This window comes from Hyla sarda, chromosome 11, assembly GCF_029499605.1.
Source record: "Hyla sarda isolate aHylSar1 chromosome 11, aHylSar1.hap1, whole genome shotgun sequence".
NCBI lineage: Eukaryota > Metazoa > Chordata > Amphibia > Anura > Hylidae > Hyla > Hyla sarda.
In genome coordinates this window covers 86,026,725-86,169,588 of record NC_079199.1, presented here as the reverse complement: position 1 = coordinate 86,169,588, position 142,864 = coordinate 86,026,725, and the positions used below count along the sequence as shown (strand labels likewise).

Below are 142,864 nucleotides of genomic sequence, written 5' to 3'. Positions count from 1 at the left end.
AATACCGGGCCCAAAAATTATGGATTATAAAACGGTAGCAGCATACGGGAAAATTTCTAATTTTGAACCCAAAAACCCATGAGGGTTTTTAGGTTCAAAATGTAGGCCTCCTCCTCCCCTTTCAGCCTTCCTATCCATCTCCAAAATTGGCCTTTCTACCAATTTTACACTCGTTTGCTTTGAAAAAAGCAAACAGTAGTTTCCATATGTTGCCATCCTTTCATCCATTTGTCCTTCTACACCGATTTTCCCAAACCATCCTACACTCATACTGTTCTCATGTCACCAAGTTATCAGAATAGCTGGCCCAAAAAATTATGAATCATGAAAGGGTAGAAGCATAAGGGAAAATGTAATATTTTGAATCCAAAAACCCATTTGAGTTTTTAAGTTCAAAATACAGGCCTACCTCCTCCCCATCAGCCTGCCTGTCCATCTCCAAAAATAGACTTTTCCCAAATCATCCTACACTCATACTGTTTTCGTTTTGCCAAGTTATCGAATTATCTGGCCAAAAAATTATGGATTATAAAAGGGTAGCGGCATAATGAAAATTATGTGTTTTGAACCCAAAATCCAACTAGGGTTTCCAGGTTCAAAATGAAGGCCATCCACTCCCCTTCAGCCTTCCTATCCATCTCCAAAAATAGCCTTTTTCCAAACCATCCTGCACTCATACTTTTCTCGTGTAACCAAGTTATCGGACTACCTGGCCCAAAAATTGTGGATTATAAAATGGTAGCAGCATTTGGGAAAATTACACATTTTGAATCCAAAAACCCATTTGAGTTTATAAGTTAAAAATACTGGCCTATCTCCTCCCCTTCAGACTGCCTGTCCATCGCCAAAAATAACCTTTTCCCAAACCATCCTACACTCATACTGTTTTCGTGTCGCCAAGTTATCGGAATACCTGGCCAAAAAATTTTGGATTATAAAAGGGTAGCAGCATACGGGAAAATTACACATTTTGAACCCAAAAACCCATGAGGCTTTTATGGTTAAAAATGTAGGCCTCCTCCTCCCCTTCAGCCTTCCTATCCATCTCCAAAATTGGACTTTGTACCAATTTTACACGCCTTTGCTTTGAAAAAAGCAAACGGTACAGTTTCCATATGTTGCTATCCTTTCATCCATTCGTCCTTCTACACCGAATTTCCCAAACCATCCTACACTCATACTGTTCTCACGTCACCAAGGTATCGGAATACCTGGCCCAAAAATTATGGATTATAAAAGGAGGGACACAGTTGACACGACACCTGTTGAGCCGAGACAATGGGGGACATGTATCATTAGGTGTCTATTGTAGACACAGTTCTACCCTTGTGAATAATATAGCTTGAACAGAAATTACAGTAGGTTTTGAGAATCTCCCTCAGAATTTCTGGGTTTAAAAAATATGTAATTTTGCTGAACAATCTGACCCGTTACCTCTATATCAGTGTTTACCAACCAGAATGCCTCCAAGTGTTGCAAAACTTGGCATGCTGGGAGTTGAAGTTTTGCAAAAGCCGGAGGCACCTGGTAGCAGAAATTAGTGTGCAACATGGGTATGCAGCAGAGCTGAATGTGTGGTTATGTGTAAGCCTTACCACACACACTTAACTCTGCTACATACACCTGATCACACACTCAGCTCTGCTAAAAACACCTGATCACACACTCAGCTATGCTACATACACACACTCAGCTCTACTACATATACACACAATCACACATTCAACTCTGCTACATACACACATGAACACACTCAGCTCTGCTACATACACACACTCACACACTCAGTTCTGCTACATACACACTCACACACTTAGCTCTGCTACATACACACACTTACACATTGAGCTCTGCTACATACACACAAACACACTCACACACTCAACCCTGCTACATACACACACTTACACACTCAACTCTGCTACATACACACACTCACACACTCAACTCTGCTACACACACACCCTTACCTCTGCTACATACACACACTCACACACTCAACTCTGCTACATAAACACACTCAGCTCTGCTACATACAAACATTCACACCCTCAACTCTCCAACACACACAATCACACACTCAACTCTGCTACATACACACTCACACACTCAATTCTGCTCCATATACACACTCAGCTCTGCTACATACATACATTCACACACTCAGCTCTGCTACATATACACACACTCACACACTTAGCTCTGCTACATACACATAATCACATACTCATTACTGCTACATACACACACTCAACTCTGCTACATATACACACACTCAGCTCTGCTACTAACACACACTTACAAACTCAGTTCTGCTACATACACACTCAGCTCTGTACATACACACTCACGCACTCATCTCTGCTACACACACTTACACACTCAACTCTGCTACATACACACACACTCACACAATCAACTCTGCCACATACACACACTCAACTCTGTAACATACACACTCACACACTCAACTCTGTACATACACACACAAACACACTCAACTATGCTACATACACACACTCAACTCTGCTACATACACACATTCACACTCAACTCTGCTACATATACACACTCAGCTTTGCTACATACACACATTCACACACTCAACTCTGCTACATACACACATTCATACTCAACTCTGTAACATACACACTCACACACTCAACTCTGTACATACACCACACAAACACACTCAACTCTGCTACATGCACACACTCAACTCTGCTACATACACACATTCACACTCAACTCTGCTACATATACACACTCAGCTTTGCTACATACACACATTTACACACTCAATTCTGCTACATACACACATTTACACACTCAGCTCTGCTACATACACACACTTACACACTCAGCTCTGCTACATACACACTCACACACTCAGCTCTGTACATACACACTCACGCACTCAACTCTGCTACATACACACACACACTCACACACTCAACTCTGCCACATACACACACACTCAACTCTGCTACATACACACTCACACACTCAACTCTGCACATACACACACAAACACACTCAACTCTGCTACATACACACACTCAACTCTGCTACATATACACACTTAGCTTTGCTACATACACACATTCACACACTCAACTCTCCTACATACACACATTCACACTCAACTCTGCTACATATACACACTCAGCTTTGCTACATACACACATTCTCACACTCAACTCTGCTACATACACACATTTACACACTCAGCTCTGCTACATACACACTCACACACTCAACTCTGCTACATATACACATTCAGCTCTGCTACATACACACATTCACACACTCAACTCTGCTACACACACTCACCTCTACTACATACACACTCACACATATACATAGACCCAATAGCCATATCTTCTTCTCCCTCCCTGCACATACAGTGGTATATTCTTAGCTGTGGTCACCATGGTTACACTACACAGGTTCAATCTCCTGCACTCATCAAGAGAGGCTGGGAGTTTGAATTTTACACTGCCTGTCTATCTCCAAAAATAGACTTTCCCCAAATCATCCTACACTCACACTGCTTTAGTGTCGCCAAGTTATCAGAATACCAGGCTAAAAAAAACTATGGATTATAAAAGGGTAGCAGCATATGGGAAAATTACAAATTTTGAACCCGAAAACCCATGAGGGTTTTTAGGTTCAAAATAAAGGCCTCCTCCTCCCCTTCAGCCTTCCTATCCATCTCCAAAATTGGTCTTTCTACCAAGTTTACACTCCTTTGCTTTGAAAAAAGCAAACAGTACAGTTTCCATATGTTGCCATCCTTTCATCCATTTGTACTTCTACATCGATTTTCGCAAACCATCCTGCACTCATACTGTTCTCATGTCACCAAGTTATCAGAATACCTGGCCCAAAAAATTATGGATCATGAAAGGGTAGCAGCATAAGGGAAAATTATATATTTTGAACCCAAAAACCCATTTGAATTTTTAAGTTCAAAATACAGGCCTACCTCCACCTCTTCAGCCTGCCTGTCCATTTCCAAAAATAGACTTTTCCCAAATCATCCTACACTCATACTGTTTTTGTGTCGCCAAGTTATCAGAATACCTGGCCCAAAAAATATTATGGATCATGAAAGGGTAGCAGCCTAAGGGAAAATTACATATTTTGAACCCAAAAACCCATTTGAGTTTTTAAGTTCAAAATACAGGCCTTCCTCCTCCTCTTCAGCCTGCCTGTCCATCTCCAAAAATAGACTTTTCCTAAATCATCCTACACTCATACTGTTTTCGTGTCGCCAAGTTATCGGAATACCGGGCCCAAAAATTATGGATTATAAAACGGTAGCAGCATACGGGAAAATTTCTAATTTTGAACCCAAAAACCCATGAGGGTTTTTAGGTTCAAAATGTAGGCCTCCTCCTCCCCTTTCAGCCTTCCTATCCATCTCCAAAATTGGCCTTTCTACCAATTTTACACTCGTTTGCTTTGAAAAAAGCAAACAGTAGTTTCCATATGTTGCCATCCTTTCATCCATTTGTCCTTCTACACCGATTTTCCCAAACCATCCTACACTCATACTGTTCTCATGTCACCAAGTTATCAGAATAGCTGGCCCAAAAAATTATGAATCATGAAAGGGTAGAAGCATAAGGGAAAATGTAATATTTTGAATCCAAAAACCCATTTGAGTTTTTAAGTTCAAAATACAGGCCTACCTCCTCCCCATCAGCCTGCCTGTCCATCTCCAAAAATAGACTTTTCCCAAATCATCCTACACTCATACTGTTTTCGTTTTGCCAAGTTATCGAATTATCTGGCCAAAAAATTATGGATTATAAAAGGGTAGCGGCATAATGAAAATTATGTGTTTTGAACCCAAAATCCAACTAGGGTTTCCAGGTTCAAAATGAAGGCCATCCACTCCCCTTCAGCCTTCCTATCCATCTCCAAAAATAGCCTTTTTCCAAACCATCCTGCACTCATACTTTTCTCGTGTAACCAAGTTATCGGACTACCTGGCCCAAAAATTGTGGATTATAAAATGGTAGCAGCATTTGGGAAAATTACACATTTTGAATCCAAAAGCCCATTTGAGTTTATAAGTTCAAAATACCGGCCTATCTCCTCCCCTTCAGACTGCCGGTCCATCTCCAAAAATAGCCTTTTCCCAAATCATCCTACACTTATACTGTTTTCGTGTCGCCAAGTTATCGGAATACCGGGCCCAAAAATTATGGATTATAAAACGGTAGCAGCATACGGGAAAATTTCTAATTTTGAACCCAAAAACCCATGAGGGTTTTTAGGTTCAAAATGTAGGCCTCCTCCTCCCCTTTCAGCCTTCCTATCCATCTCCAAAATTGGCCTTTCTACCAATTTTACACTCGTTTGCTTTGAAAAAAGCAAAAAGTAGTTTCCATATGTTGCCATCCTTTCATCCATTTGTCCTTCAACACCGATTTTCCCAAACCATCCTACACTCATACTGTTCTCATGTCACCAAGTTATCAGAATAGCTGGCCTAAAAAATTATGAATCATGAAAGGGTAGAAGCATAAGGGAAAATGTAATATTTTGAATCCAAAAACCCATTTGAGTTTTTAAGTTCAAAATACAGGCCTACCTCCTCCCCATCAGCCTGCCTGTCCATCTCCAAAAATAGACTTTTCCCAAATCATCCTACACTCATACTGTTTTCGTTTTGCCAAATTATCGAATTATCTGGCCAAAAAATTATGGATTATAAAAGGGTAGCGGCATAATGAAAATTACGTGTTTTGAACCCAAAATCCAACGAGGGTTTCCAGGTTCAAAATGAAGGCCACGCACTCCCCTTCAGCCTTCCTATCCATCTCCAAAAATAGCCTTTTCCCAAACCATCCTATACTCATACTTTTCTCGTGTAACCAAGTTATCGGACTACCTGGCCCAAAAATTGTGGATTATAAAATGGTAGCAGCATTTGGGAAAATTACACATTTTGAATCCAAAAACCCATTTGAGTTTATAAGTTCAAAATACTGGCCTATCTCCTCCCCTTCAGACTGCCTGTCCATCGCCAAAAATAACCTTTTCCCAAACCATCCTACACTCATACTGTTTTCGTGTCGCCAAGTTATCGGAATACCTGGCCAAAAATTTTTGGATTATAAAAGGGTAGCAGCATACGGGAAAATTACACATTTTGAACCCAAAAACCCATGAGGCTTTTATGGTTAAAAATGTAGGCCTCCTCCTCCCCTTCAGCCTTCCTATCCATCTCCAAAATTGGACTTTGTACCAATTTTACACGCCTTTGCTTTGAAAAAAGCAAACGGTACAGTTTCCATATGTTGCTATCCTTTCATCCATTCGTCCTTCTACACCGAATTTCCCAAACCATCCTACACTCATACTGTTCTCACGTCACCAAGGTATCGGAATACCTGGCCCAAAAATTATGGATTATAAAAGGAGGGACACAGTTGACACGACACCTGTTGAGCCGAGACAATGGGGGACATGTATCATTAGGTGTCTATTGTAGACACAGTTCTACCCTTGTGGATAATATAGCTTGAACAGAAATTAAAGTAGGTTTTGAGAATCTCCCTCAGAATTTCTGGGTTTAAAAAATATGTAATTTTGCTGAACAATCTGACCCGTTACCTCTATATCAGTGTTTACCAACCAGAATGCCTCCAAGTGTTGCAAAACTTGGCATGCTGGGAGTTGAAGTTTTGCAAAAGCCAGAGGCACCTGGTAGCAGAAATTAGTGTGCAACATGGGTATGCAGCAGAGCTGAATGTGTGGTTATGTGTAAGCCTGACCACACACACTTAACTCTGCTACATACACCTGATCACACACTCAGCTCTGCTAAAAACACCTGATCACACACTCAGCTATGCTACATACACACACTCAGCTCTACTACATATACACACAATCACACATTTAACTCTGCTACATACACACATGAACACACTCAGCTCTGCTACATACACACACTCACACACTCATTTCTGCTACATACACACTCACACACTTAGCTCTGCTACATACACACACTTACACATTGAGCTCTGCTACATACACACACACACACTCACACACTCAACCCTGCTACATACACACACTTACACACTCAACTCTGCTACATACACACACTCACACACTCAACTCTGCTACACACACACCCTTACCTCTGCTACATACACACACTCACACACTCAACTCTGCTACATAAACACACTCAGCTCTGCTACATACAAACATTCACACCCTCAACTCTCCAACACACACAATCACACACTCAACTCTGCTACATACACACTCACACACTCAATTCTGCTCCATATACACACTCAGCTCTGCTACATACATACATTCACACACTCAGCTCTGCTACATATACACACACTCACACACTTAGCTCTGCTACATACACATAATCACATACTCATTACTGCTACATACACACACTCAACTCTGCTACATATACACACACTCAGCTCTGCTACTAACACACACTTACAAACTCAGTTCTGCTACATACACACTCAGCTCTGTACATACACACTCACGCACTCATCTCTGCTACACACACTTACACACTCAACTCTGCTACATACACACACACTCACACAATCAACTCTGCCACATACACACACTCAACTCTGTAACATACACACTCACACACTCAACTCTGTACATACACACACAAACACACTCAACTATGCTACATACACACACTCAACTCTGCTACATACACACATTCACACTCAACTCTGCTACATATACACACTCAGCTTTGCTACATACACACATTCACACACTCAACTCTGCTACATACACACATTCACACTCAACTCTGTAACATACACACTCACACACTCAACTCTGTACATACACCACACAAACACACTCAACTCTGCTACATGCACACACTCAACTCTGCTACATACACACATTCACACTCAACTCTGCTACATATACACACTCAGCTTTGCTACATACACACATTTACACACTCAATTCTGCTACATACACACATTTACACACTCAGCTCTGCTACATACACACATTTACACACTCAGCTCTGCTACAGACACACTCACACACTCAGCTCTTTACATACACACTCACGCACTCAACTCTGCTACACACACTTACACACTCAACTCTGCTACATACACACACACACTCACACACTCAACTCTGCCACATACACACACACTCAACTCTGCTACATACACACTCACACACTCAACTCTGCACATACACACACAAACACACTCAACTCTGCTACATACACACACTCAACTCTGCTACATATACACACTTAGCTTTGCTACATACACACATTCACACACTCAACTCTCCTACATACACACATTCACACTCAACTCTGCTACATATACACACTCAGCTTTGCTACATACACACATTCTCACACTCAACTCTGCTACATACACACATTTACACACTCAGCTCTGCTACATACACACTCACACACTCAACTCTGCTACATATACACATTCAGCTCTGCTACATACACACATTCACACACTCAACTCTGCTACACACACTCACCTCTACTACATACACACTCACACATATACATAGACCCAATAGCCATATCTTCTTCTCCCTCCCTGCACATACAGTGGTATATTCTTAGCTGTGGTCACCATGGTTACACTACACAGGTTCAATCTCCTGCACTCATCAAGAGAGGCTGGGAGTTTGAATTTTACACTGCCTGTCTATCTCCAAAAATAGACTTTCCCCAAATCATCCTACACTCACACTGCTTTAGTGTCGCCAAGTTATCAGAATACCAGGCTAAAAAAAACTATGGATTATAAAAGGGTAGCAGCATATGGGAAAATTACAAATTTTGAACCCGAAAACCCATGAGGGTTTTTAGGTTCAAAATAAAGGCCTCCTCCTCCCCTTCAGCCTTCCTATCCATCTCCAAAATTGGTCTTTCTACCAAGTTTGCACTCCTTTGCTTTGAAAAAAGCAAACAGTACAGTTTCCATATGTTGCCATCCTTTCATCCATTTGTACTTCTACATCGATTTTCGCAAACCATCCTGCACTCATACTGTTCTCATGTCACCAAGTTATCAGAATACCTGGCCCAAAAAATTATGGATCATGAAAGGGTAGCAGCATAAGGGAAAATTATATATTTTGAACCCAAAAACCCATTTGAATTTTTAAGTTCAAAATACAGGCCTACCTCCACCTCTTCAGCCTGCCTGTCCATTTCCAAAAATAGACTTTTCCCAAATCATCCTACACTCATACTGTTTTTGTGTCGCCAAGTTATCAGAATACCTGGCCCAAAAAATATTATGGATCATGAAAGGGTAGCAGCCTAAGGGAAAATTACATATTTTGAACCCAAAAACCCATTTGAGTTTTTAAGTTCAAAATACAGGCCTTCCTCCTCCTCTTCAGCCTGCCTGTCCATCTCCAAAAATAGACTTTTCCTAAATCATCCTACACTCATACTGTTTTCGTGTCGCCAAGTTATCGGAATACCGGGCCCAAAAATTATGGATTATAAAACGGTAGCAGCATACGGGAAAATTTCTAATTTTGAACCCAAAAACCCATGAGGGTTTTTAGGTTCAAAATGTAGGCCTCCTCCTCCCCTTTCAGCCTTCCTATCCATCTCCAAAATTGGCCTTTCTACCAATTTTACACTCGTTTGCTTTGAAAAAAGCAAACAGTAGTTTCCATATGTTGCCATCCTTTCATCCATTTTCCCAAACCATCCTACACTCATACTGTTCTCATGTCACCAAGTTATCAGAATAGCTGGCCCAAAAAATTATGAATCATGAAAGGGTAGAAGCATAAGGGAAAATGTAATATTTTGAATCCAAAAACCCATTTGAGTTTTTAAGTTCAAAATACAGGCCTACCTCCTCCCCATCAGCCTGCCTGTCCATCTCCAAAAATAGACTTTTCCCAAATCATCCTACACTCATACTGTTTTCGTTTTGCCAAGTTATCGAATTATCTGGCCAAAAAATTATGGATTATAAAAGGGTAGCGGCATAATGAAAATTATGTGTTTTGAACCCAAAATCCAACTAGGGTTTCCAGGTTCAAAATGAAGGCCATCCACTCCCCTTCAGCCTTCCTATCCATCTCCAAAAATAGCCTTTTTCCAAACCATCCTGCACTCATACTTTTCTCGTGTAACCAAGTTATCGGACTACCTGGCCCAAAAATTGTGGATTATAAAATGGTAGCAGCATTTGGGAAAATTACACATTTTGAATCCAAAAGCCCATTTGAGTTTATAAGTTCAAAATATCGGCCTATCTCCTCCCCTTCAGACTGCCGGTCCATCTCCAAAAATAGCCTTTTCCCAAACCATCCTACACTCATACTGTTTTCGTGTCGCCAAGTTATCGGAATACTGGGCCCAAAAATTATGGATTATAAAACGGTAGCAGCATACGGGAAAATTTCTAATTTTGAACCCAAAAACCCATGAGGGTTTTTAGGTTCAAAATGTAGGCCTCCTCCTCCCCTTTCAGCCTTCCTATCCATCTCCAAAATTGGCCTTTCTACCAATTTTACACTCGTTTGCTTTGAAAAAAGCAAAAAGTAGTTTCCATATGTTGCCATCCTTTCATCCATTTGTCCTTCAACACCGATTTTCCCAAACCATCCTACACTCATACTGTTCTCATGTCACCAAGTTATCAGAATAGCTGGCCTAAAAAATTATGAATCATGAAAGGGTAGAAGCATAAGGGAAAATGTAATATTTTGAATCCAAAAACCCATTTGAGTTTTTAAGTTCAAAATACAGGCCTACCTCCTCCCCATCAGCCTGCCTGTCCATCTCCAAAAATAGACTTTTCCCAAATCATCCTACACTCATACTGTTTTCGTTTTGCCAAATTATCGAATTATCTGGCCAAAAAATTATGGATTATAAAAGGGTAGCGGCATAATGAAAATTACGTGTTTTGAACCCAAAATCCAACGAGGGTTTCCAGGTTCAAAATGAAGGCCACGCACTCCCCTTCAGCCTTCCTATCCATCTCCAAAAATAGCCTTTTCCCAAACCATCCTATACTCATACTTTTCTCGTGTAACCAAGTTATCGGACTACCTGGCCCAAAAATTGTGGATTATAAAATGGTAGCAGCATTTGGGAAAATTACACATTTTGAATCCAAAAACCCATTTGAGTTTATAAGTTCAAAATACTGGCCTATCTCCTCCCCTTCAGACTGCCTGTCCATCGCCAAAAATAACCTTTTCCCAAACCATCCTACACTCATACTGTTTTCGTGTCGCCAAGTTATCGGAATACCTGGCCAAAAAATTTTGGATTATAAAAGGGTAGCAGCATACGGGAAAATTACACATTTTGAACCCAAAAACCCATGAGGCTTTTATGGTTAAAAATGTAGGCCTCCTCCTCCCCTTCAGCCTTCCTATCCATCTCCAAAATTGGACTTTGTACCAATTTTACACGCCTTTGCTTTGAAAAAAGCAAACGGTACAGTTTCCATATGTTGCTATCCTTTCATCCATTCGTCCTTCTACACCGAATTTCCCAAACCATCCTACACTCATACTGTTCTCACGTCACCAAGGTATCGGAATACCTGGCCCAAAAATTATGGATTATAAAAGGAGGGACACAGTTGACACGACACCTGTTGAGCCGAGACAATGGGGGACATGTATCATTAGGTGTCTATTGTAGACACAGTTCTACCCTTGTGGATAATATAGCTTGAACAGAAATTACAGTAGGTTTTGAGAATCTCCCTCAGAATTTCTGGGTTTAAAAAATATGTAATTTTGCTGAACAATCTGACCCGTTACCTCTATATCAGTGTTTACCAACCAGAATGCCTCCAAGTGTTGCAAAACTTGGCATGCTGGGAGTTAAAGTTTTGCAAAAGCCGGAGGCACCTGGTAGCAGAAATTAGTGTGCAACATGGGTATGCAGCAGAGCTGAATGTGTGGTTATGTGTAAGCCTGACCACACACACTTAACTCTGCTACATACACCTGATCACACACTCAGCTCTGCTAAAAACACCTGATCACACACTCAGCTATGCTACATACACACACTCAGCTCTACTACATATACACACAATCACACATTTAACTCTACTACATACACACATGAACACACTCAGCTCTGCTACATACACACACTCACACACTCAGTTCTGCTACATACACACTCACACACTTAGCTCTGCTACATACACACACTTACACATTGAGCTCTGCTACATACACACACACACTCACACACTCAACCCTGCTACATACACACACTTACACACTCAACTCTGCTACATACACACACTCACACACTCAACTCTGCTACACACACACCCTTACCTCTGCTACATACACACACTCACACACTCAACTCTGCTACATAAACACACTCAGCTCTGCTACATACAAACATTCACACCCTCAACTCTCCAACACACACAATCACACACTCAACTCTGCTACATACACACTCACACACTCAATTCTGCTCCATATACACACTCAGCTCTGCTACATACATACATTCACACACTCAGCTCTGCTACATATACACACACTCACACACTTAGCTCTGCTACATACACATAATCACATACTCATTACTGCTACATACACACACTCAACTCTGCAACATATACACACACTCAGCTCTGCTACTAACACACACTTACAAACTCAGTTCTGCTACATACACACTCAGCTCTGTACATACACACTCACGCACTCATCTCTGCTACACACACTTACACACTCAACTCTGCTACATACACACACACTCACACAATCAACTCTGCCACATACACACACTCAACTCTGTAACATACACACTCACACACTCAACTCTGTACATACACACACAAACACACTCAACTATGCTACATACACACACTCAACTCTGCTACATACACACATTCACACTCAACTCTGCTACATATACACACTCAGCTTTGCTACATACACACATTCACACACTCAACTCTGCTACATACACACATTCACACTCAACTCTGTAACATACACACTCACACACTCAACTCTGTACATACACCACACAAACACACTCAACTCTGCTACATGCACACACTCAACTCTGCTACATACACACATTCACACTCAACTCTGCTACATATACACACTCAGCTTTGCTACATACACACATTTACACACTCAATTCTGCTACATACACACATTTACACACTCAGCTCTGCTACATACACACACTTACACACTCAGCTCTGCTACATACACACTCACACACTCAGCTCTGTACATACACACTCACGCACTCAACTCTGCTACACACACTTACACACTCAACTCTGCTACATACACACACACACTCACACACTCAACTCTGCCACATACACACACACTCAACTCTGCTACATACACACTCACACACTCAACTCTGCACATACACAAACACACTCAACTCTGCTACATACACACACTCAACTCTGCTACATATACACACTTAGCTTTGCTACATACACACATTCACACACTCAACTCTCCTACATACACACATTCACACTCAACTCTGCTACATATACACACTCAGCTTTGCTACATACACACATTCTCACACTCAACTCTGCTACATACACACATTTACACACTCAGCTCTGCTACATACACACTCACACACTCAACTCTGCTACATATACACATTCAGCTCTGCTACATACACACATTCACACACTCAACTCTGCTACACACACTCACCTCTACTACATACACACTCACACATATACATAGACCCAATAGCCATATCTTCTTCTCCCTCCCTGCACATACAGTGGTATATTCTTAGCTGTGGTCACCATGGTTACACTACACAGGTTCAATCTCCTGCACTCATCAAGAGAGGCTGGGAGTTTGAATTTTACACTGCCTGTCTATCTCCAAAAATAGACTTTCCCCAAATCATCCTACACTCACACTGCTTTAGTGTCGCCAAGTTATCAGAATACCAGGCTAAAAAAAACTATGGATTATAAAAGGGTAGCAGCATATGGGAAAATTACAAATTTTGAACCCGAAAACCCATGAGGGTTTTTAGGTTCAAAATAAAGGCCTCCTCCTCCCCTTCAGCCTTCCTATCCATCTCCAAAATTGGTCTTTCTACCAAGTTTACACTCCTTTGCTTTGAAAAAAGCAAACAGTACAGTTTCCATATGTTGCCATCCTTTCATCCATTTGTACTTCTACATCGATTTTCGCAAACCATCCTGCACTCATACTGTTCTCATGTCACCAAGTTATCAGAATACCTGGCCCAAAAAATTATGGATCATGAAAGGGTAGCAGCATAAGGGAAAATTATATATTTTGAACCCAAAAACCCATTTGAATTTTTAAGTTCAAAATACAGGCCTACCTCCACCTCTTCAGCCTGCCTGTCCATTTCCAAAAATAGACTTTTCCCAAATCATCCTACACTCATACTGTTTTTGTGTCGCCAAGTTATCAGAATACCTGGCCCAAAAAATATTATGGATCATGAAAGGGTAGCAGCCTAAGGGAAAATTACATATTTTGAACCCAAAAACCCATTTGAGTTTTTAAGTTCAAAATACAGGCCTTCCTCCTCCTCTTCAGCCTGCCTGTCCATCTCCAAAAATAGACTTTTCCTAAATCATCCTACACTCATACTGTTTTCGTGTCGCCAAGTTATCGGAATACCGGGCCCAAAAATTATGGATTATAAAACGGTAGCAGCATACGGGAAAATTTCTAATTTTGAACCCAAAAACCCATGAGGGTTTTTAGGTTCAAAATGTAGGCCTCCTCCTCCCCTTTCAGCCTTCCTATCCATCTCCAAAATTGGCCTTTCTACCAATTTTACACTCGTTTGCTTTGAAAAAAGCAAAAAGTAGTTTCCATATGTTGCCATCCTTTCATCCATTTGTCCTTCAACACCGATTTTCCCAAACCATCCTACACTCATACTGTTCTCATGTCACCATGTTATCAGAATAGCTGGCCTAAAAAATTATGAATCATGAAAGGGTAGAAGCATAAGGGAAAATGTAATATTTTGAATCCAAAAACCCATTTGAGTTTTTAAGTTCAAAATACAGGCCTACCTCCTCCCCATCAGCCTGCCTGTCCATCTCCAAAAATAGACTTTTCCCAAATCATCCTACACTCATACTGTTTTCGTTTTGCCAAATTATCGAATTATCTGGCCAAAAAATTATGGATTATAAAAGGGTAGCGGCATAATGAAAATTACGTGTTTTGAACCCAAAATCCAACGAGGGTTTCCAGGTTCAAAATGAAGGCCACGCACTCCCCTTCAGTCTTCCTATCCATCTCCAAAAATAGCCGTTTCCCAAACCATCCTATACTCATACTTTTCTCGTGTAACCAAGTTATCGGACTACCTGGCCCAAAAATTGTGGATTATAAAATGGTAGCAGCATTTGGGAAAATTACACATTTTGAATCCAAAAACCCATTTGAGTTTATAAGTTCAAAATACTGGCCTATCTCCTCCCCTTCAGACTGCCTGTCCATCGCCAAAAATAACCTTTTCCCAAACCATCCTACACTCATACTGTTTTCGTGTCGCCAAGTTATCGGAATACCTGGCCAAAAAATTTTGGATTATAAAAGGGTAGCAGCATACGGGAAAATTACACATTTTGAACCCAAAAACCCATGAGGCTTTTATGGTTAAAAATGTAGGCCTCCTCCTCCCCTTCAGCCTTCCTATCCATCTCCAAAATTGGACTTTGTACCAATTTTACACGCCTTTGCTTTGAAAAAAGCAAACAGTACAGTTTCCATATGTTGCTATCCTTTCATCCATTCGTCCTTCTACACCGAATTTCCCAAACCATCCTACACTCATACTGTTCTCACGTCACCAAGGTATTGGAATACCTGGCCCAAAAATTATGGATTATAAAAGGAGGGACACAGTTGACACGACACCTGTTGAGCCGAGACAATGGGGGACATGTATCATTAGGTGTCTATTGTAGACACAGTTCTACCCTTGTGAATAATATCGCTTGAACAGAAATTACAGTAGGTTTTGAGAATCTCCCTCAGAATTTCTGGGTTTAAAAAATATGTAATTTTGCTGAACAATCTGACCCGTTACCTCTATGTCAGTGTTTACCAACCAGAATGCCTCCAAGTGTTGCAAAACTTGGCATGCTGGGAGTTCAAGTTTTGCAAAAGCCGGAGGCACCTGGTAGCAGAAATTAGTGTGCAACATGGGTATGCAGCAGAGCTGAATGTGTGGTTATGTGTAAGCCTGACCACACACACTTAACTCTGCTACATACACCTGATCACACACTCAGCTCTGCTAAAAACACCTGATCACACACTCAGCTATGCTACATACACACACTCAGCTCTACTACATATACACACAATCACACATTCAACTCTGCTACATACACACATGAACACACTCAGCTCTGCTACATACACACACTCACACACTCAGTTCTGCTACATACACACTCACACACTTAGCTCTGCTACATACACACACTTACACATTGAGCTCTGCTACATACACACACACTCACACACTCAACCCTGCTACATACACACACTTACACACTCAACTCTGCTACATACACACACTCACATACTCAACTCTGCTACATACACACCCTTACCTCTGCTACATACACACACTCACACACTCAACTCTGCTACATAAACACACTCAGCTCTGCTACATACAAACATTCACACCCTCAACTCTCCAACACACACAATCACACACTCAACTCTGCTACATACACACTCACACACTCAATTCTGCTCCATATACACACTCAGCTCTGCTACATACATACATTCACACACTCAGCTCTGCTACATATACACACACTCACACACTTAGCTCTGCTACATACACATAATCACATACTCATTACTGCTACATACACACACTCAACTCTGCTACATATACACACACTCAGCTCTGCTACTAACACACACTTACAAACTCAGTTCTGCTACATACACACTCAGCTCTGTACATACACACTCACGCACTCATCTCTGCTACACACACTTACACACTCAACTCTGCTACATACACACACACTCACACAATCAACTCTGCCACATACACACACTCAACTCTGTAACATACACACTCACACACTCAACTCTGTACATACACACACAAACACACTCAACTATGCTACATACACACACTCAACTCTGCTACATACACACATTCACACTCAACTCTGCTACATATACACACTCAGCTTTGCTACATACACACATTCACACACTCAACTCTGCTACATACACACATTCACACTCAACTCTGTAACATACACACTCACACACTCAACTCTGTACATACACCACACAAACACACTCAACTCTGCTACATGCACACACTCAACTCTGCTACATACACACATTCACACTCAACTCTGCTACATATACACACTCAGCTTTGCTACATACACACATTTACACACTCAATTCTGCTACATACACACATTTACACACTCAGCTCTGCTACATACACACACTTACACACTCAGCTCTGCTACATACACACTCACACACTCAGCTCTGTACATACACACTCACGCACTCAACTCTGCTACACACACTTACACACTCAACTCTGCTACATACACACACACACTCACACACTCAACTCTGCCACATACACACACACTCAACTCTGCTACATACACACTCACACACTCAACTCTGCACATACACACACAAACACACTCAACTCTGCTACATACACACACTCAACTCTGCTACATATACACACTTAGCTTTGCTACATACACACATTCACACACTCAACTCTCCTACATACACACATTCACACTCAACTCTGCTACATATACACACTCAGCTTTGCTACATACACACATTCTCACACTCAACTCTGCTACATACACACATTTACACACTCAGCTCTGCTACATACACACTCACACACTCAACTCTGCTACATATACACATTCAGCTCTGCTACATACACACATTCACACACTCAACTCTGCTACACACACTCACCTCTACTACATACACACTCACACATATACATAGACCCAATAGCCATATCTTCTTCTCCCTCCCTGCACATACAGTGGTATATTCTTAGCTGTGGTCACCATGGTTACACTACACAGGTTCAATCTCCTGCACTCATCAAGAGAGGCTGGGAGTTTGAATTTTACACTGCCTGTCTATCTCCAAAAATAGACTTTCCCCAAATCATCCTACACTCACACTGCTTTAGTGTCGCCAAGTTATCAGAATACCAGGCTAAAAAAAACTATGGATTATAAAAGGGTAGCAGCATATGGGAAAATTACAAATTTTGAACCCGAAAACCCATGAGGGTTTTTAGGTTCAAAATAAAGGCCTCCTCCTCCCCTTCAGCCTTCCTATCCATCTCCAAAATTGGTCTTTCTACCAAGTTTACACTCCTTTGCTTTGAAAAAAGCAAACAGTACAGTTTCCATATGTTGCCATCCTTTCATCCATTTGTACTTCTACATCGATTTTCGCAAACCATCCTGCACTCATACTGTTCTCATGTCACCAAGTTATCAGAATACCTGGCCCAAAAAATTATGGATCATGAAAGGGTAGCAGCATAAGGGAAAATTATATATTTTGAACCCAAAAACCCATTTGAATTTTTAAGTTCAAAATACAGGCCTACCTCCACCTCTTCAGCCTGCCTGTCCATTTCCAAAAATAGACTTTTCCCAAATCATCCTACACTCATACTGTTTTTGTGTCGCCAAGTTATCAGAATACCTGGCCCAAAAAATATTATGGATCATGAAAGGGTAGCAGCCTAAGGGAAAATTACATATTTTGAACCCAAAAACCCATTTGAGATTTTAAGTTCAAAATACAGGCCTTCCTCCTCCTCTTCAGCCTGCCTGTCCATCTCCAAAAATAGACTTTTCCTAAATCATCCTACACTCATACTGTTTTCGTGTCGCCAAGTTATCGGAATACCGGGCCCAAAAATTATGGATTATAAAACGGTAGCAGCATACGGGAAAATTTCTAATTTTGAACCCAAAAACCCATGAGGGTTTTTAGGTTCAAAATGTAGGCCTCCTCCTCCCCTTTCAGCCTTCCTATCCATCTCCAAAATTGGCCTTTCTACCAATTTTACACTCGTTTGCTTTGAAAAAAGCAAACAGTAGTTTCCATATGTTGCCATCCTTTCATCCATTTGTCCTTCTACACCGATTTTCCCAAACCATCCTACACTCATACTGTTCTCATGTCACCAAGTTATCAGAATAGCTGGCCCAAAAAATTATGAATCATGAAAGGGTAGAAGCATAAGGGAAAATGTAATATTTTGAATCCAAAAACCCATTTGAGTTTTTAAGTTCAAAATACAGGCCTACCTCCTCCCCATCAGCCTGCCTGTCCATCTCCAAAAATAGACTTTTCCCAAATCATCCTACACTCATACTGTTTTCGTTTTGCCAAGTTATCGAATTATCTGGCCAAAAAATTATGGATTATAAAAGGGTAGCGGCATAATGAAAATTATGTGTTTTGAACCCAAAATCCAACTAGGGTTTCCAGGTTCAAAATGAAGGCCATCCACTCCCCTTCAGCCTTCCTATCCATCTCCAAAAATAGCCTTTTTCCAAACCATCCTGCACTCATACTTTTCTCGTGTAACCAAGTTATCGGACTACCTGGCCCAAAAATTGTGGATTATAAAATGGTAGCAGCATTTGGGAAAATTACACATTTTGAATCCAAAAACCCATTTGAGTTTATAAGTTAAAAATACTGGCCTATCTCCTCCCCTTCAGACTGCCTGTCCATCGCCAAAAATAACCTTTTCCCAAACCATCCTACACTCATACTGTTTTCGTGTCGCCAAGTTATCGGAATACCTGGCCAAAAAATTTTGGATTATAAAAGGGTAGCAGCATACGGGAAAATTACACATTTTGAACCCAAAAACCCATGAGGCTTTTATGGTTAAAAATGTAGGCCTCCTCCTCCCCTTCAGCCTTCCTATCCATCTCCAAAATTGGACTTTGTACCAATTTTACACGCCTTTGCTTTGAAAAAAGCAAACGGTACAGTTTCCATATGTTGCTATCCTTTCATCCATTCGTCCTTCTACACCGAATTTCCCAAACCATCCTACACTCATACTGTTCTCACGTCACCAAGGTATCGGAATACCTGGCCCAAAAATTATGGATTATAAAAGGAGGGACACAGTTGACACGACACCTGTTGAGCCGAGACAATGGGGGACATGTATCATTAGGTGTCTATTGTAGACACAGTTCTACCCTTGTGAATAATATAGCTTGAACAGAAATTACAGTAGGTTTTGAGAATCTCCCTCAGAATTTCTGGGTTTAAAAAATATGTAATTTTGCTGAACAATCTGACCCGTTACCTCTATATCAGTGTTTACCAACCAGAATGCCTCCAAGTGTTGCAAAACTTGGCATGCTGGGAGTTGAAGTTTTGCAAAAGCCGGAGGCACCTGGTAGCAGAAATTAGTGTGCAACATGGGTATGCAGCAGAGCTGAATGTGTGGTTATGTGTAAGCCTTACCACACACACTTAACTCTGCTACATACACCTGATCACACACTCAGCTCTGCTAAAAACACCTGATCACACACTCAGCTATGCTACATACACACACTCAGCTCTACTACATATACACACAATCACACATTCAACTCTGCTACATACACACATGAACACACTCAGCTCTGCTACATACACACACTCACACACTCAGTTCTGCTACATACACACTCACACACTTAGCTCTGCTACATACACACACTTACACATTGAGCTCTGCTACATACACACAAACACACTCACACACTCAACCCTGCTACATACACACACTTACACACTCAACTCTGCTACATACACACACTCACACACTCAACTCTGCTACACACACACCCTTACCTCTGCTACATACACACACTCACACACTCAACTCTGCTACATAAACACACTCAGCTCTGCTACATACAAACATTCACACCCTCAACTCTCCAACACACACAATCACACACTCAACTCTGCTACATACACACTCACACACTCAATTCTGCTCCATATACACACTCAGCTCTGCTACATACATACATTCACACACTCAGCTCTGCTACATATACACACACTCACACACTTAGCTCTGCTACATACACATAATCACATACTCATTACTGCTACATACACACACTCAACTCTGCTACATATACACACACTCAACTCTGCTACTAACACACACTTACAAACTCAGTTCTGCTACATACACACTCAGCTCTGTACATACACACTCACGCACTCATCTCTGCTACACACACTTACACACTCAACTCTGCTACATACACACACACTCACACAATCAACTCTGCCACATACACACACTCAACTCTGTAACATACACACTCACACACTCAACTCTGTACATACACACACAAACACACTCAACTATGCTACATACACACACTCAACTCTGCTACATACACACATTCACACTCAACTCTGCTACATATACACACTCAGCTTTGCTACATACACACATTCACACACTCAACTCTGCTACATACACACATTCATACTCAACTCTGTAACATACACACTCACACACTCAACTCTGTACATACACCACACAAACACACTCAACTCTGCTACATGCACACACTCAACTCTGCTACATACACACATTCACACTCAACTCTGCTACATATACACACTCAGCTTTGCTACATACACACATTTACACACTCAATTCTGCTACATACACACATTTACACACTCAGCTCTGCTACATACACACACTTACACACTCAGCTCTGCTACATACACACTCACACACTCAGCTCTGTACATACACACTCACGCACTCAACTCTGCTACACACACTTACACACTCAACTCTGCTACATACACACACACACTCACACACTCAACTCTGCCACATACACACACACTCAACTCTGCTACATACACACTCACACACTCAACTCTGCACATACACACACAAACACACTCAACTCTGCTACATACACACACTCAACTCTGCTACATATACACACTTAGCTTTGCTACATACACACATTCACACACTCAACTCTCCTACATACACACATTCACACTCAACTCTGCTACATATACACACTCAGCTTTGCTACATACACACATTCTCACACTCAACTCTGCTACATACACACATTTACACACTCAGCTCTGCTACATACACACTCACACACTCAACTCTGCTACATATACACATTCAGCTCTGCTACATACACACATTCACACACTCAACTCTGCTACACACACTCACCTCTACTACATACACACTCACACATATACATAGACCCAATAGCCATATCTTCTTCTCCCTCCCTGCACATACAGTGGTATATTCTTAGCTGTGGTCACCATGGTTACACTACACAGGTTCAATCTCCTGCACTCATCAAGAGAGGCTGGGAGTTTGAATTTTACACTGCCTGTCTATCTCCAAAAATAGACTTTCCCCAAATCATCCTACACTCACACTGCTTTAGTGTCGCCAAGTTATCAGAATACCAGGCTAAAAAAAACTATGGATTATAAAAGGGTAGCAGCATATGGGAAAATTACAAATTTTGAACCCGAAAACCCATGAGGGTTTTTAGGTTCAAAATAAAGGCCTCCTCCTCCCCTTCAGCCTTCCTATCCATCTCCAAAATTGGTCTTTCTACCAAGTTTACACTCCTTTGCTTTGAAAAAAGCAAACAGTACAGTTTCCATATGTTGCCATCCTTTCATCCATTTGTACTTCTACATCGATTTTCGCAAACCATCCTGCACTCATACTGTTCTCATGTCACCAAGTTATCAGAATACCTGGCCCAAAAAATTATGGATCATGAAAGGGTAGCAGCATAAGGGAAAATTATATATTTTGAACCCAAAAACCCATTTGAATTTTTAAGTTCAAAATACAGGCCTACCTCCACCTCTTCAGCCTGCCTGTCCATTTCCAAAAATAGACTTTTCCCAAATCATCCTACACTCATACTGTTTTTGTGTCGCCAAGTTATCAGAATACCTGGCCCAAAAAATATTATGGATCATGAAAGGGTAGCAGCCTAAGGGGAAATTACATATTTTGAACCCAAAAACCCATTTGAGTTTTTAAGTTCAAAATACAGGCCTTCCTCCTCCTCTTCAGCCTGCCTGTCCATCTCCAAAAATAGACTTTTCCTAAATCATCCTACACTTATACTGTTTTCGTGTCGCCAAGTTATCGGAATACCGGGCCCAAAAATTATGGATTATAAAACGGTAGCAGCATACGGGAAAATTTCTAATTTTGAACCCAAAAACCCATGAGGGTTTTTAGGTTCAAAATGTAGGCCTCCTCCTCCCCTTTCAGCCTTCCTATCCATCTCCAAAATTGGCCTTTCTACCAATTTTACACTCGTTTGCTTTGAAAAAAGCAAACAGTAGTTTCCATATGTTGCCATCCTTTCATCCATTTTCCCAAACCATCCTACACTCATACTGTTCTCATGTCACCAAGTTATCAGAATAGCTGGCCCAAAAAATTATGAATCATGAAAGGGTAGAAGCATAAGGGAAAATGTAATATTTTGAATCCAAAAACCCATTTGAGTTTTTAAGTTCAAAATACAGGCCTACCTCCTCCCCATCAGCCTGCCTGTCCATCTCCAAAAATAGACTTTTCCCAAATCATCCTACACTCATACTGTTTTCGTTTTGCCAAGTTATCGAATTATCTGGCCAAAAAATTATGGATTATAAAAGGGTAGCGGCATAATGAAAATTATGTGTTTTGAACCCAAAATCCAACTAGGGTTTCCAGGTTCAAAATGAAGGCCATCCACTCCCCTTCAGCCTTCCTATCCATCTCCAAAAATAGCCTTTTTCCAAACCATCCTGCACTCATACTTTTCTCGTGTAACCAAGTTATCGGACTACCTGGCCCAAAAATTGTGGATTATAAAATGGTAGCAGCATTTGGGAAAATTACACATTTTGAATCCAAAAGCCCATTTGAGTTTATAAGTTCAAAATATCGGCCTATCTCCTCCCCTTCAGACTGCCGGTCCATCTCCAAAAATAGCCTTTTCCCAAACCATCCTACACTCATACTGTTTTCGTGTCGCCAAGTTATCGGAATACCGGGCCCAAAAATTATGGATTATAAAACGGTAGCAGCATACGGGAAAATTTCTAATTTTGAACCCAAAAACCCATGAGGGTTTTTAGGTTCAAAATGTAGGCCTCCTCCTCCCCTTTCAGCCTTCCTATCCATCTCCAAAATTGGCCTTTCTACCAATTTTACACTCGTTTGCTTTGAAAAAAGCAAAGAGTAGTTTCCATATGTTGCCATCCTTTCATCCATTTGTCCTTCAACACCGATTTTCCCAAACCATCCTACACTCATACTGTTCTCATGTCACCAAGTTATCAGAATAGCTGGCCTAAAAAATTATGAATTATGAAAGGGTAGAAGCATAAGGGAAAATGTAATATTTTGAATCCAAAAACCCATTTGAGTTTTTAAGTTCAAAATACAGGCCTACCTCCTCCCCATCAGCCTGCCTGTCCATCTCCAAAAATAGACTTTTCCCAAATCATCCTACACTCATACTGTTTTCGTTTTGCCAAATTATCGAATTATCTGGCCAAAAAATTATGGATTATAAAAGGGTAGCGGCATAATGAAAATTACGTGTTTTGAACCCAAAATCCAACGAGGGTTTCCAGGTTCAAAATGAAGGCCACGCACTCCCCTTCAGCCTTCCTATCCATCTCCAAAAATAGCCTTTTCCCAAACCATCCTATACTCATACTTTTCTCGTGTAACCAAGTTATCGGACTACCTGGCCCAAAAATTGTGGATTATAAAATGGTAGCAGCATTTGGGAAAATTACACATTTTGAATCCAAAAACCCATTTGAGTTTATAAGTTCAAAATACTGGCCTATCTCCTCCCCTTCAGACTGCCTGTCCATCGCCAAAAATAACCTTTTCCCAAACCATCCTACACTCATACTGTTTTCGTGTCGCCAAGTTATCGGAATACCTGGCCAAAAAATTTTGGATTATAAAAGGGTAGCAGCATACGGGAAAATTACACATTTTGAACCCAAAAACCCATGAGGCTTTTATGGTTAAAAATGTAGGCCTCCTCCTCCCCTTCAGCCTTCCTATCCATCTCCAAAATTGGACTTTGTACCAATTTTACACGCCTTTGCTTTGAAAAAAGCAAACGGTACAGTTTCCATATGTTGCTATCCTTTCATCCATTCGTCCTTCTACACCGAATTTCCCAAACCATCCTACACTCATACTGTTCTCACGTCACCAAGGTATCGGAATACCTGGCCCAAAAATTATGGATTATAAAAGGAGGGACACAGTTGACACGACACCTGTTGAGCCGAGACAATGGGGGACATGTATCATTAGGTGTCTATTGTAGACACAGTTCTACCCTTGTGGATAATATAGCTTGAACAGAAATTACAGTAGGTTTTGAGAATCTCCCTCAGAATTTCTGGGTTTAAAAAATATGTAATTTTGCTGAACAATCTGACCCGTTACCTCTATATCAGTGTTTACCAACCAGAATGCCTCCAAGTGTTGCAAAACTTGGCATGCTGGGAGTTGAAGTTTTGCAAAAGCCGGAGGCACCTGGTAGCAGAAATTAGTGTGCAACATGGGTATGCAGCAGAGCTGAATGTGTGGTTATGTGTAAGCCTGACCACACACACTTAACTCTGCTACATACACCTGATCACACACTCAGCTCTGCTAAAAACACCTGATCACACACTCAGCTATGCTACATACACACACTCAGCTCTACTACATATACACACAATCACACATTTAACTCTACTACATACACACATGAACACACTCAGCTCTGCTACATACACACACTCACACACTCAGTTCTGCTACATACACACTCACACACTTAGCTCTGCTACATACACACACTTACACATTGAGCTCTGCTACATACACACACACACTCACACACTCAACCCTGCTACATACACACACTTACACACTCAACTCTGCTACATACACACACTCACACACTCAACTCTGCTACACACACACCCTTACCTCTGCTACATACACACACTCACACACTCAACTCTGCTACATAAACACACTCAGCTCTGCTACATACAAACATTCACACCCTCAACTCTCCAACACACACAATCACACACTCAACTCTGCTACATACACACTCACACACTCAATTCTGCTCCATATACACACTCAGCTCTGCTACATACATACATTCACACACTCAGCTCTGCTACATATACACACACTCACACACTTAGCTCTGCTACATACACATAATCACATACTCATTACTGCTACATACACACACTCAACTCTGCAACATATACACACACTCAGCTCTGCTACTAACACACACTTACAAACTCAGTTCTGCTACATACACACTCAGCTCTGTACATACACACTCACGCACTCATCTCTGCTACACACACTTACACACTCAACTCTGCTACATACACACACACTCACACAATCAACTCTGCCACATACACACACTCAACTCTGTAACATACACACTCACACACTCAACTCTGTACATACACACACAAACACACTCAACTATGCTACATACACACACTCAACTCTGCTACATACACACATTCACACTCAACTCTGCTACATATACACACTCAGCTTTGCTACATACACACATTCACCCACTCAACTCTGCTACATACACACATTCACACTCAACTCTGTAACATACACACTCACACACTCAACTCTGTACATACACCACACAAACACACTCAACTCTGCTACATGCACACACTCAACTCTGCTACATACACACATTCACACTCAACTCTGCTACATATACACACTCAGCTTTGCTACATACACACATTTACACACTCAATTCTGCTACATACACACATTTACACACTCAGCTCTGCTACATACACACACTTACACACTCAGCTCTGCTACATACACACTCACACACTCAGCTCTGTACATACACACTCACGCACTCAACTCTGCTACACACACTTACACACTCAACTCTGCTACATACACACACACACTCACACACTCAACTCTGCCACATACACACACACTCAACTCTGCTACATACACACTCACACACTCAACTCTGCACATACACAAACACACTCAACTCTGCTACATACACACACTCAACTCTGCTACATATACACACTTAGCTTTGCTACATACACACATTCACACACTCAACTCTCCTACATACACACATTCACACTCAACTCTGCTACATATACACACTCAGCTTTGCTACATACACACATTCTCACACTCAACTCTGCTACATACACACATTTACACACTCAGCTCTGCTACATACACACTCACACACTCAACTCTGCTACATATACACATTCAGCTCTGCTACATACACACATTCACACACTCAACTCTGCTACACACACTCACCTCTACTACATACACACTCACACATATACATAGACCCAATAGCCATATCTTCTTCTCCCTCCCTGCACATACAGTGGTATATTCTTAGCTGTGGTCACCATGGTTACACTACACAGGTTCAATCTCCTGCACTCATCAAGAGAGGCTGGGAGTTTGAATTTTACACTGCCTGTCTATCTCCAAAAATAGACTTTCCCCAAATCATCCTACACTCACACTGCTTTAGTGTCGCCAAGTTATCAGAATACCAGGCTAAAAAAAACTATGGATTATAAAAGGGTAGCAGCATATGGGAAAATTACAAATTTTGAACCCGAAAACCCATGAGGGTTTTTAGGTTCAAAATAAAGGCCTCCTCCTCCCCTTCAGCCTTCCTATCCATCTCCAAAATTGGTCTTTCTACCAAGTTTACACTCCTTTGCTTTGAAAAAAGCAAACAGTACAGTTTCCATATGTTGCCATCCTTTCATCCATTTGTACTTCTACATCGATTTTCGCAAACCATCCTGCACTCATACTGTTCTCATGTCACCAAGTTATCAGAATACCTGGCCCAAAAAATTATGGATCATGAAAGGGTAGCAGCATAAGGGAAAATTATATATTTTGAACCCAAAAACCCATTTGAATTTTTAAGTTCAAAATACAGGCCTACCTCCACCTCTTCAGCCTGCCTGTCCATTTCCAAAAATAGACTTTTCCCAAATCATCCTACACTCATACTGTTTTTGTGTCGCCAAGTTATCAGAATACCTGGCCCAAAAAATATTATGGATCATGAAAGGGTAGCAGCCTAAGGGAAAATTACATATTTTGAACCCAAAAACCCATTTGAGTTTTTAAGTTCAAAATACCGGCCTTCCTCCTCCTCTTCAGCCTGCCTGTCCATCTCCAAAAATAGACTTTTCCTAAATCATCCTACACCCATACTGTTTTCGTGTCGCCAAGTTATCGGAATACCGGGCCCAAAAATTATGGATTATAAAACGGTAGCAGCATACGGGAAAATTTCTAATTTTGAACCCAAAAACCCATGAGGGTTTTTAGGTTCAAAATGTAGGCCTCCTCCTCCCCTTTCAGCCTTCCTATCCATCTCCAAAATTGGCCTTTCTACCAATTTTACACTCGTTTGCTTTGAAAAAAGCAAAAAGTAGTTTCCATATGTTGCCATCCTTTCATCCATTTGTCCTTCAACACCGATTTTCCCAAACCATCCTACACTCATACTGTTCTCATGTCACCAAGTTATCAGAATAGCTGGCCTAAAAAATTATGAATCATGAAAGGGTAGAAGCATAAGGGAAAATGTAATATTTTGAATCCAAAAACCCATTTGAGTTTTTAAGTTCAAAATACAGGCCTACCTCCTCCCCATCAGCCTGCCTGTCCATCTCCAAAAATAGACTTTTCCCAAATCATCCTACACTCATACTGTTTTCGTTTTGCCAAATTATCGAATTATCTGGCCAAAAAATTATGGATTATAAAAGGGTAGCGGCATAATGAAAATTACGTGTTTTGAACCCAAAATCCAACGAGGGTTTCCAGGTTCAAAATGAAGGCCACGCACTCCCCTTCAGTCTTCCTATCCATCTCCAAAAATAGCCGTTTCCCAAACCATCCTATACTCATACTTTTCTCGTGTAACCAAGTTATCGGACTACCTGGCCCAAAAATTGTGGATTATAAAATGGTAGCAGCATTTGGGAAAATTACACATTTTGAATCCAAAAACCCATTTGAGTTTATAAGTTAAAAATACTGGCCTATCTCCTCCCCTTCAGACTGCCTGTCCATCGCCAAAAATAACCTTTTCCCAAACCATCCTACACTCATACTGTTTTCGTGTCGCCAAGTTATCGGAATACCTGGCCAAAAAATTTTGGATTATAAAAGGGTAGCAGCATACGGGAAAATTACACATTTTGAACCCAAAAACCCATGAGGCTTTTATGGTTAAAAATGTAGGCCTCCTCCTCCCCTTCAGCCTTCCTATCCATCTCCAAAATTGGACTTTGTACCAATTTTACACGCCTTTGCTTTGAAAAAAGCAAACAGTACAGTTTCCATATGTTGCTATCCTTTCATCCATTCGTCCTTCTACACCGAATTTCCCAAACCATCCTACACTCATACTGTTCTCACGTCACCAAGGTATCGGAATACCTGGCCCAAAAATTATGGATTATAAAAGGAGGGACACAGTTGACACGACACCTGTTGAGCCGAGACAATGGGGGACATGTATCATTAGGTGTCTATTGTAGACACAGTTCTACCCTTGTGAATAATATCGCTTGAACAGAAATTACAGTAGGTTTTGAGAATCTCCCTCAGAATTTCTGGGTTTAAAAAATATGTAATTTTGCTGAACAATCTGACCCGTTACCTCTATATCAGTGTTTACCAACCAGAATGCCTCCAAGTGTTGCAAAACTTGGCATGCTGGGAGTTGAAGTTTTGCAAAAGCCGGAGGCACCTGGTAGCAGAAATTAGTGTGCAACATGGGTATGCAGCAGAGCTGAATGTGTGGTTATGTGTAAGCCTGACCACACACACTTAACTCTGCTACATACACCTGATCACACACTCAGCTCTGCTAAAAACACCTGATCACACACTCAGCTATGCTACATACACACACTCAGCTCTACTACATATACACACAATCACACATTTAACTCTACTACATACACACATGAACACACTCAGCTCTGCTACATACACACACTCACACACTCAGTTCTGCTACATACACACTCACACACTTAGCTCTGCTACATACACACACTTACACATTGAGCTCTGCTACATACACACACACACACTCACACACTCAACCCTGCTACATACACACACTTACACACTCAACTCTGCTACATACACACACTCACACACTCAACTCTGCTACACACACACCCTTACCTCTGCTACATACACACACTCACACACTCAACTCTGCTACATAAACACACTCAGCTCTGCTACATACAAACATTCACACCCTCAACTCTCCAACACACACAATCACACACTCAACTCTGCTACATACACACTCACACACTCAATTCTGCTCCATATACACACTCAGCTCTGCTACATACATACATTCACACACTCAGCTCTGCTACATATACACACACTCACACACTTAGCTCTGCTACATACACATAATCACATACTCATTACTGCTACATACACACACTCAACTCTGCTACATATACACACACTCAGCTCTGCTACTAACACACACTTACAAACTCAGTTCTGCTACATACACACTCAGCTCTGTACATACACACTCACGCACTCATCTCTGCTACACACACTTACACACTCAACTCTGCTACATACACACACACTCACACAATCAACTCTGCCACATACACACACTCAACTCTGTAACATACACACTCACACACTCAACTCTGTACATACACACACAAACACACTCAACTATGCTACATACACACACTCAACTCTGCTACATACACACATTCACACTCAACTCTGCTACATATACACACTCAGCTTTGCTACATACACACATTCACACACTCAACTCTGCTACATACACACATTCACACTCAACTCTGTAACATACACACTCACACACTCAACTCTGTACATACACCACACAAACACACTCAACTCTGCTACATGCACACACTCAACTCTGCTACATACACACATTCACACTCAACTCTGCTACATATACACACTCAGCTTTGCTACATACACACATTTACACACTCAATTCTGCTACATACACACATTTACACACTCAGCTCTGCTACATACACACACTTACACACTCAGCTCTGCTACATACACACTCACACACTCAGCTCTGTACATACACACTCACGCACTCAACTCTGCTACACACACTTACACACTCAACTCTGCTACATACACACACACACTCACACACTCAACTCTGCCACATACACACACACTCAACTCTGCTACATACACACTCACACACTCAACTCTGCACATACACACACAAACACACTCAACTCTGCTACATACACACACTCAACTCTGCTACATATACACACTTAGCTTTGCTACATACACACATTCACACACTCAACTCTCCTACATACACACATTCACACTCAACTCTGCTACATATACACACTCAGCTTTGCTACATACACACATTCTCACACTCAACTCTGCTACATACACACATTTACACACTCAGCTCTGCTACATACACACTCACACACTCAACTCTGCTACATATACACATTCAGCTCTGCTACATACACACATTCACACACTCAACTCTGCTACACACACTCACCTCTACTACATACACACTCACACATATACATAGACCCAATAGCCATATCTTCTTCTCCCTCCCTGCACATACAGTGGTATATTCTTAGCTGTGGTCACCATGGTTACACTACACAGGTTCAATCTCCTGCACTCATCAAGAGAGGCTGGGAGTTTGAATTTTACACTGCCTGTCTATCTCCAAAAATAGACTTTCCCCAAATCATCCTACACTCACACTGCTTTAGTGTCGCCAAGTTATCAGAATACCAGGCTAAAAAAAACTATGGATTATAAAAGGGTAGCAGCATATGGGAAAATTACAAATTTTGAACCCGAAAACCCATGAGGGTTTTTAGGTTCAAAATAAAGGCCTCCTCCTCCCCTTCAGCCTTCCTATCCATCTCCAAAATTGGTCTTTCTACCAAGTTTACACTCCTTTGCTTTGAAAAAAGCAAACAGTACAGTTTCCATATGTTGCCATCCTTTCATCCATTTGTACTTCTACATCGATTTTCGCAAACCATCCTGCACTCATACTGTTCTCATGTCACCAAGTTATCAGAATACCTGGCCCAAAAAATTATGGATCATGAAAGGGTAGCAGCATAAGGGAAAATTATATATTTTGAACCCAAAAACCCATTTGAATTTTTAAGTTCAAAATACAGGCCTACCTCCACCTCTTCAGCCTGCCTGTCCATTTCCAAAAATAGACTTTTCCCAAATCATCCTACACTCATACTGTTTTTGTGTCGCCAAGTTATCAGAATACCTGGCCCAAAAAATATTATGGATCATGAAAGGGTAGCAGCCTAAGGGAAAATTACATATTTTGAACCCAAAAACCCATTTGAGTTTTTAAGTTCAAAATACCGGCCTTCCTCCTCCTCTTCAGCCTGCCTGTCCATCTCCAAAAATAGACTTTTCCTAAATCATCCTACACCCATACTGTTTTCGTGTCGCCAAGTTATCGGAATACCGGGCCCAAAAATTATGGATTATAAAACGGTAGCAGCATACGGGAAAATTTCTAATTTTGAACCCAAAAACCCATGAGGGTTTTTAGGTTCAAAATGTAGGCCTCCTCCTCCCCTTTCAGCCTTCCTATCCATCTCCAAAATTGGCCTTTCTACCAATTTTACACTCGTTTGCTTTGAAAAAAGCAAAAAGTAGTTTCCATATGTTGCCATCCTTTCATCCATTTGTCCTTCAACACCGATTTTCCCAAACCATCCTACACTCATACTGTTCTCATGTCACCAAGTTATCAGAATAGCTGGCCTAAAAAATTATGAATCATGAAAGGGTAGAAGCATAAGGGAAAATGTAATATTTTGAATCCAAAAACCCATTTGAGTTTTTAAGTTCAAAATACAGGCCTACCTCCTCCCCATCAGCCTGCCTGTCCATCTCCAAAAATAGACTTTTCCCAAATCATCCTACACTCATACTGTTTTCGTTTTGCCAAATTATCGAATTATCTGGCCAAAAAATTATGGATTATAAAAGGGTAGCGGCATAATGAAAATTACGTGTTTTGAACCCAAAATCCAACGAGGGTTTCCAGGTTCAAAATGAAGGCCACGCACTCCCCTTCAGTCTTCCTATCCATCTCCAAAAATAGCCGTTTCCCAAACCATCCTATACTCATACTTTTCTCGTGTAACCAAGTTATCGGACTACCTGGCCCAAAAATTGTGGATTATAAAATGGTAGCAGCATTTGGGAAAATTACACATTTTGAATCCAAAAACCCATTTGAGTTTATAAGTTCAAAATACTGGCCTATCTCCTCCCCTTCAGACTGCCTGTCCATCGCCAAAAATAACCTTTTCCCAAACCATCCTACACTCATACTGTTTTCGTGTCGCCAAGTTATCGGAATACCTGGCCAAAAAATTTTGGATTATAAAAGGGTAGCAGCATACGGGAAAATTACACATTTTGAACCCAAAAACCCATGAGGCTTTTATGGTTAAAAATGTAGGCCTCCTCCTCCCCTTCAGCCTTCCTATCCATCTCCAAAATTGGACTTTGTACCAATTTTACACGCCTTTGCTTTGAAAAAAGCAAACAGTACAGTTTCCATATGTTGCTATCCTTTCATCCATTCGTCCTTCTACACCGAATTTCCCAAACCATCCTACACTCATACTGTTCTCACGTCACCAAGGTATCGGAATACCTGGCCCAAAAATTATGGATTATAAAAGGAGGGACACAGTTGACACGACACCTGTTGAGCCGAGACAATGGGGGACATGTATCATTAGGTGTCTATTGTAGACACAGTTCTACCCTTGTGAATAATATCGCTTGAACAGAAATTACAGTAGGTTTTGAGAATCTCCCTCAGAATTTCTGGGTTTAAAAAATATGTAATTTTGCTGAACAATCTGACCCGTTACCTCTATATCAGTGTTTACCAACCAGAATGCCTCCAAGTGTTGCAAAACTTGGCATGCTGGGAGTTGAAGTTTTGCAAAAGCCGGAGGCACCTGGTAGCAGAAATTAGTGTGCAACATGGGTATGCAGCAGAGCTGAATGTGTGGTTATGTGTAAGCCTGACCACACACACTTAACTCTGCTACATACACCTGATCACACACTCAGCTCTGCTAAAAACACCTGATCACACACTCAGCTATGCTACATACACACACTCAGCTCTACTACATATACACACAATCACACATTTAACTCTACTACATACACACATGAACACACTCAGCTCTGCTACATACACACACTCACACACTCAGTTCTGCTACATACACACTCACACACTTAGCTCTGCTACATACACACACTTACACATTGAGCTCTGCTACATACACACACACACACTCACACACTCAACCCTGCTACATACACACACTTACACACTCAACTCTGCTACATACACACACTCACACACTCAACTCTGCTACACACACACCCTTACCTCTGCTACATACACACACTCACACACTCAACTCTGCTACATAAACACACTCAGCTCTGCTACATACAAACATTCACACCCTCAACTCTCCAACACACACAATCACACACTCAACTCTGCTACATACACACTCACACACTCAATTCTGCTCCATATACACACTCAGCTCTGCTACATACATACATTCACACACTCAGCTCTGCTACATATACACACACTCACACACTTAGCTCTGCTACATACACATAATCACATACTCATTACTGCTACATACACACACTCAACTCTGCTACATATACACACACTCAGCTCTGCTACTAACACACACTTACAAACTCAGTTCTGCTACATACACACTCAGCTCTGTACATACACACTCACGCACTCATCTCTGCTACACACACTTACACACTCAACTCTGCTACATACACACACACTCACACAATCAACTCTGCCACATACACACACTCAACTCTGTAACATACACACTCACACACTCAACTCTGTACATACACACACAAACACACTCAACTATGCTACATACACACACTCAACTCTGCTACATACACACATTCACACTCAACTCTGCTACATATACACACTCAGCTTTGCTACATACACACATTCACACACTCAACTCTGCTACATACACACATTCACACTCAACTCTGTAACATACACACTCACACACTCAACTCTGTACATACACCACACAAACACACTCAACTCTGCTACATGCACACACTCAACTCTGCTACATACACACATTCACACTCAACTCTGCTACATATACACACTCAGCTTTGCTACATACACACATTTACACACTCAATTCTGCTACATACACACATTTACACACTCAGCTCTGCTACATACACACACTTACACACTCAGCTCTGCTACATACACACTCACACACTCAGCTCTGTACATACACACTCACGCACTCAACTCTGCTACACACACTTACACACTCAACTCTGCTACATACACACACACACTCACACACTCAACTCTGCCACATACACACACACTCAACTCTGCTACATACACACTCACACACTCAACTCTGCACATACACACACAAACACACTCAACTCTGCTACATACACACACTCAACTCTGCTACATATACACACTTAGCTTTGCTACATACACACATTCACACACTCAACTCTCCTACATACACACATTCACACTCAACTCTGCTACATATACACACTCAGCTTTGCTACATACACACATTCTCACACTCAACTCTGCTACATACACACATTTACACACTCAGCTCTGCTACATACACACTCACACACTCAACTCTGCTACATATACACATTCAGCTCTGCTACATACACACATTCACACACTCAACTCTGCTACACACACTCACCTCTACTACATACACACTCACACATATACATAGACCCAATAGCCATATCTTCTTCTCCCTCCCTGCACATACAGTGGTATATTCTTAGCTGTGGTCACCATGGTTACACTACACAGGTTCAATCTCCTGCACTCATCAAGAGAGGCTGGGAGTTTGAATTTTACACTGCCTGTCTATCTCCAAAAATAGACTTTCCCCAAATCATCCTACACTCACACTGCTTTAGTGTCGCCAAGTTATCAGAATACCAGGCTAAAAAAAACTATGGATTATAAAAGGGTAGCAGCATATGGGAAAATTACAAATTTTGAACCCGAAAACCCATGAGGGTTTTTAGGTTCAAAATAAAGGCCTCCTCCTCCCCTTCAGCCTTCCTATCCATCTCCAAAATTGGTCTTTCTACCAAGTTTACACTCCTTTGCTTTGAAAAAAGCAAACAGTACAGTTTCCATATGTTGCCATCCTTTCATCCATTTGTACTTCTACATCGATTTTCGCAAACCATCCTGCACTCATACTGTTCTCATGTCACCAAGTTATCAGAATACCTGGCCCAAAAAATTATGGATCATGAAAGGGTAGCAGCATAAGGGAAAATTATATATTTTGAACCCAAAAACCCATTTGAATTTTTAAGTTCAAAATACAGGCCTACCTCCACCTCTTCAGCCTGCCTGTCCATTTCCAAAAATAGACTTTTCCCAAATCATCCTACACTCATACTGTTTTTGTGTCGCCAAGTTATCAGAATACCTGGCCCAAAAAATATTATGGATCATGAAAGGGTAGCAGCCTAAGGGAAAATTACATATTTTGAACCCAAAAACCCATTTGAGTTTTTAAGTTCAAAATACAGGCCTTCCTCCTCCTCTTCAGCCTGCCTGTCCATCTCCAAAAATAGACTTTTCCTAAATCATCCTACACTCATACTGTTTTCGTGTCGCCAAGTTATCGGAATACCGGGCCCAAAAATTATGGATTATAAAACGGTAGCAGCATACGGGAAAATTTCTAATTTTGAACCCAAAAACCCATGAGGGTTTTTAGGTTCAAAATGTAGGCCTCCTCCTCCCCTTTCAGCCTTCCTATCCATCTCCAAAATTGGCCTTTCTACCAATTTTACACTCGTTTGCTTTGAAAAAAGCAAACAGTAGTTTCCATATGTTGCCATCCTTTCATCCATTTGTCCTTCTACACCGATTTTCCCAAACCATCCTACACTCATACTGTTCTCATGTCACCAAGTTATCAGAATAGCTGGCCCAAAAAATTATGAATCATGAAAGGGTAGAAGCATAAGGGAAAATGTAATATTTTGAATCCAAAAACCCATTTGAGTTTTTAAGTTCAAAATACAGGCCTACCTCCTCCCCATCAGCCTGCCTGTCCATCTCCAAAAATAGACTTTTCCCAAATCATCCTACACTCATACTGTTTTCGTTTTGCCAAGTTATCGAATTATCTGGCCAAAAAATTATGGATTATAAAAGGGTAGCGGCATAATGAAAATTATGTGTTTTGAACCCAAAATCCAACTAGGGTTTCCAGGTTCAAAATGAAGGCCATCCACTCCCCTTCAGCCTTCCTATCCATCTCCAAAAATAGCCTTTTTCCAAACCATCCTGCACTCATACTTTTCTCGTGTAACCAAGTTATCGGACTACCTGGCCCAAAAATTGTGGATTATAAAATGGTAGCAGCATTTGGGAAAATTACACATTTTGAATCCAAAAGCCCATTTGAGTTTATAAGTTCAAAATACCGGCCTATCTCCTCCCCTTCAGACTGCCGGTCCATCTCCAAAAATAGCCTTTTCCCAAATCATCCTACACTCATACTGTTTTCGTGTCGCCAAGTTATCGGAATACCGGGCCCAAAAATTATGGATTATAAAACGGTAGCAGCATACGGGAAAATTTCTAATTTTGAACCCAAAAACCCATGAGGGTTTTTAGGTTCAAAATGTAGGCCTCCTCCTCCCCTTTCAGCCTTCCTATCCATCTCCAAAATTGGCCTTTCTACCAATTTTACACTCGTTTGCTTTGAAAAAAGCAAAAAGTAGTTTCCATATGTTGCCATCCTTTCATCCATTTGTCCTTCAACACCGATTTTCCCAAACCATCCTACACTCATACTGTTCTCATGTCACCAAGTTATCAGAATAGCTGGCCTAAAAAATTATGAATCATGAAAGGGTAGAAGCATAAGGGAAAATGTAATATTTTGAATCCAAAAACCCATTTGAGTTTTTAAGTTCAAAATACAGGCCTACCTCCTCCCCATCAGCCTGCCTGTCCATCTCCAAAAATAGACTTTTCCCAAATCATCCTACACTCATACTGTTTTCGTTTTGCCAAATTATCGAATTATCTGGCCAAAAAATTATGGATTATAAAAGGGTAGCGGCATAATGAAAATTACGTGTTTTGAACCCAAAATCCAACGAGGGTTTCCAGGTTCAAAATGAAGGCCACGCACTCCCCTTCAGCCTTCCTATCCATCTCCAAAAATAGCCTTTTCCCAAACCATCCTATACTCATACTTTTCTCGTGTAACCAAGTTATCGGACTACCTGGCCCAAAAATTGTGGATTATAAAATGGTAGCAGCATTTGGGAAAATTACACATTTTGAATCCAAAAACCCATTTGAGTTTATAAGTTCAAAATACTGGCCTATCTCCTCCCCTTCAGACTGCCTGTCCATCGCCAAAAATAACCTTTTCCCAAACCATCCTACACTCATACTGTTTTCGTGTCGCCAAGTTATCGGAATACCTGGCCAAAAAATTTTGGATTATAAAAGGGTAGCAGCATACGGGAAAATTACACATTTTGAACCCAAAAACCCATGAGGCTTTTATGGTTAAAAATGTAGGCCTCCTCCTCCCCTTCAGCCTTCCTATCCATCTCCAAAATTGGACTTTGTACCAATTTTACACGCCTTTGCTTTGAAAAAAGCAAACGGTACAGTTTCCATATGTTGCTATCCTTTCATCCATTCGTCCTTCTACACCGAATTAGTTAACAGGTTATCCCCTGTGAGCAAGTCCAATGTGGGGGGACCGCCTATGGGAAGCACCTCCGTGGCTGGGGGTCTCTCAGGGGCTCCACTTACCGGGCTCCGTGAGGGTTTAGGCTCCAAATCGCATTCCAGCAGGGCGGGAGCCATGTCAGAAAGGCGCTGCTGCTGCGCGCCACCATCTTGCTGCCTGGGAGTGCCGGAGAGCTGGAGAGCAGAGGCAGGAGCAGGAGGAGGCAGCGCTTCAGAAGGGTCAACCGGAGGAGCACCGGAACGCTCCGGAGGTGAGCAGTGATGATCCCGAGGGCGGGCGACCTCCTTCTCAGTACGGCACTGTGTCAGAGGCAGAGCTGCAGCCGCCGGAGGGGCCGTGCGCGCGCTGCTCCGCTGTTCCAAGATGGCACCGGGCATCAGAGCAGGCAGCGGGGTCCCCGTGTGGGAGGGCTGGGACCGGGTAAAGTAAGTGTCCAGGGACATGTAAGGCGATGGCGGGATGCCAGAGACCTTCTTCTTCTTGTTTCTGGGTCTATTCCCCATAGGCACGGCACAATAAGAGCAATTAAAGCTAACGGCAGGCAGGAGCTCCTCAGCAGCACGTCCTCACACAACCATGGCTAGACACGCCACCCCCCCCCCCCCCTCTTGAGCTTTTTTAAGCACAAAGCAAACATAGAAAACTTCATTTTTTTTTTACACAAAGAATATTAGAATTATTTTTTATTTACCATAAGAAGTGCAATAGCAAAAATTTATTTTAATGAGAGTTACACTTTAAGTATGCATTCACTGAGATGTTTTTCTATGAATATCAGTATTGACTTCTCCATACTCATTCACCATAATTTTCAAATCCAAGAAGTCAATTTCACTTTGACTATATTTACTAGTTAACCTGATATTCATATCATTAATTTGTAGGGACTGGAAGAATGTGTGGAGAGATTCATCGGTGCCCTGCCATACAAATAGAATGTCATCGATGAATCTTCTCCACATGATGACTTGTCCATTAGATCGACCGTCCCCCTCATATGCTATTGATCTTTCCCAATAACCCATAAATAGGTTTGCATATGAGGGGGCCATGCCATCCCTATAGCCACGCCCCTAGTCTGTAAATAGAACCGGTCCGGGAACACAAAATAATTGTGCCCCAGGACAAATACTCACACACTCATTTCTGTTACATACACACACACACACTCAACTCTGCTACATACACACACACTTAACTCTGCTACATACACACATTCACACACTCAGCTCTACTACATACACACACTTACACATTCAGCTCTGCTACATACACACACTCACACATATACATAGACCTAACAGCCATATCTTCTTCTCCCTCCCTGCACATACAGTGGTATATTCTTAGCTGTGGTCACCATAGTTACACTACACAGGTGCAATCTCCTGCACTCATCAAGAGCAGCTGGGAGTTAGAATTTTACACTGCCTGTCCATCTCCAAAAATAGCCTTTTCCAAAACCATCCTAAACTCATACTGTTCTTGTGTTGCCAAGTTATCAGACTATCTCGCCAAAAAAATGATGGATTATAAAAGGGTAGCAGCATACGGGAAAATTACACATTTTGAACTCGAAAACCCATGAGGGTTTTCAGGTTCAAAATGTAGGCCTCCTCCTCCCCTTCAGCCTTCCTATCCATCTCCAAAATTGGTCTTTCTACCAATTTTACACTCCTTTGCTTTGAAAAAAGCAAACAGTACAGTTTCCATATGTTGTCATCCTTTCATCCATTTGTCCTTCTACACCGATTTTCCCAAACCATCCTACACTCATACTGTTCTCATGTCAACAAGGTATCGGAATACCTGGCTCAAAAATTATGGATTATAAAAGGGTAGCAGCATATGGGAAAATTACACATTTTGAACCCAAAAACCTATGAGGGTTTTGAAGTTCAAAATGTAGGCCTCCTCTTCACCTTCAGCTTTCCTATCCATCTCCAAAATTCGACTTTTTACCAATTTTACACTCCTTTGCTTTGAAAAAAATAGACCCAGAAGGATATGACTCTATTCATTACATAAGAAAAGAATTACAAAATGGGCAGCGCTCATCCAAACATTCACTTATGCCATTTATGTAGTAGAACTCACCTGGTATAAATGGAGGGGCACAGTTGACATGACACCTGTTGAGGCAAGACAATGGGGGACGTGCATCATTAGGTGTCTATTGTAGACACAGTTCTACCCTTTACACTGCTTGTCTAATTTACACTCTTGCTCAAGATTTACTAAAGTTGTGCGCGTCCTTTGATAAATTTTGTGCAAATATAGAAAGGCCCCCCTATCTACCGTGCACTCCTTCTCTACCTCACACGGTAGCAGTGTGTGCCGAACAAAACTTCGCATAATAGTAAAATAATAAATCTTTATAAAGTACACAGAGGGGAAGATTATCAAAGAATTTTGCGTAAAAAAAATCTATTTTGGTGCGAAAAGTATCAACCATATTTTCAAAGAGCTTTATGCCGCGGTTTACACTGTTCATGTCAGTTTTGTAAAAGTGGGTGTGTCCACGTATATTGTCTGCTTTACATGATATTTTGAAAGGAGTGAGAGTCCAGTTTACATCAAAAATTTCACACCAGCTTTTTGATAGTGTAGAAATCACAGAAATGGTTGTAGTTTTATGGTTTGGGGGTCTTTTTTGTTTTCTTGGCAAAAGGTGTTATAATTATTAAAAAAAGAATTATATATATACTTTTATTTTTATTTTTTTTCTTGGTCACTGCACCTGCACTCACATTTCAGCTCAGAAATGTTTTATTTATAGTTATCGCTTGTCTGGGCAGTAGTAACCATGGAATATTTCGTGAGATGTTTAAACCAGAATTTTCTTGGATGTAAAAGTTGCCGCAAAAATTGACAATTTTGGCACTAAAATTGCTGATTTTGGCACCAAACTCGGCAATTTTGGCATAAAAAACAAAAGTGGCGCAAAAATGAATTTTCACATATTTTTAAAGTAGCAAAAGAGACCTTTGAAAATGTGAGGAGAAAAAATAAAAGGTGTGAATAATATCATTGGAACAGAATTTACAGTAGGTTTTGAGAATCTCCCCCAGAATATCTGGGTTTAAAAAATATGTAACTTACCTCTATATCAGTGTTTACCAACCAGAATGCCTCCAGGTGTTGCAAAACTTGGCATGCTGGGAGTTGAAGTTTTGCAAAAGCCGGAGGCACCTGGTAGCAGAAATTAGTGTGCAACATGAGTATGCAGCAGAGCTGAATGTGTGATTATGTGTAAGCCTGACCACACACACACTCAACTCTGCTACATATACCTGATCACACACTCAGCTCTGCTAAAAACACCTGATCACACACTCAGCTATGCTACATACACACACTCAGCTCTACTACATATACACACAATCACACATTCAACTCTGCTACATACACACACTCACACACTCAACTCTGCTAGATACACACATTCACAGACTCAGCTCTGCTACATACACACATTCACACACTCAGCTTTGCTACATACACACACACTCAGCTCTGCTACATATACACACTCACACACTCTGCTCTGCTACATAAACACACACAGCTCTGCTACATATACACAATCATACACTCAACTCTGCTACATACACACTAACACACTTAGCTCTGCTACATACACACACACACTCAACTCTGCTACATACACACTTACACACTCAACTCTGCTACATATACACACTCACACACTCAACTCTGCTATATACACACACTCACCTCTGCTACATACACACACTCACACGCTCAACTCTGCTCCATATACACACTCAGCTCTGCTACATTCACACACGCAGCTATGCTACATATACCCACACTTACACACTCAGCTCTTCTACATACACATACTCACAGACTCATTTCTGCTACATACACACACTCACACACTTAACTCTGCTACATACACACACTCAACTCTGCTACATACACACACTCAGCTCTGCTACATACACACACTTACACACTCAGCTACATACACACACTCCACTCTACTACATACACACACACACACTCAACTCTGCTACATACACACATACACTCAACTCTGCTACATATACACACTCAGCTTTGCTACATACACACAGCCACACACTCATCTCTGCTACATATACACACTCAGGTTTGCTACATATACACACAGACTCAACTCTGCTACATACAAATTCACACACTCAGCTCTGCTATATACACACACAGACACTCAGCTCTGCTACATACACATACTCAAATAATCATTTCTGCTACATACACACACACTCAACTCTGCTACATACACACACTCAACTCTGCTACATATACACACTTACACACTCAGCTCTGCTGCATACCCACACTCAACTCTGCTACATATACACACTCAGCTTTGCTACATACACACATTCACACACTCAACTCTGCTACATACACACACACACACTCAACTCTGCAAAATACACACATTCACACACTCAACTCTGCTACATACACACATTCAAACACTCAGCTCTGCTACATACACACACTCACCTCTACTACATACATACACTCACACATATACATAGACCTAACAGCCATATCTTCTTCTCCCTCCCTGCACATACAGTGGAATATTCTTAGCTGTGGTCACCATGGTTATACTACACAGGTTCAATCTCCTGCACTCATCAAGAGCAGCTGGGGAGTTTGAATTTTACAGTTTGACATCTGAACTCTGCAGGAAGTATTTCACCTGGACTATAACCTGGTGTACTATCCAGTTGTATCAGGTTAGACTGCGGGTGAAGGGGTGATCATAAGTGATCTACAGTATAATCATTTCATTGTTTTTAAAAGGTACATGGAAAAGATTTTAAGTATCACAGAGATAACCTGACTGGCGGTAGAAGCATAGTAATCTCCGCAATCCCCTCTGAAAAATGAAATGGATGATTTAGAGCATCTTTCTAAGTGCAGTCCAGGATGGCTTACATTTGCATAAAAAATATGGGGGGGTATGTATGAAGGATTTTACCCTGTTTTTTTGACTGTGATTTGTCTCAAATTTCCTTTTATGTCACTTTTTGCAACAAACATTTGCATCAAATGGTTTAGAACTAAATAACTGATTTCACTTTGTTAGTCGTGATTTCAGTTACAATCATTCTTTGGTGTGGAATTCATTAATTGCGACTTTTCGATTTGGCACAAATACCTTAATTTAGGCGCAAATCTACACCATGAATAAAGTGACAGAGAAAATAGCTACAACAACAGAATGTCCCAAAGTCAGATTTACTGCCTGGAATTCTGGGGTCTGCGCCTTTTGTAGGGCTACATTTGTGCCAAAATTACAAACTTGCGTACAACAATTGATAATTTTGGCGCAAATATGCTCCATTTGATGCAAAAAAACATACATAAAATCACACATTGCTACACCATTATTAATACATACCCCCCACGGTCATTGTGCAAGATTTCTGTGGGTAAATTAAATGTATGCAGTTAATAAATTTGTGCGTACTAAATATGTCACTCCAAGGTACACCAAAACCTACACATCTGGAGGAAATGCTCCACCAGAATGTGCGCAAAAAAGGACGCAAAAAACAGCTTGCGCAAAAATGTAAACACAAAACAGGGGTAAAATCTTTGATACATGTCCCCCAATGTGTGTAAACACTCCCTTCTCCAATTTACCCAAATAGCAGGGGAGTGAAAAAAATGGTAGGGAAAGAGTATAAAGAAAAAGGGGAGAGGTGTAGAATGCATTTGACTGATTTCACATTGGGGTGACCAAAACCAGGCAACCAGTAGAACTCGCCAAGTTCGCACAAAAAAGTCCCTTGCAGCAGCTCACAATTTATCAAAACCTGTGCAGAGGAAAAGTTGCCCATAGCAACCAATCAGCTTGCTTATTTTATTTTTAACAAGGCCTCTGCAAAATGAATTTTAATCTGAAAACTTTTCCTTTGCAGATTTTGATAAATCTCCCCAAAAATCTCTAAAGGATGAAAAATGATACTCTTCCTGTACATAGGTTTTGATAAATATCCCCTGTGTGTCTAGAAGTTCAGCACTGAGGCAACTGAAATTATTGGCCCTCATTTACTATGTTTTCCGGGTTGTATTTTTTCTTTTTTTTCTGATAGCTAGGGCTTTTCACACATATTTACTAATGTGTCGCATGTCAGTGCTGCACAGTGTCGCATGAGTTATAGTGTCGCAGCAGAATCCCTCTCGGATTCTGACAAGATTCCTGTCAGAATTCATTCCACTCAGAAGCGCAGGAGTGTGAGAAAAGAACTGCTTTCTGTTTGCTGGAGATTATGGCTGCAGCAAACAGAAAGCACATTCCCAAACCGACTCCTGTCACATTCCCCCCTTGTCACATTCCTCTCCCCCCTCCTGTCACATTCCCCCCTTGTCACATTCCTCTCCCCCCCTCCTGTCACATTCCCCCCTTGTCCCATTCCCCCCCCTCCTGTCACATTCCCTTGTCACATTCCTCTCCCCCTCCTGTCACATTCCCCCCTTGTCCCATTCCCCCCCCTCCTGTCACATTCCTCTCCCCCTCCTGTCACATTCCCCCTTGTCACATTCCTCTCCCCCCCTCCTGTCACATTCCCCCCTTGTCCCATTCCCCCCCCTCCTGTCACATTCCTCTCCCCCTCCTGTCACATTCCCCCTTGTCACATTCCTCTCCCCCCCTCCTGTCACATTCCCCCCTTGTCAGATTCCTCCCCCCCCCTCCTGTCACATTCCCCCCTTGTCACATTCCTCTCCCCCTCCTGTCACATTCCCCCCTTGTCACATTCCTCCCCCCCTCCGGTCACATTCCTCTCCCCCCTCCTGTCACATTCCCCCCTTGTCACATTCCTCTCCCCCCCTCCTGTCACATTCCCCCCTTGTCACATCCCCCCCCTCCTGTCACATTCCCCCCCTTGTCACATTCCTCTCCCCCCTCCTGTCACATTCTCCCCTTGTCACATTCCCCTCTCCCCCCCCCTCCTGTCACATTCCTCCCCCCCTCCTGTCACATTCCCCCCTTGTCACATTCCCCTCTCCTGTCACATTCCTCTCCCCCCTCCTGTCACATTCCCCCCTTGTCACATTCCCCTCTCCCCCCCCTCCTGTCACATTCCTCCCCCCCCTCCTGTCACATTCCCCCCTTGTCACATTCCCCTCTCCTGTCACATTCCTCTCCCCCCTCCTGTCACATTCCCCCCTTGTCACATTCCTCTCCCCCCTCCTGTCACATTCCCCCCTTGTCACATTCCCCTCTCCCCCCCCCCCTCCTGTCACATTCCTCCCCCCCCCCCTCCTGTCACATTCCCCCCTTGTCACTTTCCCCTCTCCTGTCACATTCCCCTCTCCCCCCTCCTGTCACATTCCCCTCTCCCCCCTCCTGTCACATTCCCCTCTCCCCCCTCCTGTCACATTCTTGTACTGCAGTAATACACTGGGTTTAATTCCCGGACGGATTTCAAATCTTCCACGGGACCTGGGAAACCTAGTGTATTATTGCAGAACAAGACCTCTCCCCATCAGCCAATCACTGGCTTGACACGTGACACCACTGCAGCCAGTGATTGGCTGAAAAGGGAAAGGTCCTACTGTACAAAGAAGAGAGGAAACTCCAGAACACATGGAGGCGAATCTGCAGGGACTGGGACAAGGTGAGCAAAATGTTAATGTTTTATTTTTCTCCCTGCACACTTTGCTCAGTGTTATTCAAGCAGGGTGCCTCCAGCTGTTTTGAAACTACTACTCCCAGCATGCCCGGACAGCCTTTGCCGGTTCGGGCATGCTGAGAGGTGTAGTTTTGCAACAACTGGAGGCACCCTGGTTGGGAAATAGTTTGCACAAACTTGAACACGTTTTTTGCAACAGCTTGCAGCTGTCGGTTAAAAAACAACACAAAACCCGAGTAATGTGGTCGGGGAAATTGGTAAATATGTGTGAAAGTAAGGTTTTTGTCGGGGAATGCCCCTTTTTAGGCTTTTCAGCAAGCCGAGTCGGGTGGTTCGGGAATTAGTGTCGCAACATGTCGCACATTGTCTGCGCCATGGCGCAGACAATGTGCGACAACATAAACCCGACAAATGCTGTCGGTTTGGCGATAGTAAATGAGGGCCATTGTGTTAGTTACATGAATCTGGTGTTAATAGTGAGAAATGTATAGAAAAACATGTAGTGTCCTACCTGTGCCGTCCATCAGATGAATGTTGCTGCATCCTAGGAGTTTGTTAAAAGGGAATAGAAAACAGAGCTATTTGTTTCCAAAAACAGCACCATACCTGTCCTCATGTTGTATGTAGTATTACAAGTTTTCTCCATTCACTTTTGAAGAATTGAGCAGCGATATCACACACAACATTAGGACAGAGGTGGTGCAGTTTTCAGAAGAAATCAGCTCTGATTTTCTCATCCTGGATTACCCCTTTCAACTTCTCTTTGCTGAATGTTTTCCTTATCCTGTCCTAGGTATTTTGCAGGTATGCTAGGAACCAATCTTCTTGGTTTGTTGGTTGTATTTGGCTGCTCCTGGCCATCCTCCCTCTGATCCTTGAAATGTCTTGTCTTCTTTGGTGCCTGATTGTAAGAAAGGCAAAGATATAGCTAATCCCTTGTGAGGTCACATGTGTGATGTCACCAACCTTGTCTCAGAGTTCTATAAGCGAGGGAAGAAATGTAAAAAAAAAAACACACACACACACATATACTTTATGGCCCACATTTATCATTGTAGGTGTAAGTGAAGCATTTTTTTACACCCTTTTTGTGTGTGCTGGTAATGTGTAGGAGCACCAAATTTATTAAATGTTCACAGAGCATTTGATACATTTTGTGCAAGTAAACATTTTCTCAAATTTCTCTCTTCACATACACTAAAAAGCTACGCCAGGTCTGGGATGGTGTAGTTTTAGAGACTTTTCAGTGGCTTTGCGACTTTTTGCAAAAAGGCGCAGATCATAAATCCCTTCTATATCATGTGTATTGCCAAAATCTGTGGATTGCAACTCAAAATCAGTGGATTGCAACTCAAAATCAGCAGAAATGTGTAAACAAAAAGGTGCAAAAAAGCCACAAATAAACCCTGCTTGTGCCTTTTTGTGCCTTTTGTAGACACTAAAAACTGTCTAAAGACAATGATAAATGTCGACCTATATATATATATATATATATATATATATATATATATACAGTGGTCCCTCAACATACGATGGTAATCCGTTCCAAACGGACCATCGTTTGTTGAAACCATCGCATGTTGAGGGATCCGTGCAATGTAAAGTATAGGACAGTGGTCTACAACCTGCGGACCTGCAGATGTTGCAAAACTACAACACCCAGCATGCCCGGACAGCCGTTGGCTGTCCGGGCATGCTGGGAGTTGTAGTTTTGCAACATCTGGAGGTCCACAGGTTGAAGACCACTGTTAGAGGAAGTTGTACTCACCTGTCCCCGCCGCTCCGGACCGTCACCGCTGCCTGGGATGTCGCCGTCCATCGCCGACGCTCCGGCAAGGCCTCTGCTTCCCCGGCATCCTCACTCTCCATCACCGCCATCACGTCGCTACGCACGCCGCTCCTATTGGATGACAGGACGGCGTGCGCAGCGACGTGATGATGTCGATGGAGAGCGCCGACGATGCAGGGGATCCGGTGGCAGCTGAAGCAGTCAGCGCTGCCGGATAGCCGTTTATGCGATGGCCCCGACATACAAAAGTATCGTATGTTGACGCTGCCTTCAACATGCGATGGCCTCTGAGAGGCCATCGCATGTTGAAATTATTGTATTTTGGGGCCATCGTAGGTCGAGGGGTCACTATATATATATATAGATAGATAGATAGATAGATAGATAGATAGATACATGTCACTATTGCTATGGAAAAGGGAGATTTTTGCATTTTTCCCCTCTTTTCTTCTACATAGCACTTCTATTCTGCCTGCTTTAATCTATATATATATATATATATATATATATATATATATATATATATATATAACTCAATGGGGGAGATTTATCAAAACTTGTGCAGAGCAAGAGTGGGGCAGTTGCCCATGGCAACCAATCAGATTGCTTCTTTCATTTTGCAGAGGCCTTATTAAAAAAGGAAAGAAGCGAGCTGATTGGTTGCTATGGGCAACTGGACAACTTTTCCTGTGGACAGGTTTTGATAAATCTCCCCCAATGTGTGTGAGTATGTATGTGTGTAGGTTCCAGCATCACGTCCAAACGGCTAAAGATATTAACTTGAAACTTGGCAAACATGTCAACAACAAGCAATGATAGGGGATTTAACCCTTACTCAACCCCATTTGCCAGGGTCAGGGTCTTTGTTTAAAGTCCCATACAGGTCTATGGAAAATATATGTTACTGCATAACTGGAGATAATGGCTGGAGATATTTCGATAATACTTGGTCACATGTTACTTATATGACCACTTAAACTATAGAATAGTTAATTTTACCCTTAACTATCCCCATTTGTGAGGGTCAGGGTTTCTGTTTAAAATACCAAGAAAATCATTGGGAAATGTATGTTCCCACATAACTTCCATACAGCTGGAGATATTTCAATAATACCTGGTACACATATTACTTATCAAATAAAAAGATATGATAGTTAAATTAACCCTTACATACACCATTATATAAAAGATGGGTTTTTGTTTCAAGTCCCATGCAAGTATAAGGGACTTCCACTACCTTACTCCACAAGCTCCCCTCTGCATCTCCTGGTGAATGTGTCAATCTGGCTTGCAAGCCACACCCCATCTCACAAACACAAGCCCACATTTTAAGCCCCACTCCTTTTATTATCTACCCTTTTTGTGCATCGGTCTGGCTTGCAAATCATGCCCAGTCCCACAAAGCCACGTCCCCTTCAATTTTCAGCTTACAATATCTTCATCATAAATCAGTCCCATCTGAGGGCAGGATATGAGGATGGGACATAAGGACAGGATATGAGGTCGGGATATGAGGACAGGATATGAGGATCGGATATAAGGACGGTATATGAGGTCAGGATATAAAGATGGGATGTGAGGATAGGATATGAGGATGGGATATGAGGTCGGGATATGAGGATGGGATATGAGGTCATGATAGGAGGTCGGAATATGAGGACAGGATATAAAGATGGGATGTGAGGATAGGAAATGAGGATGGGATATGATGTTGAGATATGAGGACAGAATATGAGGTCGAGATATGAGGATGGGATATGAGGTTGGGATATGAGGACAGGATTTGAGGATGCGATATGAGGATAGCATATGAGGTCGGGATATGAGGACACGATATGAAGTCAGGATATGAGGACGGGATATTAGGTTGGGACATATGGACGGGATATGAGGTCAGCATATGAGGATGGGATATGAGGATAGCATATGAGAACAGGATATGAAGATGGGACATGAGGAGGATGGGGTCGGGCTATGAAAATGGGATATGAGTTTGGGATATGAGAATGGGATATGAGATCGGGATGTGAGGACGGGATATGAGGTCGGGATGTGAGGACGGGATATGAGGTCAGGATATGATGACGGGATATGAGGACAGGATATGAGGATGGGATATGAGGACAGGATATGAGTTCGAGATAGGAGGATGGGATAGGAGGTCGAGATATGAGGTCAAGATAGGAGGACAGGATATGAGGAAAGGATATGAGGTTGAAATAGGAGGATGGGATAGGAGGTCGGGATATGAGGTTGATATAGGAGGATGGGATATGAGGTTGAGATATGAGGACAGGATATGAGGATAGCATATGAGATCGGGATATGGGGACGGCATATGAGGATTGCATATGAGGATGGGATATGAGGTCGGGATATGAGGACGGGATATTAGGTCTGGATATAAGGACAGGACATGAAGTCGGGATATGAGGAAGGAATATGAGGTCGGGATATCGGAACAGGATATGCGGACAGCATATTGGGACGGGACATGGGGTCGGGCTATGAAAATGGGATATGAGGACGGGATATGAGGTCTGGATATAAGGACAGGATATGAAGTCGGGATATGAGGAAGGAATATGAGGTCGGGATATTGGGACAGGATATGGGGACAGCATATTGGGACGGGACATGGGGTCGGGCTATGAAAATGGGATATGAGTTTGGGATATGAGTTTGGGATATGAGGATGGGATATGAGGTCGGGATGTGAGGACGGGATATGAGGACGGGATATGATGACGGGATATGATTACGGGATATGAGGATAGCATATGAGATCGGGATATGGGGACGGGATATGAGGATAGCATATGAGGATGGGATATGAGGACGGTTATAAGGATGGGATATGAGGTCGGGATATGAGGACGGGATATGAGGTCTGGATATAAGGACAGGATATGAAGTCGGGATATGAGTACGGAATATGATGTCAGGATATCAGGACAGGATATGGGGACAGTATATTGGGATGGGATATGGAGTCGGGCTATGAAAATGGGATATGAGTTTGGGATGAGTTTTGGATATGAGGATGGGATATGAGGTCGGGATGTGAGGACGGGATATGAGGTCGGGATATGAGGACAGTATATGAGGTGGAGATAGGAGGACAGGATAGGAGGATGGGATATGAGGACAGGATATGAGGTCAAGATATGAGGGCGGGATATGAGAACGGAATATGCGGACGGGATATTGGGTTGTGCTATGAGGAGGGGATATGAGAACTGCAAAGGAGGTGGAGATAGGAGGACGGGATAGGAGGTTGTGATATATGCACGGGAAATGAGGACAGGATATGAGGTCGAGATAGGAGGTCGGGATAGGAGGTCGGGATAGGAGGTCGGGATAGGAGGTCGGGATAGGAGGTCGGGATAGGAGGTCAGGATAGGAGGTTAAGATATGAGGTTGAGATATGAGGATGGGATATGAGGACGGGATATAAGGATGGGATAAAAGGATGGGATATAAGGTCGGGATATGAGGACATGATGTGAAGTTGAGTTATGAAGACGGGATATGAGGTCAGGATATGAGGACAGCATATGAGGATAGCATATGAGGTCAGGAATTGAAAGGAAAATTACAGGAAAATAAAGGAAAATTTACATTTTTGAACACAAAAACCCATGTGAGTTTTTAAAGGGGTATTCCAGGCAAAAACTTTTTTATACATATCAACTGGCTCCGGAAAGTTAAACAGATTTGTAAATTACTTCTATTAAAAAATCTTAATCCTTTCAATAGTTATTAGCTTCTGAAGTTTTCTGTCTAACTGCTCAATGATGATGTCATGTCCCGGGAGCTGTGCATGATGGGAGAATATCCCATTTGAAGCCATTTGAGTTTTTAAGTTCAAAATACAGGCCTACCTCTTCCCCTTCAGCCTGCCTGTCCATCTCCAAAAATAGACTTTTCCCAAATCATCCTACACTCATACTGTTTTCGTGTCACCAAGTTACCAGAATACCTGGCCCAAAAATTAAGGATTATAAAAGGGTAGCAGCATAATGAAAATTACATATTTTGAACCCAAAATCCAATGAGGGTTTCCAGGTTCAAAATGCAGGCCACCTACTCCCCTTCAGCCTTCCTATCCATCTCCAAAAATAGCCTTTTCCCAAACCATCCTATTCTCATACTTTTCTCATGACGCCAAGTTATCGGACTACCTGGCCCAAAAACTATGGATTATAAAAGGGTAGCAGTATTTTGGAAAATTACACATTTTGAACCCAAAAACCCATTTGAGTTTTTAAGTTCAAAATACAGGCCTACCTCCTCCCCTTCAGCCTGCCTGTCCATCTCCAAAAATAGCCTTTTCACAAACCATCCTACACTCATAATGTTCTCGTGTTGCAGAGTTATCAGACTACCTGGCCAGAAAATTATGGATTATAAAATGGTAGCAGCATATGGGAAAATTACACATTTTGAACCCAAAAACTCACTTGAGTCTTTAAAGGGGTATTCCAGGCCAAAACTTGTTTTTATATGTCAACTGGCTCCGGAAAGTTAAACAGATTTGTAAATTACTTCTATTAAAAAATCTTAATCCTTCCAATAGTTATTAGCTTCTGAAGTTGAGTTGTTGTTTTCTGTCTAACTGCTCTATGATGACTCACGTCCCGGGAGCTGTGCAGTTCCTATGGGGATATTCTCCGATCATGCACAGCTGCCGGGACGTGACATCATTATTGAGCAGTTAGACAGAAAACTTCAGAAGCTAATAACTATTGGTAGGATTAAGATTTTTTAATAGAAGTAATTTACAAATCTGTTTAACTTTACGGAGCCAGTTGATATATATAAAAAAAGGTTTTGCCTGGAATACCCCTTTAATGTTAAGAGGACACTGTGGACAAAACCCACATTTTTTGTTGCCTTTAGGAGCTACTGAGGAAAGCCAACATTTAGAAGGGATCCCTTTTTCATGGCTAGAACGTCGTTTAATATAATCTGCAATAGTGCCATTCTTCTTAAAGGTGATCACCGGGCGATTGCTAACAGTTCCGGCAATATCGGGATCTACAGAAAGTAGGTGCCAATTTCTTGAGATTGCTGTCTTAATGTTGTCATTCAGGGGACTATTTTTGAAGGCAAACATGAATCTCTTATTGTTGTTGTTGCCCCTAGCAACTATTTTCTTTTCAGCTAGCAGGCTAGACCTATCCTTATTAGCAGCTCGTTGATAAGCTTGAGATAGAATACGTTCAGGATAGTGACGTTGCTTAAAAACTAAGAGATCCTCTGCCTGTCTTGTAAAATCCGCTTCATTAGAATTGTTCCTTTTTAAGCGTAAGAATTGGCTATAAGGAATAGAGTTTTTCATCTGTATGGAATGTGAGCTCCCGTAATGCAACAAAGCATTTCTCGCTATAGCTTTTCGGAAACCTTGGGACTTTAGCTGATTATTCGCCACAAATAATTTCAGGTCTAAAAATTCCAAACTTTGACCCCCAAAAACGCTAGTGAAGGCCATATTCATCGTGTTCACCCTATTCAGGTATTCAATAAAGTTAAGGAATTTCTCCTGAGACCCATCCCACAACTAGTACATCATCCATGTACCTTCAAAAGGCACGGATGTGTTTAACATAGGGGTTAGTAACACTGAATTCATATTCTTGTTCGAAGACAGCCAGATAGAGGTTCGCGTACGAACATGAGGTGGGGCTCTCCATGGCCGTACCTTCACACTGGCAAAACCATTGCTCATTATATTGAAAGGTATTGTTATTCAATATAAACAGTAGGGCCTCGCAGACAAATTGAATGAATATGGGAGATTTCTCAGTACGGGTAAGGACTGTGTGGATTGCCTGTACACCCGCATCATGTGGGATGCGGATGTACAGTGCCTCCACATCAATGGAAGCGAGGGCATATGAATCCTGCCATTGAAAGTCTTCAATGAGTCTAAGTACGTCCCCTGTATCTTTAAGATACGTGGGTACGGACAATAGCAGAGGTCTTAACGTCCAGTCTACATACTTCGAAAGGTATTCGGTCACCGAACACACCCCCGCAACAGTAGGTCTGATGGGTGCGGGACTTATGTACCTTAGGAAGTAGATACCAATTAGGCTCCCTAGGAGCTGCGGGTATAATGCATTCAGCTAATTTTAGATCGAGTGCACCTAATTCTATATGTACTGCCTCAAAAAAGATCTAAGTTTGTCTTTAATGCATGTAGTAGGATTATAATTTAATTTATCATAGGTTCTAGCCTCTGACAAATGTCTCTCAGCTTCCAACTTGTATTGATTCCTAGACCACACAACAATGCTACCTCCCTTGTCTGCTCTTGACACCATCAAATCATTTATACTGGCTATCCAATCTAAGCCCTTCTTATCGTCCATGGATAGATTACTAGTACCTTGGGGATACACGAGTGCCTTAACATAATTCTTTACAGCCTTCAAAAATAAATAAATCAGACTACCTGCCAACAAAGGGGGATTAAACGTGTAAGGTGTTCCACCTGTGAAGCGTTGCTAGATCAGCTAAAATACGGGTGAAACCCATGTCCTCGGTGTCAAAACCTTTCACGGGGATAAAACTCAAGGGGCCAATACAACAAGGGGTGTCACTTTCTCTCAAAGCTGAGGGAACAGTCCCACAGCCTTGAGCGACAAACTTAGCCAAATTCATTTTTCTGACTGCTTTAAATAAATCTATTCCAAAGGAAACAAAATCAAAATCCTCTACGATACCAAAGTTTAACCCTTTTGACAGTGCAGCTACAGTGTTAGAGGGGAGACTAATATCTGTTAAATTCTCCACTAAACATGGCTCAACTACTCTCTCCATGTCACCCCTTTCCGTTTTTGGGACCACCTGTCTCGCGGATTTTCTCTTTCTTCTAAAGGGGGTAACTGAGTTTGAGATAAACTCTTAAGATTCCTTATTGCTCTCGTCCGAGGTGCTTTATATCGGGAAAACTGAAAGACAGCTCAGAGTAAGAATCAGAGAGCATCTGTACTCTGTGAAGAAAGGGGGAAGGTCTCCTCGCTTTGTGTCTCATGCAAAACTTCCACAAAAGTGACTGCTCTACGGTGAAATTTGGTGGACTTCAACTAATTCATAGTAATGTGAATGGAATTGATCGCCGACAGCTTTTATTACAAGCGGAGGCCCGTTGGATATTGCGTAAAGAGGTGCAGGGCCCGCTTGGTTTGAATGACAGGCTGGATCTATCCCCTTTTCTCTGAGTTAGGTTATTTGTTCATTTTTTGTAATTTTACATTACTTAGGTCTTTTGTGCCGGTGTATTTATGTAAGGTATTGACTTACCCCAGTGCACATTGATTTTTTTAGGTTTGTTATAATCTTGTTTTTTTCTATTTGTGTTTCCCGTGACACTGCACCTGTGATCACATGATCTCTGCACGGCGTGATGACGTTATTGAGGCCGGAAGAAGCGCATGTGTATGCGTGAAACTGCCGGCAGTCGCCTCTGAGCGCCCCACGCCACTTTGTCTCCGATGCCAGATTAGTAGCCCGAGATGGGAGCTGAAGATCCAGAGTCTATACGGTGACTGCAGGACACCAGTTTTTCTCATCACTGCATAAAAAAGATACATTTTGTTAAATACATTTTTTCCATCCCCACTGCATCCTTTCATCCTTTCTTTTATATATATTTTTTTTTTTTTTTATGGTACCCAACAAATTTAAAGGGGTTATCCAGGAAAAACTTTTTTTTTATAGATCAACTGGCTCCAGAAAGTTAAACAGAATTGAAGATTACTTCTATTAAAAAATCTTAATCCTTTCAGTACTTATGAGCTTCTGAAGTTGAGTTGTTCTTTTCTGTCTAAGTGCTCTCTAATGACACGTGTCTCGGTAACTGCCCAGTTTAGAAGAGGTTTGCTATGGGGATTTTCTTCTAAACTGGGCGGTTGCCGAGACACGTGTCATCAGAGAGTACTTAGACAGAAAAGAACAACTCAACTTCAGAAGCTCATAAGTACTGAAAGGATTAAGATTTTTAAATAGAAGTAATTTACAAATCTGTTTAACCTTCTGGAGCCAGTTGATATATAAAAAAAAAGTTTTTCCCTGGATAACCTCTTTAACCCTTTAAAGGAGAACTCCGGTATGGGGGGGAAAAAAAACGTATCCCCTATCCTAAGCCTAGGGGATAAGTGTTAGATCGCGGGGGGTCCAACAGCTGGGGCCCCCTGCGATCTCCTGTATGGGGACCCGGCTCGCTCCTGCTCAATGCTGAAGCTGCGTCCGACACGCCCCCTTCATTCACTTCTATGGCAGGGCGGAAGATTGCCGAAGGCAGGCAGCTGGGAGTTGTAGTTTTGCAACAACTGGAGGGCTAGAGTTCAGAGACCACAGTACAGTGGTCTCAGACTGTACCCTCAAGATCAACTTACCGACTTCCGTAGGATCCAAGGAGCCGTCCTCTTCTGCCGCACGACATCGCCGCCCGCCGATCACCATCGCCCGCTGCCTCCATACGGGTAAGTGGACTTCGGCGTTCGGCATTGTTGGTGGGCAGGAAGGGGAAAACGAAAGTTAACCCCCCCGCCCCCGATCTGCTATTGGTTGTCGCTTCTGACGACCAATAGCAGGGATAGGAGGGATGGCATTGCTGCCACCTCACTCCTATTCCTTCAGGGGGATCGTAGGTGTCTTAGACAACCGTGATCCCCCTTATATTCCGGGTCACTATAGACCCGTATGACCCGGAATAGGCGCATATCGTAAGTGTGAATTCACTTGCGATTTGCGCCGATTGCCGACATGGGGGGGGGGGTCTGATGACCCCCCCGGGCATTTGCGCGGGGTCCCTGCTGATACATATCAGCAGTCACCCCGGTCCAGTCCCCGCCCGGCACGTGGCGGGGACAGAAATTCCCACGGGCGTATCCGTACGCCCTAGGTCCTTAAGTGGTTAAAAAAACGCCAAAGGGGCAAAACATGCAATTTCCAATCAAAGGCAAAAATGAAAATCTGTGGCAGTTTTTCTGGCATTTGTAAGCCTAAAAAAACGCAAGACAAAAACATCAGTGGAATCCTAGCCTTAGGCTAGGACTCCACTGAGGTTTTTGCCCTGCGATTTATGTGGCATAAAAACGCCAGAAAAAAATGCCAGAAAAACTGCCACAGTTTTTCCCTGCGTTTTGGCGTTTTTTCTGGCGTTCTTACCTTTGTGTGGAATTTGCCGTTTTTGGCCCCTTTTGCTTTTTTTTTTACAAAATAGTTTGGAACCAAAAAAAAAAAAAAAAGGATGCAGTAGGGATGTAAAAATGTATTTAACTAAATGTTTATTTTTTACAACAAAATTTGAATACATTTTTTTATAAAGTGTGTGTGTTTAACTTTTTTTTCTCTTTTTTCCCCACATATTTTATGTAGTACTACTACTCCCAGCATGGAACAAGACTGTTCCATGATGGGAGTAGTAGTACCTGTACTATAGACATATTGCCCCGGATGTCAGTCTGACACCCGATGCGATCTTCCATAATACAGCAGTGATGTGGCTCTATACAGCGCTCACATCTCTGCTCTATTCACATCACTGGCCATTCATATTTTCCGCCCAAAACTGTGATTGGCCGGATGGTTTCAGCCAATCACAGCTTGAATGAGCGGCCGGCCCAGAGTACAGTGCAGAGCAGGGATGCGAGCGATGTATACAGCCGCTCCATCTCTGCTATAGACAGGACGATCACAGCAGGTGTCAGTAGTGACACCCGCTGTGATGTGTCCTTTAGCAGGCACTACTACTCCCAACATGGAGCACACTCTGCTCCATGCTGGGAGCTGTAGTACCTGCATTAATAGACAGATCGCAGCGAGTGTAACTTCTGACACCTGCTGCGATCTGTCTATTAATGCAGGTACTACAGCTCCCAGCATGAGGCAGAGTGTGCTCCATGTTGGGAGTAGTAGTACTAGTTAATGAAAGATCACTGCGGGTATCACTCCTGACACCCGCTGTGATGCTCCAATATAATGTATGGATGCAGCGGCCAGCGCTCTCCTATGGTACCCTGCACGCCGTATATATACACATTCTGATTTCTCACAGAGAGCTGTGATTGGCTGGAAACATCTGACCAATCACAGCTCTGTGGGAAATATGAATATGTGTATATATACGTCAGTGCAGGGGACCAGAGAAGAGCGGCCGGTCGCATCTATACATTATACAGAAAGATCGCAGCGGGCGATCTGTCAATAAGTACAGGTAACTACTACTCCCATCATGGAACAGTGTGTTCCATGCTGGGAGTAGTAGTACTACCTAAAAAATGTGGGGGGGAAAAAAAGTGAAAAACACACACACATTACATTTTTATTATTGTCGGCTACATTTTTAGCGCTTTACCCACTCACATAAATTGATCCCTGTTTAAAAATTAATAAACATTTCGTAATAAAAAAGATACATTTTGTTAGGTACAATTTTTTCCATCACTACTGTATCTTTTTTATTAATTTTTTTAATGGTACCCTACGAAATTTTAATTAAAAAGGAATCTCCATAATTTTTTGGGATCGCTAAAGTCCAAAAAAGAATAAAAAACGCCTGCAAAAAACACAAAATTCAAAACCAACATGGCGTTTTTGCTCTCCCATATACTTCTATGGGATGAAAACGCCACGATTTCAGGGCAAAAAACACAAAACTAGGTTTTGGCAGGGCGTTTTGAAAATCCAGCCTCTGAGCCCAAAATTGCTGAAAAACGCCAAAAGGATAAAAAAAAAAACACCAAACTGAAAAACGCCATGTGAATCTGGCATTTTGCAGTTTACCATTGACTTGCAGCTAACATCTGGACGCAGCGTTTTTTCACTGAAAAAACGCCATGCGGGAAAATTGGCGTTTTTGACTGCGTTTTTGCAAAAAAAAAAAAAAACCTCAGTGGAGTTCCAGCCTAAGAGAACAATGGAGGTTATATTGTCAGTAGAATGTCCCAGAGGATGCCCTTATGTAAAGGCACTTCCTAATAAATAGACATGGAAGGCAAAGGTCTTCAATAGCATTCAATTTTACAATGACATAAACAGACGACAGAGGGACCAAAACTTTTTTAGGAGATAGTGGGTATAAATGGTTGGCCTTTATTTTCTCTTAAAAACCAGACACAGTACACAAGTGAGGTTTGTGATGCATCCGGTAAAAAGCCCAACTATTCACACCGCTATAACAAAACGAATAGGCCCAGTGCCTCGTAAAAAAAAAACATTGCACTCCAAGGGCTCACACATGCACACACTACACAGAGGTGGGTAAGAAATCTTATACATAAACTATCAAATACAATAATAACTTAATTACTTGTGCTACAGTATCTTACAGCTACCTAATTGCCTAAACACTATGAGGGAGATTTATCAAAACCTGTGCAGAGGAAAGGTTGCCCAGTTCCCCATAGCAAACATCCAGATCCCAGGGGTGTGGAAATTAAAATAAAAACTACTTGTCCAAGGGACTAAAGCGGAACACAATCTACTTGTCCCTCATGAAAATCCACTTGTCCTGGTAGATAAAATAATTTCAACCAAAATAGTACGATTCACCCCACTAGACCACCAGGGAGGCTATAAGATTCCTTTAGACACTGCTGTCTAATGTGATCTAATGGTTTAATAGCCGGCCACAGTGATCGCAGCATGTCAGGCTATTAGTGGCGGGAGAGCTGTAGCTAGCTCCTTTTACACCCGAGGCAAGCCCAGAAAATTTTTCCTTATACAGGGATATCTTATGTGCCGTGATCTGTAGTTTTTATCGGAACCATTTCTTATCAGAACTTTTATTAGGAAAGGGGCTTATTCACATATATACCCACTTCTTAAAATATTTTAATCACAATTTTTCAGACTTCATAGGGTCTTATATATGGAGTCTTTTGATTGGAAAACACTGAACAGTGCTGTGTCACTGGGGGGGTTCTGCTTCTCCAGTTTGTGTGGGGAATTTTATTTACTCTAATTTATGTGTCATTACATTGCACTTAGTTACTAGATAACTACAACTCCAAGCATGCCCTGATACAGCCTATGGTTGTGTGGGTGCTGCAGCATGTTGCACTGTATAGTAGTACAGTTAAGGTTATTGTGTAACATGCTGGGAGTTGTAGTTTTGGATTGTGTCAGCTGCAGAGCCATAGGCTGTGTCAAGGAATGCTGTTAGTATCTGCCCTGATGCAGCCTATGGCTCTGCAGCTGACCCGAACCAAAACTACAACTCCCAGCATGTTGCACTTTACAGTTCTACAGTTTAGGTTATGGTGCAACATGCTGGAAGTTGTAGTTTTGGTTCGGGCGTGTTTGCGTGCATCCGTGGGGCTCTTGGTCGGCGGGAGAGTATAAGGGGGCGGGATTCTGGTGGTGCAATTTAGTGCGGGTGGCCAGAAGCCACTAAAAATAAATTAAAAAAATTAGATAGCACAACTGGCGGCAGCACTTGTCAGTCCGCCTCTGTACAAAACATACATGCATACACATCATACATACTTATATACATACACCGGGCCACTGCCCCCTATATCATACATTACATACATACATCATACATAGACACATCATACATACACCCACCGCTGCCCTCCCACATCATACATTACATACAAACATCATATATACACATACACTCACACCATAAATATACACCATACATATGCACACATCATACATACACCTGCCGCTGCCCACCCCACATCATACATTACAAACACCATACACAGACACCATACACACATCATATATACACATACACTCACACCATAAATATACACCATACATATGCACACATCACACATACACCTGCCGCTACCCACCCCACATCATACATTACAGACACCATACACATACACACATCATATATACACATGACACATACAACATACATATGCACCCATCATACATACACCCGCCGCTGCCCCCCCACATCATACATTACATACACACATCACACATACACCATACACACATCATATATACACATACACTCACACCATAAAATATACACCATACATATGCACACATGATACATACACCTGCCGCTGCCCACCCCACATCATACATTACAGACACCATACACACATCATATATACACATGACACATACACCACATATCATATATACACGTGACACATACACCATACATATGCACACATCATACATACACCCGCCGCTGATACACCCTTCCCCAATCATACATTACATACATACAACCACCCTTCCTGCCGCCTGCGTGCTCAGCCTCCTCACCTGAGCCTTTGTGAGGTGAAATCCCCAGCCCGTGCAGTGCAATATGTCTCCTCACACACGTCCTCTCCCCTCCCCCTGCTCAGTGTTTTCCCCCGTAAAAACTTGAAACCTCCCCGTGATAAATAAGGTCCTGTGTAGACAGAGCAGGGGAGGGGAGGAGCTGTGTACGGGGAGGAGCTGTGTACACCCTCATTCTCCCCCTGTCTTCTTGTATTATGCAGAGCTGTGCTCTCCATCCTCCGGGAGGGGGGATGAGGGGGCGTGGCTTAATTTTCTCCTGCAGACGTGCAGACCTCGGGCTCTGCCCTCGCTCCTCCCCGCTCTAGCTTCGTCAAACTTCGGCAAGCGGAGGGGAGCGGTCCGAATTTTTCATGGGTTTGATTTTTTTACACTTCACACTGGCGGGGGCGGGCTCTGAGCAGCGGCCCCCGGCTACTGAAATCACCTCACACCGCCCCCTCCATACATCCTGAGCACCAGTGTGAGGTGTAGACTTGCATCGGCTCCTGCGCCTCACACCGGCATTAAATAAAAATAAGGGGGAAGTCGGTCTGTCCCTGCTCGCCCGATACAGGGCTAAATCTATGAAAAATTCACCTGCCCGGTGCCCGGAACTACATGTCCCGGGGGTCGGGCGATAGGATTTCCTCATCCCTGAGATCCCTTCTTATATTTTTGACAAGGCCTTATATTTTTTGACAAGGCCTTTGTGTTTTTCACTTATTTTTCTTTCTTTTTTTTTTTTAGGTAGTACTACTACTCCCAGCATGGAACACACTGTTCCATGATGGGAGTAGTAGCACCTGTACTAATTGACAGATCGCCCCAGGTCCATTGCAATCCTTCTGTATAATTTATAGATGCGGCTGGCCGCTCTTCTCTGGTCCCCTGCACTGCCGTATATATATACACCTATTCATATTTCTCGCAGAGAGCTGTGATTGGCCAGATGGTTCCAGCCAATCACAACTCTCTGTGGGAAATATGAATTGGGGTATATATATACGTCAGTGCAGGGGACCATAGAAGAGTGGCCGGCCGCATCTATACATTATACAGGAGGATCACAGCGGGTGTCAGGAGTGACATCCACTGTGATCTTTCCTTAACTGCAGTTACTACTACTCCCAACATGGAACACACTTTGCTCCATGCTGGGAGCTGTTGTACCTGTATTAATAGAAAGATCGCAACAGGTGTCAGAAGTTACACTCGCTGCAATCTGTCTATTAATGCATGTACTACAGCTCCCAGCATGGAGCAGAGTATTCTCCATGTTGGGAGTAGTAGTACCTGCAGTTAAGGACAGATCACAGCAGGTTTCACTCCTGACACCAGATGCGATCATCCTATATATTGCAGAGATGCGGAGTGGCTTTCTCCTGTGCTCTGCATCTCTGCACTATACTCTGACCAGCCAGTGATATGAATAGAATATCACTTATTCATATTTCCTGCTGAGAGAAGGGATTGGCTGCAACCATCCGGCCAATCCCCACTCTGGGTGTAAAATATGAATGAGTGATGTGAATTTCTATTCACATCACTGGCCAGCCGGAATAAAGTGCAGAGATGCGAGCGCTGTATAGAGCCGCTCCGCATCTCTGCTATATTACGGACAATATGGGGCAATATGTCTATTAGTAAAGGTACTACTTCTCCCATTATGGAACGAGTAGTAGTACTACCTAAAAAATAAAATAGAGAAAAAAACGTGAAACACACACACACATACACACTTTATTAAAAATTTATAAAAATTTTGTTATAAAAAATTAAAATTTTGTTAAATACATTTTTTCCTATCCCTACTGCATCCAAACCAAATAGAATCCTAGCCTAAAGTCACCAAATAACCTGATGACCTGAACCTAAAAATTATAAAGATGGCCAAGTCATCGGACTACCTGGCCCAAACATTATCGATTATAAAAAGGATAGCAGCATAAGGGAAAATTACGCATTTTAAACCCAATACTTATGTGGGTATTTGAATTTTTTTATATATTGCTAAATAATTTAACAACATGAGTTTAAAAAGTGAAGTCAAATTTTCCAGTATGTTATTCCTCAAGAGGCACTGGTTTAACCAGCTGAAATGTCCACTAGTCCCACAATGATTAAAGCGGTGGCTGCGCAGGTAATGGTACGTTCCATTCATTCCATGTAAAATAGTTTCCACAAGATTGTCATTGGGAACTGGCTGGTTACTATGGCAACAGAAAGCCAGTGGATGGCTTCCTGTCTTGTCAGTACAGAAGCCTGTAAGGTCCATTCCTAGCCTGGATCGTACAGGCAAACTGTCATAATAGCTATACTATACTCCAGTAAAGTTGTACTGCAATATAGTATAACTGGTGAAAATTGTGAAAATAAAATGTTTTTTTAATAAATAGTGTAAAAAATTATATAAATGCCCCTTTTCTAATAAAGCCCTGTATGATAAAAGAATAAATAAACCCTATACCTACATAATAGGTATTGCCACATTCATAATGACTTTTACTTTAAAATGATGTTATTTATCCCGCATAGTAAACACTATTAAAAAACAAGCAAAAAAAACCCTACATAAAAATGCAAGATTCGCAAATTTTGTTCCAAAAACTGGAATAAAAATGACCAAAAGGTAACATGTGTCCCAACAATAATACCAATAAAAAGTATAGCCTGTCCTGCAAATAATAAGCCCTTACATAATGAGGTTGGATGAAAATTTAAAAGTCATGGCCACACAAACAGTGAACAAGAAGCTATATAAAATTTGGGAATCACAATAATCATACCGACACACAGAATAAATATTAAAAAAATGTTATACACAATGATGCTATAAAAAAAAAAAACATTTAAAAAAATAGCAGAAATCTTCAAATTTTTCACAATATTTTCATAAAAACTGCTGCATGTATCAACAAGAATTTGCAACTAATATAAAGAACAATGAGGGACATTTATCAATGTTTGCTTATGTATTCTTTTTTTTTAGTAATTTTTTCCTTACTTTTTTTTTGCTTATGTCTGACGAATTTATCAACTGGTTTCAGCCTGTTGATAATTTTCTTTCACGTAAGCAATTTTTCCTTTTTTACTTTGGTAGTAGCTTTTTCTGCTCCATGTTTGAGCTGGAGTAAATTTAGTCAATTTTTAACCCTGTTGCGACTTTTTTTTGCGCAGTTGCGACTGTCGCAGTTAATAAATACTTGACTACCCGTAGTCCATTTTAAAATTATTACTACGTAGTAAATTTTTTGAAAACTTGCTTTTCTCGCTTTCCAGTCAAAATGTCGCACAAAAAATTGCGTAGTCGCAGTTGCGACAATTTTGCGACAATTATAGTAAAGAAAACCTGACTAAACACTTTGATAAATGTCCATAAATATGTCCCAAAAAACCCAAAAAGCAAATCCCAGAATCGCTTTGCTCACTAAAAGCATTAGCGGATTTCATGCAGTGGATCTGTGTGTGTATAATCCCCTGTGGATTTTCTACCTACTAACCAACCATCCTCCACTAACTTGGGAAAAAAAACATGATTGTGTCATTTTAAACCCACAGCAGGGTTTTCCTTTTATGCTGCAAATTTAGGTATTGGGTGAAGAATCGCAGCATTTCTTAGCGTACATGTGTAAATGTAGTGTTGTTTCAATTGTTCCCCTATTTGTCCTGGCCCCCAGCCCCACTCCCCTCTGTATCGTTCCCTGCTAGATACAGTCAGCACTACAACTCCCAGCATATCCTGTCAGGATTTCTGAAAATCGCCCACTGAGCCCAAAAAAGACAAAAAAAACACCAAAAGAATTAAAAATGGCATTTTCAGTTCCTTATTGACTTGCAGCTAACATCTTGCCACATCATTATTTCACAGAAAAAAACCTACCATATTTTTCGCCGTATAAGACGCACTTTTTCTTCCCCAAAACTGGGGGGAAAAAGTTGGTGCGTCTTATACGGCGAATACACCCCTATCGCGGCGGTCCCTGCGGCCATCAACGGCCGGGACCTGCGGCTAATACAGGACATCACCGATCGTGGTGATGCCCTGTATTAACCCTTCAGACGCGGCGATCAAAGCTCGGTCCCAAACAGCCCGACTGAATAGCCGGGTTAGTGCTTACAGGACACCGGGAGGGACCTTACCTGCCTCCTCGGTGTGTACTCCGTTCAGGGATCCCCAGTATGGCCGGCGCTCTCCTTCCTCGTCATCACGTCGTCGCGTACGTGCGTCGGCGTGCATAACAACGTGATGGCGGCGACGGAGAGCGAGGATACCCGGCCGGCAGCAGAGACGTTCCGGAGCGACGGGGACACGGCGACAGAGATGGAGCGACATCCAGGGCAGCGGTGACGGGTCCGGAGCGGCGGGGACACGTGAGTATTACCTCCTATGCAGTGGTCTTCAATCTGCGGACCTCCAGATGTTGCAAAACTACAACTCCCAGCATGCCCGGACAGCCAACGGCTGTCCGGGCATGCTGGGAGTTGTAGTTTTGCAACATCTGGAGGTCCGCAGGTTGAATACCACTACTGGGTTCAAAATCTTAATTTTTTTAGATTTTGCACCTATAAATTGGGTGCGTCTTATACGCCGGTGCGTCCTATAGGGCGAAAAATACGGTAAGTGGAATTCTAGCCTTAGTCTAGGTTTCCACATAGGCTTTTTTTTCACGTGTTTTTTGGAAAACTGACAATTTTTTTTTTATATTTGTCCTTCCTTATGGATTCACTTCCGACTGTGGTGGCAGTTTTCCAAAAACTGCCAGAAGAAAAACTGTGTCGAAATCTAGTCTTAGAAGGTTTTTCAAAAAGAACATACTAGGTCATGATTTCATTTGACAACTTTTTTAGTTTGGCAACTTTTTTAGTTTGTCGCATCTTTTGGGACAGGCGCAAATATTCACCAGCCAGGTTCAACCACATGATTTAATGAGGTAAAAAGACGTTCACCTACACCACTCTTGATGAATAACCCCCCCTCCCCCTCCCCCAGTAAATAGACCCGGAAGGACATGACTCATTACATAAGAAAAGAATTGCAAAATGGGCAGCACTTATCCAAACAGTCACTAATGCCATTTGTGTAGTAGAACTCACCTGGTGTATATGGAGGGACACAGTTGACACGACACAGTTGAGCCAAGACAATGTATGTAGGCACTCCCTTCTCCAATTTCCCCAAATAGCAGCGGAGTGAAAGATTTGGTAGGGGAATAATATGAAGAAAAAAGGGGGAGGTGTAGAATGCATTTGACTGATTTCACATTGGGGGGACCAAGACCAGGCAACCAGTACTACTCGCCAAGTTCACACAAAAAAGTCCCTTCCAGCTGCTCACACTTCTGGATTGAAGTTGAATCCCAATGCAGAACCTTGAACAGGCTCATGGATAGAAGATTTAATATCATCTGGATTAATAAATGAATAGATCTTGTATCCACGCTATTAATCCAAATGTGGACCTGGCTTGTCCTTTTTCATAATTCGGGTAATGTATAATATTATCTGCCCTGTTTTTGGCACCTTTTTTCACTGTAAACTTTTACTTAGCAATAAGAGGTGAAATTAATTAAAACCTCTTTTGTTTGGTTATTTGGGTGCACCAAAAGTTGTGAAAAGCACATTCACGCATAGGAGGGAAAACTGAAAAGATAAAGAAAAAGGTGGAAATTAGTAAATGAGGGCTAATATGTACTACCATGAGGATAGGTTTCCACACAGGTTTTTTTCTGGCAGTTTTTGGAAAACTGCCACTGCAGTTTTTGAGCCAAAGTCAGAAGAAGTGGATCCATAAGGAAGGAAAAGTGTAAGTCCTTCCTTCAGATGTCCTATTCTTTTTTAATACACTTCTGTCTTTGGCCCAAAAACTGCATTAGCAGTTTTCCAAAAACTGCCAGAAAAAAACCTGTTTGGAAACCTAGCCCGATATTGGTTTACAGTAAGGCTAGGTTTCCACTTTCCACGTTGACAAAAACGCCAATAAAAACTCCCATTCTGCCGCATGGCGTTTTTTTTGTGAAAAAACGCTCTTGCCAGATGTTAGCTGCAAGTCAATAGGGAACTGCAAAATGCCAAATCCACTTAGCGTTTTTCAGTTTGGTGTTTTTTTTAAAGCCTTTTGGCGTTGTTGGGCTCCTTGGCAGTTTTTAAAAAAGTCCCCTTGTTGAGACTTTGGCGTTTTTTGGGGAAAATCTTGGCATTTTCCTCCCATAGAAGTCTATGGAAGTGAAAAAAACGCCAAGAAAAACGCCATGTGGGTTTTAACTTTGGCGTTTTTTCAGGCGTTTTTTATTCTCTTTTGGACTTTAGTGATCTATAAAGTGATGGAAATACCTTTTTTTATAAAAATGTTGTAGGGTACCATTAAAAAATAATAATAAAAAACAGTAGTGATGGAAAAAATTGTATTTAACGAATTTTATCTTTTTTTATAACAAAATTTTTATACATTTTTAAACAGGTATCAATTTATGTGGGCGGGTAGGGCACTACAAATGTAGCCGACAGTAATAAAAAATGTAGTGTGTGTGTGTGTTTTGTACTTTTTTAAATTTTTTTAGGTAGTACTACTACTCCCAGCATGGAACACACACTTCCATGATGGGAGTAGTAGTTACCTGTACTAATTGAAAGATTGCCGGGGTCCGTTGCGATCCTCCTGTATAATGTATAGATGCGGCCGCTCTTCTATGGTCCCCTGCACTGCCATATATATACACCTATTCATATTTCCCGCAGAGAGCTGTGATTGGCCAGATGGTTCCAGCCAATCACAACTCTGTGGGATATATGAATAGGTGTATATATACGTCAGTGCAGGGGACCATAGGAGAGCAGCCGCCAGCATCTACACATTATACAGGAGGATCACAGCGGGTGTCAGAAGTTACACTCGCTGTGATCTGTCTATTAATGCAGGTACTACAACTCCCAGCATTGAGCAGAGTGTGCTCCATGTTGGGAGCAGTAGCACCTGCAGTAAGGGACAGATCACAGCGGATGTCACTTCTCCTGACACCCGCTGCGATCCTCCTGAAGTGACTGTCGGGATCAGCTGTTCTCAAGGCTACAGGGCCGGGAGAACAGCTGATACTGAGCACTAGATATACATCCTATATCTACTGCCCAGCAAGAACTTACAGTGAGCCTGCAATATGTATACAGTATTCACATTGCTGGCTCACTTAACCCCTTGCTGAGCTGTGTGCTAAGCCAGCCCGGCAAGGAAAGAGTTAACTTACACTGCTGGACAGTGTAGGTTAACCCTTTGGGCGGTACACACTGTATCCAGCTATTTATAGATAGCTGTATATAGGTCCTTGTAGCTCCGCCCCTAGTGATGATGTCATTGGGGGCGGAGCTACAAATGAGATCCAGGCTGGTAAGTCTGAAGCTCTGTTAACATTGTCCATTTTGGATAATGTGAACAGACCCTTCTGGCAATGTCTACCCAGACAGAGAGACTCCAGCTGTTTCTAAACTACAACTCCCAGCATGCCCAGACAGCCAAAGGCTGTCTGGGCATGCTGGGAGTTGTAGTTTTGCACCAATTGGAGGCTCCCTGTTTGGGAAGACATTGCATTATGGGCGCTCTCCCCTGCAGAGAGCGCAAAAAATGTCCTAACCCATTTTTTTGTGTTTTTTTTCTTCTTCTCGTTACAGATACGTGTATGCAGAGGATTACGGCAGATTTGATGGATTACGACGGATGAACTTTTTTTACGACTGAATTTTTTTTTATTTTAATAAAATGTTTAACGGGGGCTGTGGGGGAGTGTTTTTTAAAATAAAATAATTTTTCCAATGTGTTGTGTCATTAGGGGTGGAGCTACAGATGAGATCCAGGCTGGTAAGTCTGAAGCTCTGTTAACATTGTCTGTTTTGGATAATATGAACAGACCCTTCTGGCAGTGTCTACCCAGACAGGGAGACTCCAGCTGTTGCTAAACTACAACTCCCAGCATGCCCAGACAGCCGCTAAACTACAACTCCCAGCATGCCCAGACAGCCAAAGGCTGTCTGGGCATGCTGGGAGTTGTAGTTTTGCACCTATTGGAGGCTCCCTGTTTGGGAAGACATTGCATTATGGGCGCTCTCCCTTGCGGAGAGCGCAAAAAATGTTCTAACCCATTTTTTTGTGTTTTTTTTTCTTCTCGTTTCAGATCCGTGTATGCAGTGGATAGGGTTCCCCCTATTTTCAGTATCAGCCAGATACCAACCAAGCAGCAACAGCCTGACGTTACCAGGGTGGGCGAGGACCATTGTTACTGGCCCTCCCCAGCCTAAATAATGCCAACCTGTTACCGCCTAGGCCCAGGAGCGCTATTGTTGACGCTCCAGGCCTGTTGGTACGAGCTCTTCCCGGCACCCCTGGGGCAGTGGGTACTGGGGTAATAATTGGGGGTTAGCGTCAGCTGTTTTTGGGGCTAACGCTAAGCCCCAGCTTAGTAATGGATTCCGTCTATTAGACAGCCTCCATTACTAAGCCTGAAAATTCAATTTAAAAAAAAAACACAACACATTGGAAAAATAATTTTATTTTAACAAAACACTCCCCCACAGCCCTCGTTAACCACTCTATTAAAATAAAATAAATCAAGTTAATCCATCGAATCCGCCGTAATCCTCTGCATACACGGATCTGAAACGAGAAGAAAAAAAAATAAAACCACAAAAAAATGGGTTAGGACATTTTTTGAGTTCTCTGCAGGGGAGAGCGCCCATCACTAGGGGGCAGAGCTACACGGACCTGTCGGTGACAGAAACGAGGGAGGTAAGTGGACCTCCTGTTCTGTATACACTATATACAGCTATCTATAGATAGCTGTATATTCCGTATACCGCCCAAAGGGCTATAGGAGCAGAGAGTCCTGTCAGTCTGGTGACAGGATTCCTGGCTCCTGTACAGTATACATGGGTACACTATGCACCCCTGTATACTATACGGCTGAGGGAGGTGAGTAGTGAAACTATACATCCCTCCTCACCTCTGTGGACCGGGCGCTCAGCATCCGACCCGTGAAAAAAACAGACAGTGAAAAAAACTGCCACACGGTAAAAAACTGTCTGTTTCCACACACCAGGTAAAATGCCAGAAAAAACGCCAGAAAAACTGCCAAAACGCAGGAAAAATCTGTGGCAGTTTTTCTGGCGTTTTTGCTGGCATTTTTTTGTACAAAAAAAACAAGTGGAAACCTAGCCTCAGGGTAGTCTCAAAAGAGATGAATCAAAAAACTAGGCAGCACTCATTCAGGGGATATATCACTAATAAATTAAAACCAAGAATTCACTTACCCAGCATACCTAGAGTGGTTAAAAAAACATGTAATTTATCCTCCATCATTACAATACCCACAATAGTACAAATAGGCACAGATTTCTCCTAGATCTTAAGAAGATTCGACCCAGACATAAACAATACATAATTTCATTTTATGAAGCCCCCCATAGATCTAATAGTGTGTGTGTGTGAGAGAGGGCAGCCTCCATTATACACAGGTTTTCATCTTTTGTCAAGTTCTAAACAATTATTTTGTCCTAAGCCCCTGAATTCTATGATAATGCTTTTATTATAATGTGAAGTAAAATAACTGATATAACGTTAGGGGGAGAGGTAATAGGAATCCTTTACTGATAATGGCATTAGTTGGCTCTCCTAACATGGAATTTAAGTGAAATGTTCTTATCAGCGTATGATTAAACCAATATATAGAGGTCAGTCGGAGGGGCCCAGAGACTCAGTGGGGGAGATTTATGAAAATCTGTGCAGGGTAAAAGTGGTGCAGTTGCCCATATCAACCAATCAAATAGTGTCTTTCATTTTTCAAAAGGCCTCTAAAAGATAAATGGGGAGATTTATCAATACCTGTGCAGAGGAAAAGTTGCCCAGTTGCCCATAGAAACCAATCAGATCACTACTTTCATTTTGCAGAGGCCTTGTTATAAATGAAAATATTAATCTGATTGGTTGCTATTGGCAACAGGGCAACTTTTCCTCTGCACAGGTTTTGATAAATCTCCCCCAAAATCTCTAAAGGATGAAAGATGATACTCTTCCTGTACATAGGTTTTGATAAATATCCCATGTGTCTAGAAGTTCAGCACTGAGGCCATTGAAATGATTGTGTTAGTTACATGAATCTGGTGTTAATAGTGAGAAATGTATAGAAAAACATGTAGTGTCCTACCTGTGCCGTCCATCAGATGAATGTTGCTGCATCCTAGGAGTTTGTTAAAAGGGAATAGAAAACAGAGCTATTTGTTTCCAAAAACAGCACCATACCTGTCCTCATGTTGTATGTAATATTACAAGTTTTCTCCATTCACTTTTGAAGAATTGAGCGGCGATATCACACACAACATTAGGACAGAGGTGGTGCAGTTTTCAGAAGAAATCAGCTCTGATTTTCTCATCCTGGATTACCCCTTTCAACTTCTCTTTGCTGAATGTTTTCCTTATCCTGACCTAGGTATTTTGAAGGCATGCTAGGAACCAATCTTCTTGGTTTGTTGGTTGTATTCGGCTGCTCCTGGCCATCCTCACTCTGATCCTTGAAATGTCTTGTCTTCTTTGGTGCCTGATTATAAGAAAGGCAAAGATATAGATCAGTGGTCCCCAAACTGTGGCCCTCCAGATGTTGCAAAACTACAATTCCCAGCATGCCTGGACCGCCGTTGGCTGTCAAGGCATGCTGGGAGTTGTAGTTTTGCAACATCTGGAGGGCCACAGTTTGGGGACCACTGATATAGAGGATCCCTTGTGATGTCACATGTGTGATGTCACCAACCTTGTCTCACAGTTCTATAAGCGAGGGAAGAAATGTAAAAAACACACACACACACACATATACTGTGTATATATATATATATATATATATATATATATATATATATATATATATTAGGGATCGACCGATATCGATTTTTTAGGGCCGATACCAATAGCGATAATCTGTCACCTTTCAGGCCGATAGCCGATAACTTATACCGATATTTCGGTATAAGTTATCAACTATTTCAACCCCCGGCGGGGCATAAGCCGTTGCAGATCAATGATTTAAAGCGGGCGCTTTAAATCAATGAACTGCAGCAGCTTTTGCGGTGCCAGAGACCGCCGCCGCCGCCCGCTTCTCTCCCCCTGCCTGTCCTGAGTCTAACCACCACAGTTGCCCCATCGCCTCCCCCCCATCCTCTGCCCACATGCTGCTGCCTCTGCCCCATCGCCTCCCCCCTCATCCTCTGCTTACATACCGCCGCCACTGCCCCATCGCCTCCCCCCATCCCCTGCCCTCATACCGCCGCTGCCCCATCGCCTCCCCCCAATCCTCTGCCCACATACCACCACTGCTGCCCCATCGCCTCCCCCCATCCTCTGCCCACATAACGCCGCTGCCCCATCGCCTCCCCCCCATCCTCTGCCCACATACCGCCGCTGCCCCATCGCCTCCCCCCCCATCCTCTGCCCACATACTGTCACTGCCCCATCGCCTCCCCCCATCCCCGGTGTTATAATTACCTGTTCCCATGGGTCCGCGATCCTTCTGGCTCCGTCGGCATCCTGCACTGTCACTGTGCGTACTGACGGTGACGTCGCATTGTGGACGTCACTCATCACTACGCAGCGCACAGCAACAGCGCAGGAGCCAGAAGGATCGCGGACCCCTGGGAACAGGTAATTATAACACTGGGGATGGGGGGAGACAATGGGGTGGCGATGGGCGGGGGGCATTATCGGCAAGGTAATTGCCGATACCGATAATATCCAAAATCACGATTATCGGCCGATAATATCGGCCAAACCGATAATCGGTCGATCCCTAATATATATATATATATTCTACATAGCACTTCTTTTCTGCATTAATCTATATATAAAACTCAATAGGGGATATTTATCAATGTTGCTGTAGATGTTTTTTGTAGATAGTTTTGATTGCACCAAATTGACCATACTTGTGCAAGCCACATGATAAATTTTGTGCAAAGTTCTAAATCTCCACGCAGTTCTGTTTGTACACCTGAGCTGCACCTCACAGATGTGTTGTGTCCTGGACACAGGTATTTTGTTCTATTACTTTGAGGCTAGGATTCCACTTAAGTTTTTTTTTCCACCAGCAAAAATGCCCAAAAAAACTGTCACAGTTTTTTTTTACTGGGTTTTAGCAGTTTTTCTTCCGTTTTTTTTTTTTTTAAAGATTTTGCTGGTGTGTGGAATTTTTGTCACCCCATGGCAGTCTTTTCACTGCCTTCAGGGTACAATGGGTTGGATGCAGGGGGCCAGGCCCACAAAGTGTAAGGAGGCAAGGAATGATGTGTAGCATATACATATACAGTGTGTATAGCATCACTACTTATCTCCGCTGGCTGTATAGTAGTACATGGGTGCATAGGCTACCCATGTATACTATACAGGCACCCTACAAGGAAAGAGTTAACACATGCTGCTGCTGAGCAGTGCTGGGTTAACTTTTTTTGTGCCATCCTGTATATACAGTCATCTATAGATGACTGTATATACAGGATACAGTAGGCAGATGTCCACTTACCACCCTCGGCTTCTTCTCTGGCCCGGACAGTGTTAGCCCCCCCCCCCCTCCCCTAGTGATGACGTAATAAAGGGACGGAGCTACATGGACCAGACGGGAAGCCAGGGTGGTAGGTTTGGCCCTGTTCTCATGCATTTTGCATAATGGGAAAAGAATCTTCCTGGCAGTGTGTTCCCAAACAATTGGAGACTTACTGTTTAGGAACACACTGCATTATGGATGTTCTTCCCAGGGGAGAGCGCCAAAATGTACTAACCCATTTTTCGTGTTTTTCTTTTCTTCTTAGATACATTATTGCGGAGGACTATGACGATGACCAGCATTTTTTTTTTACTAAGTGCTGTGGGGAAGTGTTTTTTTTAAATGTGTTTTGTTTTTTACAATTACATTTTCAGGCTTAGCAGTGGAAGCTGTCTTGTAGATGGAATCCATTACTAACTCAGGGCTTAGCGTTAGCCCCAAAAACAGCTAGCGCTGACCTCCAAATATTACCCTGGTACCCATCGCCCCAGGGGTGCCGAGAAAAGTCGGTACCAAGAGGCCCAGAGCATCAAATATGGCGCTCCTGGGCCTAGGCAATAGCAAGCTGACATATATTAGGCTGGGCAGGACCAATAATAATGGTCCTTGTCCACCCTGGTAATGTCAGGCTGTTGCTGCTTGGTTGGTATCTGGCTAATTTATTTATTTAAAAAAAAATAAAATCTACATGCGAAGACAAGACCTTCATAAGAACTTGAAGGAGAAGGGGGCGGGGGAGGGACATAAAAGATACCAAAACGAAAGAGTGCATTAAAAATACCAACAAACAATAAAGGATTTTGGTCCACAGGGAATTAAATAAGTACTATTCTAGTGAATCAGTATATTGATTGTATCTAGCTTGAACCTCTTATATGGTATTAAAAAACGATCATATACCAATGATAAATGTATGGCAATTTAGTGCAGTACTATTTGCTGCGTACTTTAATTCCCTCATTTAGTATTCTGTTTTTTCCCAATTTAGTGTAGTGTAGAGTACTGTTGTGTAACAAGCAAAATAATATATTCTACAATCAGATTTCAAAAACAAATGTTCACACAATGGAATTCCACACGGAGCACTGATATTAATAGGATTCAGCTGCACGGTTTACACAGCGGAATTTCCACAGCAGATGTTTCTGCTGGCGAAATCCAGATTTAGCAGTCTGCAAAAAAAAAAAGGACATGTCTATTAATTCTGCCGAGTCTGCACAGAAATGCATTGCCATCTAGGAGACGGTGCATTTCCATGTTCTGCTGGCGTTCTGCTGTCTGCACAGAAATTTTCTATGTAGATGTTGCCTGTGTGAACGTAGCCTTATGGTATAATGAAATTAGGGAGTTATTATCTTACAGAGCAATTAATATGAATGTAATATGGCATTATATGGTAAAAGATGATAATATGCACGCTCATATGGAGCATGCGTGCATATGCCATAATTAACAAAAACAGAGTATATTCATGGTAAAAATTAGGGCTGAACGATATGGGAAAAATGTGCAATTGCGATTTTGGGCCTAAAAATAGCGATTTCGATATGTAATGAGATATAATGAAAAAAAATGGTGAAATCCCCCCATTTCATGTCCAATCGCCCCATTTCACACCTACCTATCCATTTTATGCCCACCGCCCATTTCATATCTCCCCCTTGTCACATTCCCCCCCCCCCCTTGTCACATCACCCCCCCCCCCCTGTCACATTCTCCTCCCCCTTGTCACATTCTTGTGCTGCAGCAATACGCTAGGTTTCCTGGGCAGTTTTCAAATCTTCCGCGGGAAGCCTAGTGTGTTTGCTGCCGAAAAAGACCTTTCCCCATCAGCCAATCACTGGCTTGACACGTGACACCACTGCGGCCAGTGATTGGCTGAAAAGGGAAAGGTCCTACTAGTTGAATGGTGAAGAGAGGACACCCCGGACCGCACGGAGGGGAACTGCATCTCTAGGGACCGGGAGTAGGTGAGCAGAAGGTTTTTTTTCTCCCTGCGCCCTTTTACTTTGCTCAGTGTTTTTCTATCAGGGTGCCTCCAGCTGTTGTGAAACTACTTCTCCCAGCATGCCCGGACAGCCTTTGCTGGTCCGGGCATGCTGAGAATTGTAGTTTTGCAACAACTGGAGGCACCCTGGTTGGGAAACACTGACTTTTAGTACTGTATTTATCGGTGTATAAAACACACTGGCGTATATCACACACCCATTTAACAGGGAAATTTAAGAAAAATAAATAAATGTAATATAAATTACTTGGACTAAATGCCACATCATCCCCCCAACTTTGATTTCTTCTGCACCTCAGTTTGGTCCCGTCCCCTCCAGTGTCACATCATTCCTTTCCTTTTATCAGACCCTGTTCCACATTTTCCCCTCTCATCGCATCCCCCATGTCTTATAATCCCCCCTCATCATTTCCCGTGTCATCATGTTCCTCCTATGCCATTCTTCCCATGCTTCATCATTCCCCCTTTTCCCCTGCTTTTTATATATTTTTTTATTTTCCCTACCTTCCCCCTCCGTCATCACTTCCCTCCTCCCTCATCACTTCCCCTCCCCTGCTTTTTATATATATTTTTTTTTTTATTTTCCCTACCTCCCCCCTCCTTCATCACTCCCCCCATGCTTTATATATATATATTTTTTTTCCCTACCTCTCCCTCCTTCATCCCCCCCCTGCTTTTTATTTATTTTTTTTATTTTCCCTACCTCCCCCCTCCCTCATCACTTCCCCCCCTGCTTTTTATATATATCTTTTTTATTTTCCCTCCCTCCCCCCTCATCATTCCCCCTGCTTTTTCTATATATTTTTTTATTTTCCCTACCTCCCCCCTCCCTCAACACTCCCCCCCCTGCTTTATATATATATATATATATATATATATATATATATATATATATATATTATTTTCCCTACCCCCCCTCATCATTCCCCCTTTTCCGCTGCTATATATCTTTTTTTTCCCCCTACTTCCCCCCCTCATCACTTCCCCCCTGCTTTTTATATATATATTTTTTTATTTTTCCCTACCTCCCCCCCTCATCATTCCCCCTTTTCCGTTGCTTTTTATATATATTTTTTTTATTTTCCCTACCTCCCCCCTCATCACTTCCCCCCCTGCTTTTTATATATATTTTTTTATTTTTCCCTACCTCCCTCATCATTCCCCCTTTTCCCCTGCTTTTTATATTTTTTATTTTTATTTTCCCTACCTCCCCCCACCCTCATCACTCCCCCCCCTGCTTTTTATATGTATATATATATATATATATATATATATATATATATTTATTTATTTTTTTCCCTACCTCCCCCCTCCCTCATCACTTCCCCCTTTTCCCCTGCTTTATATATATATTTTTTTATTTTCCCTAACTCGCGGCGGCTGCAGGAAATGAAAAGTGACGTCACTGATGCCACGCAGAGGAGCCGGGAGAGGACGTCATTCATGGGGGAGATTTATCAAAACCTGTCCAGAGGAAAAGTTGCTGAGTTGCCCATAGCAACCAATCAGATCGCTTCTTTCATTTTTAAAAAGGCCTCTGAAAAATGAAAGAAGGGATCTGATTGGTTGCTATGGGCAATTCAGCAACTTTTCCTCTGGACAGGTTTTGATAAATCTCCCCCAAAGTATGTGTGTGTGTATGTATGTTCCAGCATCACTTCCAAATAGCTAAATATATTAACATGAAACTTGGCACACATGTTACTGATTCCTGTCAGGGAGAATTATTGGCTCAATCAATGTGTGAGGCCAGCATTATGCTGAGTCCAAAAGAGATTACAACCCCCAGAATGTGGAATCATATAGGCCCATCCTCTCTTAAACACGGACAAAATATATTGCATCTAAAACAATATATGGCAGCATAGTAAGGACCAGAGTGGATTCATGTTTGGGAGAAGTGTGTTTGATAACTTTTCATAGAGGGGGTCCTCCACTCCAACCTGTTGCTTGATGCTTTCTACAGGGTGGAGTGGAAGTTCTTTGGAATTAATTTATCAGAGATTTGAGTGAATGTCAAGTACTCGCCAAGGATGTCCTCTTTTGCCTCTATTATTTTGTTTTTATCTTATCTTGCTTTGATTGAACCTCTAGCTATTTGTGTTATCTGCTATTATTTCCTGGAATTTGTTTAAAATCCTCAGACACATATGTGATGTTACACTTGTTCAAACTGGTGTGGTGCTGTGCAGCGTCCATTGCTGCCACGGCGCCATGTCTGTGGGAAGGCCCGGCCCTGGCACTGGTTTGAGTGGCATTGGGGCTGCTCTGCCAGTGGGTCATTCCCCCTGTCGGCACTGGTGTTGCGGGGGTGGTGGTTGCCGCTCAGTGCTACGCCATTTTATGCTAGAGATGTTAGGAACCCGCTACTTACAGGTGGCCTTGATGTGGCTGGCGGGCTTGCTTTTCATGATCATAAAGTAAACTAACGACCTGTTAGTATAAAAAATATTGCTGAGAAGCATTAGATCATTGTGCATGTTGTGGATGTGCGACCATGTCTTTTTTCTCTACATCAATTCACATGTTGTGTTATGTTATCACATGATTTGTTGTCACATGTTCTCCCAGAGAGCATCAGCTTAACCTATGACCTGCAGCTTGACCAATGGGCTTTAGTCCAGCCCCCCCCCCCCCCACACTATATAAAGGGGCGGCCATTACTATTCAGTCTCTTGGAGAACAAGTCTTTGCTGAGGAAGCAACCACCAGAGATCTCAGTGCAAGTGATCAGCATCTGGAAGGCCACAAAAGCTACAAGTCTCTCCAGTAAGTCTCAAGTCTATGTCTGATGTCACTACAAGTAGTCAAGTCCTTCACATAGTCAAGTCAAGTCTAATTTCAAGTCAAGTTAACTGCAAGTTTTTTGGTCCAGCAAGCTGTGAGGTCCTCTGGGTCCTGGTCACCTCTCTGGGAATTCTGGCCTTAGCTGTGAAGATAATTACACCTGTTTTCTACTCAGTAAAGCCTCCGTTTGACCATAACTGGTTGTGGACTCTCATTTCACTTCTAGCAATTGGGATAGTGGAGAATCCGGGCGGGTGGTGTTCCAGAACCCGAAAACCACACTGACATTATGAACACTAGGGGTTTATACCATCCAGCCCCCCTGGGGTTAATACCATCTGATCATTTCAGATTTGTCAATCTACTGGAATTAATCTTCTCATTTAATGTGACCAGGACGGACTCATAAAGTGTATGAAATGGTGCTGCTCACATAGACACGAGCAGGGAGAGAAGCACGCAGCAGCTCTTGTTCTACTGATCGGTCAGGGTCTAAACACTCAGACCCAGAATGATGAAAGTTTTGACATGTTCATAGGACACATCAAAATATTTTATAAGCATTTATTATGCATGTGAATAAAAACAGTGCTTTCAGATTTTTGGTAGGTTTCACTATTTAAAAAAAATAAAAAATGGTCAAAACATTTCAGATACACACACACTTGATCCTTGATACAAGTCACTTATGTTTGACAGAGTCTTTGGTTCTTGATCTTGACAGCAGTTGTAATACAGTTTATTTGTGCTCAGGGCTTACATTCAAGCTTGTAGTAGCAAGCGCTGAATACACAACTATGCAAAACCATACATTGACTTGCCGAGCGGCTTGCGTTGTTCCGTACCTGCGATTGCACCTTACATACAAACCTATGTACCTATATAAATAAGAATGACTGGCGAAGTGGTTGAGTTGTGCCCATAACCGCGTATGAGGGCACGCCTATAGAGGGTAAAAAATCAAGAAGTAGAATTGATAACAACATCCCAAACCATAATAACCAACACCACAACTAGTCATGTCTATCTTCCCCTAAACTGTTCATGCTAGACTCACTCAAGGAACCAAGAGAGTTGTACCTGCCGGCTGGCAACCACCTGAGGCAGTATCTGACACTGAGAGAATATGTTGGTGACGCCTCCTGCGTCCGGCCCAGCACTGGAACGGGACCTGACTACATGCTAGCTGATTTGTTCATATTGGCATGCTCACTGTGGTAATTGCAGAAAGGGGAACCAATAGAGCTTGTCGGGCATCACATGTCCTCTTGTCCCTGCTGATGGCAAGTGGCAAAAACCTCATTATTAGTTAGTGATCTGAAGAGTTGACTGGACTGTACCGTGAGCCATATCCTAACCTGCCAACATACCGTCCTGAATATGGTCTCAGGAGTAATGACCTGTAGCGAACGACGGGCCTCCTCATCCTGATCATGCCTGCAGACTCGACAGATCTCAGTAACAAATGAAACCTAAGGACTATCATGCCTGCAGACAGGCATCAACAGAACCACTGTGTCCACAGACATGACCGACCTCTCCATGACTATCGAGCCCGCAGGTTCTGACAAGTCTTGCATGCCCTCATGCCTGTGGATGTGGACGGCCTCTATGTGACTGTTGTACCTGTAAACTGACAGGTCTCGCATACCCTCATGCCTGTGGATGTGACAGGTCTTTGCATAACTGCTGTGCCTGGAAAGGCAGTCTGACTCGAACCTCATACCTGCAGGCGTGACAGGTCTTTGAGTAACCCTCGTGTCTGTGGAAGAGATAGCTGTAAGCATGACGCTGACATGAGTGGACAAGACAGATTAATGCGTCAAATAACCGCCTATGAGTCTTGAAATTGTAACTCTATGACCTGTGTTTAGGGAAATATTGACGAAGCTGTGAATCTCCCTGCAGGCGTGGCAGGTGGAGATGGTATTCAACCCCTGGGTTAATTTTTTTTTCTTCTCAGTAATGCGGGAGGGAACGGCAGCTGAGTGCCTGACAAAATGTATGCGTGGTGACGTGAGATGAGACTAAGTGTATGCTGTTGCGCTGAAGAAGAGTCAGAACAGCATACGCAGGGGCCCCCACTGAAGACATGTCAGCCAGACGGTTGACCCACTGCCTAAGTGTATCGAGTCATGTTGCACTGAAGCAGAGTCAGGAACAACAGACTTCACCAGGACCGCGACTGAAGCGAGTCCGACCTGAGGAACTGTGTGGGTGAGAGGACGCGCGAGGCTCTGAAGACGTGTCAGTAGCAGCGTCAGTGTGTGATGCAAGTAACTGTGGTAAGCAACAAAGAGGTGAAAGTAACATGGATCATTGGGTACGTGTTGAGACGTACATACATAAGAGTGTGCATACTTTCCTTCATTTATTTTTTATTTATTTATTTTTTATTTTTTGTAATGCGGGAGTGAATGGCAGCTGAGTGCCTGACATGATGTATGCATGGTGTCGTGAGATGAGACTGGGTGTATGCTGTTGCGCTGAAGAAGAGTCAGAACAGCATATGCAGGGTCCCCCACTGAAGACGTGTCAGCCAAACGGTTCACCCACTGCCTATGTGTGTCGAGTCATATTGCACTGAAGCAGAATCAGGAACAAAAGACTTCACCAGGACCCCGACTGGAGCGAGTCCGACCTGGGAACTTGGTGGGTGAGAGGACGCGCGAGGCTCTGAAGACATGTCAGTAGCAGCATCGGTGAGTGAAACGAGTAACTGTGGTAAGCAAACAAGAGTGGTGAAAGTGACATGGAACAGTGGGTACGTGTTGTGAAGTACATACGTAAGAGTGTACATGTTTTCCATAATTTTTTATTATTTTTTTGTGTGTGTGATCTAAAGGAGTCTATAACCACAGTTGTTTGGCGTAACCCCCTGTAGGCATGGCATATGAGGGTTGCGCCAACCATCTGTGTTTTGTGGTGTCGTAGCACTGAAGAAGTGTCAGTAGCAGCAACCACGCAGTGCTGCCCCCTGCAGATGTGGCAGGTATGATGGGGAAACAACCACCTATGTGTCGTGATGTTGTATTCAGAAGACATGGCAGTAACAACGAATGAGTAGCGGGTCTCCCTGCAGGACGTGGCAGGTGGAGTGGGTGTACACCACTTGTGTCGTGGTATGAATGTGCAGAATGATGTGTCAGCGACAACAATATAAAGCAAGCTGTAGGACAAGTTAGGTAATTGGTGAGCGTATGGCAAGATACGGATGCTTAACTGTGACTGAGCAGTTACTATGGTAACGTGAGTGTGGCATGTCAACTACAGGGACCAACCGCCGGCTCCGAGCAGGCACATGTAAAGGCAGCATATAGAGGTCCTTCAGTGGTGGATCCGCAGCAAAATACGCGTGAAAAATCCACTCGTCTGAACGTACCCTAAGGGTACGTATTTGAAAGTGAACGGGCTCTTCTCGGCTGTCCGCAGCAGATTTTCCGCGCCGGAATTTACACTGCGGAAAATCCGCCACAGTCCCTACTGACTTCAATGGGGCTTCCGGCGGATTTTCCGCAGTGTAAATTCCGGCGCGGAAAATCTGCTGCGGACAGCTGAGAAGAGCCCACCCACTTTCAAATACGCAGTGGAAAACCCGCTAAAAAATCCGCACGTGTGAACCTACCCTAATGCTGGGTTAACATGGCAGAATTTCCTCACTAAATTAAAGTGTAGCTCCCACCAAATAGTATATAATCTAATATGTCCCTACCTAGTAGTAATCTAGCCCTAACCCCCTACCTGGCTTCAAATCTTTTTTAAATCACTTTAATAGAGCAGATTTAGTGCTTCTAAATCTGCTCTATAAAGCAGGGCAGGAAGCAGCGCTTCCCAGCAGACGCGACGTCACTGACGCCTTGCTGGGCGCTTGCTTCCGCCCTCAGATCGTCTATACAGCGCTCCTGTTGGGAGTGCGCATAGATGATCTGTAAATAGCACTGCAGGCAGCTCCGGGGTCTCCTCCTCCCTGTTTACCTGTGCATGTGCTACCCAGGGAGGAGGAGTGCCTGCCGTGCACGATATTACAGCCGAGACCCGGGACCGATTACAATAATGGTAGATATTATAAATATTTGCCAATACAATGAAAAACTTTGGAAACCCCACCAATGATCTAAATTATGCCCCTAAATAGTTTAGAATCAGCTGTAGGCACATTTATTTTAGAAATACTGATGAATAATCATCAGTGTGCATACAGCTGTTTCTAAACTACAACTACCAGCATGCACAGACAGCTGTCAGGGTATGTTTGTAGTAGTAGTTTTGCAACAGCTGGAGGCACCCTGATGATTATTCATCAGTATTTCTAAAATAAATGTGCCTACAGCTGTTGAAAAACTACAACTTCCAGTATGCCCATACAGCTGTCAGGGCATGCTTGCTGTTGTAGTTTTTCAGCAGCTGGAGGCACACTTTGTGAGAAACACTCATGTGTAATCAGGGTGCCTACAGATTCTGCAAAACTACAACTCCCAGCATGCCCTGAAAGCTGATGACTGTATGGTCATGCTGGGAGTTGTAGTTTTGCGTTAGATGGAGGCACCCACCCTAATAATTACACATGAGTGTTTCTCAAACAATGTGCCTCCAGCTGCTGAAAAACTACAACAGCAAGCATGACCTGACAGCTGTATGGGCATACTGGGAGTTGTAGTTCTTCAACAGCTGTAGGCACACTGTTTGAGAAACACTCATGTATAATTTTCATGGTGCCTCCAGCTGCGGCAAAACTACAACTCCCAGCATGTCAGTTCAGCCATCAGCTTTCACGGCGCTCTGGAAGTTGTAGTTTTGCAGCATCTGGAGTCACCCTCTTGATTACACATGACACTTTCTCAAACAGTGCGCCTCCAGCTGCTGCAAAACTACAACTCCCAGCATGCCCTGAAAGCTGTTGGCTGGACGGGCATGCTTGCAGTTGTAATTTTGCAACAGCTGGAGGCACCCTGATGATTGCACATGAGTGTTTATCTGTGTGCCTACAGCTGCTGCAAAACTACAACTCCCAGCATGCCCATACAGCTGTCAAGACATGCTTTCAGTTGTATTTTTTGCTGCAGCTGGAGGCACACTTTTTGATAACACTCATGCATAATTTTCATGGTGCCTCCAGCTGCGGCAAAACTACAACTCCCAGCATGTCAGTACAGCCATCAGCTTTCATGTCGTTCTGTGAGTTGTAGTTTTGCAGCATCTGGAGTCACCCTCTTGATTACACATGACACTTTCTCAAACAGGGCGCCTCCAGCTGCTGCAAAACTACAACTCCCAGCATGCTCTGAAAGCTACTGGCTGGACGGGCATGCTTGCAGTTGTAGTTTTGCAACAGCTGGAGGCACCCTGATGATTGCACATGAGTGTTTATCTGTGTGCCTACAGCCAGGGCCGGTGCAAGGTTTTCTGCCTACACAAGCGAAGCTCTATTTTGGCACAACCCCCCCCCCCCCCTCCCCAACTCGACAACATCCCCCCCCCCCCCCTCCATACCCGGCCACCAGAGCTCCCACACTCGACCAGTCACGCACCTATACTTCCAGCGAAAACACATATAATGTAGTAGATGTGACCTGCAGTCCTATGTAACAACACAAATAACAGTTATAACTCTCTGTATAGATAATGGAGTAGATGTGACCTGCAGTCCTATGTAACATCACAGATAACACAGTAATATCTCTCTGAGTACAGATAATGTAGTAGATGTGACCTGCAGTCCTATGTAACATCACAGATAACACAGTGATATCCCTCTGAGCACAGATAATGGAGTAAATGTGACCTGCAGTCCTATGTAACACCGCAGATAGCACAGTGATAACTCTCTGAGTACAGATAATGGAGTAGATGTGACCTGCAGCCCTATGTAACATCACAGATAACACAGTGATATCTCTCTGAGTACAGATAATGTAGTAGATGTGACCTGCAGTCCTATGTAACACCACAGATAACATAGTGATAAGGTATACCTTCTAGGTATACCTGCCATGATATATTTCCAAATATTGGGGAATAACGATATTTCCCAACTACAACTCCCAGCATGCCATGTTTGCCATTAGCTGTCAGGCCATGCTGAGAATTGTTTTTTTGAAACAGCTGGAGGTACCCTATTAGAAAAAGAACACTCATGGAAGATGTATATGTGGTGTTCCAGTACCGCATTTCATACGGTACTTATTTATCTATGGGTCCCCGTAGCCAGAGTCCTTAGGACTTAGTAATATCTGTTAGTCAGTCCGCCCCTAATCGCCTCTATTATAGTGTATAGATTTCTAATTTATCCATAGAATAATGTATATAGTATTATTTCTGCAAATAAATGGTTGATTACTTGTTTCCATGGTGTCGCAGGCCCTTCAGGTCATGTGATGCGTTCCAAGCCTCATTCTGGATGCGTTCCAGGCCTCACTTTGGTATCTCTAGTCTCATTTTGGGTTTTGCAATGTATATAGATCCTGTGATGTAAGCAATCCCATGATACCATGTAAAGTGAGTGGCAGACGTTCGGACCAATCAAAATCACCACGCCCCCTGCCCATATAAGGGAGCGGCGGCCATCATATCTCTCTCTTGTTCCTGGGATAGCAAGCAAGCAAGACCTGTATAGCAGTAATCGCAATGAGTTAGGCCTGAGCCTTGCGGCAACAGCTGAATGATCTAAATTATAGAGTGTGTCATCCCCTAAGCACTCTGCAGTATCACCGGACCAAATATTTCCCCTAAATCCGGACGGATCTGCACATCACTCCCTAAATTCAGAGACTATAAGTTTAATGCAAGGTCCGTAACTTCTGCCAGTCGCTAAGCAACCTAAGAACTGTTATACGAGACTGTTACTATGCAATGGATATTGCAAGCACTGCAGTAAAGTTATTCAAGTTCAAGTTAAATCTGATTGTGGACCTTCAGTCATTTCATTGCACCTATCGCTTCTGGGAAGGGCGGCGATAGGCCGGAACATAGATTCAGCATACCAGCCCTCACCCTGGCGTCACGAGTGACTGGGTTAATATTAACCCCTCATATACCAACATCATACCATCCCTACCACCCCCCCCCCCCCCCCCCCCAAGGGCTACCACATATATATGTAATGATATACTATATATACATCTGGCATGAGTGTTCTTTTTCTAATAGGGTACCTCCAGCTGTTTCCCAACTACAACTCCCAGCATGCCATAATTGCTATTAGCTGTCAGGCAATGCTGAGAATTGTAGTTGTGAAACAGCCGCAGGCACCCTTTTAGATAAACACTCATGCCAGATGTATATATAGTATATCATTACAAACATATATATGTAATGATATACTATATATACATCTGGCATGAGTGTTATTTATCTAATAGGGTGCCTCCAGCTGTTTCACAACTACAATTCTCAGCATGGCCTGAAAGCTAATAGCAATCATGGCATGCTGGGAGTTGTAGTTGGCAAACTAGTTTTTAAAGTATTATAAGACCTCAGATCAGACTTACCCATCCGGAGGATCAGCGCAGCAATGAGTGCACGCGCTGCCTCCGGACAGGGTAACGGGGGCGGGGCCGCACGCGAGGCCAGTGGAGCTGGCCAATGCGCGCAGCCCCAGCTATCGGCGTGCTCGCTCTCGCCTGCTTGATTGACAGGCGGGAGCGAGCACTGCAGTGACTGAATTTCGACTCATTGCCAGGCTGAAATGAGTTGAAATTCAGTAGTGACGTCACTGCCGAATGCATTCGCCCACTAGGAGGGCGACCCCTAGTGGCCGAATTTAAAAGTGATTTTAAACTGGTTTCAAATCACTTTTTTTTTTATTAAAGTATATTAGAGATATGTTGTAGTACTTAAGTACTACAACATATCAATTTTTAGATTTCATGACAGTGCCCATTTAACTCACTAACAATTATCATCATGAGGAACACCCATTCCATAGAGAAGTAGTGGAAATTTAGTGAGGAAATTCAGTGAGGAAATGTTGCCGTGTGAACCCAGCCTAGCGGTATGTTCACATGGCGGAATTTCCGCAATTCCGCAGAAATGCTAAATTCCGTCTGAATCTCTCTGTTCTCAGGACACAGAATTCCTCCAAAATTCAAGCCCCATTGACTTCAATGGGATTCCGCCGCGGAATCCCTAAAAATATAAGACTGATCTTATACTTTTGTGGAATGCGGAAAGCTGAATGTCCGTGGCAGAATGCCTGGCGCAGAAATTCCGCTGTCTGAATGGGACTGAGGATTTTGATTGAAATCAATAGCCATCAAATTACAGCAGAATTTTGCACAGAAATTCCGCCGTGTGAACGTATTATTGAAGTGCGAAGAGCAATGCTGCCACCTGATGGTTGGCAGGAAGGTTAACAGAATTTTCCAACCCAGAGACAATTACCTTATATGAGAATGCAATTTGCAATGACATATTTAGGGTAGTGTCACACGCTATGGAAATTTCACAACTATTTTGTGCCAAATCAGTGCAGACTTGTTGTGGATTTGCTGCTGTGGATTTCTGATTGGAAATGTTTATTAAAGATAAAGAATTGTATGTATTTCATTCTCTAGGGCAGTGGTCTCCAATCTGCGGACCTCCAGATGTTGCAAAACAACAATTCCCAGCATGCCCGGACAGCCAACGGCTGTCCGGGCATGCTGGGAGTTGTAGTTTTGCAACATCTGGAGGTCCACAGGTTGAAGACCACTGCTCTAGGGCAATGTTTTCCAACCTAGGTGCCTTCAGATATTACAATACTATAACTCCCAGCAAGCACAGATACCCTTTGGCTGGGAGTTATATTTTTAGTAGATATGAGCGAACTTACAGTAAATTCGATTTGTCACGAACTTCTCCGCTCGGCAGTTGATGACTTTTCCTGCATAAATTAGTTCAGCTTTCCGGTGCTCCGGTGGGCTGGAAAAGGTGGATACAGTCCTAGGAGACTCTTTCCTAGGACTGTATCCACCTTTTCCAGCACCTGAAGGCTGAACTAATTTACGCAGGAAAAAGTCATCAACTGCCGAGCTGAGAAGTTCGTGACGAATCGAATTTACTGTAAGTTCGCTCATCTCTAATTTTTAGGCTTCTAGTAGCCTAGTTGATAAACACTGGTCTATGGGAATGCCGAGGATAGTAAAGCACTTTCATACGTCCCTTGGATTTTGGATACTTATGCTCAGTTTACATCTAAGAATGCCTTTATAAATGGTCCCCTGATGAACTACATTTTGCAATGCAATGAGAAATGTGTCTGGAATGATAAAAAATAAAAACTTTCCGTAATGTGATTATGGATCAAAAGGAAAAACATTTCTGGTGCTGGTATAGTGGAATTTCATCGGCGGTGTTCTGCTGTTGAAATTCGTCCGCCAATAGAATGGTTCAGCTCATTCTTTTGGTGGAATCCGTCTGGAATACATTACTGTCTATGGGAATGGCAATGTATGCAAGGTTCTGGCATCCACTGATTCAGCTGGTGCTGGCCACACTTGGAATCTCCAGCCAGAATTTTTCCGTCCGAAGATTTCGTAGTGTGAATCTAGCCTTAGAGCCTTTTATACACTACAGAAATTCTGCTTGGAATTATTTCGCCTGGTACAAAATCTCTTTGATCTCAATGGTGTTCTGACGCACTGTGCACACTACGGAAGTTTCAAAGAGGAACTTCCATGGCGGATCCGGATTGCACTGAAAGAATTAACAAATTCTACCCGGAACAGCATTGCAATCAATGGGACTCAATTCACACGTACAGTATTCTGTGCAGAATTGATGCGCAGGATTTGAAGCTGTGTTCAGTCATTGAGTTTACATTGAAATCTGCAGCATCAAATCTGTGCAGAATACTGTACGTGTGAATAGGCCCTAAAGAGCAACTCTCATTATCTTGTTAAATGTTATAATCCTCCCAGTTCACTTCCCCATCATGATAAACCACCCCCTGCCTTTATTTTTATTATTTTTTAGTTTCCTACCTTGATATTGCTCTGTATTTTCTGCTCAGTCTCAGTCAGATTCACAGACTGAGAAGGGGCGTTCCCCAGCAGGCGTGGCATCATTTGAAGCCACACAGGGGAGAATCCCTCACTCTGCTACACACAGCCCAGAGCAGTTCAGTGTGAGATGAGCTATGATTGGATAAGGCTGCATTGTTCAATTATGGTTAAAACCTTGCTTCATTATATACTGTTCTGCAAGTACAACAAAGGAAGACGTTGCCCAGCACGGCTTGTATCCGATAAAAGCTTATACAGCGATCCCTCAACTTACCATGACCTCAACATACAATAGTTTCAACATACAAGGGTCTTTTCTGGACCATTGTAACTTGAAACCAGACTCAACATACAATGGTAAAGACAGTCCAGATCTGTGTAACGTGTCAATGGCTGGAAGAACCGACCAATCAGAATAGGCATTCACTGGTAAAACACCTGTATTACTGAAGTGCATGCACTGAATTCCTGTCTGGTAGCGCCCCCTACAGTACAGGGAAGAATTACATCTTCTGTACTACTCTATACCTGTGCCAGGGTTAGCTGCTCCTTTGGAAACCAAGTAAGGGCGGCTCCATTAAACTTTTTTAGGACACTGTGTGTACCCTGAAAAAGCTCCTGTCCTCTACATAGACAGTGATTACAGCTCCCAGCAGATCTTTATTACTTTTATATGGAAGGATCTGTTTTATCTATATTAGTTGATTTTCTTTAATCCTCACTTTTTCCTATTTTTTGATGACCTTTTGTTGGCTTCAGAACCAATTATCAGGATTCCATAGAGTTATGGTCTCAACATACGATGGTCTCAACATACGATGGTCGTCCTGGAACCAATTAATATTGTAACTTAAGGGACCACTGTATTCTTTATTGAATCATCAAGACACTCGGTAGTAAAAGATAGTTTATGATGCGTTTCAGTCGTATTCCACGACCTTAGTCGTACAACTATGAACTTAATGACTAAGGTCGTGGAATACGACTGAAACCCGCCGCGATTGAAACGCGCCACAAAGCTTTTTACGGATGGAAGCCGTGCTGGAGAACTTCTTTCTTTGTTGCATCCACAAGATGGCGGTCTGAATCACGGCGGGCGTTTTGGGGTGAGCTGGTTTGGATTCTAACTATTCTGCAAGTGTTGATTTTGTTTCATAGAATTGACTGTGCAATATGGAGGTCCGGTGCACTACATGTGCCTGAGCTAGTGTGAGGCTTTCCTTAAACCGGCGAATGGCAACCTGCGGCTCTCCAGCTGTTGCAAAACTACCACTCCCAGCATGCCCGGACAGCCAAAGGCTTTCCGGGCATGCTGGGAGTGGTAGTTTTGCAACAGCTGGAGGCACACTGGCTGGGAAACACTGTTTAGCACTATGGGGACTTACATGCTCTTTTGCAATGCTATTTATATGCCTTCTTAAACAACATAAGATTAAAACAATATAAGAATAAAAATTGTGCGTGTGGCTGTAATACACCACTTTACCGGCGAGGAAAAAGAGACGTACACTACAGTACATCACGGAATCCCTCACTGCGCCTGCGCAGCCCCGGCAGCCTGTGTTTGCACCACGTGACTTTGAGTGATCGCTTCACGGCGGTGACAGCGGGGGCGGTGACGCTTGAACTTCATTGGACGACCCGGCTTTTTGCATCGCAATAATACAGCATCTCCATAACGGGACAGGACAGAACAATGGCGTTCCTCGCCGGTCTTTTAGGTAAATGTACCAGGCCTCCCTCCCCCCCCCCCCCCCCCCCCGCCGTTCGTCATATAATATCATCCAGCATGCAGATGCATGTTTATGTTGGCATGTACCATTTTGTTATGCGGGGGTGGGTAGGGAGACTTGCCTTTTGTGGTATTTTTTTGCGGTCACCTTGGTGACTATGGGAAAGGATGGGGCCCCCAAAAATATTAGCAGCATATTACTGCACAGGGTATGTGGATTTACATCAAGGGACCTGGGGCTGCAAAAAATGTAAGAAATTAATTATTATGTAATAAATATTATAATTAATAAATGCAATTATAATACGTAATACCGTCCTTCCGCAATCCCCCCCCACACCCTTACAACAGCGCCCTTTCTTCTCAGCTTACAATGACATGCAGACCCTGCAGGAATCGCAGCCAGGTGCCAGCTGAGGCAGCTGAGCAGGCTGTTTCTGATGGGAGCTGTCGTAATTGTGGCGGGGAATTGTGGGGAGAGAGAATCATTTATTATAATGTTTTATTTATTCATTTAATTGTTTTTTTTTTTTTTGTTTTTTTTATTACCCAAAAAAATACCTGGACAACCTCTTTTAAGTGTGACTGTCATGTCAGGAGTTTTAATCGGCGCTGAGACCCCCCATTGATCAGTATAATAAGTGGGGGGGGGGGGGGGGTGAGGTACGCGGCTGTGCGCTTCACTCCTCTGCTTGCGATCTCCGTCCAGCTTCCCCAGACGGTCCCATTATAAGTCTTTAGTGTCCGACTTGTCATGATGGACAGAAATCACCATGGTCCATAACGCCCAGGACATATGGTTTCATTTCCCCATGTCCGTATACCTATCTAAGACTGTGTCTTCTGACGGACAGACCGCGCTACCTGATACGTATGTGGATCAAGCGGCTCAGAATCGGTGGTAAGGTGGGGACACAGGAGACAGGACAGGTCTGGGTGACCCCCCCCCCCCCACTACACCAGCAGCTTGTAAGCATACAGAATAACTATAGCTATTTTAATATATTTTAGCAGTGGCAGGGAAGTATATTTGGGGTCACTTTCTCTTTTAATCATCGCTTAATTGTGCGGATTCCGCATTATTTCTACTCCATTTACCATGGAAAAGAAAGTTGCAAGTCCCAAAAGAATTAAGCGAGGACATTTTCCTTGCTTTCTTAGTGTGAACATACCCTAAGGTTCCTATAAACCAGTGGTCTTCAACCTGCGGATCTCCAGATATTGCAAAACTACAACTCCCAGCATGCCCGGACAGCCGTTGGCTGTCCGGGCATGCTGGGAATTGTAGTTTTGCAACATCTGGAGGTCCGCAGGTTGGAGACCACTGCTATAGACTTCCACGTATGGACTGTAATGTGCTCTACAGTTTCATGCGATGAATGTGATTCTTAATATAGATATTTTCTTCTGTCTTGCAGTGCTTCTTTTATTCATCAGATCCCTTTTGACCAGAAGCCAAGAAATCAAATATATAGCTGTTTCTTCAAACCTAACATTGAATTTTGGGGACTGTAAACCCAATATGTTATATAGTATTTATCACGGGGATGTACCAATTTACAGTTTTTGTGAATATACGCAACAAATACCGGATACGTTTGAGGGACGGATAAAGGTGAATGAATCCTTGGGATGTGTCACTCTGGTCAATGTAACGAAGAGCGATGACGGATATTATAAGCTGGAACGCACTAGTGCCAATGGGAAAAAAGAATTACTGCTTGAGGCTGAAGTAAGGATTCTGGGTAAGTGATAATAAATAAGTCACTAAGGCTGGAGTCATTACTGGGGGAGATTTATCAAAACCTGTGTAGAGGAAAAGTTGCCCATAGCAACCAATCAGATCGCTTCTTTCATTTTGCAGAGGCCTTGTTAAAAATGAAAAAAGCGATCTGATTGGTTGCTATGGACAGATTTTGATAAATCTCCCCCACTGACTTTGAAAGAGACTCATGTTGGGATATCTGCAAAAAGGTGCTCATGGCCCTGATTTACTATTGTAACCCAACCTGTTTTGTCGTGTTGTGCGCCAGAATTTGGTGCATTCCGCCACAAATTGTGTCTGCACCAGAATTTGTGTCGAAAATGCAAAGAAAAACAGCGTTGCTGTCAAAAAGTGGGCATGGCCCTATCATTTTCAAAAATCCCAACATATTTACTAAGGTTTCACAAAAAATGTGGTGGATTTGAGCACTGGAAAAATCCCTCAGCTCAGCTGTTGTTAAAAAAATAAAATAAAATAAAAAAAAGCAAAATATAGGGAAACGTGCAAATAGTAAATCAGGGGCCAGGACAATGTTTAATCCTTCTGCCGAAATGTTTAATCCTTCTGCCGAAAATTTACTTTAAGGGTGGGTTCACACGCTAGTAACTAGCAGCGGATTTTCCGCTGCGGGAAATCCGCTGCGAGTTACGCTTCCATTGATTTAAATGAGTCCACAATAGTTTCAGATTTGCGGACTGTCCGTGGACCCATTCAAATGAATGGTAGCATTACTCGCAGCGGATTTCACGCAGCGGAAAATCCGCTGCTAGTTACTAGCGTGTGAACGCACCCTTAGGGTGCGTTAACATGCTATTAACTAGCAACGGGTTTCCCGCTGCAGGAAACCCACTGCGAGTTACGCTACCATTCATTTGAATGGGTCCGCAGACAGTCCGCAAATCTGACACTATTGCGGGCTGTCTTATTTAAATCAGTGGTAGCGTAACTCGCGGTGGGATTCCCGCTGCTAGTAATAGCGTGTCAACGCACCCTTATTTTGCAGGACTTAAAAGTACAGCAGGCCATGCTTTTGCCTCCCACAAAAAAAGTATATACATTCAGGAGTTTGACATTTATCATTGTCTTTTGAATAAACAATAGATCACTTCAGAAAACCACTTTGTAGGTTTCCTCTTTTTTCTCTCAAAATTCTCTGCACAAAAAGTGACAATTGCGACTTTGTGAAGGTGCAGGTCTGGGCTGGCTTACATTTGCGGTGTTTTGGAGGGGTTTGCAACTTTTTGAGCAACATTCACACTTCATAAATCCATTACCATTGCAAAGTGAAATTGACTTTTGTAAAATCGTTGGTAGCTTTTTGCTTACAGCCAAAAACCTCAAAAAAAGTGCTTAGGCGCGTGAACAACATTTCATGCACCAAATATAAGCAAAACAATGGTAAATGTCCCCCATAATCACTAGTGGACTTGGTTTGATTCATTAAAGGGGTAATCCGTCCAGCGTTTACACATCTTATCCCCTATCCAAAGGATAGGGAATAAGATGCCTGATCGCAGGGGTCCCGCTGCTGGGGACCCCCTGATCTTGTATGCCGCATCCCTTTATAATCAGTCCCCGGAGCGTTCTCTCCGGGTCTGATTACTGTCGATCACGGGGCCGGAGCGTTGTGACGTCAAGGCTCCGCCCCGTGTGATGTCACGCTCCGCCCCCCTCAATGCAAGCCTATGGGAAGGGGCGTGACAGCTGGGGTGCGGCATGCAAGATCACGGGGGTCCCCAGCAGCGGGACCCCCGCAATCAGGCATCTTATAAGATGTGTAAGCGCTGGACGGAGTACCCCTTTAATGAATCAAACCAAGTCTACTAGTGACTATGGGGGACATTTACCATTGTTTTTTTTGCTTATATTTGGTGCGTGAAATGTTGTTCACGCGCCTAAGCGGGCGTGACAGCTGGGGTGTGGCGTGCAAGATCACGGGGGTCCCCAGCGGCAGGAACCCTGCGATCAGGCATCTTATCCCCTATCCTTTGGATAGGGGATAAGATGTCTAAGCGCCGGAGTACCCCTTTAAAGGGGTACTGCACTACTTTATAACTTATCCCATATCCACAGAATAGGGGATGTGTCTTATTGTTGGGATCTGACCACTGAGACCCCCCGCAATCTCCAGAACAGGGCCCCAGTCTCTCCCTGTGCATGGAGTAACGTGTCACTATGTGCTCCATACATTCTCTGTTGGAGCGCTGGAGATACACAAACGATGTACTTACCTTCTGTGCTTCTATAGACATTGCATGGAGCGCAGCTTGGGGATACGTTTTAAAGTAGTGAAGTACTCCTTTAAACTCCATGGGTCTGCTGTGAGTAACTTTTTGTTGGTATTCTGACATATACCTTCAATGAATTGTCTGGAAGCAATATGAACATAAACGAAGACAAATGTATGTTTGGTGTATAAGTAGCACTTCTCCTTCTTTCCACTGTGAGGCGCTACAAATCTCTTTATAAATAATTTTTATTTTAAGGGTTTTGTGCCTTAGATGAACACCTATCCATATACCCTGTTTGTTTCTAATCTGTTGAGTCTGCTGGAGTAAGAGCTACTCTGACTTCCAAAGTGTGGTTTCCAGGGAATCACACTTCACACCTACATCCTTCCCCAAATTTGTAGACATAGTAGGATGTTGTTGGAATCTTATATTAGAGGGTTGATGACCTTTCACAGTGACTTCCCATTTAAGGTGACGCAGATGGTTACTGATGTAGAGGCAGATATCTTGTTCTCTTGGGTACCCTATATGGCAAGATGTTACGTACTGTCAATACTTATGCCTCCATGGGGGATTCTCTCCTGTTCTTTCGTACTATGTGTCCGTGTGTGTAAAAGCCAACTTATGACTTCTTTTTATGGTGCAAGCAAATTTTTTGTAAATGGGAAGGTCGTCTTCTGTCCCATTCTGACGCACCTCCTTACAGCAAAACGCCATTAGCACTGGTGTTAAGAACTTGCTCTTAGTTGACACCTGGAGAGAATTTAATGGCTCCTAACATCCACAATACTCCACCTCTTATATGCGTGATTTGCAGCTTGTGCATGTTATGTGTATGGTCTGATGACAACATGGCACTAATTGAATTTTTGACCTACATGCAAAAGTAGCAGCACCACTTAAATTGTGTTTAAATGGGGCACTCCTTACTGGTCCTGAATTTCTGGGTTAAATCGAGACAGAGCTTATCCATTACTTTACTAAGAATATGACTCCAGAAGGGCATGGCTTATAAAGCTTATATAAGGGGTACATTAATTTCACTGTCCTTAAGAGCCAAGAGGGAATAAAATCAAACACAGGCAACTTTAGAGAATAAATTGACTTTGGCCCATCAACATGACCCTTCTCTGTTCCTCCACAATGCAATTAAAACCAGTAGATTACAGCTCGATGCAGTCTTGACCCATCACAGTGAAAAAGCCTCATATTATAATTGGGCAAACAAACTGGATAGATTGTTGGCTAATATGTAGAAGGACAGACAAGACATCGGGCCCTGTTTACACCGGCTTCCTATTATACAAAGTTCTATTCTATTTAAGAACCCTACATTGACAGCCACTTATCAATACACTACACATACTACACTGCACAGCCACTCATCAATACACTGCACATACTACACTGCACAGCCACTTATCAATATACTACACATACTACACTGCACAGCCACTTATCAATATACTACACATACTACACTGCACAGCCACTCATCAATACACTGCACATACTACACTGCACAGCCACTCATCAATACACTGCACATACTACACTGCACAGCCACTTATCAATATACTACACATACTACACTGCACAGCCACTCATCAATATACTACACATACTACACTGCACAGCCACTCATCAATACACTACACATACTACACTGCACAGCCACTCATCAATACACTACACATACTACACTGCACAGCCACTCATCAATACACTACACATACTACACTGCACAGCCACTCATCAATACACTACACATACTACACTGCACAGCCACTCATCAATACACTACACATACTAGACTGCACAGCCACTCATCAATACACTACACATACTAGACTGCACAGCCACTTATCAATACACTACACATACTACACTGCACAGCCACTTATCAATACACTACACATACTACACTGCACAGCCACTTATCAATATACTACACATACTACACTGCACAGCCACTCATCAATACACTACACATACTACACTGCACAGCCACTCATCAATACACTACACATACTAGACTGCACAGCCTCTTATCAATACACTACACTGCACAGCCACTCATCAATACACTACACATACTACACTGCACAGCCACTTATCAATACACTACATATACTACACTGCACAGCCACTCATCAATACACTACACATACTACACTGCACAGCCACTCATCAATACACTGCACATACTACACCGTACAGCCACTTATCAATACACTACACATACTACACTACACAGCCACTCATCAATACACTGCACATACTACACCGTACAGCCACTTATCAATACACTACACATACTACACTGCACAGCCACTTATCAATACACTACACATACTACACTACACGGCCACTTATCAATACACTACATATACTACACTGCACAGCCACTCATGAATACACTACACATACAATACTGTACAGCCACTTATCAATACACTACACAGCCACTCATCAATACACTACACTGAATAGCCATTCATCAATACACTACACATAATATACTGCACAGCCACTTATCAATACACTACATATACTACACTGCACAGCCACTCATCAATACACTACACATACTACACTGCACAGCCACTTATCAATACACTACATATACTACACTGCACAGCCACTCATCAATACACTACACATACTACACTGCACAGCCACTCATCAATACACTGCACATACTACACCGTACAGCCACTTATCAATACACTACACATACTACACTACACGGCCACTTATCAATACACTACATATACTACACTGCACAGCCACTCATGAATACACTACACATACAATACTGTACAGCCACTTATCAATACACTACACAGCCACACATCAATACACTACACTGCACAGCCATTCATCAATACACTACACATAATATACTGCACAGCCACTTATCAATACACTACACATTCTACACTGCACAGCCACTTATCAATACATTACACATACTACACTGCACAGCCACTTATCAATACACTACACATACTACACTGCACAGCCACTTATCAATACACTACACATACTACACTGCACAGCCACTTATCAATACACTACACATACTACACTGCACAGCCACTCATCAATACACTACACATACTAGACTGCACAGCCACTTATCAATACACTACACATAATATACTGCACAACCACTTATCAATACACTACACATACTACACTGCACAGCCATTCATCAATACACTACACATAATATACTGCACAGCCACTTATCAATACACTACACATACTACACTGCACAGCCACTTATAATACACTACACATACTACACTGCAGCTACTCATCAATATGATACACATAATATACTGCACAGCCACTTATCAATACACTACATATAATATACTGCACAGCCACTTATCGTATACACTACACATACTACACTGCACAGCCACTTATCAATACACTACACTGCACAGCCACTCATCAATACACTACATATAATATACTGCACAGCCACTTATCAATACACTGCACATTCTACATTGCACAGCCACTTATCAATACACTACACTGCACCGCCACTTATCAATACACTACACATACTACACTGCACAGCCACTTATCAATACACTACACATAATATACTGCACAGCCACTCATCAATACACTACACATACTACACTGCACAGCTACTCATCAATACACTACACATACTACACTGCAGCCACTGTCACGATGCCGGCTGGCAGGTAGTGGACCCTCTGTGCCAGAGAGGGATTGGCGTGGACCGTGCTAGTGGACCGGTTCTAAGCCACTACTGGTTTTCACCAGAGCCCGCCGCAAAGCGGGATGGTCTTGCTGCGGCGGTAGTGACCAGGTCGTATCCACTAGCAACGGCTCACCTCTCTGGCTGCTGAAGATAGGCGCGGTACAAGGGAGTAGGCAGAAGCAAGGTCGGACGTAGCAGAAGGTCGGGGCAGGCAGCAAGGATCGTAGTCAGGGGCAACGGCAGAAGGTCTGGAAACACAGGCAAGGAACACACAAGGAACGCTTTCACTGGCACTAAGGCAACAAGATCCGGCAAGGGAGTGCAAGGGAAGTGAGGTAATATAGGGAAGTGCACAGGTGAAAACCCTAATTGGAACCACTGCGCCAATCAGCGGCGCAGTGGCCCTTTAAATCGCAGAGACCCGGCGCGCGCGCGCCCTAGGGAGCGGGGCCGCGCGCGCCGGGACAGAACAGACGGGGAGCGAGTCAGGTAGGGGAGCCGGGGTGCGCATCGCGAGCGGGCGCTACCCGCATCGCGAATCGCATCCCGGCTGGCAGCAGGATCGCAGCGCCCCGGGTCAGAGGACGTGACCGGAGCGCTGCAGCGGAGGGAGTGAAGCGAGCGCTCCGGGGAGGAGCGGGGACCCGGAGCGCTCGGCGTAACAGTACCCCCCCCCTTGGGTCTCCCCCTCTTCTTGGAGCCTGAGAACCTGAGGAGCAGACTTTTGTCAAGGATGTTGTCCTCAGGTTCCCAGGATCTCTCTTCAGGACCACAACCCTCCCAGTCTACTAAAAAAAAATTTTTCCCTCTGACCTTTTTGGCAGCCAAAATTTCCTTGACCGAGAAGACGTCCGAGGAGCCGGAAACAGGAGTGGGAGGAACAGATTTGGGAGAAAAACGGTTGAGGATGAGTGGTTTGAGAAGAGAGACGTGAAAGGCATTAGGGATACGAAGAGAAGGAGGAAGAAGAAGTTTATAAGAGACAGGATTAATTTGACACAAAATTTTGAAAGGACCAAGATAGCGTGGTCCCAACTTGTAGCTAGGGACACGGAAGCGGACATATTTAGCGGAGAGCCATACCTTGTCTCCAGGGGAAAAAACGGGGGGAGCTCTTCTTTTCTTATCCGCGAACCTCTTCATGCGTGAAGAAGCCTGTAAGAGAGAATTTTGGGTCTCTCTCCATATAATGGAAAGGTCACGAGAAATTTCATCCACAGCGGGCAGACCAGAGGGCAAGGGGGTAGGGAGGGGGGGAAGAGGGTGACGGCCGTACACCACGAAAAATGGGGATTTGGAGGAAGATTCAGAGACCCTGAAGTTATACGAAAATTCGGCCCATGGAAGGAGATCTGCCCAGTCATCCTGGCGGGAGGAAACAAAATGTCGCAAATAATCACCCAGGATCTGGTTAATTCTTTCTACTTGTCCATTGGACTGGGGATGATATGCAGAGGAAAAATTTAATTTAATCTTGAGTTGTTTACAGAGAGCCCTCCAGAATTTAGACACGAATTGGACCCCTCTATCCGAGACAATCTGCGTAGGTAACCCGTGAAGACGAAAAATGTGTACAAAAAATTGTTTAGCCAACTGAGGCGCAGAAGGAAGACCAGGAAGAGGGATGAAATGTGCCATTTTGGAGAATCGATCAACGACCACCCAAATAACGGTGTTGCCACGGGAAGGGGGTAAATCAGTAATAAAATCCATACCAATCAGAGACCAAGGCTGTTCGGGGACAGGCAGAGGATGAAGAAAACCAGCGGGCTTCTGGCGAGGAGTCTTATCCCGGGCACAGATAGTGCAGGCTCGCACAAAGTCCCCAACATCCGTCTCCAGAGTCGGCCACCAATAGAAGCGGGAGATGAGTTGCACAGATTTCTTGATGCCCGCATGACCTGCGAGATGGGAGGAGTGACCCCATTTGAGAATTCCGAGGCGTTGGCGTGGAGAAACAAAGGTCTTTCCTGGAGGAGTCTGCCTGATGGAGGCAGGAGAAGTGGAGATCAGGCAGTCAGGTGGAATGATGTGTTGCGGAGGGAGATCAACTTCTGAGGCATCCGAGGAACGAGAGAGAGCATCGGCCCTAATGTTCTTATCGGCAGGACGAAAGTGAATCTCAAAATTAAATCGGGCAAAGAACAGAGACCACCGGGCCTGGCGAGGATTCAGCCGTTGGGCCGACTGGAGGTAGGAGAGGTTCTTGTGGTCGGTGTAGATAATAACAGGAAATCTTGATCCCTCCAGCAGATGCCTCCATTCCTCAAGTGCTAATTTAATGGCTAGAAGCTCTCGATCCCCGATGGAGTAGTTCCTCTCCGCTGGAGAGAAGGTCCTAGAGAAAAAACCACAAGTGACAGCATGCCCGGAAGGATTTTTTTGTAGAAGAACAGCTCCAGCTCCTACTGAGGAGGCATCAACCTCCAATAGGAAGGGTTTGGAAGGGTCAGGTCTGGAGAGCACGGGAGCCGAAGAAAAGGCAGACTTGAGTCGTTTAAAGGAGTCTTCTGCTTGAGGAGGCCAGGACTTGGGATCAGCATTTTTCTTGGTTAAAGCCACGATAGGAGCCACAATGGTAGAAAAATGTGGAATAAATTGCCTGTAATAATTGGCGAACCCCAAAAAGCGTTGGATAGCACGGAGTCCGGAGGGGCGTGGCCAATTTAAGACGGCAGAGAGTTTGTCTGGATCCATCTGTAGTCCCTGGCCAGAGACCAAATATCCTAGAAAAGGAAGAGATTGGCATTCAAACAGACATTTCTCAATTTTGGCATAGAGTTGGTTGTCACGAAGTCTCTGAAGAACCATACGGACATGCTGGCGGTGTTCTTCTAGATTGGCAGAAAAAATTAGGATATCGTCCAGATATACCACAACACAGGAGTATAACAGATCACGAAAAATTTCATTGACAAAGTCTTGGAAGACGGCAGGGGCATTGCACAGTCCAAAGGGCATGACCAGATACTCAAAGTGTCCATCTCTGGTGTTAAATGCCGTTTTCCACTCGTCCCCCTCTCTGATGCGGATGAGGTTATAGGCGCCTCTTAAGTCCAATTTAGTGAAGATGTGGGCACCTTGGAGGCGATCAAAGAGTTCAGAGATGAGGGGTAAGGGGTAGCGGTTCTTAACCGTGATTTTATTAAGACCGCGGTAGTCAATGCAAGGACGTAGGGAGCCATCTTTTTTGGACACAAAGAAAAATCCGGCTCCGGCAGGAGAGGAGGATTTACGGATAAAGCCCTTTTTTAGATTCTCCTGGACGTATTCGGACATGGCAAGAGTCTCTGGGGCAGAGAGAGGATAAATTCTGCCCCGGGGTGGAGTAGTACCCGGGAGGAGGTCGATAGGGCAATCATAAGGCCTGTGAGGAGGTAGAGTCTCAGCTTGTTTTTTGCAGAAAACATCCGCGAAGTCCATATAGGCCTTAGGGAGACCGGTTACTGGAGGAACCACAGAGTTACGGCAAGGGTTACTGGGAACCGGTTTTAGACAGTTCTTGGAACAAGAGGACCCCCAACTCTTGATCTCCCCAGTGGACCAATCCAGGGTTGGGGAATGAAGTTGAAGCCAGGGAAGTCCAAGGAGAATCTCCGAGGTGCAATTGGGGAGGACCAAAAGTTCAATCCTCTCATGATGAGATCCGATGCTCATAAGAAGGGGCTCCGTGCGGAAACGTATGGTACAGTCCAATCTTTCATTATTTACACAATTGATGTAGAGGGGTCTGGCGAGACTGGTCACTGGGATGTTGAACCTGTTGACGAGAGAGGCCAAAATAAAATTTCCTGCAGATCCAGAGTCCAAGAAGGCCACTGTAGAGAAGGAGAAGGCAGAGGCAGACATCCGCACAGGCACAGTAAGACGTGGAGAAGCAGAGTAGACATCAAGGACTGTCTCACCTTTGTGCGGAGTCAGCGTACGTCTTTCCAGGCGGGGAGGACGGATAGGACAATCCCTCAGGAAGTGTTCGGTACTAGCACAGTACAGGCAGAGGTTCTCCATACGGCGTCGTGTCCTCTCTTGAGGTGTCAGGCGAGACCGGTCGACCTGCATAGCCTCCACGGCGGGAGGCACAGGAACAGATTGCAGGGGACCAGAGGAGAGAGGAGCCGAGGAGACGAAACGCCTCGTGCGAACAGAGTCCATATCTTGGCGGAGTTCCTGACGCCTTTCAGAAAAACGCATGTCAATGCGAGTGGCTAGGTGAATAAGTTCATGTAGATTAGCAGGAATTTCTCGTGCGGCCAGAACATCTTTAATGTTGCTGGATAGGCCTTTTTTGAAGGTCGCGCAGAGGGCCTCATTATTCCAGGACAATTCTGAAGCAAGTGTACGGAATTGTACGGCATACTCGCCAACGGAAGAATTACCCTGGACCAGGTTCAACAGGGCAGTCTCAGCAGAAGAGGCTCGGGCAGGTTCCTCAAAGACACTTCGGATTTCCGAGAAGGAGTGTACAGAGGCAGTGACGGGGTCATTGCGGTCCCAGAGCGGTGTGGCCCATGACAGGGCTTTTCCGGACAGAAGACTGACTACGAAAGCCACCTTAGACCTTTCAGTGGGAAACAGGTCCGACATCATCTCCAGATGCAGGGAACATTGGGAAAGAAAGCCACGGCAAAACTTAGAGTCCCCATCAAATTTATCCGGCAAGGATAAGCGTATCCCAGGAGCGGCCACTCGCTGCGGAGGAGGTGCAGGAGCTGGCGGAGGAGATGACTGCTGAAGCTGTGGTAGCAACTGTTGTAGCATAACGGTCAGTTGAGACAGCTGTTGGCCTTGTTGCGCTATCTGTTGTGACTGCTGGGCGACCACCGTGGTGAGGTCAGCGACAACTGGCAGAGGAACTTCAGCGGGATCCATGGCCGGATCTACTGTCACGATGCCGGCTGGCAGGTAGTGGACCCTCTGTGCCAGAGAGGGATTGGCGTGGACCGTGCTAGTGGACCGGTTCTAAGCCACTACTGGTTTTCACCAGAGCCCGCCGCAAAGCGGGATGGTCTTGCTGCGGCGGTAGTGACCAGGTCGTATCCACTAGCAACGGCTCACCTCTCTGGCTGCTGAAGATAGGCGCGGTACAAGGGAGTAGGCAGAAGCAAGGTCGGACGTAGCAGAAGGTCGGGGCAGGCAGCAAGGATCGTAGTCAGGGGCAACGGCAGAAGGTCTGGAAACACAGGCAAGGAACACACAAGGAACGCTTTCACTGGCACTAAGGCAACAAGATCCGGCAAGGGAGTGCAAGGGAAGTGAGGTAATATAGGGAAGTGCACAGGTGAAAACCCTAATTGGAACCACTGCGCCAATCAGCGGCGCAGTGGCCCTTTAAATCGCAGAGACCCGGCGCGCGCGCGCCCTAGGGAGCGGGGCCGCGCGCGCCGGGACAGAACAGACGGGGAGCGAGTCAGGTAGGGGAGCCGGGGTGCGCATCGCGAGCGGGCGCTACCCGCATCGCGAATCGCATCCCGGCTGGCAGCAGGATCGCAGCGCCCCGGGTCAGAGGACGTGACCGGAGCGCTGCAGCGGAGGGAGTGAAGCGAGCGCTCCGGGGAGGAGCGGGGACCCGGAGCGCTCGGCGTAACAGCCACTCATCAATACACTACACATACTACACTGCCCAGACACTCATCAATACACTACACATAATATACTGCAGCTACTCATCAATACACTACACATACTACACTGTACAGCTACTCATCAATACACTACACATAATATACTGCACAGCCACTTATCAATACACTGCACATTCTACACTGCACAGCCACTTATCAATACACTACACATACTACACTGCACAGCCACTTATCAATACACTACACTGCACAGCCACTTATCAATACACTACACTGCACCGCCACTTATCAATACACTACACATACTACACTGCACAGCCACTTATCAATACACTACACATACTGCACTGCACAGCTACTCATCAATAAACTACACATACTACACTGCAGCCACTCATCAGTACACTACACATACTACACTGCACAGCCATTCATCAATACACTACACATACTACACTGCACAGCCACTTATCAAAACACTACACGTACTACACTGCACAGCCACTCATCAATACACTACACATACTACACTGCACAGCCACTCATCAATACACTACACATACTACACTGCACAGCCACTCATCAATACACTACACATACTAGACTGCACAGCCACTTATCAATACACTACACATAATATACTGCAGCTACTCATCAATACACTACACATACTACACTGCAAAGCCACTCATCAATACACTACACATAATATACTGCAGCTACTCATCAATACACTACACATACTACACTGCAAAGCCACTCATCAATACACTACACATACTACACTATAAAGCCAGTCACCAATACACATAATATACTGCAGCTACTCATCAATACACTACACATACTACACTGTCCACTTAACTATACAGTGAGGATCAAAAGGCATCAAATTACAGATTAGACATTCTTTATAATATGTCAACAAAAGTTAGATTTTATTTCCATTATTTACACTTTCAAAATAACAGAAAACAAAAAAATGGTGTCTGCAAAAGTTTGGGCACCCTGCAGAGTTTATAGCATGCACTGCCCCTTTGCAAAGCTGATACCTGCCAGTGTCATGGATTGTTCTCAATCATCATCTGGGAAGACCAGGTGATGTCAATCTCAAAGGTTTTAAATGCCCAGACTCATCTGACCTTGCCCCAACAATCAGCACCATGGGTTCTTCTAAGCAGTTGTCTAGAAATCTGAAACTGAAAATAGTTGACGCTCACAAAGCTGGAGAAGGCTATAAGAAGATAGCAAAACGTTTTCAGATGTCAATATCCTCTGTTCGGAATGTAATTAAGAAATGGCTGTTATCAGGAACAGTGAAAGTTAAAGCAAGATCTGGAAGACCAAGAAAAATATCCGACAGAACAGCTCGCAGGATTGTAATAAAAACCCACGTTTTGACTGCACAATCCCTCCAGAAAGATCTGGCAGACACTGAAGTTGTGGTACACTATTCAACTATAAAGAGATACTTGCACAAATATGGTCTTCATGGAAGAGTCTTCAGAAGAAAACCTCTTCTACGTCCTCACCACAAAAATCAGCGTTTGAACTTTGCAAATGAACATATAGACAAGCCTGATGCATTTTGTAAACAAGTTCTGTGGACCGATGAGGTTAAAATTGAACTTTTTGGCCGGAATGAGCAAAGGTACGTTTGGAGAAGAAGGGGAACAGAATTTAATGAAAAGAACCTCTGTCCAACTGTAAGCATGGGGGTGGATCAATCATGCTTTGGGGTTGTATTGCAGCCAGTGGCACAGGGAACATCTCACGAGTAGAAGGAAAAATGGATTCAATAAAATTTCAGCAAATTTTGGATGCTAACTTGATGCCATCTGTGAAAAAGCTGAAGTTAAAGAGAGGATGGCTTCTACAAATGGATAATGATCCTAAACACACCTCGAAATCCACGGGGGATTACATCAAGAGGCGTAAACTGAAGGTTTTGCCATGGCCTTCACAATCTCCTGACCTCAACATAATTGAAAATCTATGGATAGACCTTAAAAGAACAGTGCGTGACAGACAGCCCAGAAATCTCAAAGAACTGGAAGACTTTTGTAAGGAAGAATGGGCAAAGATACCTCAAACAAGAATTGAAAGGCTGGCTACAAAAAGCGTTTACAAGCTGTGATACTTGCCAAAGGGGGCAGTACAAGATATTTACTCTGCAAGGTGCCCAAACTTTTGCAGACGCCATTTTTTAGTTTTCTGTTATTTTGAAAGTGTAAATGATGGAAATAAAATCTAACTTTTGTTGATATATTATAAAAATGTCTAATCTGTAATTTGATGCCTTTTGGAGATTTTCCATCCTTCCTTGGCTTCTTTATGCACATTAATACATATTTTTACCTGGGGTGCCCAAACTTTTGATCCCACATACTACACTGCACAGCCCCTCATCAATTCACTACACATACTACACTGCACAGCCACTCATCAATACACTACACATACTACACTGCACAGCCACTTATCAATACACTACACATACTACACTGCACAGCCACTCATCAATACACTACACATACTACACTGCACAGCCACTCATAAATACACTACACATACTACACTGCACAGCCACTCAATACACTACACATACTACACTACACAGCCACTCATCAATACACTGCACAGCCACTAATCATTACACTACACATACTACACTGTACAGTCACTTATCAATACACTACACATACTACACTGCAGCTACTCATTAATACAGTCAGTATACACGTAATGCACAGTCGTTCATTAATATTCTACACTGCACAGCTACTGTTCACCATCATGTACTGTTACAGACTGCTACAAACTACATTACTGCTTACCGCCACATATTCTGCACCAGGGGTATTGCTAAGATCTGAAATGATCAGAGGCAAGAGCCCTAAATTATGTTTGCCTCCCCCATCCCCCTTGTCAAAAAAAATATATGGAAGACTTCAGTTATAAAGCACTAAGAAAAGTTTTACTATACATACCAACATAAGCAATAATTTCACCATACAGTGCCCATATAGTGGTCACATACCAGCAGAGTATAATCTTGCTGTAGACTGATATAAGTGATAACAGTGCAGTTACATCCACTGACATCTTTTCTTATGCGAGTCCTTCTCTTACTCTTCTCTGTTCTGCCCAGATCACCATGATGACATTTGGTTGCCACCTTAGTGCACCATATTGTAATAGTGCCCTCCTAAGTGCTCTATTAAAAAGATTGTCTCCCTACTTCCCCCAAGGTAGTATTCCCCCTTTGTGTAGACAGTATTAGGGTTCCTCTGTAGTAGTGGTGCCCCCTTTATTCCAATCACAGTAATATTGGGCCCAGACTCCTTAAATGGGCACTGTCAGATATAAAACTTTTGCTATGTTGTAAAGCATGCAAAACCAATAGGCTTTGCAATTGCTTTCATTAAAACATTTTCAGTATTTCATAAACTGCCTCCCTGCCTCCTGGGATACATACCAGCCTGGCTGTGTCCACTCGTCATCACCTACATCATGGACCCACTTCATGATTGACAGGTCTGCAGATCTAAAGCTGCTGTGATTGGCTCCCTCACTGTCTGTGTTTACTTCACAATCTCCTCTGTGAGGAGAAGGGGGAGGGGCGGGAGTACACTGCTGCCAATGAGGAGAAGGGGCGGGAGTACACTGCTGTCTGTGAGGAGAAGGGGGAGGGGCGGGAGTACACTGCTGTCTGTGAGGAGAAGGGAGAGGAGGGGTGGGAGTACACTGCTGCCTGTGAGGAGAAGGGGGGGGGGGCGGGAGTACACTGCTGTCTGTGAGGAGAAGGGAGAGGAGGGGTGGGAGTACACTGCTGCCTGTGAGGAGAAGGGGGGGGGGGCGGGGGTACACTGCTGCCTGTGAGGAGAAGGGAGGAGGGGTGGGAGTACACTGCTGCCTGTGAGGAGAAGGGGGGAGGGGCGGAAGTACACTGCTGCCTGTGAGGAGAAGGGGGGGAGGGGCGGAAGTACACTGCTGTCTGTGAGCAGATGATGAAGGAAGCTGGTGACTGAAGATGGGGACTGAATGGAGGATGTCCCTGCATGTATATATGTGTGTGTGGATATATATGTTTGTGTGTAAATCTGTGTTGTCTAGGTAATGTGCATGTGTATGGATAAATGAAGTCAATGTGTGTGTGTGTGTGTGTGTGTGTGTACCTAATACAGGGGGACTACAATTATATGCCTCCAGCTGTTGCAAAACTTCAACTCCCAGCATGCCTGCACAGCCAAGTGATGTGTGAGCATGTTGGGAGTTGTAGTTTTGCAACAGTAGGAGGAACACAGCCTGCAGCAACACTGTAGTAAATCAGAGTTTTACCAATCATATGCCTCAAGCTGTTGCAAAACTAAAACTCAAAGGATGTGTAAGCTCACAGTGTGTGTTTGTATAAAGCTGTAAGTACACAGTGTGTGTATAGCATAAAACCAGAAAGGAAAGGGTTACAGATGCTCTCTCCCGAGACCAGTGACTGAGGAGAGTGAGGGAGGGGGAGGAGGGGGAGTGGTTATCACCTGAGGAGAAGAAAGGGACCCGCCCCCCTGCTTCTGGTTGACAACATTAAGGTAATTCAGAAATAAAGCTAATTCTGAGAGAAATATAGGTCATAGACACATAAAAACAATATGTACATGATCAGGATGAGATACTAACCAACATATAACTGTTTTTTTTTGTGATCTGAGATTATTACTGAGAACACTATTATTAAAGGGGTTGTGCGCTGCCCTGCAGTTAGGAGCTCCACTCACAGCGTCCGGAAGTTCATTACTCCGAACGCTGTGTGCGGGCTTCTGTGTTCGCAGCCGCCGGGCGTGACTTCACGCCCGGCCCCTTCGTGACGTCTCGCCCGCCCCCTCAACAAAAGTCTATGAGAAGGAGGCCCGACCACTGTTACGCCCCCTTCCCATAGACTTTGGTAGAGGGGGCGGGCGAGACGTCACGAAGGGGCCGGGCCCAGCGGCTGCGAACACGGAAGCCCGCACACAGCGTTCCGAATAATGAACTTCCGGACGCTGTGAGCGGAGCTTCGAACTGCAGGGCAGCGCACAACCCCTTTAATAATAGTGTTCTCAGTAATAATCTCCCCCCCCCCCCAACACTCACTACTGGTGACCCCTAGGGCTCTCCATGCAGAAATAATGCCTCATAGTACCCCCCACTTAGTAGTAATGCCCCCTTGGCTATGGTTCCCACATCACTGCCCCTCACTCAGTAATGGTGCCTGCTTATTGCTTCCTTATACGAATAGTGCCCCCATAGTGTCCCCTCATTTGTTGTGGCAAAATAAACAAAAACATACTCAGCTATCTATGTTGCTATGCTGCCACTTAGTATCTCTTCATACTGGATCCCTACAAACAAACAAAGCGCCCCGAGGTGGGGAAGGGGTACGTCAAAACTAAATACACAGGGGAGACAAACGTAATATATTTTATTAGCAGCCCCATTCCCAAATTGTTCAGCGTACTACAGATGCCGTTAATACTGATTGTATACTCAGGGGAGTTCACAACTTCATTTTGGGATTGTGCTGCAACTTTTAATGCACTTCTGTATTGTACCTTTTTAAACAAGTGAATAAAAGTGAAGTTTTACACTACACCTTGATATATAAGAGGGGGGATTTTTTGGTTGGGTTTTTTTTTTTTTTTTTTACCCCGTCACCCAGTTTTTCTGATGACTGGGGTTTGTTGTATTTACACTGGATCCCTAAGCACGAGTGATGAGATCATATAACTGTGCTGTCCTAGGGAGGGATCCCATTGTGCCGGCTCATCACTTACAGACCTGAATTTCCTGCAGCTTCTGTGAGTGAACGATGGAGCAAAAAGCTGTCAGCTCCCTGCTCCATCCCTGTATTCAAGTGCACTGTGAAGATGCAGATGGTGTTGAAGAAGGTGATAACCCGGACATATGAGGCAGTGGTAGTGAAGCCCCTGTGCACCATTGGGTTGACTATTAAAATTATTGCTAAAATACACCCAATTAAATACTAGCCTGTGTCTTGTTCTGGCACCTCCATCTATATGGTGTCGTATGTGATGGTTGCTATATGTGTACTGGATTATATATACAGAGGACACAGCTGCTTGTAGTCAGTAAACACAAAGCTTTTCTTTATTGTAAGTTCTGGGAAAATAGGTTCATCTCCAGGTTGTTCTGGTTTTTATTCTTCATCACAGATTCTGAATCCTTCCGCTATACAACGCATCAAGTCTGTAGGACCTGGGACATCAATCATCTCTTCCACTCTTTATGTGGAGTCATGGTGACTGTATCCCGAGGTCAGATCCATGTCCATTCAGTATTTGGTGGCAGTCGTCATGGTATCATAGCTGTCTGATAAGTTACTGATCTGTGATGTGTCTTATCCATCTTTGAGGCTCTACTATCATCTTCCAGCAGTCAGGCTTGTCTTGTCTTCAGGGCATCCGCTCTGTGTCCATTCTGGTGCACATTGTGCTTGTATTGTCTCAAAAGACGTCTTGATATTAGGAGATCATGTGCCATAGAAATGACAGATTTGACCTCACTATTATCATGTTCTCTATAGGTGCTTTCATTTCCGTCCTCTCTAGTCAGTAGCCAAGTGTCCGACCTTTCTAATATAAACTTCACCAAAACTTCCTGTATTCAAAGTTTTAGTAGAGCCAACTCTCTGTAGGATCTTCTTTGCCAACCTTCAGGTGAAGTTAATGAGTCCGAGTTCCTTGCACTTTCTTAGTCTGAGGCTGGTAAAGAGTTGTGTTTGGACAGAATAAGCATTTTCCTGAGGAGGGACAGTGAGGGCCGGGACCCTGGTGCTGTCTACCTCCTCTATGCAGATATGTAGTTTCCTCAAGCAGTCACCTGCCAGAAGATCAGTCTACTCCCCCGATATATGGTGAATATGTGTGGAGCTTTGTCCAGCAGTCGGGAGGAGTTTGCGGAGGTTAGCCCACAGTATACAACAAATGGGCAAGTCAATATACGGGCCAGGAACCCAGTGTAGGTTTTGGAGTCCATTTGTGTATGAGATAAGCTGCCATGTTGGTCATCCATAGGGAATGAAACCCAGAATGCCTTCAACACCGATCTGATCGTACTGTTGTGTGATATGTCATCCCTGGTGATCTGGATCATGAACAGCGGTGAGATGACATAGAAGGGATGGTTAACAATGGTGGCAGCTGTAGGGGCAATCTTCTCCTTGGGACCCTGAAGAACATAGGAGCGGTTTTCTTCTCATCTTGTCTTTGTATTTTTGGTTGTATCAGAGCTGCAATGCATTGCTATTAGGGCTGCACGATATATCACAAAAGCAATCGAATCGCGATTTTTGCTTTTTACGATATGGCGATATGGCCCCCCGGGAAAACATGCAATTATCTGCTTGGGTTGGCTCCCGTGGTGGGGGACGGCCAGAGCAGGTAAAAACTAATTTAAATACTAAAAGTCAGTATTTCCCAACCAGGGGGCCTCCAGTTGTTGTAAAACTACAACTCTTAGCATGCCCAGACCGGCAAAGGCTGTCCGGGCATGCTGGGAGTAGTAGTTTCACAACAGCTGGAGGCACCCTGCTAGAAAAACACTGAGCTAAGGGCGCAGGGAGAAAAATAAAAAAACCTTCTGCCTACCTAGTCCCGGTCCCTGCAGATTCGTCTCCGTGCGCTCCGGCGTTTCCTCTCTTCTTAGTACACTAGGACCTTTCCCTTTTCAGCCAATCACTGGCCGCAGTGGTGTCACGTGTCAAGCCAGTGATTGGCTGATGGGGAAAGGTCTTGTACTGCAGCAATACACTAGGTTTCCCGGGTCCCTCGGAAGATTTGAAAACTGCCCGGGAAACCCAGTGTATTACTGCAGTACAAGAATACAATAATGTGACAGGAGGGGGGGGAGGAATGTGACGGGGGGGGGGGGGGGGATGTGACAGGAGGGAAGGGGGGGGGAATGTGACAGGAGGGGATGTGACAGAAGGGGGGGAATGTGACAGGAGGGGATTGACAGAAGGGGGGGGGATGTGACAAGGGAGGGGGGGAATGTGACAAGGGGGGAATGTGACAAGGGGGGGGGGAATGTGACAAGGGAGGGGGGGAATGTGACAAGGGAGGGGGGGGGAATGTGACAAGGGAGGGGGGGAATGTGACAAGGGAGGGGGGGAATGTGACAAGGGAGGGGGGGAATGTGACAAGGGAGGGGGGGAATGTGACAAGGGAGGGGGGGAATGTGACAAGGGAGGGGGGGAATGTGACGAGGGGGGAATGTGACGAGGGGGGGAATGTGACGAGGGGGGGAATGTGACGAGGGGGGAATGTGACGAGGGGGGGATGTGACGAGGGGGGGATGTGACGAGGGGGGGATGTGACGAGGGGGGGATGTGACATGGTGGGGGGAATGTGACATGGTGGGGGGAATGTGATGGGGGGGAGAATGTGACAAGGGGGGGGAGAATGTGACAAGGGGGGAGAATGTGACAAGGGCGGGAATGTGAAATAGGCGGTGGGCATAAATTGGGTAGGTAGATATGAAATGGAGGCGATTGGACATGAAATGGGGGGGATTTCATCATTTTTTTAATTATATTGCATCGCATATCCCAATCGCAATATTTAGGCCCAAAATCCCAATCGCACATTTTCCCCATATCGTGCAGCCCTAATTGCTATGCTCCAGCTCCAGTGGTTTCTTGCTGTCAACATTGATGAAGCGTCTTCCATAAAAGACAAATCCAGGCAGCCGGTACACCTGGCACCCATAGAGGTTCCTTGACAGTACACATGGCATCACATGGTAGTCCTTCGGCAGCATCAACTTCACATATGAGAATGGGTGAGAAACAGGAGTGAGACTGGAGTTCAGAAGCAGCTGCTTAGCCGGGTCCATCTTTTCCAAAGCGTCCAGTTAATGTGGCGTCTCAGTGTGAATTCCACCTCATGTCCATAGGTAACATCAATATTACCAAGCTTTGTTGTCAGTCTCTACAGTTGCTGCATTGCGATGTCATCACCTCAGTGCCAGGGCTGTAACCATGGAAATAAGGCCATGGGCAGATGTGCCGTTCAGGGGCCTGTAGAGCTGGATGACACACATACAGCCATACTAGATATCACCCAGCTTTCCTAAAAACAGGTCTAAGGACCAGTGGATGTTTAATATTATTACATGTTACATTTTATTTTAGATATAGATTGAATTCAATATTGTTTTGGTGCCACTTAAATAAAGCTGAAATAACACAATAATGTCTGGGATAGAGTCTGATCTCCTGAACTATCTATTGGGGATTAGGGGAGCATTTTAGGGGTAATAGGTTCATTGACTTACCTTATGTCTATAGGTGAGGAGCATGTCCATAAGGATATAAGGCAGAGACAGACTAATAACATTGCAGTAGGACATTGGACAATGTCCGGTTCTCTATAAGCCACGGGCAATGGTGACGTCTCCTGCTGAAGGCCGCTGGGCCTGTGTATGGTCAGTATGTCACAGGAAAGACCTCGAGGGAGATTTATCAAACCCTGTGCAGAGGGTTAACCATCTGCCTTTAGCAACCAATCAGATCACTTCTTTTATTTAAAAAAAAAAAAAAAAGCCTCTGACAAATAACAGAAGCGATCTGGTTGCTATGGGCAACTGGTCAACTTTCCCTCTGCACAGTTTTTGATAAATCTCCCCCCTCGAGTATGAAAACTGGCGCAGACAAGAACAAGACTTCATTTCTAGACTGACTGGAATAATAAAAGTTATGGCCCCATCTCCAGTTCTAGTTTTCATACATGAGGCCCACAGTATGCTGCATCTCCCATAAACACTATGGTGATAAAGAACATATAATGTCCTATAAACCCTCTGGTGGACGCCCCCTTAAAGGCTTTGTCTGGTTTAGAGAACCCATTCTGATACGCTCTTATGGGACTCTAACTTAATACTGGAGGCCCAAGCATGGAGATCTTCTGACTATGCCGACTGATGATGTTGGGGAAGAGAATGATCAGACAGAAGCTTTTCAGCATTTCAGATCCTCTCGTTCCCTCAGAAGAGAAGATTCTGATGTTTTACAATGTTTGACTTACACAGAGAGCACTACAGATAATACACAGAGGCCCTTATTTACTTAGAGTGTTGTGTAGGTTTCTTTGTGGGTTTTAATTCCGACAATTTATTTTCCACGGTATTTAATAAGGTTTCCCTACATTTTCCACTTTCCCTACACTGATTCCAATGAGCCCTACCTTGCCTGGATCCACCCGGCCGTTCGCCCGCAATTGTAGTTTTATTCTATGTGTATATCTGTCTGTAACTGGCACGGGTGGGGCTTCTGCAGGTTAACTGGCACTGACGTCAGCACCGCTTATGAATATTCATCCCCCCTCCCTCCAGCTCTCCCTTTCTTCGCCGCTCCTAACTGGAGGGAGGAGGGATGAATATTCATAAGCGGCGCTGACGTCAGTGCCAGTTAACCTGCAGAAGCCCCGCCCGTGCCAGTTACAGCACAATACACACATAGAATAAAACCACAATTGCGGGCGAATGGACGGGCGCATCCGGGTAAGGTAGTGCTCATTGAAATCAGCGTCTCCCGCACTATCCACCAGGATAGTGCGGGAGAAAATATTGTTTCCAGCACCGTGGCCGCATCTTATTCATTTAAAGTGCCGGCGGCCCGCAAGTCATTCATTTTAAAGTGCCGCGGCCTGGAGGAGAGGGGGGGGGGGGGGGTTGTTAGACAAATATTGCAGTGCCTGGGAGTCATATATGATTAGTTCTTCAGAGGGGGGGGAATACCGTTAAATACCGTGGAACCGCCGTAACTTGCAAAAATACCGTGATATGCATTTTTGGTCATACCGCCCGGCCCTAGTGTGGCGGAATTATTTGTCTCTTGTATAGTGGCATTTATAATGATATCAGTCTGTGTATAGTGGTCCTTATTCAGTATGGTGGTATTATCCAGTCACTATCTAATAGTAATGTTACTGGTAATGGTTTGGCACAGTTATTTATCCCTTCTATTATGATGTTATTGGTGATATTGATCTATGTATAGTGGTTTTTATTTCCTAACAATATGATGGTATTAATTAGTCACTGCAGTAGTTTTATGTCATACTTGTGTGGTGGTATTATTTTATATATAAATCCAGTATGCTCCCTTGGTGATCAGCGACGTATACACTGTTTGCATTGCCTCTCACTTAATGGGGCTAAATGTCAATTGAGTGGGAGTAACGGCAGTGTCAGCTGCCAGCTGCTCATCTATATGTCTGATAGCTTAGTGGGAGCTTCTGAGCAGCGCTGGACACTCTGGCATCATTATGTGGGCATTTAAAGGAGTAGTCTGCTTAAAAATATCTTAAGTCCATTGTGCCTGGGCTGCAAAAAAAAAAGTTACCTTACTCCGTTCCCCCATAGCACCCCTACAGCAGTTTGTCGTTCTTCTTCCCTGTGCATGGATCCTCACACTGCACTCAGCCTATCACCGGCCGCAGCAATGTCCCGCCTTGGCCGGTGATAGGCTGAGCGCAGTTTGAGGATCCATGCACACGGAAGAAGACTGGACCAAAGGACCAAACAGCTGTAGTGGTGCTACGGGGGATCAGAGTAAGGTAAGTTAAAGTTTGTTTTCTTTTATTTTGCAGCCTGAGCACAACGGACTCAAGATTATTTTCAGTAGACTACTCCTTTTAATAAATAATTATGATAAGTGCCCTTTATTTCACTTCAACCCCTACCCCCCCCCCCCAAAAAAAATAAATGTCTGTGCACATCCCTGATTGTCTCATTGACTAAAACAGCTCTAAAAATATAACTATTTCCTGCAGCAGCAGGGCATACTATGTCCTTTGGGCATACTATGTCCTGCAACGGTTGCATGCCATCTTTCTAAACGTTTCCCCATTGTGTTTTCCAGGGTGTTCTGAGCAAGGATCCGTTTTTCATATCTGGTTGTCCTGCCCAGTGACATTACAATTCTGGATGGATATTGTCTCTTTTTACATCAGTACTGGGTAACTCTTTTCCACTGACGCCAGCTTTGTATCTGTTGGGGGCTGGACTGCAAAGACTACCGAATGCTTTATTTAGGCTGGCACATGACATCCTCTTAGCAGCCAAGATACACTTGGCGCCTCGGTGGAAAAATGCAACTCTGAGGATATCTAAGGTTTTCACTTGGATCAATATAATTTTGCTTATAGGGGTTGTGCAGCGAAAAGTAACTTATCCCCTATCCACAGACTAGGGGATAAGTGTCTGATCGCTGGGGGTACTCAGGGCTGTACATGGGCATCTCTGGCACTTCCATAGAAATGAATTGAGTGTTTAACGTCCCAGTACTCACTCCTCTCAGAGAGTCGGGGGCCCTTCAGAGTTTTGCTGCACAATGAAAACATTTCAGCTACCGTATATACTCGAGTATAAGCCGACCCGAATATAAGCCGAGGCCCCTAATTTCACCCCAAAAACCCAGGAAAAGTTATGGACTCGACTATAAGCCTAGGGTGGGAAATACATCATCCCCCCCCATGTCATCATCAACCCCCCGTCATCATCACCGCCTGTCAATCCCTTCTCAGTGGTCTTCAACCTGCGGACCTCCAGATGTTGCAAAACTACAACTCCCAGCATGCCCGGACAGCCATCGGCTGTCCAGGCATGCTGGGAGTTGTAGTTTTGCAACATCTGGAGGTCCGCGGGTTGAAGACCACTGAGAAGGGATTGACAGGCAGAGATGGACGGCCGGGACCATCCCCTCACAGCTAAAGCCAGAAATGTTTTTTTTTTTGTTCACTCGAGTATAAGCCGAGGGGGGTGTTTTCAGCACGAAAAATCCTGCTGAAAAACTAGGCTTATACTCGAGTATATACGGTATTTGCTCTAATACTATGGATTCATTTCAGAAAGTCTGGTCCATTTGGCTTTCCTCTATACATGCCCTGGATGTGTCTTATTATATTCAAGTCTGATTCTGTCTTTCTCTGGGTTTCTTCCTGACACTGTACAATAATTTTTGCCTTAGGGTTACTGGGTTGTTCATTTCAATGCTGATGTGTTCAGATTGAACTGTGAGATACCCACTGGATGTCATTTCTATGCGTTTACTTTCTGACAAGCATCTAACCAGTCTTTATATACTGGTCGGCTAATGTTTGGACAGTTTTTTTCCTCTTATTTTCTGTAATTGTTATAGGAGAAGGTTTGTTCCTTTATACTGTTTCTAGCACTAGTCTGTCGGTAATTTTTTTTTTTTGACCTTTAATTGAAGTAAAGTCTCCAGCAGAGGACTCTTGACTATATTGTCCTATAGTTTATCTGATCCAGCCATTTAACACCCCCTAGATGCCATGGTCAATAGTGACTGCAGCATCTAGGCAGTTTGGCCATAAGGTAGGGGGCACCATTCATTATACAGCACAGGGGGGCGGCAGCTGGGGTGTAAGGCTCCTAGGTCTTAGCACTCATAGAAAACCTACCAAAGGCAATACATTGCACTATGGAAGTAATGTGTATGGGAAAAAAACACCAGGATCACCACGTCTGTAAGTCTAAGACATTTAAATATCATATTGTCACCTTGCCTTCCCAAAAATTTGATTGAAAAGTGATCATCCCAAAGTGGTACCCATGAAAACTACAGCTTGGCCCACACAAAAAAAAAAAAAACAAGCCCTTTCAAAGCTTGACAGATAGAATTATACAAAAGTTCTGGTGGATGTCAGTATATAGCAAATGTTTTTAAAAATAACATAATTAACTATTACAATTATGACAATACCAAATTGAACAGGTCATTTTTTTAAACTCTTTATTATTTTCCTTTTAAGGTACAATAAAATATATATTACACAATTCCTAATAAAACAACATAATACAAACAAGTACCATTAAGCCATCCCCCCCCCCCACCACCACCAGCCTGGCACAACTACACCACAATCAAAATTTAACTTTATTACCATTTCATCCATTCCTTATTAAGCACTGAACTTTTTTTCCCTATTTTTATAATAAATTCATTCATATCTTTTTACTTTTTCCACCAAAGAGAGCCATACTTTTAAACTGAGGTGTACTTGGAGAAAACCATCTCCTAAGGATTAGGATACAGGCTAAGCCCAGAAGCTTTAATATCACCCCTTTATATTCCTTATGCATAATACCCAATCTCAATACTGCCCTAGCTATATCATGGTAAATTAATCCCATAAACATCCTACATTTTTTTAACATGTCTCTTTTATTACAGCATAAACACCATTAGAGCAAAACCATAAAAAGACAGATTCACAGTTAGCCCCCCCCCCCCTCCTAAATAATAATTGTGTGTCTCAGTACATTGCATAGTAAAATAAATGGAGCCATTGCAAAATAATTATCCCACAAAAAACAAGCGCCAATACAGCTATATCAACAGAAAAATACACAGCATTTTCCTATGAAGAAAAGAAAATCCTGTTACTAAATATGAACGGGTTAGAAATGGTTTGCTGTGATGAGAAAACCTGTTTCTCTGTGAGGTCCTGTTCACATGATATAAATAGTTGCTTATTTTGATTTGGAATCTGCAGCTATCTGGTATCCCAATTGGCATCTGGTCCGCATGAAAACTGCCTTGACTTTCACAGTGCATACTATGCTGAAAAGACACAAATTTTTATTTTATTTATTAATTGCCATTATTGCAAGCTTTAAAACATTTAATGCTTATTCCATATCACTTTACAATGAGCTAACTGTCTTTAAATAAAATGTATTCTGATCTCTATTATTCAATAAGAAGAGATTAAAGAAACGTTCTTCTCCCCCTAGATGAAGCCTGGATCAATGAACTTTACCGTAACAACACAGAAGAGACTATATCGCTCACAGTGGGCTGTGCTGGGGAAGCGTATTCAATCAACTGGACCATGGATGGAGGAGGCCTCTCGGACAGGCATTTGCTGAGTGATGACAACAGGACACTTACTATTCCATACAATGTCACTGGCATGATCACAGTCCACGTCTCCAATCTAGCCAGTGCAGATAATAAATATATTGCTTTAATCAAAGGTAAGGCCTCAGATTAAAATCAGGAGAGTGGATACATATCTATGACATAAGTTTAACTCCCTTAAAGGAGTTCTCCAACTGAAATCTTTTATCCCCCGCTGTGCCCGGGCTGTAAAACTATACATTATAAACTTTCACTTACCTGCCTACGATTCCCCCTTGTTCCGATATCGCTGCCTGTGCTCCGGTCCCTGTCAGCTTCCTCTTCCTGCGGGTCGGTGACTTCACTCTGCGCTCAGCCTATCAGCGGCCGCAACGGGACATTGCTGCGGCCGCTGATAGGCTGAGTGCAGAGTGAAGTCACCTGCGGGTCGCAGGAAGTGGAAGAGACCGGGACCGGAGAACGGGACGGCGATATCAGAATAACGGGGGATCGTAGTCATGTAAGTGAAAGTTTATTATGTATAGTTTTACAGCCCGGGCACAGCGGGGGTTAAAGGTTTTAGCTTAGAGAACTCCTTTAATGAAGCAGGAAATTAAAATTTGGGGGTTTTCATTTTTTCCTCCTCACCTTCTACAAGCCATCCAGGCGCCAGGGGGACTGAGGAAAAGGGGGGCTGACCTAGCTGCCCGTCCATCCTAGCACACAAGGTCATGGCTATTATATAGCGGCACAGAGAGGGGCCTAACTACCATATGGGGACCTAACTAATATATGGTGAGCACAGAGAAGGCCTAACTTCTTTAAGGGGCACAGGGGAGCCAAGCGACCAAATGGGGGCACAAAGGGGGCCTAACTACTATATAGGGGCACAGAGGGGGCATAATTGTATATGAGGGCATAGAGAGGGCCTATCTACTACATTGGGCACAGAGGGGGCCAATGTTATATGGAGGCACAGAGGAGATCTAACTGCTATATGGGCGCAGAGAGGGCATAACTGTCCTATAGGGACACAGAGGGGCCTAATTACAGAGGGGCCTAATTACTATATGAGGGACATATGGGGCCTAACTACTATATGGGGGCACAGAGAGAGCCTAACTACTAAATGGGGGCACAGAGGGGGCCTTACTACTAAATGGGGGAACAGAGGAGGCCTAACTGCTATATGGGGACACAGAGGGGACTTAACTACCTTATGATGCACATGGGGGGACTAAACTACTATATGAGGTACATGGGGTTAACTACTATATGGGGCCATAGAGGGGGTTTAACTGCTATATGTGGGCCCAACTAATATATTGGGGTGCACCCCATATGGAGGGACATCACACTATATGGGGTGCTTTTACTATCTGAGGCAATTGTTGGTATTTTGTATGGTCATAATATTTATGATGCTAACATGTTTAATTTGGGATGCTGATACTAGACTTGTACTTGGCAAATGTGCCCAATAACCGCCTCTTCATTGTTCACTTTATCTGGAGTGGTGTAGGACCTGCTGCATGATGAAATGACATTGCCATGCGGCTTGCAGGATAAGGTCCTGCACCACTTACAGTGGAGGATGCAGAGGCCTCAGTGTGGAAGCGGTGTGAAGGTGGGTGGGATTTTAATATTTTCTTTTAGAAAGGACTTATTGATGGTAACTACTTAATGGAGGCATATACCTAATAGGAGGTTTCCTGACTACCTAACTACCGTATTAGGGTCTTCTATCTTAAACGGGGAGGATTCCATACCTACCTACTGGGGGCTTCTACCTAATAAGAGAGCCTCTCTACCTATCAACCTATTGGGGGCTTCTACCTAATAGAGGGATTCTCTATTAACCTATAGGCTTGGGGCCTCTAACTAAAAGGGGGATTCCCTACCTACTTACTAGGGGCTTCTACGCATTAGGGGGGGCATTCCATACCTAACTACTGGGGGGACATCTTAGTTATGAGTGTCAGTGAGGCCTCATGTTCGACTTTCTCCACCTCTGTCACATGACAATAAAAAAAACAGCAATTGGTATTGGTGAGTTCTTAAAGTATCGGTACTTGTACTCTGTCTTATTCTCCTTGTATACTAGTATTATTGGTAATATTGGTCTCCGTATAAAGGATTTGGTATGTGACAGCATGATGGTTATTAGCGTTGAGAAAGTTAGCACAACTTAAACCATATTAACTTTTATGCTCCTGAGACCAATATGTTCCTTATTTACAGGCCAGGGAAGTGGACGGCATAGCGCTTATCTTTCTCTGCATAGAAGTTTATGCAGAGAAATGTAGCACTCTGCCGGCTGGGGAGACGAGCGCAAAGCCACCTGCTTCCCCGGCCTGTAATTAGGATCGCAGGGAGTCTCTGGAGTGAGACACGATGCGATCAAAAGAACTTTTGACATGCCTGATTGACATGTGAAAAGTTGTTTCTAATTACAGTTAACCTAGCGATCTGTCCAGATCACAGGTTTACTGGGAAATCTCGCGGGGCTGAGCGCTAAGCGCCAGCCCAGCAAGTTAAGCGCTAATTAATGCAGCTGAGCACTAATAACTCTTTAAGGGGGGGGGGGGGGGAAACTTACCAACTTCATCTTGGTCTGTGGTTCTTCTGTAGCCCTGCCTCTAATGATGACATAATTAGACGCTGGGCTATAGAAGAAGAGCCCTGGGCCAAAAAGAAGTTTGGTAGGTATGGTCTGTGTATTTTTAGCATGCCTTTTTGTTTTTCAAAGGCTTGTTAAAAATGTATAATGTGAACAGACCCTTTGTGGCAGGGAACTGTTGTTAAATTACAACCCCCATTATTCCCAGACAGTTAAAGGGAGTGGTAGTTTAGCAACAGAATATGTTTTTTTTTATTTATTTATGAGAAAAAATGCGTGGGGTTCCCCCTATTTTTATTCTCAGCCAGATACCAAACAAGCAGCAACAGCCTGACATTACCAGGATGGGCAAGGACAATTGTTACTGGGCCTTCCCATCCTAAATCAACACAAGCCTGTTACCGCTAAGGCCCTGGAGCGCCAATTTTGACGCCTGATGGTACCGCCTCTTCCTGACACCCCTGTGGAGGTGGATATGGGGTAATAATTGGGGGTTAGTGGTAGCTGTTTTGGGCTTAGTAATTGATTCCGTCTATGAGACGGCTTCCACTACAAGGCTGTTAAATCAATAAAAAAATGACACATTGAAAAATTATTTATTAGAAAAAACACTCCTCCACAAGCCCTCGTTAACCATTTTATTTAAATTTTTTTTTAAAAAGAACGCTGGTTATTGACGTAGTCTACCGAATCTGACGTATACATGGATCTGAAATGAGAAGATAAGCAAAAAATGAGTTAGTACATTTAGGGCCTGGGGGAGAGCCCCCATAAACCTGTGCGTTCCTAAACAGGGAGCCTCCAGCTGTTGGTAAACTACAACCCCCTTTATTCCCAGACAACCAAAGGCCAGAGGTGTGATTAAGCAACAGCAAGCCTTCAGTTTTGCAACAGTTGGAGGCTCGCTGTTGCTAAACTGCTACTTCCATCATTACCAGACTGCTGTCTGGGAATAATAGGAGTTGTAGTTTAACAACAGCTGAAGGCTCCCTGTTTGGGAATGCATTGTTCAAATTATACATTTTTAACATGCCTTTTTAAAACAAAAAGGCATGCTAGAAATGCACAAAGTGAACAGATGCATACTTACCAACCTTGTTCTTGGTCTGGGGTTCTTATTCTGTAGCCCCTCCTCTAATGACGTCTTTATTTGAGGCAGGGCTACAGAAGAAGACGGACGGAACAAAAAGAAGGTTGGTAGGTATGCATCTGTCCACATTGTGCATTTTACAAAGCCCTTTTCTTGGTCTGGGACTCTTATTCTGTAGCTCCGCTTCTAATGACGTTGTCATTAGAGGCGGGGCTACAGAAGAAGACAACGGACCCAGAATAAATAAGGCTGTTAAGTATGCATCTGTTCACATTGTGCATCTTTAGCGTGCGTTTTTGTTTTAGGAAAGAATGTTAAAAATATATATAATGTGAACAGTGCATTCCCAAACAGGGAGCCTCCAGCTGTTGTAGGTCTTCTCCTGTATACAGTATACCCCCCCCCCACAAAGAGTTAATTAGCTCTTAGCAGCGCTAATTAGCACTTTCCATGCTAGACTGGTGCATGGTGCTCAGCCCAGCAAGACAGTACTTTTGACATGTCAATCAGACTTGGCCGAACCTGGCAGTTTTCAAAAGTTCTGCAAACTTAGAATCCCCTGAAGTTCGGATCAAATCCGGGTATGGGGGGGCTCAGCTCAACTCTAATGGTAATATGTATGCATTCCTCCATACTGTACCTGTATACTGGTAATATTGGTAATATTGGTCTCAGTGTACAGGATTTGATCAGTGACAGTATGATGGTATTATGTATGGTGATAATATTCCACCTTGTATACTAGTATATTGGTCTTGGTATACAGGATTTGGTCAGTGACAGTATGTATGGTAATATTTACTCACACACCAATTTTACAAAAACTCCCTCTGCCTTTTCTATTTACTTTATTCCACACATTGTGCTGATGCACACACTCAGCGTTTCTCACTAAGATGTATACTGGTATTATTGGTAACTTTGGTCTCAGGATACATGATTTGGTCAGTGACAGTATGATGGTATTATGTATGGTGATAATATTTCTCCATGTATACTGATATTATTGATAATATTGGTCAGTATACAGGATTTGGTCAGTAACTGTATGATGGTAATATGTATGATGATAATAGTTTCTTTTCACCTTATATAGTAGGGGTGTGAATCGCCAAGAATTTGGCGATTCGATTCGAATCGCGATACCAGTGTGGCGATTCGATATATCGCGATATATCGCGATACCGTCTAGGTGACGATACATCGCGATATATCGCCCACCTGGGAGCATTCATAGATCCCAATAGACGCCGCTGTCAGCTTTGACAGCGGCGATCTAGTACTCCGGCGCGCACTTTTCTCATGTTATCCCGTCCTGGCTGCAAAATAAAATAAAACGCACTTTATCTTACCTGCCAACGAGCCCGCGGAGCTCCGGTACAGTCCGGTACAGGTGTTCGGTCCCCGGGCTGTATTCTTCTTACTTCCTGTTAGTCCGGCACGTCACATGGAGCTTCAGCCTATCACCAGCCGCAGCGATGTCCCGCCTCCGCTGGTGATAGGCTGAAGCTCCATGTGACGTGCCGGACTAACAGGAAGTAAGAAGAATACAGCCCGGGGACCGAACACCTGTACCGGACTGTACCGGAGCTCCGCGGGCTCGTTGGCAGGTAAGATAAAGTGCGTTTTATTAAAAATTCCACATCCCTAAAAGAATCGATTCAAAAATATTTTGAATCGATTCTGTATCGGCAAATGAAAAATCGCGATTATCGCGAGAATCGATTTTTTCTTACATCCCTATTATATAGCATTGTAATTTGGGACTGGATGACTTTTTTAAAGTATTATCATGCATGGAAAATCCACACACATAGATAGATAGAAAGATAGATTCATAAACAGTAAAATGGCACAGCACTCTAATAAAGCAGAAAACTTTGGCAATTTACTTCCTTATATCCACTTGCAACATTTCATTACCACCTGTAAATAATGACGCATTGCAAGGGTCCCTTTAGGCCAGGGGTACTCAACAATTTTTAGTGAGGGTCCGCTTATCCAGGTCTGCCACTGGTAAAGGTACGAGCAAAGCGCTGAGGCCTGATTCACACCTAGTGGCCACAGTGCTAGTGCTGGGCGGTATACCGGTATGAACCGGATACCGTTTTTATTTTCTCCCACGGAATGGATTTTTGCCCATACCGCTATACTGGTCAGGCCCCTCCCCCACCCTCCGGATGAATTGTAGAGCCCAGCGCGGCGCCTTCACTTGTCCCGGTGTGCTTCTGTGGCCCCCCGCTGCGCCTGTCAGCCAGTGTCCCCGCGAGCACGATCAATCCCCACCGCTAGCGGGATCCATGTGCCCACTAGCAGGGTCAACAAGAATGCCTCCCACGAACGCGACCGCTACCATCACCGCTAGTGGGGTCCCTGTTCCCACTAGCGGTGTCACAAGAATGCCGAGCGCGGCTCTGTTCCCCCTCCCTGTCAGCTGTCAGGGTACGGGAACAGATTTAAAAGCCTCGTGCGCGGCTAACGTAGTACTGCCTAGCGTTAGCCCTACGCTATTTGCATAGTACTGCACATGCGCAGTACTACGTTAGCTGCGCGCGAGGCTTTTAAATCTGTTCCCGTACCCTGAGAGCTGACAGGGACGGGGAACAGAGCCGCCGCTAGCGATGATGGTAGCGCTCGCGGGGGGCACATTTGACACCACTAGTGGGCACAGGGACCCCGCTCGCGCGGGAGGACGTGGGGCTGACAGGCGGTAATACCGTGATACCCCGATAATAAAAAAAAAAATACCGTGATATTCATTTTAGGCCATACCGCCCAGCACTACGCAGTGCCATGAAGGAAATAGGTAAAACAACTGAAATCTGGAGGATGTAAATGTACTGTTTCCTGTATTTTCTGTATACTTTCAGGGACTGTACCCATGAATAAAATACTGCCACATGCCGTACCCCTGAATATAATATTTCCACACACTGTGCCCCTTAATATGTTACTGAAGCATGCTATACCCCTGAATATATTACTGCTGCCCACTGTGCCCCTGAATATTACTGCTGCACGCTATGCCCCTGAATATATTACTGCCGCACGCTGTGCCCCTGGTATATTTCTGCCACACGCTATGCCCCTGGTATAGTGCTGCCACATGCTATGCCCCTAATATATTAAAGCCACACGCTGTGCTCCAGGTATATTACTGCCACACGCTGTGCCCCTGGTATATTTCTGCCACTTGGTATGCCCCTGCTATAGTGCTTCCACTTGGTAAGCCCCTGCTGTAGTGCTTCCACTTGGTATGCCCCTGCTATAGTACTGCCACTTGGTATGCCCCTGGTATATTACTGCTACATGCTATGTCCCTGGTATAGTACTGCCACACAATATTCCACCAAATATCAATTTAACAAACACTGTGCCCTGTACTGACTTATGGTACCATAAAACAATGAATGATATCACTGTGCCCCCAGAATAAATTATGTCACTGTGCCCCCAGAATAAATGAAGTCACTGTGCCCCCAAAATAAATGAAGTCACTGTGCCCCCGGAATAAATGAAGTCACTATGTCACCACATAAACTGCGTCACTGTGACTCTTCAGCTGCTGCAAACTATAACTCCCATCATGCATAGACCGACGGTGAGGATGGGAGTTGTATTTCTGTAACAACTGGAGAGTCACGGGTGGGGGAATGACTGCTCCCCTGACAGCGTAGGCTCCCTGTCTCAGGTCCCGCGCTGCTCCGGCCTCTTCTTGTCAGGCCTGGCCAGAGCAGATGATGCAGGCAGCGTTAATCGTGCCGTCTGCATCACAGTAGAAGCGCCGGGCGGCTAGGCAGGAAGCACAACGTTCCCTCGCTCCGGGCCGTGGCTATTCATTTGTATCGTTGTCTTAAATACACCGCTACAAATGAATAAGGGGAGGTCTGGATGACTGGTGGCCCTGGTCCGGATCTGGACCGCGGTCCACCATTTGAGTATCCCTGCTTTAGGCTATGTACACACGCCAGAATTTCTGCATGGAAATCCGCATGAAAATTCTGTATGTATTTATAGCCTTATTAAAGGATTACTGCAGCCATAGACAACTTATCCCCTAGCTACAGGATCTCCTGTAAGGGGACCTGAACTGCCGCGGCTCTGTGCAGCTATTGCCCGTGTCATCGACTTCACTAAGAGGTCAACAAACACGCCCCCTTCATTCAGCCCTATGGGAAAGGCGGGAATGCAAGAACACTGCATCTCCACCTCTCCCATAGAGGCGGAGATGCACCTCCGCCTCTCCCCGCGCATAGGGGATAAGTTGTATAAGGCTGCAGTACTCCTTTTACTTTAATGGGATTCCGCAGTCCCATTCTTATTGCAGAATTTTCGTTGCGGACGTTCGGCAGTCAAAATTCCGCATTCCGTGTTCTGTGCACTTATTTCGCACAAAATTTTACTTTATGTAAACAAGCACTTTTTTTGAGTGCACTATGGGATCATGCGGAATGCATGCGGAAATTCTGCATGAATTCTGCACAATGTCCGCAGAAATTCTGCATAGATGTGGAATTATGGTCAAAATAATCTGGACGAGGAATTCCGCATCTATGCTGAATTTCTGACTTCTGAACATAGTCTAACCCTCTTCCTCAGTGGAAAATAAAATTGGTAATGACCTGTGCAGTGGAAAAACAGGTGCAGACATTTCGCACGTTTGGCTTACTAGGATTGCTCAGAGACGGCAATGCATTTTCTTCCGGACTCTGCAAAAAGAATAGGCTTGACTATTCTTTCTGCTGGTGGCAGAATTTACAGTGCAGCAGAATCCCATTTAAATCAATGGGACTCTGTGGCAGCAGAATGTCCATGCGGAATATTCCATATGAACATTTCCCAAATTTTTTGCCCGTGTAAGCCCGGCCTTATAGGTGTGTGGGGCTGATCACATATACCTAAGTGTAAAGATAAGGATAAAAGCCTGAGATTGATTCAGCACCAGGTTTTCATTGAAAACTGGCTGGAATCAGTGCAGATAATCAGTAGGAGAAATCAAGCAGCCACTGAGGGATTAAAGGGGTACTCCGCTGCACACATCTTATCCCCTATCCAAAGGATAGGAGATAACATGTGTACGGAGATAAGGGGATAGGGGATAAGATGTTAGATTCCGAGGTTCCCGCTGCCAGGGACCCCCGCGATCTTCGGCGTCCGGAACACGGAAGATTGCAGCTTCTGCGTTTGTGACGTCACGCCACTCCCCCTCCATTCATGTCTATGGAAGGGGGCGTGATGGCTAGTACAGAGCTGTCACGCCTACTCCCATAGAAGTGAATGGAGGGGGCGTGGCATCACCATTGCTCCGTGACCTGAATGACATGGGTGCCGGCCTGGAGAACCCCAGCGGCGGGACCCCTGCGATCTAACATCTTATCCCCTATCCTTTCAGTAGGGGATAAGATGTGGGCGGCAAAGTACCCCTTTAAATAAATAAAAAAATTAACGAATAAATGGCAATGGATAGAGAATATTAAATCATAGGGATAAAAATATTTAAAACTAATAATATGATAATAATAAAAATAAAGAATTTCATTCTGGGTGTAGATGGTAATGAGAAAATGATGGTAGTAGACAAAAATGAATAGGTGGGTTAACATAGAGGAGAATGATGTGTAGGTTTATTCTCATGCATAAATATGTAGGGATAGGAGGGATAACTTCATTTTAAGTAGTAAAATAATAAATTATGTATCCAATGCAGAAAAGTAGAAGGATGGAGCACTCACCCAGTCTTGACGTAAGAAACTTATTTATTGTATCAAAACATTCTTAGGGTTTCATGGAGTGCGGGAGAACGGACAGGAACACGGAAGTGGGATGACTGACGTTCTGTATCGCGCAATCAGCACTTCGTCAGGTTTTAAAATTCTCCCGTGTGAATTTGAGTGCAGCCTTAATCTGCTATAGCAGAGATTCTGGTGTCTGCCTTAAAGGGGTACTCCGCCCCTAGACATCTTATCCCCTATCCAAGGGATAGGGTATAAGATGTCTGATCACGGGGGCCCTGCAGCTGGGACCTCCGCGATCTCTGAGCAGCACCCGACATTCGTTTAGAACGCTGAGTGCGGGCGGTGGGGGGTCGTGATGTCACATCTACGCCCCTTGTTACGCCACGCCCCCTCCTATAGACTTGTATTGAGGTGGCGTGACGTGATGTCACGAGGGGTGTAGCCGTGATGTCACGACCCCCGCCACCCGCTCCAAGCATTCGGAACAGCGGAGTACCCCTTTAAAGTAGTCCTTCTCTGGATGCAGGTATCATATAACTGTCTCACCATGTAAATTGAATTATTTTCTGTAAACAGTCATTAGGTTCCGTAATGATATGTGTTTATATGCATTTTCTAGGATTTGACTATGCATCTTAACAGATTTTCTAATCTAATTTTCTATCTGTTCCCTCTCTAGATCTCAATGAAATAACTAATAATTCGGGTCCCATAATGTACTGGAACATTAATCGAGTGATATGGAGAGAAGGTGGAGGCCAGGCCGATAATCATATTCTAATTCTCTCAAGAAACGTCACTAACATTTCTGTAATCACCCTTTCAGGTAACATATGTGATATTTATCTGGGGAGCATGACGTCTGGCTAATGGTGGGGTGCGAGAATTATGTGACCATCAATGACCGTAAGGGTATTGTTACCTTAAAATAAAATAACTTCGTAAATAGTGTTGATGAAGGGAGGAGGTTTGTGTAAATCGTGTACTACTTCACACCTTCTGGTCCAGACCGTAGGAGAGGACACATATGGATTAGAATAACCAACTCAATTCACATTCACTTCAACACTCCTGAAATGCATCCAGGCCTCTTTTGATCTCTTTTATTGAGTTCACTATGACCCCTTCTTCTGGCAGAGAGTAACATGGGTTTATGCAGGATCGGTCCTGTCAGACTAATCTGATCAGCTTCTATGAGGTCAGTTATAGATTGGATCGGGGTGAAGCTGTGGATGTTGTATATCTGGACTTTTCTAAGGCGTTTAATATTGTGCCGCACAAAAGGTTAGTACATAAAATGAGGATGCTGGGACTGGGGGAGGATATATGTAAATGGTTTAGGAACTGGCTCAGTGACAGGAAGCAGAGGGTGGGGATCAATGGTTAGGTGACAATTTGGGCAGATTCCATTTGTATTGGGTGAAGGCAAAAAAAGGACAATGGACAGCAATGCATTCCAAAGCAGAGTCTGACAAAAGAATCAACTTGTTTATTCTTTTGGCACAGTCTGGGATCCAGAATTTCAGTGGCAGAACGTCCGCGGCAGAAATTCCAAGAATGGTGCAGCAGAATCCTATTGAAAACAATGGAAGGCTGCTGCACCGTGTTTTCTTACCAGAATTCTGCTCAGAAAATATGTAATGTGAATTGGCCCTTACAGTGGGGTACCACTGGATCCACTTCTTATCAATATGTTTATTAGTTACCTTGTAGAGGGATCACCACAGAGGAGGATAATATAATATTACAGAGGGATCTGGGAAAGCCAGAGGCTTGGGCACAGACATGGCAAATGAAGTTTAATGTGGATAAATGGGCTGAAAAAAACTAAATGTAGAATTATGTGCTAAATAATAAAACCTGGATAAAACTTCTACCAAAAAGGACTTGGGGTTGATGGTGGACAGTAAGCTCAACTTTAGTGATCAGTGCCAGGCAGCTGTTGCCAAGGTTAACTAAGTCATGGGATGTATGAGGAGAGGCATAGGGGCTCGTGATAAGGACATAGTTTTGCCTCTGTATAAATCATGACCACATATGGAGTATTTTGTACAATTTTGGGCCCCTGTATATAAGAAGGACATGGCGGAGGGTGACAAAGAAAAGTAATGGTATGGGAGGATTACAGAACCAAGACAGGTTATCAAGCTTGGGGTTATTTAGTCTACAAATGTATGAATGGACAGTACAGAGATCTTTCTCAGGATAATTTTATTCCTAGGCCGTTAACCATGACAAGGGGGCATCCTCTACATCTAGAGGAAAGAAGGTTTCACCATCATCACAGTCGAGGATTCTTAACTGTAAGAGCAGTGAGACTATGGAACTCTCTGCCCCAGGATGGTGTGATGTCTGACTCAATAAACAAGTTCATGGGGGGCCTGTATGTTTTTCTGGAAAAATATAATATTACAGGTTATGGACAATAGATTAACCCCTTCACGACAAGTGACGTACATGTACGTCCTCCGCTGGCTCCCGCGATATGTCGCGGGGTCACGCGGTGTCCCCGCATCATATCGGGTCGGTCCCGGACGGCTATCAATGGCCGGGACCCGCGGCTAATACAGGACATCACCGATCGCGGTGATGCCCTGTATTAACCCTTCAGACGCGGCGATCAAAGCTGACCGCTGTGTCTGAAATGAAAGTGAAAGTAACCTGGTTGCTCAGTCGGGCTGTTCGGGACCGCAGCGGTGAAATCGCGGCGTCCCGAACAGCTTACAGGATACCGGGAGGGCCCTTACCTGCCTCCGCGGTGTCCGATCGACGAATGACTGCTCTGTGCCTGAGATCCAGGCAGGAGCAGTCAAGCGCCGATAACACTGATCACAGGCGTGTTAATACACGCCAGTGATCTGTGTAAGAGTTCAGTGTGTGCAGTGTTATAGGTCCCTATGGGACCTATAACACTGCAAAAAAAAAAGTAAAAAAAAGTGTTAATAAAGGTCATTTAACCCCTTCCCTAATAAAAGTTTAAATCACCCCCCTTTTCCCATAAAAAAATAAAACTGTGTAAATAAAAATAAACATATGTGGTATCGCCCTGTGCGTAAATGTCGGAACTATAAAAATATATCGTTAATTAAACCGCACGGTCAATGGCGTAGGCGCAAAAAAATTCCAACGTCCAAAAAAGCATATTTTTGGTCACTTTTTATACCAAAAAAAGTCTGATCAAAACAAAAATGGTACCGATAAAAACTTCCGATCACGGCGCAAAAAATGAGTCCTCATACCGCCCTGTACGTGAAAAAACAATTATTTTTTTCCCCATTTCGCTGTGAATTATTGGGTTCAATGACTAATGTCACTGCAAAGTAGAATTGGTGACGCAAAAAATAAGCCATAATATGGATTTTTAGGTGGAAAATTGAAAGGGTTATGATTTTTAAAAGGTAAGGAGGAAAAAACGAAAGTGCAAAAACTGAAAAACCCTGCGTCCTTAAGGGGTTAATATGGATAGAACGTTGATCCAGGGATTTATTCTGATTGGAGTCTGGAAGGATTTTTTTTTCCTCTGACATGGGGCAATTGGCATCAGCCTCATGGGGGATCAACACAATAGGGTTTTAGGTTGACCTTGATGGACTCTTGTCTGTTTTTAACCTTATACACTATGTAAGAGTTCCACAGTCTCACTGCTCTTATAGTAAAGAATCCCCATCTGTGCAAGTGTACAAACCTTCTTTCCTCTAGATGTAGATAATGTCCCCTTTTTATAGATACAGTCCTGGGTATAAATAGATCAGGCATAGACAACCTACGGCACTAGGTTAGATGTTTTGGACTACATCTCCCATGATAGTTTGGCAGCATTTTGGCGGCTGTAGGAGCATAATGGGAAATGTTGTCTAAAACAGTTGCAGTATTAAAGGTTGCCTCTGTACTGCCCCAATATATTTATACATAGTTATCAGGTCGCCCCTTAGCTGTTTTTTTTTTAATATAAACTAAATACCCTATATTGATGATCTTTTTGGGGACTGTAGTCCTCCAATTCCATTTATCTTTTAGTGATATTGTTTATCAATCGGCCTGAGACCAAAACTGTCTGGTTTTGCCCATAACAACCAATCACAGCTCAACTTTCATTTCTTAACACGTTCTGGTAAAATGAAACCTGGGCAATGATTGGTTGCTGTGGGCAAAATGAAACAATTTTAGTTTCAGGCAGGTTGATAACTCTCCCCCGATATGCCCAGATTTATCAAAACCTGTCCAGAGGAAAAGTTGCTGAGTTGCCCACAGCAACCAATCAGATTACTAGAAGAAGCATTGGTTGCTATGGGCAACTCAGCAACTTTTCCTCTAGTCAGGTTTTGATAAATCTCCCCCATCGTGTGTACTTCCACAGTATATAAGAATTAACATTTTATCCATAGCATTTGATTAAAAAAATCTGTTCTTGTCATAATATATCTTATTTTGATGTCTATAGTAGCGCCCCCTGCTGTTCCTTGTTTTGCTGTATGCTGTGTCCATCTGCTGTAGCATGCAGTGGTGGACACACAAGTTCCATTAATATACCTCTTATATATATTATTTATGTTCTTCCATGGGCCTGTATATGTAAAGAGAGAAACTCATGAAATTAATAGAAATATGTATCTCTCAAAAGTAAAGAGAAATGAGCTGCAGTAACCATGCACAGCCACTACACAATGTATGGCGCTGTCTGTTTCCTGCTCTACCCATGGCTGTACACTGTGATCTGATATTGATGACCTTTTACTTAATAAGTCAAAAATAAATAAGTCATGGAAAACCAACCGGTTTCTTCAATCCACGTCATAAACTGAATGTATTATGTGTCTGCTCCTACATGCATTTCTGGTGTCATGTCACTAACCGGATTTGTCTGTTTCCTCTCTTCTGTGCTCTGCCTTATTTCTAAGAGTGGATATGAGGTATTTTTTTTATATAATACTATGTTTCGTGGACTTTATTTTCAGTTCGTGGCTTACTGAAACATAAATCTGTTACCGAAACACCCTGAAGTTAAAGTAGGTTAAAGAACACTCTGTTATACTGATCCTTAAAGGGGTACTCCTGTGGAAACCTTATTATTATTATTTTTTTTAAATCAACTGGTGCCAGAAAATTAAACAGATTTGTAAATTACTTCTATTAAAACATCTTAATCCTTCCAATACATTTTATGGGCTGTATACTACAGAGGAAATGCTTTTCTCTTTGGAATTTCTCTGATGTCACGACCACAGTGCTCTCTGATGACCTCTGCTGTCCATTTTAGGAACTGTCCAGAGCAGCATAAGTTTGCTATGGGGATTTTCTCCTGCTCTGGACAGTTCCAAAAATGGACAGCAGAGGTCAGCAGAGAGCACTGTCATCAGAGAAATCCAAAAAGAAAAGCATTTCTTCTGTAGTATATAGCCCCTAAAAAGTACTGGAAGGATTAAGATTTTTTAATAGAAGTAATTTACAAATCTGTTTAACTTTCTGGCACCAGTTGATTTAAAAAAAAAAAGAAGTTTTCACGGGAGTACCCCTTTAAGGCAGTGTTTCCCAACCAGTGCGCCTCCAGCTGTTGCAAAACTACAACTCCCAGCATGCCCGGACAGCCAAAGGCTGTCCGGGCATGCTGGGAGTTGTAGTTTTGCAACAGCTGGAGGCACACTGGTTGTGAAACACTGCCTTAGAGACTTGTTTGCACTTTGCTGTCATGGTTTGCTTGTTTCTGAGCCATTTGAATGAGAACGGTCTGGTGTGAATGAAGATCACTCGCCATTGGTTTGTAAACTGGATGTGAACAACACAGTATGTTCACACACAGTATTTGGCTATGTGCTCACCGTGGAATGTCTGCACGGCAAATTTTCGTGCATACATTCCACAGACAGCGGAGGGCCGGCAGAACACTTCGGCACTAGGACCGCACGGAAATGTGTCATCTCATAGATGGCAATGCATTTCTGAGCAGAGTCCACAAAAACATCGAACAGGTTTAATGTTTTTGTGGACCCGGAATCCGTATTTTCACAGCAGATGTTGCTGCCGCAAAAATTATGCCGGGTTAACCAAGCAGCAGAATCCTATTGATATCAATGGGACTCTGCAGCTGCGGAATGTCCGTGCGGAATATTCATGCAGAATTCTGTAGGGAGATTCTGCCATGTGAACATACCCTCTTGGTTCCCATTTGAGCTTTAGAATGGCCAAAATCGACAGCCATATTTTTATATTGAGTTCCATGGAACTTCATAGAAAAGCGACTGGTAATTCCACTTCAGTAGAATTTTCCAGCTGTAAGATTAAGTGCAAGGCCCTATTTTCTGTTGTGTATGGGTCACCCAAAAAAATAAGAAAAATATTTTAAAGTAAAAAAATACCGTAAATTAAAAAAAGGCTCAAAAAACATTCCAAATGCCAGAAAAAAAAATGTCTGATCGATTAGTTGTAGTAAATGCATGAAGCGATTTGGTTGGTTTTATAGTTATTGGTTTGTGCTGTGTTATGCATCCAGTTTTTCCATCATTACTATGAAATGTTAATATATATTTCTTTGTTTTACAGAATCAACAGGTGACGACCAGTTTGACAGTGGATGGTGGGGCTTACTGATCATTGTGATTTCTGTTATACTTTTGGTGGTAGCAGTGCTGGTGGTAAATTATTATTCTATGATTTTAGGGTCTAGATATAGAGTTATTTAGGCCATGTTCACACAGAAAATACGGGCAAAATACATTTGCTTGATTCGGCAGCTCTAGGACCATTTGAAATTGCGCCGTCTTCATAGACAGCAATGCATTTCTGAGCTAAATCCGTAAAAACATTGAACATCCATCGGACTACGGAATCAGGAAATTCTGCTGTATGCACAGTGCAGCAGAATCCATTTGAAATCATTTTGACTCTGCTGCAACGGAATTTCCGAGTGGAATATTCCAGCAAAATTCCGCTCGGAAATTCTGACATGTGAACATAGCCTTAGGCTTATTTAACATGTAGGGTCTGAGCTCTGAGAATAAAGGGAATGATCGTGTGTGTGAGGAAGTAGAAGAGAAATAAAGATATTTATATAGTTACATTGTTTGTAAGGTTGAAAAAAGAGGCCATTAAAGGAGTACTCCTGGTTACTAAACCCATAGCCCATCCTTTCCCTCTCACAAACCTATTTATTTGTCTAAATATCATTCATTAACATTCAAATATCATTCACATATTATTCAATAGCTATATATGCAGGAAGTGATAGAAAGATGTCATAATCTGATCCTGCTTGTCTCTTTGCAAACCCCTCACTGAGACCTAGCCCCCACCCTCCTGCAAGACAAACACCACATGATGTTTGGCTTCACAGCCACACTTCCCTTCCCCCTCCTTCTGTGAGGATTTTGCCAGTAGAGAAACAGCCGAGTGTCTTCTCAGCACATAATGCTGCTCTTTTCCTGCTGTAGATCCAATCACTGACTGCTGCCATTCAGAGCATCACATGATTTATTGCTGGGGGATGGATAGTTTGAAGGAAAAGACATGTAGTGTGTGCTGCAGACAACAACACATCATTCGCACAGATAGTAAGAGCAGTTGGCTGGCAGCCATTACACAGAGCCGCACTGACTGCTGGAAGTTGCAGTCTGTACTGCAAGCGGGGAAAAATAATATTTAGGAGACATCAGTGCCAAAGGAGCTGGCAAAATCACATAGGTAACTTTAGAGAACACAGAACAGGTATTGTGGCGGCTTTGGGGCCTTTTTATTTTTCTTAACTTCCCCGGAGCACCCCCTTTAAGTTCAACCTAAAACCCTACTGTGTTGATCCAGAAGAAGGCAAAAACCTTTTATGAGGCTGATGCCAATTGCCCCAGGAGAGGAAAAATTCCTTCCCGACCCCAATATGGCGATCAGAATAAATCCCTGGATCAGTGTTCTTATCCACATATAGTCATGGCTGTAAATGTTGGCACCCCTGAAATTTTTCTAGAAAATGAAGTATTTCTCACAGAAAAGAATTGCAGTAACACATGTTTTGCTATACACATGTTTATTCCCTTTGTGTGTATTGGAACTAAACCAAAAAAGGGAGGGAAAAAAAGCAAATTGCACATAATGTCACACCAAACTCCCAAAATGGGCTGGACAAAATTATTGTCACCCTTTCAAAATTGTGGAAAAATAAGAGTTTTCAAGTATGTGATGCTCCTTTAAACTCACCTGGGGCAAGTAGCAGCTGTGGGCAATATAAAAATCCCACCTAAAAGCAGATAAAAAAAAGGAGAAAAGTTCCCTTAGTCTTTGCATTGTGTATTTGTGTGTACCACACTAAGCATGGACAACTGAAAGAGGAGAAGAGAACTGCCTGAGGACTTGAGAACCAAAATTTGGGAAAAATATCCACAATCTCAAAGTTACAAGTCCATCTCCAGAGATCTAGATTTGCCTTTGTCCACAGTGCGCAACATTATCAAGAAGTTTGCAACCCATGGCACTGTAGCTAATTTCCCTGGGTGTGGACGGAAGAGAAAAATTGATGAAAGGTGTCAACGCAGGATAGTACGGATGGTGGATAAGCAGCCCCAAACAAGTTCCAAAGATATTCAAACTGTCCTGCAGGCTCAGGGAGCATCAGTGTCATCCGTCGACATTTAAATGAAATGAAACTCTATGGCAGGAGACCCAGGAGGATCCCACTGCTGACACAGAGACATAAAAAAGCAAGACGACATTTTGCCAAAATGAACTGGAGTAAGCCAAAATCCTTCTGGGAAAACGTCTTGTGGACAGATGAGCTTTTTGATTAAGCAAATGATTCTATTGAAAACGGAGTGAGGCCTACAAAGAAAAGAACAGTACCTACAGTGAAATGTTTGGGGTTGTTTTGCTGCCTCTGGCACTGGGTGCTTTGAATGTGTGCAGGGCATCATGAAATCTGATTATTACTGATGGATTTTGGGTCGTACTGTACAGCCCAGTGTCAGAGAGCTGTGTTTGCGTCCGAGATCTTGGGTCTTCCAGCAGGACAATGACCCCAAATATAGGTCAGAAAGCTCCCAGAAATGGATGGCAACAAAGCGCTGGAGAGTTCTGAAGTGGCAGCAATGAGTCCAGATCTAAATCCCATTGAACACCTGTGGAGAGATCTTAAAATTGCTGTTGGGAAAAGGCGCCTTCCAATAAGAGACCTGGAGCAGTTTGCAAAGGAAGAGTGGTCCAACATTCTGGCTGAGAGGTGTAAGAAGCTTATTGATAGTTATAGGAAGTGACTGATTTCAGTTATTTTTTCCAGAGGGTATACAACCAAATATTAAGTTAAAGGGGTTATCCAGGAAAAAACTTTTTTATATATATATCATCTGGCTCCAGAAAGTTAAACAGATTTGTAAATTACTTTATCTTAATCCTTTCAGTACTTGAGCTACATCTCATATATAGATCTGCTACCCCCCCCCCCCCCCCACAGTATAATTAAATCCAGAGCCACTTACCTCAATACAATCACATTCAAATCCACACTTCTTCCCCAGGGTAACATGCTCACAGTATAATCACATCTAGCACTTCCCCCCACAGTTTAGTCACATTCCCAGCTTCCCCCTTTCCAGTGCTGCTCAAATCTACATGAAAATGCTATCTAATCTACTGGCATCATGTTATATACTGTAATAGGAAAAGTGGGGCAGATTGATCTATATCTTTGTAGGAAAAGATTCAGTATAACTTAGGAGTCCAGTGAGTGGCCCTGTCATTAAGTGACACCGTCCACTATATTCCTAGGAATAAAAAAAAGGGCAGTGATTTCAAACAAGTAATACTGAATCTATTCCCACAAAGATATATATCATTCTGCTCCGCTCTTTCTACTCTTTAACATGCTGCCAATAAATTAGATAACATTGTAACAGTGAAAGGTTCCCTTTACCTCCCCTTTGCAGTGTAATCTCATCCAGTACTGCTTAACCCCCGCCTACCACTTGCCATTATATTCGTATCCACTTTGCTTATTTTTTTTAAAGCCATTTGGCAGTTTTTGGTTGGCAACATTTTGGCTGCCATATGGAGAACCTGATGCCATCTACTATTTAATTTCTAATGTATAAGTGAGCTGGCTCCTTGTTTCTTTTCAATACTTTATTTTGTATATTATCATTGGTCTAAAGACAGAATTCTGCCAAAATTCTAAGCTCTATTGAGTTCAGCGGCATTCATTCCGCCCAGAATTCTGCAAAATTTTAGGACATGTTCAATGTTTTTGCAGAATCTGGAAAGCAGAAATTCCCTGACAGAACTTTGACGTGTGAATGGGACAGTGGAGTCCCCATTCAATTCAATGTGCAGTAAATCTTGCGGAAATTCCAATGTGTGAACATAGTCTAACACAGAAATTGCATTTATGTAACATTATAATGTTTGACATCTAACATTCACATACATTTTTTTTATATTCTCTTTGCAGTGCAAGAAAAAGAGAAATGCAAATGTGTTGTAGTCCTAAAGAACAAGACAGAGAAGACTATTGTAGCATATTCAACCCTTACCGCACGTTAAAGCACATAGATGTACGGCAACTGCATCCAAACAGACAAAAGAAGAGAGCTTAGAAGCTGCGCTCGCTTCAAAGATGGTGGGTGCCGGCACTCACTGTCAGTGATCGACCTCAATGATCAGACTGATTAGTTATTTAATCCCTTACATTCTATAATCAATAGTGATCGCAGTGTTTAACCCCGTCACGACACGTGGTGCATTTATACATGTGTGTGATTAGGGGCTACATTGCGAGCTCAGAAGCTCACGTCATAGACGGCCGGTACTGGCTGCGATCATGCTGGTGTCGATCATGTAACCTTTTAAATGTTGCAATCAATAATAGTTGCCGCATTTAAATGGCAATATGACTGATACTGCAGGTGTTGGGGGTCTGTTTGACACCCCCACAGCGCGATTGCTCATGCCGCTCAGTTAATTCGGCAGGCGGAGGCCTTTTGTTTAGGCAATATTGCCTCTGTTATGTGTGCATCAGGCAGACTGTATTAACGGAGCGTCAATTGATCAATGCTATGCAAGAGTCCAATGAATGCTTATAATAGTTCCCTATAGGGACTTAAAAAGTGTTAAAAAAAAAAAGTGTTTATAAAAACTTGAAATAAAATCCCTTAATAAAAAATCAGATCTCCCATTTTTCCAAATAAAAAATGTAAATAAACTAAAAAAAAATAAAATCTATTTAACGCATGCAGAATTGTCCGAACAATTAAAATACAATGTGTATGATCCTGCATGGTGAATGCCATAAATAAAATACCAAAAGTCAGAAATGCTGATTTTTGGTCACATATATCAGAAAAGAATGTTTGTAGTAAAATAAAACAAAACCTATATAAATTGGCTATTGTCTTAATGGTACTGTCCTACAGAATAATTATAACATGTATTTTTTACCGTAAATTGCATTGCATAAAAATGAAACCTCCCACAAATTTTTTTTTTTTCAGTTTTGCCATAAATTTAGTCATTACATTTTGTGAATTGGTCACACATAAACTAGATGAAAAATTTTAAGCATTATTGGTTTTAAAAGGCAAGAAGGAATAAAATAAAAATTCAAAAATGGAAATTGGCTGTGTCATGAAGGGGTTAAAAGGCTAAATGATAGGTGCCGATTCGCACCCCCACAATAAAGTTGTGGGTTGCTGATTGGTTACTATGGCAGCCAGAGGCCTCTGTGCTTGCCATATTAGCGCTGCTGCTAAAGTCTGCCTGTTGTGTAAAAGCAAAATTCTGTTTTTCATCTCACAAATTTTTTTCAGTTTCACTGTACATTTTATGATACAATAAAATGCATCATTACAAAGTACAATTGATCTTGCAAAAAAAAAAATAATCCCTTCTACAGCTCTGTGGATAGGAAAATATGAGTTATGTTTTTTAGAAGGCAAGGAGGAAGAATCGGCCCAGTCATTAAAAGGAACCAATCATCAGATTTTACCCTATATAATGCTTGGCAGAGCGTTATATAGGGTAAAATCTTTATCCTCACCATCCCTGAGGGACGCTCCTGCCCCCAGGGATGGTAAGGATATGAACTTATAAACTGCTCCCCGCGGTGCCCGTACGTAGTCCCCTGGGCGGGGAGCTCCTCTCACCTAGTCCCGTGTCTTTGGCCGACCGCAACGCCCCCTCCGCTTGATTGACGGGCCGCGTCATCGCTCTGCTCCGTATGTTGACGCGGTCCATCAATCAAGCGGAGGGGGCGTCGCTGCTGGCCGAAAACATGGCACTAGGTGAGAAGAGCTCCCCGCCCAGAGGACTACTTATGGGGAGCATCTTATAAGTTCATATCCTCACCATCCCTGGGGGCAGGAGCATCCCCTGGGGATAGTGAGGATAAAGATTTTACCCTATATAAAGCTTTGCCAATCGTTATATAGAGTAAAATCTGATGATTGGTTTCCTTTTAGAGGTTAAAACCTGCGCTTTTATATTGGTGTGTTGGAGTCTGGACTCCCAAGCACACTATTATCTCACTACTATCTAAGTTAAAGGGGTACTCAGTGCTTACACATCTTATCCCCTATCCAAAGGATAGGGGATAAGATGACTGATCGCGGGAGTCCTGCAGCTGGGGACGCCCGTGATCATGCACGAGGCACCCCGTTTGTAATCAGTCCCCGGAGCGTGTTCGCTCTGGGACTGATTACTGTCGACCGCAGGGCCGGCGGCATGTGACGTCACGCCCCTGTGTGACGTCACGCTCCGCCCCTCAATGCAAGCCTACGGGAGGGGGCGTGATAGCTAATACAAAGCTGGAAACTAATACAAAAAGTAAAGTATTTATGAAGCATTAGCAATGACAAGCCTTAAAGAGGTAGTCCAGTATCCAAAACGTATCTCCTATCCATAGTATAGGGGATAAGTGTCAGATCACAGAGGGGTCTGACTGCTGGGACCCCTTGCGATCTCCTGCCCAGCACCTCAGTTCTCTTAAAGGAGTAGTGTAGTGAAAGATAACTTATCCCCATCCAAATGATAGGGGATAAGTTATAGATCGCGGGGGATCTGACCGCTGAAACCCCCCCTGCGATCTCATGAACGGAGCCTCGGCAGTCTGCTGGAAGTGAGCGTGCCAACCCCCGCACGGAGCGGCAGCCGCCATGTATCCCATAGAGATAAATGGAGGGGGCATGTCACAGCTTTCTGCGGGGGTTGAAACGGACGCTTCTGGCATACTGTCGGGTTCCCATTCAGGAGATCAGGGGGGATTTGGTTATTTTTCACTGCACTACTCCTTTAATGAATGTAGTGCGTCAACCATGGTACGAAGCTGTGGCCAACACCTCTCTCCATTCATCTCTATGGGAGAGCGGTAGGTATTGCAGAGATGCATGTCGGCCACTGCTTCTTGTGGTGGTTGACTCGCATCCATACATGAAGAGAGCGGGGCGCCGTAGTCCCAGTGGTTCGAACCCCCCACGACCTGACACTTGCGGATAGGGTACACTGCTGATAGAGTATACGTTTTTATTTACTCCTTTAAAGGGGTACTCCACTGGCCAGCATTCAGTACTAAATGTTCCAAACGCTGTTTTCGCACTGTGGGGGTCAGCCACGCCCCTTGTGACATCATGGCCATGCCTTCTCAATGGGAGGGGGTGTGACGGACATCACGAGGGGCGTGGCCGACTCCCGCAGCGCGAAAAAATTGCGGCGCCCGCACGTATTCAGGAACCGTATTTATTGCATGTCTATGAGCCGACCGGAGTGAACCGCAGCCTCCGGTCGGCTTCGTTTTCGGCCGTATGCGGTTTCCCGACTGAAGGCAAAAATGTGGTCGACCCCGTTTTTGCCTACGGTTGGGAAACCGCATACGGCTGAAAACGCAGCCGACCGGAGGTTCCCGAATACGGCTGAGTGCGGGCGCCGCGATTCCCCCCGCCCCCCCCCCCTCCCCCTAGCCGTATACGGAACCATAAGTACAAAAACATGGTGTGAACCCAGCCTTATTTAGGCTTTCCTGAGGACACTGTTTTCTCCTCATTTATATATGTTTGCGTTTATGTCAATATATTTTCTGTATTATGACCTGTGCTTGCATTTTTATGACATTAGCATTTCAGTATTCTCATCTACTGGATCCCAGAGTTGCCAACCCCAATTTT

At 43.4% G+C, this 142,864-nt stretch overlaps 1 protein-coding gene across 4 annotated transcripts; it reads left to right on the top strand.

The window, feature by feature from the left end:
- The first annotated feature begins 90,884 nt into the window (after positions 1–90,884).
- Positions 90,885–139,927, top strand: LOC130295087 (uncharacterized). 4 transcript variants are annotated; one of them, XM_056545375.1, is made up of 6 exons: positions 90,885–91,039; positions 92,469–92,795; positions 119,191–119,433; positions 129,421–129,567; positions 135,279–135,370; positions 139,162–139,927. In XM_056545375.1, exons 1-6 carry the CDS (start codon positions 91,015–91,017, stop codon positions 139,192–139,194), a joined length of 867 nt encoding a protein of 288 aa, XP_056401350.1. In that variant the 5' UTR covers positions 90,885–91,014; the 3' UTR covers positions 139,195–139,927. The 4 variants fall into 4 exon arrangements, with proteins under 4 accessions (XP_056401350.1, XP_056401351.1, XP_056401352.1 ...); XM_056545376.1 differs by lacking the exons at positions 90,885–91,039; positions 139,162–139,927 and adding exons at positions 91,189–91,300; positions 133,697–133,747; XM_056545374.1 differs by lacking the exon at positions 90,885–91,039 and adding an exon at positions 91,193–91,300.
- The last annotated feature ends 2,937 nt before the right edge of the window (positions 139,928–142,864 follow it).

Excerpts from the sequence above, each read along its gene's own strand:
- LOC130295087 (XM_056545374.1), top strand. The coding sequence starts at position 91,219 with ATGGGGCCCCCAAAAATATTAGCAGCATATTACTGCACAGGGTATGTG. Across the intron at positions 119,434-129,420 it reads ATATATTGCTTTAATCAAAG|ATCTCAATGAAATAACTAAT; the intron begins GTAAGGCCTCAG and ends TTCCCTCTCTAG. Across the intron at positions 129,568-135,278 it reads TTCTGTAATCACCCTTTCAG|AATCAACAGGTGACGACCAG; the intron begins GTAACATATGTG and ends TTTGTTTTACAG.